At 47.8% G+C, this 104,096-nt stretch overlaps 4 protein-coding genes across 9 annotated transcripts; 3 read left to right on the forward strand and 1 right to left on the reverse strand.

Annotated features, from left to right (window-relative positions):
* Positions 1–20,997: 20,997 nt before the first annotated feature.
* TMEM139 (transmembrane protein 139) lies at positions 20,998–21,859 on the forward strand (the record flags this gene model as incomplete). Its single annotated transcript, XM_080701268.1, has 2 exons — positions 20,998–21,245; positions 21,454–21,859. 2 exons carry the CDS (start codon positions 20,998–21,000, stop codon positions 21,857–21,859), a joined length of 654 nt encoding a protein of 217 aa, XP_080557394.1.
* Positions 21,860–23,323: 1,464 nt separating this feature from the next.
* Positions 23,324–37,043, forward strand: CASP2 (caspase 2; the record flags this gene model as incomplete). 4 transcript variants are annotated; one of them, XM_080702025.1, is made up of 12 exons in its annotated part: positions 23,366–23,439; positions 25,778–25,928; positions 26,384–26,548; positions 26,703–26,784; positions 27,479–27,573; positions 27,816–27,992; positions 32,460–32,588; positions 32,733–32,823; positions 32,904–32,964; positions 36,371–36,546; positions 36,673–36,782; positions 36,912–37,043. In XM_080702025.1, 12 exons carry the CDS (start codon positions 23,366–23,368, stop codon positions 37,041–37,043), a joined length of 1,443 nt encoding a protein of 480 aa, XP_080558151.1. The 4 variants fall into 4 exon arrangements, with proteins under 4 accessions (XP_080558154.1, XP_080558151.1, XP_080558152.1 ...); XM_080702028.1 differs by lacking the exon at positions 32,904–32,964 and having other exon boundaries at positions 23,324–23,439; positions 36,406–36,546; XM_080702026.1 differs by lacking the exon at positions 32,904–32,964 and having other exon boundaries at positions 26,384–26,578; positions 36,406–36,546.
* A 6,357-nt stretch (positions 37,044–43,400) lies between these two features.
* On the forward strand, positions 43,401–78,329 carry CLCN1 (chloride voltage-gated channel 1; the record flags this gene model as incomplete). Of its 2 annotated transcripts, none has more annotated exons than XM_080700918.1 (23): positions 43,401–43,701; positions 48,594–48,714; positions 49,130–49,261; positions 49,777–49,905; positions 50,131–50,264; positions 51,302–51,379; positions 52,417–52,495; positions 58,842–58,967; positions 59,220–59,304; positions 59,523–59,624; positions 59,923–60,007; positions 60,245–60,394; positions 65,928–65,997; positions 66,174–66,284; positions 68,728–68,941; positions 69,146–69,279; positions 71,451–71,692; positions 72,050–72,176; positions 72,427–72,506; positions 72,695–72,733; positions 77,162–77,266; positions 77,360–77,446; positions 77,961–78,329. In XM_080700918.1, the coding sequence occupies 23 exons, from the start codon at positions 43,522–43,524 to the stop codon at positions 78,327–78,329; spliced, it is 2,979 nt and encodes a 992-aa protein (XP_080557044.1). The 2 variants fall into 2 exon arrangements, with proteins under 2 accessions (XP_080557044.1, XP_080557043.1); XM_080700917.1 differs by having other exon boundaries at positions 43,522–43,701; positions 72,059–72,176.
* Positions 78,330–82,591: 4,262 nt separating this feature from the next.
* Positions 82,592–88,676, reverse strand: FAM131B (family with sequence similarity 131 member B; the record flags this gene model as incomplete). Of its 2 annotated transcripts, XM_080701044.1 has the most annotated exons (7): positions 82,592–83,064; positions 83,235–83,378; positions 84,817–85,014; positions 85,306–85,399; positions 85,697–85,732; positions 86,069–86,178; positions 88,534–88,676. In XM_080701044.1, 7 exons carry the CDS (start codon positions 88,559–88,561, stop codon positions 82,592–82,594), a joined length of 1,083 nt encoding a protein of 360 aa, XP_080557170.1. The 2 variants fall into 2 exon arrangements, with proteins under 2 accessions (XP_080557170.1, XP_080557169.1); XM_080701043.1 differs by lacking the exon at positions 85,697–85,732 and having other exon boundaries at positions 88,534–88,561.
* Positions 88,677–104,096: the final 15,420 nt, after the last annotated feature.

Below are 104,096 nucleotides of genomic sequence, written 5' to 3' on the forward strand. Positions count from 1 at the left end.
GGCAAGAGTAGAGGTCTGATCTCTGATGCTGGAAGCTAGGACATTGTACTGTCTCCCATCCAGGTGTGTTTCCCTTGATGAGAGCCAGACCCGTCCGATACCCTTTTTCTCAGAGGCGGGATTTGGGGTATCTACCCGCGTGCAATCAGACATGCTCTTCTTGAGATCGCTATCTGCAGGCCGCGTATCTCAAGTGCAATGCTTTGCTTGTCATCCTGAGCGCATTATGCCTTTTCCATTACTGCCAGCCAGACGGTGGGCGACTGACCCGCCTCAACGGCCACAAAGGCCTGGGCTAGAAGTACCTGATCTTTGGCTCTTTGTGTAAATAGCCGTCGCAGACAACAGAGACATAGAATGCACAGGAAGACTAAACAAAATCCCAGAGCCCCCAACCCAGTCCATTCCTTAAGATGGAATGCCGCTCTTTGTATCCAGGAGGCCAACGTCTGGGCGACTTCAGGATCGATTCGGGTGGTGTTGACCTTGACGATCTCCGCATGTAGCTGTTCAGTAAGCATATCAAACTCCTTACTCCAATTTCCTGTAAGATGAGAAGACAACTCTCGAGATAGATTAGCAGTAGTAGCATTCCAGCACAAAACTCCGCATAGTAGCCATATATCAAAGGGATTACTAAAGATAGATTGAGTTGGATTTTGATTAGTGAAATTATAACCTCTAAAGGTGGAATTAACAAAGGTACCAATGCGGGGAGAAAAGGTAAAATGGGGGGAGGCCCATTGCAAAAGGCGGGCCTGGCAGCCTGTCCAAGGGGGCGCTAAAGACTGCCTCGACAACGTGGAGCCCATCGTGGCTGAGCCCTTGGGGTATCAGAAGAATTTAAGAACTGTACAGGCCACAAACCCTGTATCCAATATGCAGAAGCATTAGCAATACCATCGCTAGAAACATTAGGTGTCATAAACCATCCTGCAGCCTGAGGGGACAAAAATATACACGGCCTGGAATCATCAGGGGATTGAAGCGTAAAACATAAAGCTCCAGGAAGCTGTATATTATAAGATTACTCCATGCTGGTTGTAGGCCGATTGTCATAATGAGGAGGTATATCCATGTCCCTGATGCCATCTTGTGGAATCCGACGTGTCAGCCTTTCCGGTACCCAGAGTGGATCTGTTCCGTCCTGTGGAAACACACAGACAGAGCCTCGGGCCCATGTGAGCACTGGATCAGGGCCCTTCCACTGACCTGTGAGTACATCCTTCCATTTTGCCATCTCCTGAGGAATCGCAGTGGATCCAAAGTGCCGGTCTGCAGCCGATTTACCATTGACATCCAGATTTAAAAAATTTAGAGTAAAAAGTGCCAATGATAATCGCTGTTTTGGTTTGAGATCCGCCCCTATTCCCCCTTTTTGTTTTATTAAACATTCTTTCAATGTGCGATGTGCACGTTCAACAACGCCTTGGCCCTGAGGATTATAAGGGAGACCATGTTTAAGCAGTATTCCCATCTGCTTGCAGAAAGATGTAAATTTTTGTGAGGTGTAAGCCGGGCCGTTATCGGTTTTAATCTCTTTAGGCGCATTCCATGCTGCCCAAGCCTCAAGGCAATGTGCAATAACATCATAGGCCCTTTCTCCTGCATGAGCGGAAGCATATATAATCCCAGAGGCCGTATCAATGGACACATGCACATACTTAACAGTGCCAAACTCAGGTATGTGAGTCACATCCATCTGCCATAAATGTAATGGAAGTAGGCCTCGCGGGCAAACACCAACAACCGGGGAAGGTATAAACGGTGCACAAGCACCGCAAGTCTTAACAATTTCACGGGCTTGGCTACGAGGGATAGCAAATTTAAGCTGCAAAGTTTTAGCATTTACATGGAATTGGTGATGAAACTCCTTTGCCCGTTGTAGCGGTGTAAGAAAGAAGATCATAGGCAACTTAGTGAGTTTATCCACAATATCATTACCATGGGTAACCGGTCCAGGCAGACCCGTATGTGCCCTAACATGTTGTATATAAAAGGGATTATTTCTTTTCCAAATTAAGTGTTGAATGTCCGAGGCCAGACAATGGATTGGGGTCTGCGTAGATATTTGTCCCGCGCATTCCAAACTTTTAACTAATTCTACAGCATACGAGGAATCTGACAGCAAATTAAAAGAAAATGTATATGTTTTAAATACCTCTAAAATAACATGTAATTCAACTAGCTGAGGTGACCTATGCTCATATTGTATGACTATGGGGTCTTGGCCTTCAATTACAAAGGCTCCTAACCCTGTTTTGGATCCGTCTGTAAATATATTAGGAGCATGGGGTATCGGCTTATCTTTGGTTACGATGGGGAAGATTATAGGATGCTTTTCCACAAAATGCAATATAGGGTCTGAAGGCAAATGATTATCTATCTCCCCTACAAATGTGTAGCGTAATGTGGCCCACTCATCTATGGTCGTCTGTAATGTTAATATTTGATGTTTACTATAAGGAATGATAAGCTTATCGGGGTTTTGGCCAAAGTGTTGAATGCATTGCTGGATAGCCATAGTAGCAACCTTAGCTACCATAGAGGGGTAATGTTCTATAATCCTTTGAGGGGAAATTTTAGGATGAATCCACAACAGAGGTCCTTGCTGCCACAAAACTCCAGTAGGTTGTAACTTAGTAGCTAATATACATGCCCAAATGGGATCCTCTGGTGATACACGTTTAAGGGAGGCCTTAGTCAAAGCCTGTTCAATTAATGTTAAGGCACTCCGAGCTTCAGGTGTCAGTGTTCGCGGGGAAGTCAATGAAGAATCCCCCATCAGGATCGTGTATAAGGGCTTCAACATATGATTGGGAATTCTTAAAGCAGGTCGAACCCAATTGATATCCCCTAGTAATTTTTGAAAATCATTCAATGTATGCAATTGGTCTGTGCGTATAATAACCTTTTGGGGCCTAATAAAACGGGGATAAAGAACATTTCCTAAAAATTGAATGACAGTGCCCTTTTGTATCTTTTCAGATGCTATTATCAGATTCCTACTCTCTAGAGTCTTGACAAGCATGCAAAATGCCTCTTCTAGTTGTTTTTCCTCTCCACAGGCTATCAAAATATCATCCATATAATGACAGCACCGTACGCATGGAAATTCCTCTCTAACAGGTTGCAAAGCAGCATCCACATACAATTGACATAGAGTAGGGCTGTTGGCCATACCCTGAGGAAGCACTTTCCACTCATATCTCTGATCAATTTGTTCGTGATTCACAGAGGGCACTGTAAAGGCAAAGCGTGGGGTATCCTGAACATGAAGAGGTATAGAGAAGAAGCAATCTTTTATATCTACTACTATAACAGGCCAAAATTGTGGGATAGCCGAAAGAAGAGGAAGACCATGTTGAACAGGTCCCATACTTTGCATTTGATAATTAATAGCTCGAAGATCATGCAATAATCTCCATTTTCCTGATTTCTTTTTTATTACAAATATGGGCGTGTTCCAGGGGGACGTGGAGGGCTGGATATGGCCTAATGCTAACTGTTCTTTGACTAACTCCTGAGCCGCCTCTACTTTTTGCCGGGGGAGGGGCCACTGGGAAACCCATATTGGATCCCCCGTTTTCCAAGTAATGGGAATTGTCTTCCCAGTGGCTACTTCCCAAAAACCCAGGCCCCGGGCATCATTTTGTCCTTCATTAGGAACGGGGCTCTTGCGCCCTTGAAGATGTTTGCCCAGCCCGTATGACGGGTGAAAGCCCTGTTTTATAAGCATTTGTTGTGCTTGGGGGGAGTAGTCATTTTGTAAATGAAAACCCATATCCGAAAGTAAATCTCGTCCCCACAAGGAGACCGGAATTTCCAACTTATATGGTGTAAAAGTGCCAGAGTGCCTTTCCTGATCCTCCCAGTGGAGAGGCCTTGCACTGACATCAGGAGTTTGGACGTATCCCAGCCCTCTAAGCTGTGTGTCAGCCTTTTTTATAGGCCAAGCAGGCGGCCAATCTTTGGAAGCTATCACACTTGTATCTGCTCCTGTATCAAGTAACCCTAGAATAGATTTTCCTTCCACTTTTAAGGTAATTAAGGGTCGCTTCCCCATATCAAATGCAAGTGATATAATGTTAGTACCAGAGGAACCAAACCCCTTTTCCCCCCGTTGATTTTGCTTAGAGGGGAACAGAGAATGTAAACTGGGTAACACTAGTAACTGGGCTATTCTATCACCGGGAGAGATGGCCACAATTCCCCGGGGGGCAGAAATCATAACTTTTATAATCCCCTCATAATCTTGATCAATAACCCCGGGATGGGTAACGAGGCCTTTTAAGGTGGATGATGATCGTCCCAAAACCAGGCCCACGGTTTCTGGGGGTAATGGACCAGACATATCGGTTGGCATGACTTGAATTCCCATTCGAGGGGTTAATACCAACCGGGTGGTGGCACAGAGGTCCAATCCCGCTGAACCGGGAGTGGCTCTCCTGATTCCTTGGGTTGGTGCAGATTGGGCCATGGGGGTGTCTGGTCCGTCTCCATAGCATTGTACATTTGTTGGCCCCCATACTTGTAAGGGCCCTGAGGGGAAGGGCCCCGTTTCCCGTTTTTTGGCGGTTGACGGCCCTGTTCTGGCAAAGCATGAGAAGATAAAACATTGCCATCGATATCCTTCACAGATCGACACTCTGCGGTGGGATGCCTGCCTTTCCTGCAGCGTTTACATAAATCTGGCGGAGCTTGCTGTGGCGGGGCAGCACGTTTAGGGCAATCCCTCTTTAGGTGTCCCGCCGCCCCGCAGGAAAAACAATTGCCCAACCGGGTATTATTGTTGTTCTTTTGCCGACCAGAGGCCTGCAAGATCGCAGCGGCTAACCCTGAATTTGTTAAAGGCCCACCAAGTTCTCTGCACAGTTTCATCCACACCTCTAAGCCTCTATTTTTATAGGGGTTTATGGCCTGTCTGCATTCTAAATTGCATTGTTCAAAAATGAGTTGTTTAACAAGAGGCATGGCTGCATCGACATCTCCAAATATTCGTCCAGCAGCCTCTATTATTCTGGCCACAAAATCAGCAAAAGGCTCGTTAGGCCCCTGAATTATTTTGGTAAGATTGCCCGATACCTCCCCTTTATTAGGAAGCCCTTTCCAGGCTCTAATGGCTAAATTATTTATTTGTTCGTATATCTGTTGAGGAAAACATGTTTGGTTATTTGCGAACTGTCCCTGCCCCAAGAGCATGTCTACATTCCAGGCAGGCTGCCCAGCGGCTTGATTGGCTGCCGCCTGTTCAGTTGCAAACTCGATCAAGAAAGCCTTCCAATCCAAGTACTGTCCTGGAGTCAGGGCCGCTCGGGCCAAATTTTGCCAATCTCCAGGAGTCATGGCATATCTGTGAATACTTTCCAGGGTAGCCACAGTATACGCAGCATTTGTGCCGTATGTTCGCACTGACTCAGCAATATGTTTTACTAGTTTGTAATCTAAAGGCTCATGGTAACGAGGCCCTCCGCCCTGCGGCTGAAATACGGGAAAAGCTTGTCTAGCCATCAACACCTCCGGCTCCCTCCATACCTTTTCATGAAAGGAACGACCCCCGGTCGGTCTTAAACGCTCGGGGGCCGAAGGATTATAGGGAGGAGGAAGGGACCCCTGGGAGGAATATGTATCCACGGTCATTTTGCTGACTTCCTTTTCTATGGCAACAAGTTCCTCATCCGATTCTCCCTCCCCATCCGAGCCCTGTTCGCTAGTGGGGTGAGAGGAAATAGATCGTTCCTCTTTTAGCTGATCTAGGGCAGCTTGCCCCTCCTGTACTAATGGTTTATAGCATTTTTGTTCTAGGCACGCTCGTATGAGGCGCCACAAAGGGTAGGTTCCTCCTGATACCAGATTGTCCTTCTCTGCCCGTTCTATGTCCTTACCTAGTTTATCCCAGCTCGACAGGGTTAAATTTCCCGAAACTGCAAACCAGGGAGCTGCCTCATCTACTTGGCTTAGAAAGTTTTGAATGGTCTTGTCTCTTAGTTTTAATCCCTTTCCATTTAATAGGGCTTTTAAAGCCTTCTGTATCGGGTGTGAAGGGTTATTCCCCATAGCGACACTCAGGACCAGCCTGAGAATCTAGTACAACCTCCTTTTGGAGCTCCCCTTTGTCCGTACGGAGTTGGGGAAATAATATTTTTACCTTTATAATCCTCTGTTCTCCAGAGCCTCCCAAATCCCGGGAGTACTTACCAGCCGGCTGCCTTGGGAGAGCGGAAGTTCTGATCGTCTGCAAAACGAAAGCTGCTTCGATTCCCCGTACGGGCCACCAAATGGCGGACGCCCTGTAATGCACGACACTCGAGACGATCTTCTTCAAGCTCTTTATTGCCCCAAGCTGTTACATCTTCTTCTTCTTACATCTTCTTCCTCCCAAGCCCTTCGCGCCCCGCTTATAAGCACCCATCAGCCAATCATGACGGCGATCACGCGGACATCGCCTGATTCTCTAACCACCCATTGGCCGGATGCCGATGGCATGACCTGTTCCCGTGCACACCATGCTCTAGTCGTTGGACTGCGCATGACTTGTTTACAACTTTGGTGCCTCTCCGTACTTCCGTTCAGCGCCATCTTAGAAAAGTCCGCCAGCAAACAAGGGTGGGGCTCGCCACACTCTCCCACAAAATAAACCTACTGCCGTTAGACAAAGCGTTTCTGGATCTGTGTGAAGGTGTTGGTGGTGTAAGTTTCATTCCTGAGATAACATCCTGTCTGCTCCAGGGGCTGAGAAAGAAGAGATCTCCAGACTAGCATCCCACTGCAGCCCCATCAGGTTGCTCTGGGGCCAGCAGAGGAAATAGTCCCCTCCCAAGTACTCTGTGTCTGGAGCAACATAAAGTCTTCTGTCAGGGACGGAAGAGTAAGCCCCATGAATTTTAGAAATAACCAATTTGTCAAGTTATGGATCAACAGAAGTGTCCATCAGTAGAAAACTGAATAAAGAAAATGTGGTATACATGCACAAGGAAATACTATTTGGCCTTAAGAGAAAAAGAAATACCATTTACGACAACATGAATGAAGCTGAAGGCATTATACTGACTACAGTAGACCCGGCACAGAAAGGCAAATACTAAATACTGCATGCATGAGCTCATTTATGTAAAAACTGCAAAGTCCACCCTACAGAGTACAATGGAAGTTACCATAACTGGGGTAGTGAGTGGCATCGGAACCATGTAGGCCAAAGGGTGAAGTCTCTGTTTGACAGAGGGTTGTTCAAGATCAATTACACACCACAGTGCCTATAGTTAATAATAGTATACTGTATATTCCCAAATTGCTAACGGAATATGTATTGCTCTTCTCATTTCATGAAGACCATTAAATGAGGTGATGGGTATGTTCATAAGCTCAAAGTAAGCATTCCACGATGTGCACAGATATCAAAACATCACATGGTACCTCATAAATACAATCATCACTTGTTAAAGGTAATTTGAAGATCATGAAATTTTATATAAGTACTGTACGAAAAAAAGAGAATGTAATGAGAGTGTGCCTCTGAGGCTCCACGTTTCTCCCAACCCCCTCATTACTGCTCTCGTGGGCCGTCTTCCCGGTCGGTCGTGCCCACACTCACGTGGCTTTCAACTGGCTTGAGCTTGTCTATCACTGGTTTGAAATTCGTGATAACTTGTAGTACACAGACCCCAGTTGCTTTTTGTTTTGTTTTGTTTTTTGCACTGGGCCCCACACATTATGTGGCTGCAGCTGACGCTAATGAGCACATTATACATGCTGACTAAATGCTTCTCCAATAAAGGGAAGGAAGCGAATAAGATAAAAAGGAGATGGAGATAGCCAAAAGGAAACAGCCAGGTCAAAGGAGAGGTGGAGGAAGTTACACAGTAGAAAAGTCGAAAGGAGAGTCCAGGAAATGAGGCTGCTGGGGAGGCTGGGAGGTTGGGAGTGAAAGTAGAATTCCAGGAGAAGACAAGAGTTTAGGGCTGTGATTCTCCCTTCCCTTCCCAGAGGACACAGTCCTTCATTCAGCTCGCTGCCATTCCCATGTGCAAGCAAAAGGAGAAGCAGAAAGAGGTGGCCATTCAGACCCCAGGGGAAGAAGGCAGTGGAGGCCGGGAGGCCACGTGGACGACTGCTTGTTGGTCCCACCCCCTAATCCTAGCCTGAGAGGTCCTTCAATGTCTTTGGGGAAGAATAAATACCTTGACTTGGATCACAACTACACCCTTTTGCATTTTAGATATTAACTTATTATAAGAGACATGGAAACGATTTACCTGATGAAAGAGTTCAGATCTGCCGTGGAATGCACAGCCCGCTTCTTGGAGGCCATTTCAGTAGTGACTCATTTCCACTCTAAATAAGAAATTTGTATTTAATGTCTAAATTTATTTGTGAAATCCCAGATTGAAATGAGTCACTAATGTGTGTTTGTCTTCACTCATCCTTCAATACTTTCCAAAAGTGTTAACACCTCTGAAGAAATCATTCTCTTTCCTCTTATCAGTCAAGCCCCTGTTCATGGATGTGGCTGGCTCTAGCTGGTACCAGACTGGAAAAGACTTGGGATGGGTGTGTGGAGGGGGGGGAAAGGCGACTGAGGGGAATTGAGAGGTCAGAAGATCTTGAGTCATAGATCAGTAAGTATTCACTAATAACCAAGAAAAGATATGGCAGGTATTTATTCCCTGCCCCATGCCTATTACTGAGCTAGATGTAGAAGCAGTGGGCGTGGCAGCAAGCCTCCCGCTGATGCAGCCCAGCCCCACCCTTCCCAGCACTGGCTCCTCCAAGCCCCAGGAGCACCTTGCCCCTGGCTCTCAGCACTCGTCACCTTGGACTTTGTCTTTTGGTTAGTTGGGTAAGGTTCTCTCCTCTGGACTGTAAGCTGCCTGCCAGTGAGATCCCTGTCTGGTTTGTTGCGCACACCTTAGGGTGTTCACGCTGTAAGTGCAGGATCAAAATGTGTCGACCCCAAGTGTGACAACTTACCTCCGCAGGGTGTGAGGACACAGGTGCTCCTGCAGTGAGATGAGTGAGAACCGCTATACCTACTGGAGGGCAATTTGAAAATATCTGTCAAAACCGTCACTCTGTGGCATCTTTCTTATTTATACATGTAAATAAAGACACATACGGAAAAATATTAATTGCAAAATCCTGAGAATAGTCCAAATGGCTATCAGTTGGAGAGTCATTAAGCAGATTAATAGTTATTCCTTAAAATAGAATAAAATGTATATTATAATATACACATTTAATTTAAAATATGGAAAGAAATCATATTTGGCTATGGAATTGACTGGTAAGGGATGTAAGGAAACTTTCTGGGTGATTAGTAGTGTTTCACTGGAGCTGGGATTACACAAGTAGGTGCATTTATCAAAACTCAGAATGGCCCACTTAAAATTTCATTGTATGCAAATTTTACTTCAAAGGGAAAAAAATTAACTGTTAGCAAACACTGAACTCTACTTTTGGGGCATGATAAAATGTTTATGCAGAAGTGTACTCATGTCTGCCTACAGACTTTTTTGAAATACACAAAAAGTTAAGATAAACTAACGAAGGATAAAGAAATAAATAAACATTTACTAAAGCAAATATATGTTAACTGAAAAATCTAGACAATGGGTATAAGGGTATTCACTGCCAAATTCTGCATATTTTTAGTAATTTTAATAAGATGGCCTAAATATGCTGATTTATATACATGGATATGGAATAATCTCCAATATATATTGTAAGTTTAAAGAAACAAAATATAAAGCAATATTTATGGCATGCTTCCAAGTGTACTCAAGGGGCCTGGATATACTACTTTTGTATATTCATTGTCTGTCTGTCTGTCTGTCTGTCTCCCCCCCCCCCCCGCCCATGGTGGGACATGAGGGTACAGAATGACCCAGAAAACACTGAGAAACTGATTGCCTTTAGGGAAGGAAATTGAGAGACAGGTCTGGGGGTATAAGAAGACTAACTTTTTACTATAGTCTCTTAATTATTAAATTTATACCATGACTCTAGGTTACTCTTTTATTTTTATTTTTTATTTTTTTATTTTAGTGTGTGTGTGTGTGTGTGTGTGTGTGTGTGTGTGTGTGTGTGTCTCACTGGAGATTGAAGGGCATTATACCTCTGAACTACGCCCCCAAAACTATTTTATTTTTTATTTTTGAATCAGGGCCTCACTAAGTTGTTGAAGGCCTCACTAAGTTACTGAGGCTGATTCCAAATCAGCATTCCTCCTCTCTCAGCCTCTCAGGTGCTGGGTATTACAGGCATGTGCCCCCACGCCTAGCTATAGATTACTCTTAATTAAAACTAATTATATTTCAGTAATCTATATCCTTAATTTTTTTTAAATGTGTTAATATCCATACAATGATACTTTCTCAGGTATTATCCTTAACCATTGTTCAATTCTTTCACATAATAGTCTTATCTCTCTATGTATAAGACAAAACCCTGAGGCCCTGACTCTCCTGCCTAAGTACCCTTACAAGTTGGCACTGGGCTTATACAGTGTAAAGAAAACAATGCACTGTGAACTCAGGGACCAATGACAGGATGGTGCCCCCTGCTGGTCCTACATGGAGGTGCCCATTATATTCATACCACAACTCTGGATTTCACTGCACCTCACCAAGCTGGAGGAACAGGGTAGAAATGGGGTGAGAAACGTGGGTTTACTTTCACCAGTTTACCAATTAGAAACCAAAGCTTAGAAAGGTTGCATAGCTGACAGAAGGCCACACAGCTGGGAAGTGGTAAAGCTGATATTTGGGACCAGGTTTGGCCATCTCCCAAACATACATGCTTAACCCTGATGCCTCCTGTTTGCTCATATCTAGGGACCTATATATGTGGGATTCTTGCCTCCATCTGCAGACATAACAGTGCTTTTGTTGTTGCTGCTGCTCAGCAACAACCAGGCTCAATTTCTCAAATTTCAGAATGGCTTTGGCTCCTTGGTGCTGAATATCTGGGCTAAAGCAACTCCTAAACCCCTGAAGCATTGACTCTGTTCTCTCCAAATGAGCACTACACAATATTAAAACTAATCGGTGATGGTGAAAAGATGTATTTATCCTTCCATGTTGGACAATCTGTGTTCTTTGGAAGTAACAAGGTGACTAAAGGAGAGGAAAATGTTCCTAATTAAAAAGTCATGGCTCTGAACTTGAGTGTAACTGAGTCAATCATGTCCTTTCTTTGAGCTGGCTTCCTCTTCTGTAGAATGGAAATGATAATCAGTCTTACCCTACACAATTGTTATTAAGGCTCAAGAGATGACCATGAATGTAGTCTCCAACCAATTGTTTCTGCACAAAGATGATATCTATGACCACCAATATCTTTTGAAAGAAGTCACCTGCACTGTGACTATGACGTCTATGGCTATTCAGTCTTAATTAGAGATGAAAGACTGGCATCCAGATACTGAGCCTGCAATCTTATCTTCCCTGTCCTGCCTTACATGACCTTGCTTTATCTTCTGACAGTCTCCTTTGCTGCCCTTGCTGTGGAAAAACCAGCCTTCTCTTAAGATGCCAAATAGTGGGGGGAAATAGCCACTAACCACTCCTTAGGGAAGACCAGAGTGATGATCCCAGAGGCTTTAGGTGTTGTGTTAAATGATCATAATGAGGGCAGCCAAAAAGAGTGTTTGGCCAGGGATGACACAGTGGGTAAGAGCCAGGGTTCTGGGCTTGGATTGTGGATTCAAGTCTTCACCCCACCCTGGATTAGCTACCTACATTTCTCAGGCTTCCTGACCTCACTCATAAAATGGATATAATCATGGTAACTACTTCCTATTATATTATACATACTCTAAATTACTTAATTTGTGTATTTAGCACAGTGAGCATTACACAGCAAATATTCCACTGCCATTGGCCACAACTGTAAAACAGACCCAGGTTCAGAAATAAGAAATCAGAGATACAGAGCCCCAAAGACAAGCACACAGCGGGGGCTTTCAAAATCACCCAGGGTCTGGCAATCATCTGGTCTTCTTTGTTCCCCTCGACTGCCACTCTACTGTCTCCCCCACGATGAGGTGGGGGAGAGAGGGGTGACTGGCTCAGCAGGCAGAGAGGGGTGACTGGTTCAGCCTCGTGGCAAGTCAAAAGTGGAATGACAATTGAATTAAATGGTACCTTCTTAGGTCACTAAGGATACCAAGTTAATAAAGAAAAAAGGCAAGCAAAACCTTTGGGAAACAGTTTGGCCTTATGTATTCTAGGCAATGCAAACTTTCATATTGCTTCGCTCTCAAGAATGACATGTCTTAGAATTCATCATCCAACCCAGAAAAGAAGGGAAACCTGTGTGCAAGATGTTCATGCATTATTGTTAAACAGCTTCCTTGAGAAATTGTACCCTTTTGAAGGGTACAATTCAGTAGGGTTTTTTTTTCCCAGTATATTCTAGAGTTCTGCAACCATCACCACCATCTAAGTGCAGAACATTTCATCACTCCACAGAGAACCCCATTAGCAACTACTCCCCATTTCTCCCTCCACCTCTGGGCCTTGCAACCGCAACCTCCAACCTTCTTTCTGTCTCTGTAGCATAATTTTTAACAACCAAGAAAACTGAGTAAGTTCAGTGTTATAGAGAAAGACATTATAAGTGTATGTGTTATGGTTTGAAAGTAAAATGTGACCCAGACCTCAAGGTCTAGAATCAGACATGCTGGGAGGTGGTGCCTGGGGGTGTGGCTGAGTAGTGTGTGTGTCCCAGCCTCACTCAGCTGCAGTTTCTGCTTCTAACCCTCTCTCTATGGCATTTTTCTTTCCCTTCCCTTCTCTTCTTTTCCTTCTTCCTTCTTCTCTCTTTCTCTCTCTCAATATCTCTCTTCTTCTTCTTCTTCTTCTTCTTCTTCTTCTTCTTCTTCTCTCAATCTCTCTCTCTCTCTCTCTCTCTCTCTCTCTCTCTCTCTCTCTCTTCTTTTGCCTTCTCTCTTTCCTACCATCTTAGGAATATAGTCCAGCTCCTGCTTGGAAACCAGAGGGGGGGGGGAATATATATATATATATATATATATATATATATATATATACACATATTGTACACAGTAGATAGAGAGATAGATACTGAAATCTTCAGACCTATAAGCAAATAAATCTTCCTCTAAGTTGTGGTTGTCAGGTATGTTAGTTCACAGTGGTGAAAATGCTGACTGAAACATTATGTTAATTCAATTATGGCATATATACTCAATAAGACATTGTATGGTTATTAGAAATTACTAAAATAGGGCCATGGGTATATAGGTCAGTAGTAGAGTTTGTACTTAGTATGCACAAAGTGTTGGGTTTGATTCCCAGAAGAAAAAAGAAATACACTACTACGATGAAAACTATATGAGTTGGGCGTAGTGGCACACACTTGTAATCCCAAGTACTTGGGAGGCTGAGACAGGAAGATCATGGGCTCTTGGACAGCCAGCCTCAGCTACTTAGTGAGGTCTTCAGCAACTTAGTAAGACCTTGTTTCAAAATAAAGAATAAAAAATAGGGTTGGGGGTTTGGCTTGGAGGTTAGAATGCTCATGGATTCAATTCCCACTACCACAAAAAAAATAAATAAAAGAGTATATGGACAGGCAAATTATATACAGGGACCTGGATGTGGTAGCACACAATTGTAATCCCAGTACTTGAGAAGCTAAGACTGGAGGTTCGCAGGTTCGAGGACAGACTCATCAACATAGTGAGTCTCTGAACAATGTAGTAAGACCTTGTTTCCAAACAAAAAATTTTTAAAAAAGAATGGGAGTGTAGCTCAGAGGTAGAATGCTTGTGGGGTCCCAGCCTCACTCAAAAAAAGAAAATAATATTAATTACATATAATATATACATACAATAAAATGTTTAAAACTTAATTACTTATTGTGGTCTGGAGATTGAATCCAAAGCTTCAAGCAAGCTAATTTTTCTCTCTTCGATGGAGGTATATTCCCAGCCCTAAAATCTTTTTTAAATATACTAGTAATGAATATATTCTGCCCCAGTACTGCAAAAAAGTAAAAATAAAAAATATATGCTGATCTCAACCAAAGTATGGAAATCCTAGAAAGAAGGCTAGGTGTGGTGGCACACGCTCGTAATCCCTGTACTTGGGAGGCTGAGACAGGAGGATCGCGCAGGTTCAAAGCTAGCATCAGCTACTTAGTGAGGCTCTCAGCAACTTAGTTGTTAAGTTGGGTCCTGCACTCATGTGACTTTGTGTCACATGACCTCTGCAGGGCAAGGGAGGGGCTGAAACCCCCGCGAGAATTGGGCGTTCCCACGAGTAAAACCCCCATCTCGCGAGATGCATGCCTTTAAAAGGAGAGCCCGCGTCCTCTAGCTTCGGACAGGCGCGCGGGCCCCACGGTGCCTTGCCCTGATCCCCGGGAGAGCCGTGCCATTAAAACTTTACATGCCATGTGTACCGGACCTCTCTCGTGTTTTTCACACTCCGCCGTACGCACATTATTTTTATTTTACTCGCATTTAATTTTTTATTTTACTTATCATTTGGTGCCGAACCGGGAGAACTCTTGGGTCCCTCCCCATTTTTTTCCTTTTTTTTTTTTTTTTTTTTTTTTTCTGTTTTCTCTTTTTATTTTTACTCTCTTTTGGAGCCCCGGACTCTCCGACCCGCCAGCAGCTCGACTGTGAGGTCCCACACCAGCGCTCCGCTTGCAGGCGTTGCTCCCACCACTGCCGCCGCTGCCGCCCCGTGCCTGCCTGGACCGACCTCTGCCTGCCGCTTGGACCTCCTAAAACCGCCGTTCCCGCCTGCCCACGCCGCCCGCCGCTGGAATGGGACCGCGCCGCCCGCGGACTGCGCCACGCCGTGCACCTATGTCTTCTCCATGCCTGGCATTGCTTAGACCCGCCTGCCGGGGCCGCCTGCCTCCTCCATCTAGGCGGCCGCCACTCTGCTAAACAGCCCCCAGCCCGCCAAGTCCAGCCCGCGCTCCAGCTGGTTCCTCCACTCGGACTCGCGCCCTGGCGCCCTTCACCCTGTGCCTGCCCACCCCTGCTGCCTGGGCCTGGCCATTCCGGTAAGCAGCCACATGGAATTACTGGGGGGGGGGGTCGCCAGCTTTGGCCCGCCATCTTGGACACGTGGAATCACTGGGGGGCCGCCATCTTGGCCCCACCATCTTTAACCCCTCCCACCTCACGGCCTCACTGGAGGCCTCGCCATCCTTAACCCCTCCCACCTCATGGCCTCACTGGAGGCCCCCATCCTTAACCCCTCCCACCTCATGGCCTCACTGGAGGCCTCGCCATCCTTAACCCCTCCCACCTCATGGCCTCACTGGGGGCCTCGCCATCCTTAACCCCTCCCACCTCATGGCCTCACTGGGGGCCTCGCCATCCTTAACCCCTCCCACCTCATGGCCTCACTGGAGGCCCCCATCCTTAACCCCTCCCACCTCATGGCCTCACTGGAGGCCTCGCCATCCTTAACCCCTCCCACCTCATGGCCTCACTGGAGGCCTCGCCATCCTTAACCCCTCCCACCTCATGGCCTCACTGGAGGCCCCATCCTTAACCCCTCCCACCTCATGGCCTCACTGGAGGCCTCGCCATCCTTAACCCCTCCCACCTCATGGCCTCACTGGAGGCCTCGCCATCTTTAACCTCTCCCACCTCATGGCCTCACTGGAGGCCTCACAATCTTTAATCCCTCCCACTTTCCACTCCTAACCAATCCTAGGAGTCGGCGGCCATCTTTCCGGCCCGAGCCAGGCAGCTTGGCACTTGCTCTGCCTGCCAACTGCCTGCGCGGGCCAGGACCTCTGCCTGCCGCTTGGACCTCCTAAAGCACCGTTCCAGCTTGGTTCTCCGGTCACCGCCGGGACCTCTGGCCGGTTTGCCCCACCCGCCCCGAGCCAGGCTCACTGGCGGTGCTCCTCAGGGCCCAGCCTCAGCGTCTGGCGCGTGCCTGGAAGCCATTTTGTCTCCACGCCGCGGGCCCGGCAAGCCACGCCGCCTGCGCGCCCCCACTGATCCCACCAGCCGCCAGTGCCGTCCACACCAGCCACCGGCATCCACGCGCCCCAGCTCCACCACGCTCCCAGCAGCTTCTCAGCGCTTCTGTCGCAGCCAGCGCTGGCTGGCAACACTTCACTCCGGTAAACTGCCTCCTTCCCTTGGTTAGCGGGTTCCGGACTTGGGTCTTCCGGTCCACTGGGACCCAAAAATCCAAGCGCTTGGTGACCCATTGTCCCCCGGTCCACTGGGACCACGCTGCGGATGACCAGGTCATCCTCCGGTTTTGAGAAGGAATGAAGACGTTCTTCCCTATCTCTTAACCTCTGTTTCCGAACGATTGAGCAGGGAAATCGGGGACGCCCATTTCCTGTTCTTCGTTTCCGCCTGCGAACCAATTATGGGGAGTCGAACCTTTATACTAGCAGATGCCCTGAGAGCCTGTCTGCCTTGATACGAGTTGGGAAATAGGTTGCGGTGGCCCAGGAATAGTTAGGAACTTTTATAAGCGGTCTGGTATCCCTCCAAATGCTCTCCCCCATCAGCTTCCATTTATTTTCCTGCCAGCTGCCATTTTGTGATGGCGCATAGTCACTGCCTGGTGATGTCACAGTCACCATCTTGGCCTGCGCCAGACTGCAATTTTGCTGGGTGGCCCGCTCGGGCGCGCCCTAGGTGCTGCGGGAAACGACAGGCCGGGGCTGGGGCGACACTCTCTGTCTGCCCGTGCGGAGTCCGCGTTGCCATTCTTGCTGGACACCCGTCTCGGGACGTGCTCTTTGTGAGTATAGGTCCGTTGCAGCTGACAGAACCTTAACATAGCATCTAAGTTTTAATTCCAGAGAGAAACAGGCGGAAATGGAGCATACACTCCGACTTTGCCAAAAAGCAGATCCCTGGTAGCTGCCCTTCGGTTGGCTGTGGCGGCTCAGCCCCCTGGAGCGCCACCTAGGTGTGGAGGACTGCAACAACAACTACCTCCAGGAGCCTGCCTCAAGTGGGGCAAAGCCACGCCTACCAATCAGACTGCTCGGCGTGTGGCCAGGAGGGCCACTGGAACAGTGCCCTTGGAAAAGGGTGAGCCCCAGGTGCCTCAACACAGGGGGAGCACCTTTCCAGACCAGGCCCCGCCGCTGGCCCTACTCAGCCTGGCTGAAGACTGATGGCTCCTGGATCCCTCAACCTCCATCCTCTTTGCCAGCTCAGGGTAGCTCTCCAGGTACTGAGTAAGCCAGTCTCCTTTTTGGTCGCCTGCTCAATCTCATGATTTGTTTTTTTCTTTAATAGCCCTTGCCTGTTCAAGCCTCCTCAAGCGCACATCACTAAGCTGTCCAGGGTAACCTCCAATTCGCACTGCAGCTATGCACCCACCTGCACCCCCTTCTGGGGGACTGAACTCCCGACTCCTCCCGGCCTGGGGCCCCTGACGACGCCCCTTGACAGCAGGAAGAAGCTAGAGGGTCCAATCGTCATCCATTATCCCTACCATCAAAAGGCCGGAATGTTAAGTTGGGTCCTGCACTCATGTGACTTTGTGTCACATGACCTCTGCAGGGCAAGGGAGGGGCTGAAACCCCCGCGAGAATTGGGCGTTCCCACGAGTAAAACCCCCATCTCGCGAGATGCATGCCTTTAAAAGGAGAGCCCGCGTCCTCTAGCTTCGGACAGGCGCGCGGGCCCCACGGTGCCTTGCCCTGATCCCCGGGAGAGCCGTGCCATTAAAACTTTACATGCCATGTGTACCGGACCTCTCTCGTGTTTTTCACACTCCGCCGTACGCACATTATTTTTATTTTACTCGCATTTAATTTTTTATTTTACTTATCATTAGTGAGACCCTGTTTCAAATTAAATATAAAATAGGTCTGGGAGTGTAGCCCAGAAGTAGAAAGCCCCCGGGTTTCATCCCCTGTACCATTATAAAAAAAAAAAGAAATCCTAAAAAGAATTGTAAAACTTTTAAATGGCCATGTTAGGACAATTTTTCATCTTTTTCAGCTTTTAAATATTATGCAATTTTTTTACAAATGCAAATTTTATTTTATTTATTTATGTATTTTTGGTGCTGGTGATTGAATCCAGGGATGAATCCACCTCCAAGCTACACTCCAGCCATTTTTTAAATTTTTTTAATTTTGAAACAGATTCTCACTAAGTTGTTGACACTGGCCTTGAACCTGCGATCCTTCTGTTTTAGCCTCCCAAGTACTGAGATTACAGGTGTGTGGCACAACACCCCACCACAAATGTAATTTTTAGAAAACAGATTTAAACTTATTGGAATAGAGACTAGATTACAGGGCACAGCCAGCAGGCAGTGCAGCCCCTCGGATTTGGATTTCCAGATCCAAATTAAAGATCTCTATTGTCTCCTCCTCTGGCAACCAAGAACCCTAAGGTATGGAGGCCCCACCTCTTCCAGACAGCAAATACCTCACCCGGTAGACACTCAGGCCCACACCCTCCAGCCTTTTGCCTTTTTCCCCACCCCCACCCTACTCCTTAACGAAGCTTCCCTAGCTTATTGTGTGTACCAAAAACGCTTGATCAATTTCCTCCTATTCATATATTAACTAAAGGTCAAAATACTGATTCCAGGCATAAGAGCTGAATAGTAAGCAAAACAACCACCCTCTCCTTCCACTTCTTTCCTACTTTGCATGAAGGTATACCTCCTGTAGATAACATGAACTGCCAAGTCTTCTCTCCATAACAATCAGGTGCTGACATCCGTCATTACCCTTATATATAAATTCAGCTCTCTCTCTCAGCTCCTCTGTGCACTCTCAGGCTCGCCCTCTCTCTCTGTCTCTGTCTGTCTGTCTGTCTGTCTGTCTCTCTCTCTCTCTCTCTTGCCGTAGCCCTGGATAGGCCCCATAACCGTTCCTGGGGACTCTGGACTGAATTGCACCCGTCAGTCTGCAGCTCCCCTTGGCTTGTTCAGTGCTAACAGGCTGAAAGGACAGAGCCCAGTCTCTTTTGGCTCAGGGACACAGTAGGCCTCCTGCCACCCGCCGCTGCCCACGCCTCTCACATGGACTCACTAGCTGACCACAGTTAAAGAGGGCTCCTGGGTCCACAGGGCATGCTGAGGCCCCCTGCAAGCGAAACTTCTAAAAAGGACATGGCTCTACTGAGGTGTCAGGAACCACCGACTTTCAGGGTAATCACACTCCTTGAGAAACTGGCAGTGGAAGTAAAGTTAAAAGTATTATATAACCAGGGAAAGCCTGGGATGGGAAGAAAGAAGGAAAAAAGGAAGGAGGGAGGGAGACAGGCAGGCAGGCGGGCCGGCTGTGGATACATAGTGGAGACAGGCTCTGAAGCGTGCATTAGCTGGGATGGGGATTCTTAAGACTCCAGAGTGGACCCCTTGGGTCAAGAAGCAGACAACCCTATCTCCGACAGGTGGGCCACAGAAAGAACTGGAGGCAGAACCGACGCAGGCCTCACCACCTCACGCCCGCACCACGGCTCACAGTACACAGCACGGTGTGACCTACAGAGAGAAAATAAGCCACTGCCCCTGCTTCTGAACACTGGGAGAACAGGCACTGAATACATTGCCCAAATGAAAGGCAAGCTGCTCAGTCAGGGCTGTGATTACCATCCAATGCACAATGAGCAGAAAGGAGAGGACCAGGTTAGTTGTGATTTGGGTGCTGAGTACAAAGATCCAAAGATCGCTGGGAGCGGGAAACCCTCTCCTCAGGGCACTTGCAGGGGTGGGTGGAGTGGAAATCAAGGTGGGGCAGTAGAAGGTCAGTCTTGGGAATAAAAGGAAGGAGGAAGACGTGCAGGTCCCAGGGATAGGAGAAGGAGAGAGGGCGGGACTGTAGCTCCGCCTCCTCCCCCTGTTCTCCTTACAACCTGCTTCTCAGTCTGTGGAAACAGGTGAGCAGGAACTCCAAAGGCTGCTGAGGGGCCGGGGTAGAGGGGGATCTTAGCCTCACCCAGGCGGAAGGGGTCAGTGTCCCACTGAGTTCAGGGAGCTGCCAGGCCAGACTGGGGTGTGGGCTGCTTCTGGATTGTTGCTGTGTTTCAGAGAAAAGAAAAGGCTTCCCCTGCCGGCTGGCCTCCCAGCCTGCTGACTTCTGGCAGGAACTATGAAATCTGAGTTTAGCGAGTTGAGGCGGGGTGGGGGTGCCTGGCAGATTTGGGGTGTAGAGGATGACTGGCATGGTCAGGGCTTCTGGCTGTCGCCCTGGCCCTTCTTTCTCACATGCCTGTATCCTGTGACTCTGTTGAGTCTAAGTGCGCTTTTTCCCTCCACCAGAGCATGGGCTGACTGTGGGGATCTTCCAGGGCCAGCTGGGACAGCCAGGGTAAGTAATGCACCCTCTCCCCTTCCCTTCTCTCTCTAATAGGGTCAGGCTGAGGGCCTCTGGCTGGGGAGGTGAAGGGTAGAGGTCGACCACAGCAATAATAAAGAAAGGGCAGGGCTTGCCCCATCACCTGGATTCCAGAGATGCCGGTGTGCACTGAGGCCGTGGAGGGTTCCTGGATGGTGTACACAGATTCCCAAAACAAGGGATACCACCCCCTGGGGGGAGGCTGGAACCATCCATGGTGGCAGTACTTGACTCAGGTGCAAGGGGAGGGGGTCATTGAATAAAATAAGGGTGCAATAGAAGCACCAGAAGTAGCACTGGGTTTTGTTTATTCTCCTGAAAAAGGGCCAGTAAGTTTGGAGATCTGGTAGAGGGAAACTGGAAGGAAGAGTATAGGGAAGGATAAAGATCTCAGGTAGAGCCATGACACTGAACTCACTTGAGAGCTGGGAGTCAGTGCTGCTAGGCTGGATTCCTGGTTTTCATGCACAGTGATGACTTTGAAAGCATTATGGAGCTGCAGGGGATGCCGCAGGTCATTTATGTGATCTGAGACTGAAGAACCTGGACTCCAAACAGAGAAGCATAACATAGTTACTTCACTGCCTGGCATAGCCATGAGGCCAATTTCTAGCACATACACGATAGCCAATAGCTGTGTGTCTTTTTGCAGGCCCCCTGGGAGGGACCATGGTGCCAAGCCAGTTGTGGGGGAGACTGGAGAAGCCGCTGTTCTTCCTGACTTGTGCTTCCTTCCTCCTGGGGCTGGCTTTGCTGGGCTTCCGACCGGATATCGCCTCTGTTGGTTATCTCCTTCTCACCACGGCTGGCATCTTCTTCTTTGCCGGCCTCCTGGCCTGTTTTCTGAAAAGGGGGCTCCTACTGATGGAAAGAACAAGGCAGTCAACCCAGACCCAGAACCCAGAGGCCTCGGCAAGGTGAGTTTCAGGGTGGGTGCGGAACAGGAGTATATCTTGGGCCCATCTTCCGTTGACCTCTGTAGTTTCTTAGGCTTTCATCTGTTGCCACTATTAGTGAGAGCAGAGTCAGGGGCCAGCAGAGGGGTCTCTTGCAGATATGGGATAGAAAAGGGAAAAAGAAACTTCTTTCAGGAAGCCATCAATGATCCTTTTCCTCCGTCCTCAGGGACAATGAAGCTTTTGAGGTACCAACCTATGCAGAGGTCATGATGGAGCTGGAATCACAGAACCGCTCCCAAGTGCCGGATCAACCACCCCCTTACAGCAGCGTTGTAATCGCACCACAAGTTGAGGGAGAACAGCCTCGGCAACCAGAAAGGCCCCGAACAAACCGACTGGCAAGGCGAGTAGGCTCTGAAGGGACAATGACCCAGCGAGGAAGTCCTGGAAGAGCTCTTATCAGCCTTCGGCTTCAGGGACCACGGATTGTGTCCACAGCTCCTGATCTGCAGAGCTTGCGGTTGCCCCCTAAATCGGAGCCTCTTACTCCACCCCCTGCCTATGAAGTCTGCTTCGCTAACCCTGATGATGATGATAATGTTTTCTATGAAGACAACTGGACACTTCCATAAGTATCTCTCCTAGGACTTAGTCATCTCTCCACACCAGACTCACTCATTTGACTGGCATATCCCAGTTACCTACTAAGTATCAGGAGCTGTATTTCTGCCTGGAGATCACAAATGGGTCCTTGATCCTGAGGAGGGCTATGGTAAGGCCTTCCCAGTGAGAATATGGGTGGCATAATTTGACTCCTGGTAACCTACTCCAGTATATTCAGAATTAGATTGAGGGCGAGGTGGACCATCTGTGACCGCTGTGTTACATCTAGTCTAGATGTTCTGCTTCCATTAGATCCCTTAGCTTTTCAGATATTATTACCCTTACTGAAAAATGAGGATTCCAGTAAGTCAGAGGAGTTGGATAAATGGCACAAGGACATACTGCTAGTAAATAACGGAAATTACTTGAATGGATTCCAAAGCCTATTGTGTTTTCAATACAAGGCAAGAAAGGGGAAGCAAGTCCACCTACATTCCTCTCAATCTCTCTATTAAAACTGCTGGCCAGGAATTTTTTTTTTTTTTTTTTTGAAGGCTTCCTATGGACAGGAGGGGTTCGGCGGCAGTAGTGCCTGCAGAAAGGGTGGTCTGAGCAGGACCAGGGCTGATTCCCAGCCTCCTGGAGGGGCAAAGCTAATCATAGCTCTCACGGTCCCTGTTCCACGTGGGCTGTAGTTACTGTTTCTCTAACCTTCCAAGGAGCTTGTGTGCCTCTGGACGCTTGTGCGTCCTAACTGGAAGTAGTGGAATAAATTGCCTCAGAAAGACTTCCAGCTTTGAGAGTGGGTGGATATAAAGGTGAGAACGTATCAGAATGTTTCTAGGCCAGTGGTGAGGGGTAGCATCTATGGAGATTCCCTCTTGTATCATCTATCAGAGCGCTGGACCCTCTACAAAATGTCCCTAAGCGTCTCTGGCGGTTTCACTCACGCACTCTGACCACTAGGGTTTTACCCCAGCCCCTTGCCGGGCTTCCTCAGATCCCAATTGCTGCCACGGGAAGTAAGATTCAGCCACAGAAAGCCGTGACTCCGCACTCCCCGACTCAAGCTTCCTTTAGTTGCGCAGATGTCTCCTAGGGCTCTTCATCTTCTCCACACCTTGGCCCTAGCAGCTGAAAGCCGGTAAAGTCTGGTCACACTGGTTTAAGAAAGTTATTGCAATAGGTGGGGCGGGAAGGGGAGGAGCCAGGGGAGGAGACCGCAATTTCCGCGGGAACCCACAGCCAATTAGATTCTCGGGTGGGCGGGTCCTTGCTCTTTTCCCCGCCCTTCCCGTTCCGCCAGCTCCTTCTCTTGCCCCATTGGCCCGCGCGGCCGGGGCAAGAGCTCTGCGCTTGCGCACGCACCGACCACGGCGGGGGCGGGGCCTACCCGGAGTCGGGGCGGGGCCAAAGGGGGCGGCAGGGTCGTTGGTGCGCGTGCGCAGAGGCAGGAGGAGGGATGCGAAGGAAGTGGCGGCCTGTGGTTTGTTTGGGTTGTGGGCGGTGCGTGCACAGCCCGGGAAAAGTGGGAAATGGCGGCACCGAGTGCGGGGTCCCAGCCCGCACCGCAGCAAAAGGGGCTGATGGCCGCTGACCGAAGGCGGAGGTGAGAAGGGAAGGGCCCCGGGGGCCTTAGTGGGACCCAGGTAGAGGATCGCGGTGCCTGGCGTGCGGCCCCGCCGCCCCCTCCCCTCGCAGCCCCTGGATGCAGCCGAGTCCGCGCTGCCTGCCAAAGGTGGGGGGCCCCGCCGACCCCCAGGCAGCTCCGAGCTCCGGGCCGCGCGGGCCGCCCTCTTGGCCTTGTTCTGAGCCAAGACTGCCCCAGCCTCCCTTTGTCTAGGCGGGGGATGGGGGCTCTGCATAAGGGACGCTCTCTCCAGTCCTGCCAGGGCTCGGCCTCGCCTTCTCTTAAAGACTCCCCATCCTTTTCTCTGGTTCTTTTAGGAGGAACTGTCCCATTAAAAACCGATGAGCCTTTTTGCAGACTTCAGTGCTCGTCGTCCTGGTGTGCAGTTGAGTTGGACAGACTGTATCGTGATTGCGTTGCTTTCCGTGGGATGACCAGATGTTTTTAAAGAATTCAGAGGTTTGGGGCTTGAGTACTTCGAAGGGACCTGGAGGCACCAGTGTCTCCTCTTCTGCCTCGACCACTCCCGTTTCGAGGCAGACCGCACCCAGGAGGATTTTTTTTTTTTTTTTTTTAATGCGCCCTGGTTAGAACCAGAAAGTTGGTACTTCGTAACAGGAACCTTAAGGACAAAAAAAAATCAAGACTTTAGAATTCCCTTGGTTCCCCTCTCCCTCACTTTCCAAGTGTGTCCTAAAATTCAAGGTGATGGGAAAGCTTGTGCAGAGAGTGGGTGATGCTTCAAAAACTTCTCTAAGTTGTAAGTTCAAATCTGGAACTGAAGAGAGTTCAGAATGGGAGTCAGTCAGTTGTGCGTGTGGATGAGATTGCATGGGAAAAGTCTATTTGTAGGGAAGTCCCAATGCAATGCAATGTCAACATTTAAGGTCTTTTAAAAGAAACAAGCATGGTAGGCATAGAGAATGGTATGGAAAACTTAAGAGAAAGTTAAGGAGTGAAGGCTCTTGGTAAACTACAGGAAGAAATCTGCTCCACAGCTGGTTTTATACCTTAAGGAAATTACCCAGCAACCAGCTGCAGTCGCCTCTTCTATTTACTAGAATTCATATGCCATCATTGTTTCTGCTTCCATGGTTCTTAGAGTTTTTTGATTGTGTAGATTTTGTTTCTTTTTATCTTATTTCAAAGATCAATTAGTGTTGCTATCAGTTTAGAGATTGATTTCTGTTTATCAGCCACAATGAAGGTTTGGACTAGCACAAGTAATCCTCTGACTTAGGATGCCACTTGCTTTCTTGAATTCCTCCCAAGCCCTGCTTTTCCCTTGGACTATAAACATCTAGTCTCCAAGCTAAGCAAGCTGACTGCATTTATATACATTAGGCATATAAATGATGGGTATTAGAAATGGGATTCTTTAGTTCATAAGCAGAAGCTGGTCTCTTTCCAACCTGAAAGCACACTAAGGAATCTTTGAAATACAAGTATCTCCAATAAACTAAGTTACCAAAATAATTTAACCTTTACTTTCACTGACTATGATTTTTAAGTTACATTGATTTGCATTCATTATTGTTACTTAACTGCGGGGGCTTTGTGTCTTACATCTTACAGGATTCCAATCATTTCTAGTGTCATTTTGTCACAGGAACTTAAAAAGTTTTTTAAACCCCAATTTGAATAAGTAGTCTACAGGGACGTTGTGTCTAGTAAACCTGGCCTTTGGCTTGGATTTTTGCCATGTATTAAGTTATTTTAGCCCTCATTCAAGGTCATTTTTTTTTTTTCTTTTTTGGTGGTACTGGGGTTCCTGGAAGCCCTTCTACCTCCGGGCTACACTCCCAGACCTATTCTATATTTTTGAAACAGGGTCTCTTACTTAGGCCAGCGTGGCTGGCTTCGAACCCGCCTGATCCTCCTGTCTCCGCCTCCCAAGCGCGGGGATTACAAGCATGCCGCCCGGCCTCAAGGTCATTTTAAACTTACATTACTTCTAGATAAATAATATGAAATATTTTTCTGGAACTTTATCTTAACATTGGCCTGTCAGACCGAAGTCTATTCCTTCTCTTGAATATATGTGTCCTTGTATATTTTTTTTGATCAGCATAAGTATTTCCATCCCTTAGACCATTCATCTCAAGTCTCAGTTGAACATACTCCACAAAGAATGACACAGTATTTCTTTAGGATTGGTTGCTACTGCTTGGTACATCTTTGGTTTGAATCAGATTTAATACAATATGTCTAATCTTGGTTATTATAAATCCATTTTGTTCTTGCATATCTCTTCCTCTTTGCTCTTGTATGTCAAATCTGGTACTTGACAGCCTTTCCATCTCCCTCTTGTCTGTAGGATATTGGGAATGTGTGGTATGCATCCTGACCATCAGGAAACTCTAAAAAAGAACCGAGTTGTGCTGGCCAAACAGCTCTTGCTGAGTGAACTGCTAGAACATCTCCTGGAGAAGGATATCATCACTCTGGAAATGAGGGAGCTCATCCAGGTATCTAGAGTCAAAGGGAGGAACCAGGAAGATAGATCAGTCTTATTAAAGAAATGGAAATTCCCTTCTGACTAGAGAATTTGACAGAAAAGATACATAGTTCAAGATTAATGGGAAGAACTTCACCTCTACATGCTTTTCCTGTAAAAAGATTATTTTATTTTACTTTGTGGTACTAGGGGGTGGAACCCAGAGACTTTCTACCTCCAGGCTATACTCTCAGACCTACTTTATACTTTATTTGGAAACAGGGTCTCACTAAGTTGCTGAGAGCCTCACTCAGTAGCTGAAGCTGGCTTTGAACCTGTGTGATCCTCCTGTCTCAGCCTCCCAAGCGCAGGGATTACAAGCATGCGCCACCACGCCCGGCTAAAAGGAATTGTTAGGATGGGTGAAGGCAGTACTAGGAAGCTTATGTAGTACGCATGACTTCATGTTGTGTTCTTCTGTCTTAGGCCAAGGTGGGCAGTTTCAGCCAGAATGTGGAGCTCCTCAACTTGCTGCCCAAGCGGGGTCCCCAGGCCTTTGATGCCTTCTGTGCGGCGCTGAGGGAGACCAAGCAGGGCCACCTGGAGAAGCTGCTGCTCACAACTCTCTCCAGTCTTCATGTTCTCCCACCGGTACGGACGCTTAGACACATGGTGTCTGGGGTCTGGGAAGAGTTAGTTTGGCAGGAAAGACCTTTTTGGAGACAGGCAGGGGGGCCAGATTTTGTTTTGTTTGGACTCATCTGCATACCTAACAGCTATCATGGTATGTCCTGGCTTCTTACAGTTGAGCTGCGACTATGATGTCAGTCTCCCTTTCCCGGTGTGTGAGTCCTGTTCACCTCACAAGCAGCTGCGCATGTCAGCAGGTAAGGGTGGAATGAGTCTCAGATTGGCTTCCTCTTTTTTGACTGATTCTGGCTTATCTGTAATATGAGACATATTTCATCCTGGGACGCGTTCTTTCCATGGATTTATTAGAGGCTGGCAGGACAATTTAGACAAACATTAATTGGGCCCATTTCCCTTCCATCACAGATAATATTCTTCATGGTCATTGGCCCCTTAAGCAACTTAAATTGGTAGGAAATTTTAGTACACAATTGGCTTGTCATCCCTTTAAAGCAAAATGAGAAAAGACTATATTGGGATCACCCTCCTGCCGGTTGTGTACCCTGTGTAATTTAATGAGGCTTTTAGGAGGTAATACTTTGTCTTCCAACAAGTTGAGCACCTACTACACGAAAGCCAAGTGCAGAGGACCCAGTGGCGCTCTCATGGAGCCTATAGCTCAGGGGAGTGAGAGACTAGTATTTATCAAAACTTCAGGTCAGGGACGGGGATATAGCTGAGTGGTAGAGTGCTTGCCTAGCATGCACAAAGCCCTGGGTTCAATTCCCAGCACTGCCAAGAAACCTGCTTTAAAAAAAAAATAAAAAAAGTAAAACCTGCCTTAAAAAAAGTAAAACCTCAGTTCACAGAGAGGTGTCTAAAATCATAGCAGTGTGCTAGGATTGATGCTTAAGGTGCATACTAGTTTTTGGCTTTCTCTCTATTTGGCAGATACTGTGGAACACTCCATCGATAATGGAGATGGTCCTCCCTGCATTCAGGTGAAGGCTTGTACACCTGAGTTTTACCAAACACACTACCAGCTGGTGAGTCAAGTTAGGGAGAGAGAGGCCTTTCCTGGGCTTCTGAATCTAGTTTGTGTATACATTTCTTTGCTATTAAAAAGTCATTACTGATTGAATGCCTTTTGTGGGCATTTCTATATTTACCCGGTGGGGTTAAGAAGAAGAGTATAGTGTCCTGGGTTTTCCTGAAATGCTTGGTCTAATGGGGAATCATTGTAACTATCATTAAGAAGCTCGTGGTCTAACTGGCCTCTCCTCCCCAGGCCTACAGATTGCAGTCTCGGCCTCGTGGCCTGGCACTGGTGCTAAGCAACGTGCACTTCACTGGAGAGAAAGACTTGGAATTTCGCTCTGGAGGGGATGTGGACCACAGTACTCTAGTCGCCCTCTTCAAGCTTCTGGGCTACAAGGTCCATGTTCTACATGACCAGACTGCACAGGTACCTAGGGCTGGAAAGACTGACATGTAAACCACAGGGCTGGAACACTCGGGGGCCAGATGTGTCTGCTGCCCTAGGATGTGTCTTCTAGTTATTTACTCCCCTTAGTATTCTAACTCGCTGTGTGTGTTATGCTTCTCAACTTGCATATAGTAAAAAGGAATTGGAGTCAGCCAGCTGTTCCGGTGTTGACATCTCAAGGTAGCTGTGCTGTCCTGGAGTACAGTGCTAGTGCAGGGGTAGGGTCTCACTTTTACATGATCTGAAACTTGACTCCCCATCACTCAGGAAGTGATGAGATGCTGGGAATCTGCCTGACCAACTCAGAAAAGATATTTATAAACTGCCATACACAGGACATTTTCTTCTTGATTGATACCACTACTTAGGAGCGCAGATGTTGTTTAAATAATTACTTTGGCGGCCGGGCGTGGTGGCTCACGCTTGTTATCTCCGCACTTGGGAGGCTGAGACAGGAGAATCGCACAGGTTCAAAGCCAGCCTCAGCTACTTAGTGAGACTCTCAGCAATGTAGTGAGACCCTGTTTCCAAATAAAATATAAAATAGGTCTGGGAGTATAGCCCGGAGGACCACCCAAAAATAAATAAATAGATAAATACTTTGACAGAAAACAGTTCTTTCAAATGGAAGTTTGCGACAATTATTTCTGTAAGTATTAATGATGATGGTCAAATGAATTAATACATGGGGAAATTCCTTATTTTCTCAGGAGTATGGCCACAAGTCATATCTTAGGGTAGATTGCGTCTGGATTAGATTTTCACAAATTGTAAGCAGTTACGTTACGGGTTCCTCCTCGTTAACATCAGTTACCAAACTGCACTAATGACTTAGCTTTATTTTGAAGTTGATAATAGCCTATTTATAAATTCATTATCAACTCTATTTTGATTTCATAATGATGTCTTAAACTTGCCTTTGGGGTTGTCAGTGGTGAAACTAAAAGTTTCTAGGAGATTGATTTTGAAGAGCTGAGGTAGAGACTGTGAGAGTAATTATGTATTTTCAGTCATTTGTTTCATCGGTAGGTCTCTAGGTGTTGGCTTTTGCCTGCTGTTTTTGCCAGCTTCCCTTTATAGCCAAAGCAAAGCAGCAGTTAGTTCACCCTTACTTCAGAGCCTTACTGGATGGAACAGCTTTGCCAACCCTCAAGCGCTGGGCAGCCTCCACGCTCTCCTGAGAGGTCTCTGGGCAGGAAGGGCTCAGGGCAGCCTGCTCACCCTGCTTGCTGCAGAAGGATCCTGTTGGGAGGTTGCCTCGCAAAATGTGTGCTGTGTGCTCTTTCCTAGAGGCCCTCATCTAGCCATTCCTCTCATGAGGAATCTGTCATGTCATCGTTTTCCAAATCATACACAGCTGATAAAGGATCTTCTGCATCCCGTGGTTAAAGATACAGTATTGAGTCACAAGTCAGCTATATACTGGTACCATTTATGGCAAACCTGTTGCAGATTCAAGGACTGAATTCAAGGATTGAATGGAGAAGCAGTAAGATTGAATTTTGAGCACACAAAAATGGGGAACTTTGTGAAGTACCAGGAATTTTTTAAGTGTGAACTTTGAGTTTAAGGGACTTCAGATAAATGAGGGAATCTTAACATTATCACAACAGGAAACATGTCTCTCTTTATTGCTAAAAACTGAGCAAGATTAGTGACCCTGTCTTCTATAGGAAGTTAGAGGAAGAACTGCCTGGGTAGATAATGGTCAGAAGGATTAACAGAGCAGGTGAGCCTTTATGTGGTTATTTGACAAGCAAAGAAACAGAACCAAAAATTTAAGGTCCTCTTTTTCCCCTGTATCAAGCCTCGCTGACTTTAGAGATATACCTACTTGAAAACAGGGACCTGTGTTCTGAATCTTGGAGAACACGCTCCTTCTGATAGTGCTGAAGAGAACGCTAGTGTTCTCGTGACCCAAGTATTTTTCAGTGTCTCTGTCACCAACAACTCATTGCATCTACCTCAAGATGTTACCAGTTCTAGGATTACAATTCAGCATACATTAGGAAATACAAATAAAATCTAAAGCGGTAAATTTCTTTTACCATGTTCTTTGTGTTCTAACTTGACTTTGAGTCACAGTTGACTTTGAGAATCTAGAGATAAGCTGTAGATGACCCCTGGAAAATGCAGCCACCCGTACAGTTTTTCATGTAATTTCGGAGGGTTCATAGTCCTTATGTTCTGTGTCTCCACAAGCCCCAGCCAAAACACACTAGAGCTAAAAACGCTGCTGTTTTTATAAAAGTAGCAGAAATGGATCTACAGCTCCTGTTTTAAGCTGTGCTACTTGAGGAAAAATTTCCCTAAATAGCTAACTCATATTTATCTAATGTTTTGATCTTGTGTTTAGTAATAAAGTGTGCTTTTGGGCTTTGTTGTCCCCTGCTTACTGACCTAATAATCTCACTAAGTTGAAAATATTCCTGAGTAGATGCCCAGGTAAATAATTTTTATTCTATCCTTCAGGCAAAATTTATTTCTGTTACTATTATATATTCAGTTCTATCAATAGCCAGTTCCAGAGAAACATTTGTAGTCATGATTCTTTTGAAATAATACATTCTATGAACAGATGAATTTTGGATTCTTTCATTATCTGAAAATTCTCCTAATTGTTGGCTTCTGTTTACCCAGAAGATATACTGGACTTTTTTTCTACAAAACCAAGTTCTCCATTTCTACTTATATGACCGTCTTTCAAAGCTTTTATATAATATTTCAGTTATATATAAACAGAAGTATTCCAAATAGATTGATAGACCTCAAATTTTAAAATTCCAGAATCAGCTGAAGGGCTTTTTAGAAAGTTTGCTGCATGCTGAGCATGGTGACACACACTTTTAATCCCAGTACTTGGGAGGCTGAAATAGGATTGCAGGTTCGCGGCCAGCCTCAGCTATTTAGTGGGGCCCTCCGCAACTTAGTGAGACCCTGTTTCAAAATAAAAATGAAATAGGGCTGAAGGTGTAGCTCAGAGATAGAATGCCCCTGTGTTCAATCCCCAGCCCCCCCACACACACGTTTGCTGCGGCCTGAGATTTCCCGTTTCTCTCATGCTCCTGGGGGCTGTTGATTTTGCTCTTAGAGCGGGGTGGGGAGAGGTGGCAAATACATGGCTCTAGTATCTGTTCTGTCTAGGTAATAGATTCATTTCCATTATATTTCCTTTAAATTCATAAAAATGGAAATGTTTTTCTCTGTGAGAGAAGACCCACACATTGTGAGTTGTAGGGAGAGACGGGTTTGGAAATTATTATACTGTTAGATACTGCATAGCGTTCTGTTGAATGAACCGAATGCTTAAGTTACTGATATGTATATATGGCAACTTAGTCTAAGATAAGTGTGATTCTTGAGTTGGACTATGGAGTTGACCAATAATAGGCTTCTTTGAAATAATCATACTACTCTGTCAGATATGCGTTTATAATAATGGAAGATATTTGCAAAAAGGGTAAGCCTTCGTGATTAAGTCCTTTCAATGCAATATCTAATCTTTGAGAATATCTACTTGTAATTTCTTATAAAGTGGAAATCTGCCGGGTGTGGTGGCACACAATTGCAATCCTATCATTCAAAAGGCTGAGACAGGAGGATCACAGTTTGTGTCCAGCCTCAGCTACTTAGTGAGGCCCTTTGCAACTCAGTGAGGCCCTGTTTCAAAATAAAGAATAAAAAATAGGCTGGGAATGCCCCTGGATTTCATCCCTAGTACCACAAAAATAAATAAATAAATAAATAAATAAATAAATAAATAAATAAATAGATAGATAAATCAGAAATTCGAGCCTTGAGGATTATTCCAGCTTATTCTAGTGTGTGGACCCAGGGTTCGTATGTAGGTGAGTCTGATTCCAGAGCCTGTGTATGTCGTCTGCCATGAATGGAATTGTCCATTGTAGCTGCTCCCCCTGAGCAAGTGTTATATGTATAGACGTTGTCTCTGTCTTTTGGTGCCTACAGCCCCCGACAGAAAATAGCAGATGAGCAGTGTTGTCTCTACCTTGGCGAGGCTTTCAGCCCTGTCACAGAGCAGTTTGTCTTCCTGTGGCTGAGTAGGGAAGGTCCCCTGTGCCGTTTAGAAGGGCACCTGCTCTGATGACGGCTGTGCTGGTGAACAGGGAGTGAGTCAGAGTTGGTAGCTCATGATTAGCTTCATTAGTCACTTGCTTCAGTCCAGGAGTGTGTAACCTATCTCAGTGAGTGTATGTTTCTTTACTGAAAATTCTGTGTCTGAAGCCACGTTCATTTTTCTCAGGAGTGCAGAGCTCTCTTTAGCCTCTCAAAGGTGCTTTGACTTCTCTTACCACTGGCCACGGGAATAATCAAAAGCCAAGTCCATCACAATATCTTAATATCTGCTTGAAACAGAAACTGAAGATTGGTGCTTATGTTGGTGCTTACAGCAGTGAACAACACTGAAAGGTGCTTTTCTTTCAGGAAATGCAAGAGAAACTCCAGGACTTTGCACAGCTGCCCGCACACCGTGTCACGGACTCCTGTGTGGTGGCCCTCCTCTCACATGGCGTGGAGGGCGGCGTCTATGGTGTGGACGGCAAGCTGCTTGAGGTGCGCATCGGCGAGCGCTGGCCACGGGACTTGGCCGCTTCTCCTCCCGCCTGCCGTCTTCCCAGCATGGCTGCCGCTGGCAGATGGGACTTCAGGACCTTACCGACTGCCTAACCTGCGTTCTCCCTCGTTTCTCTCTGGCAGCTCCAGGAGGTGTTTCGGCTCTTTGACAATGCCAACTGCCCAGGCCTCCAGAACAAGCCCAAGATGTTTTTCATCCAGGCCTGCCGTGGAGGTGAGTGCCTGGCAGCCCGGCCCTGGGTGGTGGCCCCGGGCAGCCTCCACCCGCTCTCACTCTCCTGTTTGCTCTCTCAGGTGCTATTGGACCCCTTGGGCACCTCCTTCTGTTCACTGCTGCCACCGCCTCTCTTGCTCTGTAAGTGTCTCCCGATGCATGGGGTGTGCTGGGACTTGGGCAGCCCACGGCTCTCAGGCTGGTCAGCTCTCTGTGCACCGCCATCTCCTGCTCTCAGGAGTCGCCTGTCAGTGTCTGTCCTCCTTTCTGACTACTCTTTCTGTGCTTATTAACTCCCTACTTTTTTTTTGCTGCTTCTCATTCCCTTTAAGGACTTTTGTCTGTCTCTTCTCCTGCCCCTCTCACTTCACATCCTCTTTTTCTTTCTCTCCCCCCTGTGCACTTCCCCTGTTCTTTGTTCACCTACATGTCCATTCTTGCCTCCTTTTTATCATCCAGGATAGCAGTGCAGAGCCACGTCACCCTTGGACTCTTCAGATCTGCTCTTCCCTTTCCTTTCTTTCATGCAGTCTCTTCTACCCCTTTAAGAGGCAGGCCTGCATGACAAGGCTCAGAAGACGCCATAGGCCAGCTTCCGTCCTAGAGGGGAAAGCAGTAGTAATTAAGAGCTCTAAATTTGGAGTTGAATTCTGACTCCACTACTTAGTAATTATGTGACGTTAGAGAAGTTATTTGACATCCCTCCACCTCAGTTTCCTTCGTGGAAACTGGATGACTGTGCCTGCTTCATATGGTTGCAGTGATTAAGTGGAACTGTACATGTAAGAGCGTATTCAGCGTTGTACCTAATTCCATTGTAAATCCACAGGGAAAGCCAGCTATGACTGCTGGAAAGTGACCAGTGCCCTCAAGGGGTTTAGAGTTTGGGGTAAAGTTTGCTTTGTTCAGACACCACAGGGCCTATGTTATTAAGGCCCCACAGTGCAACTAGCACTGCACTAGATACTACCGTAAAAGCAAACTGAAGTGTGTCACCTGCTGGGAGCCCACCAATTACTCAGGGAAAACAAAGCAGAAGTTCATGAAGTAAAGCCGGGCGTGGTGGCACACACTTCCAATCCCAGCATTTTGGAGGCTTGAGACCGGAGGATCGTGGTTCGCGGACAGCCTCGGCTACTTAGGCCCTTTGCAACACAGTGAGACCCAATTTCAAAATAAAGTATAAAAAATAGTGCAGGGGTATAGCTTGGAGGTCGAATGCCCCTGGGTTCCATCCCCAGACCCGCAAAAAAAAAGTTCATGAAGTAGAGACCGGTTCTCAAGCAATGGTGAAATTAGTGAGATAGAGACTGCGTGTGTGCAGGAGTGTGCCATATGAGTAGACCACTTTAAGTGAGGTAGAGACTTTGCGGGTAGAATGAGGCTTAGTTTGCACCAGGACATTTGACTTACATAGGTGTGGAGAGGAAGCGTCTTTCTTGGGAAACGGGTCAGTGCACCATGATAAGCACACCCAGATTAAAAGACAGGACATGCTCGTCTGCCCCAAGTGGTGGGATCTAATTAAAAAGCGAAGCATCTCTGGAAGTAAGAAGTGAGGGTGTCTGATCATAGAAAGATCTGCTAGTTGCGAACTTTGAGGCACAGTTGACATAGGACTTCAACAGATGATAGTAAGGAGCTGTTGGGAACATAAGTGAGAAAAAATGTGCGTCTTTTCCTCCCTGGCAGAGAGCTGAGCTGTACGTGAAGCACACACAGCTGTCTTCCCAAGCCCAGAGCACTGAAGGCCAGTGGTGCCACTTATGAATATTGAATGGATGAAAATGTGTCTGCTTAAAGATTGTAGCCGTAGTATAGAAACAGATGATACTGAGGAAGAGCCAGTGGCACTTACCCAGGAGGAGCTCTGCAGCATGGAGTCGAGAACAGAGTCCCCCGCTTCTCGAAGGACATGCTTCACTCAGCCTGTTTCCTTTAGGAGGCATTACCAGCAAAATAACATGAAGATGGTAGTGGTCGTTTTTCTTCTGAATTCAGAGATAAATAAAGAACTAGATCTGAATAGGAAGAAACTATTCTGTGATAATCTGACTGCTCCACCTTCTCTCTAAACTGTCCATTAAAGGGTATCCAGTTGTGAATTATAACCTTGAAAATTGGAGCTCACCGTCTACTGCTGTGTGTGATACTACTCTTAATATCTCTAAGCTGGGCATGGTGGCGCACGCTTGTAATCCCAGTACTTGGGAGGCTGAGACAGGAGGATTGCGTGTTTGCAGCCAGCCTCGGCTACTTAATGAGACCCTGTTTCAAAGTAAAGAATAAAATAGGCCTGGGGTGTAGCTCATAGGTAGAATGCCCCTGGGTTCACTCCAGTGCCGCAAAAATTATATCCGTATATTACTAATATCTTTAAAGATACTACCCCTGCCCTGGTTGACAGACTCCTAAGTTGGATTATCAGTTTAATAAGGGTGATTCCCTTCACTCCGTCCCTAGGGCTTACTATAAAATGGTGATACATATTAGTGACTCAAAGAAATTTTATTGAATCAACTAATCTTGGTCCTTTTCCTCACAATTCTTCAAGCATCCCTTCCTTCAAGGCTCTCTTGAATATCTCATGGAACAGGAAGTACTGTAAAAGAGCACATGCCTTTGCTGTGTTGGCCTGTGTATCCTTCCTGTCTGCCTTTCCTACCAACAGTTCCCCCACTCAGCCCCCCACAAAAACAGCAACATCAAAAATAAAGATCTGAAGCCGGGCGTGGTGGCGCACGCTTGTAATCCCAGCATTCGGGAGGCTGAGACTGGAGGATCGCAGTTCGTGACAGCCTCAGCTACTTAGTGAGGCCCTCTGCAACTCAGACCCTGTTTCAAAATAAAGAATAAAAAATAGGGCAGGGGATGAAGATCTGTCTATAAGGCTTGAGTTAAAAGAGTTTCAGTGTGTGCTGTGTGCACTAAGAAACTACTTCTGAAATTGAATAATGGTATTTTTTAATTTTGTGGAGAAAATAAACTGTTCCAATCTTAAGTTCTTCCTCTCTTCAGTTTCTCTTAAATCTTGGATGCCAGCTTAATTTGTCTTATGAAATTAATAAATATGTAGTAAATGCTTTAAAATTTTCAAAAATCACCATGGAAACAGATTGCTTCGTTTTCTAATGATGATGTAGTTTGAACTTAAGGTTCTTCTTATTATACATTAATACAGTGTATGTTCTGTTTTCCACTCGTGTCCTAAAAGTGAATGCATCAATATTTAATCATGTAATGCACTAAAAAGCACTGTGACTTACAGGTATATTGCTTCCAGGTATATTGCTAATTGAACTTGGATGATTTTTAGTTCCATTTACAAAGACTGAAACTCTCCAACCATGTACATGTGCATCTGCTTAATTGTGGTGTCTGGCCTCCTAGGCACCCCTGCATAATGGATGTATGCTGGAAGAGTACTGATTTTCTCTTCTCAATTGATCAGCCATAGGTTGGAGACAACAGCTGGAAAGGTCTCTTCCCAGTCCAGGCTATGGGGAACTGGGCATGCCCGTGATGAGTCGTGAGAGTTGAGAGAAAGTAACGCCTTTGTCTATTCTGTGTGTCTTCCTACAGATGAGACTGATCGTGGGGTCGACCAGCAAGATGGAAGGAGCTGGACAGGGTGTGAGGAGAAGGATGGCGGTAAGGAGGAGTTGCTGAAGATGAGACTGCCCACTCGCTCAGACATGATATGTGGCTATGCCTGCCTCAAAGGTATTGTGAATGCAAAAGAGTGATCCAGAAGGATGCACCTTCCTGGGCTTGGCGTCTTTGTGCTGGGCTGTCTGTCTGGGAGGCACCAGGGAAGGATGCCCATGACCCTCATGCCTCTGCTTGCAGGCACTGCCGCCATGCGGAACACTAAACGGGGTTCCTGGTATATCGAGGCGCTCGCTCAGGTGTTCTCTGAGAGGGCGTGTGACATGCATGTGGCTGACATGCTGGTGAAGGTGAGTGCTCAGGCAGGCTCTGCTAGCCCCTGCATCCTAGCATTCTCCCCTCCCCTCCCCTTAGCTGAACTGCTGTCGAAAAAGCACAAGATGATCTCAAACTCTGGACCATTGGTTCTGCCTTTCCAGGTGAATGCCCTTATCAAGGAGCGGGAAGGCTACGCGCCGGGCACAGAGTTCCACCGCTGTAAGGAGATGTCTGAGTACTGTAGCACTCTGTGCCGGCACCTCTACCTGTTCCCTGGACACCCTCCCACATGACGCCGCCCGCCGGCCATGCCGGGGGAGGCCGCTGGAGCACTGAGGCGTGCTGGAGCCCTTCTCTTCAGGATGCACGGGTTTTCTTCCGCCCCTCAGGGCTGCAGGGCCGCCCAGGCTTGTTTCCTTGTCCGTCATCTCCGCCTTTGCGTGTGGGACTCCAGGCCAGCTCCTGCACTTGAAGCTCTCCCCCTCCCCACAGGCCGCTGGTTGGACTTCTGCCCGGAGTCTTTGGCTGCCGTCAGGCTGGCAGGGACGCTGGCACACAGTAGTGTCGCGGGGAGAGGACGTGGGTCCCTGTGTAGTGTCTGCCCCGGGCTTTGGTAAGGGCACTTGGTTATCGCTTTTGTTATGGTCGGTCTCAGAGATCATCGTCTGTTCCTCCATTCATATCCACGGCCCCATTCCCCCCAGAGTGAGAGTTCGGGAGGTGCCCTTAGTTACCGGAGGCATTTATTTGACTTTGAAGAGGCAAGACTGAGACGCACCTGCAGCTGCGAGCGAGCAGAAGTGCCTGTGCGTGCCCCTCAGGACCGCAGGCCCCGGGGAGGACGCCTCCTCCACTTCTCTCGGCTTCCTGGTGTACAGGGGCCCAGCCTCCTGCAGAGGGTGGAGTTTGCATGTCTTTCTCCCAGAAGTCCTGAAGATCTTCCTTGGGCACTCGTTCCCTGAGCCATTACTGGAATGAGACAAGCATGGCGTGCCTCCTGCTCACCGCACCCACTTCCTCCTTCCTGTCCTGTGAGGTGTCCCTTCCTCTCCTCGTGCAGCCAGACTGTACCTCGGATGTGGGCGTGTGTGTACTTCCTGGTTACCTCTCCCTTTACCTGTTCATCCCCGTTGGTGCTGCCGCCATCCCTCCGAAATGCTCCTTCTCCGCACGGTTGGCTGCTTAGGGTGTAACGCGGCCTCTTGTCCCTGCATTCCGCTCCTGTGATTTTATGTGGTCTTAGCTCCCTTCTCCTTGTTTCCAGCCTAGAAACCTTTATCTTTGCTTCTGTGCTATCTTCCTCCTTACAGCCTGCCTTTTCATTTCCATTTTGCCCTCTCTAGTGGGTTCTGCATGTAACAGAATAGCTTTGGGTTTTCAAATATAAATCTGATGATGTTACTCTCCTGCTTGACACTGGCTTCCTGTTACACCTCACACAGACCCAAACTGCTCTCCCTGCTGATTTCCCCCTGTTCTCCAGCTCTAGTCGCCTCAGTTTCTCAGATGTCCTGCACTTCCTATCCCTGCTGCTCTTAGCCTGAGTGACTACTTATTCTAATCTAGAGGCCTTCCCAGAAGTCTTTTGTATCTCTTCATTACTACGTCCTGTTAATTCTTTTTTGGTTCTGGGAATTGAGTTCAAGGGCGCTATACACCCATCACTTTTTTTTATTTTGAGACAGAGTCTCACTAAGTTGTCCAGGCCAGCCTTGAACTTGTGACCCTCCTGCCTCAGTCTCCAGAGGAGCTGAGATTATAGGTGTGCACCACCACACCTGGCCTTTATGAGTCTTTCCTTGCACTTACTGCAACTTGCAGTTGTATATTTGTTGTTTTTATGTCCCCTACTAAGCTATAAGCTCCAAGAGGGCAGGAACTCTCAGTATATACCCAGTGCTTGGCACTTACTAGGTCTTTCTTTGTTGAATGAAGGAAGAAGGCCAGCAATCAGCCCTAGCTAGGATCCTACTTTTGGGCAAAATGTTCCTGTTGACAATGTACACAGTTTGGTATTTGTACTGTTTTTCCAGGTGTTTTGTTTTTATCCACTGGTATTTTTAGCTCCTTGAAGACACATCCTGTGTGAGACAACTTCTTCACATCTCCCATGGTGCCTAGCAGAACGCTAGGCCTGTAGTAGTCAAGGTGCTTGATCAATGTTTGTTCTGTGAGCCAGCTGGCTTGAAGACTTGCTGCCAAGTCGGTATAGGATGGTCGTGTTTGAGTGATACAACCTTTCCACTTTCCACTGCCAAGATTTTGTATTGCCATGAGGTGCCAAATAAATGTTCCTATTTGTTTTGGTGTGTGCCTGACTTCTGCGTCTGTTCATGCTCAGTCTTCTGAAGCCCACCTCTCTTCTCTTAGCCCCTTTTTCTTCCCACTTCACAAGGTATACCAAAGCAGAAACCCCCTTATTTTGCTGTCTTTTTTACATGCAGGCGTGGGCCTGTCTTAAGCAGTGTATGTTCTGGCTTACTGGGTCATGGGGCCGAGGCCGGAGTAGCAGACTGGGCTCCAATAGGAGGTTGAGAGAAAGGGGTAGTGGGGTCTTCTCAGATAGTGGACAGAGATTACAAGAGAATTTAGGGCTGCATGGAAGAGTCCTAAGCAATGAACTGTAGGTTGGTGTGCTCTTGTACACACCTGGAGAGGCACGTGTGCAGGTGCAGATGGGCCCCAGTTTTAGCAAGAGGTGGGCAATTCTGTAGAAGCATTTGGGTAGGAGGCAGCTGTGGATGGACCTTGGGATGTTGGTGGGCATAAAGAGGAGAGGTAGCTGTCTAGATGGAGCACAAGAACATCTGAGTGGCCCTGACACCACCAGACAGAAGTGGGTGTGGCCTGAGGAAGACTAAAACCAGCTGATGGTACTGTGAGAAGAAACAGCCTCCAGGGAGGGAGGGATGCAAAAATCTAGGAGAAGTTAAGAAGTTCCTGGGACAGAGTAGCCATTTTCGGCATAGCAAGGCTGTGAGGGCTGTGGTAGGTCTATTAGAGGTTATTACAGACCAGTGTTTGTCTGGTCTGCAGTTCGTGTCCTTCCCAACCTGCCCTTGAGTAAGGGTGTCAGGTTGAATTTCACAGTTCTCTTCCCTTCCTCCACTTACCTCTGCCAGGGCATTCTCTTCTAAAATTATCCCCCTCCCTGAGCAGGGGGCTGCCTGCTGCCCTTCCCTATCCTGTTTTCTAAAGAGGAAAACAGGAATCAAAAAATGAAATATCAGACCAAAACTGCTATCAAAAGGAGAGGAGCTGTCCACACAGGAAGATAACACAGCTGTAATTGACCAGCAGCTTAGTCTGATGTGGGCGCTGACGTGGACCTTTCCATTCCATTTATTTTCCTCACAATCCCATGAGGGAATCATACCCCTCCCTTTTTTTCCCATCCAGAAAAGGAAAATCAGTTTCAGAGACTCAATTAACAAAAAAACAAAACAATGTTACATAATCGTAAGGGATAGACTCTAGAGTTATATAGATCCGATTTTGAATATTTACTTTTGAAGATACTGGCCAAGGTAGCCAGAACAGAAGGGGGAGAAAGAGACCTGTCCAAGGAACAAGCGCCAACGGTGTGTGTGTGTGTGTGTGTGTGTGTGTGTGTGTGTCTATGTGTGTCTGTATGAGAGCGCGTGCACATGCGCACACTGGCGCTTGAACCCAAGCCCCCACACCAGCCAGGCAAGTGCTGTACCCCTTGGGAGGCTTAAGAGACCCTGTTTCCAAATAAAAATATAAAAGTAGGTCTGGGAGTGTAGCCCGGAGGTAGAAGGGCTTCCAGGAACCCCAATACCACCAAAAAAAAAAAAAAAAGAATATCCTCAAACATTCTTGTGATTGCAGGTGTTGCTTCTAGACATGCGCTTCCTCTCAGCCCGTCAGCTGTGTGCTTTTCTGGTGTCTGGTCTCTGCCCTCAAGTTTTGTTTCTTTTTTGTTTTTGTTTTGTACAGAACTCAGGAGCATTGTACCTCTGATCTGCACCCCCTCCCCTATTTTATTTTCTACTTTGAAATAGGATCTTGCCAAGTTGCTGAGGCCAGCCTCAAATCTGTGATCCTTTTGTCTCAGCCTCCCAAGCACTGGGATTATAGATGCGGCCACTGTGCCCAACTCTGCTTTTAAATCTGAGAGCTTGTGACCCAGTTTTTTTGTTCTGTTTTGCTTTAGATACCTAGCTTTCTCAGGAACAGTAAAGAAGTAGTAATTGTATCTGATAATTTGTTTCTCATAATGTCCTAGGGAAACTGGTTTCGTTCTGGAAAGCCAGAGTCCATAACTAAGCAAAAAAAAAAAAAAAAAAAAAAAAAAGAAAAAAATCTTTTCTGTTTCTAAGCCCTCCAAATATATAACATTTTATTTTATTTATTAAGAATACCTCTTTCATTTCATACCAGTTCCTTAGATCTTCCCTTATTAATGTCTGCAGAAAAGACAGGTTATCATCACAGAACACTGAGTCCCTTGAAGCAGGACACATTTGTCATCTTTGTGGGTGGATTTAGGCCTCAAGATTTACAGGACTGATGCTAGAAAAGATAGAGCCTTTCATCTTTTTGGTTATGTAATTGACAAACGGAGGTTGTCCACACTTATGTATACATACGTCCATACATAGGTATACACCTGGGTGTGTGGTGTACATATGCATTGTAAAATGACCAATGCAGTCAAGCAGTTAACACAACCTTCAATTCACAGTGAGTGTGCGTGTGTATTGAGAACACCTAAGATCGTGTGTGTATTGAGAACACTTAAGCTCTACCCTCTTAGCAAATTTCAGACACATGATATAATATTGTTAGTTATACTCGCCATGTACATTAGATCTCCAGAACTGTACAACTGAAACTACCCTTTGGCCATCTTCTCCCAGTGCCTACTTCCCTGAGCCAGCCTCTGCTTCTATGTGCGATAATGCAGTATATAAGTGAAATCAGGCAGTGTTTGTCTATATCTGGCATATTTTACTTAGCATAATGTCCTCTTGATTTATCCATGTCATCACAAATGGCAGAACTTCCTTTTTTAAGGCTGAGTAATATCTCATGTGCATGCACCACATTTTCTTCGTGTACTCATTTGTTGACAGCTTGGGTTGTTTTCCTATCTCGGCTGTTGCAAATACTGCTGCATTGAACATGGAAGTGCAGATACCTCTTTGAGATGGTGATTTACTTTCCTCTGGCTATATACCTCAGAAGAGGCATTGTTGGGCCATATGGTAGTTCTATTTTTAATTTATGAGGAATCCCCATACTGTTGTCCGTAAGTGCTGTACCAATGTCCATTCTCACCGACAGTGTGCGAGAGTTCCCTTTCCTCTGCATCCCTGCCAAGCCTCCTGTCTTATCCTTTTGAGAGTAGCCGTCCTACCAGGTGAGAGGTGAGACCTCATCGTGCTTTTGGTTTGCATTTTTCTGATTACTAGTGATGCTAAGTACTGGGGAAAAGGTGCTTTTGATGGTACCCATCTTCCTGCTCTCTTTGGGCGATTCCAGCCAGCTTAGCTCAAATTGTACAGTAGGCCAGATGTTTGGTATTCCTCCCTCCATTCCCTGAATTCAGACTGCCCTGGGAAGAGACTTCACTAGGCGATGTGGCTCTAAATGTCACCTCAGTAAATAGCTTTCCTGCTATGGGGAGGAATCCACAGAGAAGGAATGTCTTCTTAGGAAAATTGATGGAAGAAATATGATGCCAAATGGAGCAGTTTGGCCTTGGTCAAAATGATTTATTGACCTGAAGAGGGAAGAACAGAAAGCTCACTTCCCCATCATGCTTTGTGTGTTGGGCTCACCATGAGAAACACGGGCTCCCTTCCCACCACCGTCCCCCATGCCTCTGGCTGACTTCCTCTTCTCCCCTGTTATCTCACCCCCCTGATAGAGATGTCACGGGCACTGCCATCGAGATGTTGGCTCGGCTTCTCCCAGTAGATCTGAGCTGGTAATGTGGTTGGCACGTGAGTCTGGGAAATGGGAGAAATTTCAGAACCCAGGGCTACTACCCCTGTTTCCCACAGTGTTCCACACCCAGTGGGTGATAAGGCTGGAATCCAGGGGATGGCACCACAGGGTTATTAGCAGCTTCAGGCAGATGAGAGCAGACAGCTGGAGGGGAACGCTACAGGTAGAATAGGTTGGGAGAACCAGCCAGGTACTTCAGGATCCAGATGAAGGCTAAACCCTGCAAAGACACCGAACTGGCAACAGCCCAACGTGGAAAGGTGGCAGAGAAGCATCAGCTGCTCTCCCAGGTGAGTTACCTGCCTGGAGTCTCCTGGCCCGCCAGTCTCCACTCAGCACCGAGCCCCTCGCTTTCCGCGCTTTGACTGAAGGGGAGGCAGAGCCTTGAGGTCTTTAGTGCACCCGACTGCACACAGCTAGAGCATACTACACAGTTCCCATCTTGGTCGGGGAGATATTTATAGAGGGACAGTGACCTGGGGCTGGAAGCCTACTAGTGACCAGGGAGGGGCAACAGGGCTGGCTCTCGGAGGGAATTCCCTGTGGGCTGTCCCGCAGGTCCTCTTCCCAGCCCCCACCCGCACAGCACTCACACCTGCTTCGACCCCAGGCAGATCAGATGTGGCCGTGGGGGGGGGGTGTCATGTGATGGAGAGGCATCTATAAATAGCTGGAGGTGGGCATGCTGCCCCAGACGCCTTGGGGACAGGCGAGAACAGAGGCTTAAGGAGGTGGCCTGGGGGGAGGACAGGCGCAAGCAGGCCAAGGCCTGCCCGGGGCCGGGGGCAAGGCCTCATGGAGCGATCCCAGTCCCAGCAGCACGAGGGCGAACAAACCTGGTGGGGGAGTGCCCCCCAGTACCAGTACATGCCCTTTGAACACTGCACCAGCTATGGACTTCCCAGTGAGAACGGGGGCCTTCAGCACCGGCTTCATAAGGACGCAGGCCCCCGTCACAACGTCCACCCCACGCAGGTAAAGGGCAGAGGGGAGGGGGCAGTGCAGAGGGGAGGCGGCGGTGCCAGGGGCTGGGGGAAGTTAGCAAGTGGGTGAAAAGAGGGAGCAATGTTTATTTAACTGGAAATAAAAAAAGTCACATGTTAGAATATGAAAATATTTGAAAGTTCTGGGGTTGCCTAAGTGTGCACTTACAGCGGCATATATGCACGTCCACAGAGCCTGTACTAACGGAATTACCTTGTCTAAGGGGAGCCGTAGAAGGACTCTTACAGACAAGCTGGAGCTTATGTAACCCCACACAGTGATTCCTTAGGAGCCCACCCCACTGTGTGCTCAGCGTCTTCCATGCCCTCGCCCACATGCTGACACGGAGATTTCTGCCATGCAGACCACCTCAGGACACACACACACACACACACACACACACACACACACGTCTCCTTCTGCAGAAGACAGAGGAGAGGGGTTGGGACAAGTAGTGAAAACAGACCAATGGCTTATCAATGGTCAAAGGCTTACCAAAGTCAAAATGGACAGAAAGATGGAATCAAGCTTTTAGGGGTTTGAGTGGTAGAGCTTGCCTAGTATGTTTATGACCTCATGGCCCTGGATTCTATCCCCAGGACTGAAAAAAAAAAAAAAAAAAAAAAAAGCCTTTAGGTGACAAGAGCGATCAGCTAAGATCCTATTATGAGGCACCTGGAAAGGTGCAGCGGTGCGATGTGATCCCAGCGAGGGGCTGGCAAACTAATCAGGGTGTCCAGGGAGGAGCATCCTCCAGATGGGGGTGTTGGTGGGTTACAGGCATTCAGGGGAGGGGAACTCGGAGGGAGAGAGGAAGTTGCACTGGCATATTTACAGGCCAGGGTGGTGTGTGCACCCCTCACCTCAACCACTGCAGTGTGATGGAGGCCGGGGAGTGTCCAGAGGGGCGGGAGGTCAGGCCTGAGAAGAGTTATTGCAGACAGGGAGCCTATGGCTCCTGTAGGTGTTGGGCTGGGAACCCAAGGGGGTGGGCTGTGCCGGCGATGATAACAAAATATCAAAAGAATCCTAAGTCTCTGACACATTCCCAAGGGTAATCACAGAGGCGACGTTGGGGGCATCTGGGGCAGCGGACTCGGCTGTCAGTACAGTCTCCAGTAGCACAGTAGCCAAGGCCTTGTGGAGATGGTGGTGCCTGACCCAGGCCTTGGAACGCACCGCTGGGCTTAGACTGAAGGTCCCTGCCCCCCGCCTTGGGCTCACTCTCACCCCAAATGCAGGTCATTTTGGAGGGGGAGGGTGACAACTTGGGTGAAAGCCCAGCTAGGGCATTTCCTGGGGAGAGGAAGGACACTGGGCAAGTGGCCAGGAGCCTGGGATGGGAATGAGCGGCAGTCAGTTTGGGGAGTGGGGTGCAGCTGGTTTCCACAGGGCTTTGAAAGCAAAGAAGCAGTTACGAATTTAAAAGTTGTTCTTTATTGCTTCATTTATTTACTTATTCGTTTATTGGTTGGCATTAGGAATTGAACCCAGGGGTGTTCTATCTTCGAGCTACACCCCTAGCCCTTTTTATTTTTTATTTGGTAACAGGGTCTTGCTAAGTTGTTGAAGGTGATGCTAAATTACTGAGGATAACCTCAAACCCGAGATCCTCCTGTCTCAACCTCCCAAGGGCTACTGAAATTACAGGCGTGCACCGACACACCCAGCTTTTGTTTAATTTTTATGATGGAAAATTCTAGACTCGCACCAGAGAGAATGGTATAATGATCCCTCAGGTAAACAACAGTGGTCAGTATTCTGTGAACCTTGTTTGATCTCCCCTTTTTATCCTCATCCCTCCACACACCCCGGAGGACTGCGAACATGTCCCACACAGGACATGGCTAGTAGCCTAGCCCAGGGGGCTGACTTCTCCCTTCCCCTCGCCTACCTCTGCCAAGGGTGTGGTGGTTACCACTGGGCCAGGAGGACGGGTCTGGGATGTAGCATTTTCCTCGTCCAGGTTTTGGTAGGAAGAACTTGCTTGCCCAACCTCCATCAGCCTGAGAATTCTGAGAGCTGGGGCAGGCCCAGGTCTCTGACTGCTATGGGGAGTGATTTCTACTTCTGAATGTCTCCTCCCATCACTGACCTCATCCCAGGAGGCAAAGGAGCCATGATCAGAGCAATTCACGTGTGCTGTTCAAGACCCAGGCACCAAACTCTGCTGCTCATATTGTGAAATTAGATCTCTTCTAGGCACTCCCAGAATCAGCAACATGGCCTAGACTGCCGGCCCTTAGAGCTCAGGGTTATGGTGGTGAGTAGAGCCAACTTAAGGTGACCAGAGGCCAGACACAGTGACACACACCTGTAATCACAGTACTCAGGAGGCTGAGACAGAAGGATCACAGGTCTGCAGCCAGCCTCAGCAACTTAGCTAGACTCTCTTTCAAAATAAAAAATAAAAGCCAGGCATGGTGGTGCACGCTTGTAATCCCAGTACTTGGGAGGCTGAGATGGAAGGATCACAGGTTTGTGGCCAGCTTCAGCTACTTAGGCCCTCTGCAAATCAGTGAGACCCTGTTTCAAAAAAAGGAATAAAAAAATTGGGCTGGGGGTATAGCTTGGAGGTAGAATGCCCCTGGGTTCAATCTCCAGTTCCACAAAAAAAGATAAGATAAAAATAAAAAATTAAAAGAGCTGGAGCCAAGAGTGGTGGTACATGCTTGTAATCCCAGCATTCAGGAGGCTTAGACAGAAGGATCCAGGTTCGCAGACAGCCTCAGCTACTAAGCAAGGCCCTTTGCAACTCAGTGAGACCCTGCTTCAAAATAAAGAATAAAAAATAGGGCTGGGGTCAGGATATAGTTTGGAGGTAGAATGCACCTGGGTTCCCTCCGAAGAAGAAGAAGAAGAAGAAGAAGAAGAAGAAGAAGAAGAAGAAGAAGAGGAGGAGGAGGAGGAGGAGGAGGAGGAGGAGGAGGAGGAGAAAGAAGGAAGAGGAAGAAGAAGAACAACAACAACAACTAGAGTAGAGGTGTAGCTCAGAGGTAGAATGCCCCTGGGTTTAATTCCCAGTACAACCAAACAAACCAAAAGAATAGGTGGTTGAAGTTCTTGTGCACTCTGCACACACACATGCTGATGCTTTTCGATCTAACAGGTGCTGCTCTACCCTCCCCACCTGTCCGTGGGGCCTGGTTACCTGGCTTAGGGAAGAAGCAAATAGACTCGCCTTATCAGGCCTGGTCTCTATTTGTGCCTACAGACTCTGGGAGATGAGATGGATAGGCTTGATCCAAGCTTAAAGGTCCCCATTTCCTCAGGGAAGGCAATCAAATCAGGCAGAGTGCAACCACGTCATCAGCTCCTATACATATGTAAAATTTTCAATTAAGAAAAAAAGCCAGCTGGATGAGGTGGTGCATGCTTGTAATCCCAGCATCTGGGAGGCTGAGACAGGAGGATTGCAGTTCTCATACAGCCTCAGCTACTACATAGTGAGGCCCTTTGCAAGTCAGTGAGACCCTTTTTCAAAATAAAGAATGAAAAATAGGGCTGGGAGTATATCTGGGAGGTAGAATGCCCCTGGGTTCCATCCCTAGCACAAAGAAAGAAAGAAGGAAAGAAGGAAAGAAAGAAAGAAAGAAAGAAAGGCATCTGCTAGCTAGGCCAGCCTCCTCTCCCCAGTCCACATCAGGAACCCAGGCTGTGAGATGGATGAAGGGGACAATGGAGATATGGAAAACCATGGAGACCTGCAGAAAGCACAGTGACTGAGGCTGCAAGCACCTTCCTGATAGGATGCCCAGTCCCAGCACAGTTGTCTTCGCCTCTATGCCATGAAAGAAACAAGCCTCTCTTCGAGCTGGGCGTGGTGGCGCACACTTGTAATCCCAGCATTTGGGAGGCTAAGTCAGGAGGATCAGGGTTCATGACCAGCCTCAGCTACGTAGTGAGACCCTTTGCAACTCAGACCCTGTTTCAAAATAAAGAATAGGGCTGGATAATCCCCGCGCTTGGGAGGCAGAGACAGGAGGATCGCGCAGATTCTAAGCCAGCCTTGCTGGCTTAAGAGACCCTGTTTCCAAATAAAAAATATAAAAATAGGTCTGGGAGGGTAGCCCGGAGGTAGAAAGGTTTCCATCCCCAGTACCACCACCACCACCAACAACAACAACAAAAAATAGGGTTGGGGTTGTAACTCAGAAGTAGAATGCCCCTGGGTTCCATTCCCAGTACCACCAAAAAAAAAAAAAGAATAAGAAAATAAATCAGCCTCTGATGAAGGCTACTAGGAGCACGATGAGCACGCATTAAGGATTGGCTGGAAGGCAAGGTGGATATGAGAAAATGTGAAAAACAAAAAACATAGGGATGGAGATAGGAGAGAAGAGCCAGGGCTGATCGTGAAGTGCCCTGCAGCCCTCAGCAGCCAGTAGTCAGAGCAGCTGAGAGTAAAGAGCTAGGGACTGAACCCAGGGGCATTCTACCTCTGAGATATGCTCCTAGCCCCTTTTTAATGTTTAATTTTTATTTTTATTATTTTTGCGGGTCTGGGGATGGAACCCAGGGGCATTCGATCTCCAAGCTACACCCCCTGCCCTATTTTTTATTCTTTATTTTGAGACAGGGTCTCACTAAGTCGTGGAGGGCTTCACTAAGTAGCTGAGGCTGTCCACAAACCACCTCAGGTCTCAGCCTCCCGAATGCTGGGATTATAAGCGTGTGCTATCACACCAATTCATTTTGGGTTTTCAAACAGGGTCTCAGTTTCTGGGAGTCTTCCAACATGGCTGAGGCTGGCATCGAACCTGTGATCCTCCTGTGTCAGCCTCCCAAGTACTTGGATTACAGGCATGTGCCACCACATCTGGCTTGTCTATTTTTTTTGACTCTTCAGCAGAACAGACATTAGCCATTTTCCTCCCATCCAGCTTTATGGCCATTACCAACGGCAATTCTCAGACAAGGAGCAGGCCATGGGGAGGTCCAAGAAGATGGGCTCCAGTTCTACCTTGGACAGCAAGGATGAGGACCACTATTCTAAGTGCCAAGGTGATGGGGCCTGAGGAATAAAAGAATCTGGAATAGGAGGTACAGGGATTATGAGATTAATTTGGGTGTCCCATTGTGCATACCCTCCTCTGTCCACACACATGTAAAAGCCCTCCTCTAAACACTGAGGATAGGGTACATCACTCTTCCCTTCTCCTACTGTCCCTCCCTCAGCCCCTAGAAAAGAGTTTTAGAAGGGAATTTGTGTATTCATGGGGAATTGGCTTCGGTGCCTTCGGACAGGCAGCAATTGGCAGAGATGTGCGGAGGAGAAATCTGGGGACTAATTGTGTTCAGACAAGACCTGACAGGCCCAACTCCTCCCTCTGCTCTTCAGCCAGGCACCCAAAGTAGTGACTGGTCAGCTGCTTTCTCTTTTTTTTTTTTTCCCTTTTTTACCTTCTTCTCTTCCTAGATTGTATCCACCGCCTGGAGCAGGTGGTGAGAAGGAAGTTAGGGGAAGACTGGATCTTTCTGGTGCTCCTGGGCCTGTTGATGGCTCTGGTCAGCTGGTGTATGGACTATGTCAGCGCCAAGAGCCTCCAGGGTAGGTTCTCCTGGACAGCGTCTCTGGATTTCTCCCTAAGAACAGGCTGGGTGTATTTGAGTAGGGGATACTGCACAGGGGGCAGGTGCGATGCTGGCCCCTCGACAAGACCAAATTCATCAAGACCCGAGACCCACTTTCAGTACTCATGTCCTTCTACCTGCTGCCAAGCAAGCTGTGGGTGCCCCTGCAGAAGGGTGGCCCACCTGCTCCAGTTTCCCTGGGATCTCCCCAGTCCTAGCTCTGAAAGTTCGGAGTCCTTGGAACCCCTTGGGTGCTGGCCAAGCTGGGTGGGCTGGTCATCCCATGGCCTTAGACTCCATGTGACTTGTACGACCCCATGAAGTGACCTTGAACAGGTGCTTCACCTCCTGCAACTCAGGTTCGTACATGTAAGCCGGAGTGGTACCCCGGGGAGGGCTGCGCAGTGCTGTGGGTGTGCGCGGGCTGGCAGGGCTGTCGCCGGCACGGTCAGCCCCTCGTCCGCCATCTGACCCAGGCTCGTGTCCCTGCAGCCTACAAGTGGACCTACGCGCAGATGAAGCCCAGCCTTCCCCTGCAGTACCTGGCCTGGGTCACCTTCCCGCTTATTCTCATCCTCTTCAGTGCCCTCTTCTGCCACCTCATCTCTCCCCAGGCTGTTGGTGAGAACCTTCTAGAAGACTCCCACACAATCTGCTTGCCTGCCGACTGGTCCATTCTGACTTTCTCCTGCCCTCCGGCCCCACGTCCAGCCCTTCGGTGGCCTTGCCGTGGTCCTCCCCCCCACCTCTTTGGCCTTCCCAACCCCATTTCTTTTCTACTTCCTGTTTAATCTCTAGTCTGAGCCCATAAACAATACTTTAAAAAAAAAAAAAAACAACTTTTAGGCTCTGGGATCCCTGAAATGAAGACGATCCTTCGTGGGGTTGTCCTGAAGGAATATCTCACGCTCAAGGCCTTTGTGGCCAAGGTGGTGGCCCTCACTGCCGGGCTGGGCAGCGGCATTCCTGTGGGGAAAGAGGTGAGGATGTGTCGAGGATGCGCTGGGTGAGGGCTGAGGAGAGGGCACACAGCCAGAGGGTGGAGCCGCCCCTGGAGATGGGACTAAAGCAGGGCCCAAGGCCAGCGGGGACGGGGATGCTCAGAAGGGCCTGCCCTGGGTCGAATGACGAAAACATCAGGGGCTTTATAGCAAAGTCCTTCAGCCTGGGCACTGTTGGCATTGGGGCTGGAAGGATGGTCCTGTGCATTGGAGTATGTTAGCAGCATCCCTGGTCTCTAACCCTAGATGCCAGGAGCAACTCCTACTTGTGACAACTAATGTCCCCTGGGAGAAAAGATACCCCTTAGTGATAATCCAGACCAATTCTCTTGTTTTAACACTCAAAATCAAAATGGAGCCCTGGAAACAGGCTGTGCTGCATTGAAGGCGGCACCCCCGGGCCCCTCCGTCCCATCCTTTAGTCCCTGTCGTAGCTCTACACAGCAGGCCAGTCATCTTTTAAAAATGGAATAGGTCACGTCTGCCCTCTGGTCAAGAACTTCTTAACAGCTTTCCATACCCTTAAAATAAAACCTGAACTTCTCACCTGGGCTGATCTGTATCCTCAAGTCTGTCCCGTCCTCCAGCCTCCCGGCCTGCTACCGCCGTGGTCACAGGCTTCTTTCTCGTCCCTCAGTGCCTTGGCCACTTCTAGCCTGTCCCCACTCAGGATCCTGCCCCGGCTGATCCCTCTGCCTGGCACAATCTTCCTCCTCATACCCATGCAGCTCACAGGTGTCAGCCCAGGGAGGTCTCCCCAGGTGACCTTCTCTGAGCACAGGTCCCCAGGTCGCCTCATCCATCCATCTCTGTCCTCACTGGCCCCTGATTGTGTCCTGGCCCTGGGTAACATTGGGTTTATCATCACCTTCCTCGCTGGGATGAAGTGCTCCAGGGCAGAAATCCTGCCTGACTTCTGTTTCTCTAGCACCTCTCTGCGGGCCTGGAGCAGCTCAGAGGCTTCTGCAGAGCCTCCCCTGGGCCAGCTCACCTCTGGCGCTCCCCTTCTCTTCCAGGGCCCTTTTGTCCACATCGCCAGCATCTGTGCCGCTGTCCTCAGCAAGTTCATGTCCATGTTCTGCGGAGTCTACGAGGTAAGGCAGGGACAGGGCGATGCACAGGGAGCGGTTGGAGAGGCCGCTGTGGGTGCACAGGAGCGCGAAGGCTGTCTCTGCTCCGGCTGGCCGGGGGTTGGAGGGGCGCCCGCTAACCTCCGCTCCTGTCCTCCCTACCTGCTCCCGCACGCACCCCAGCCACGTAATGCCTCCCTTCTCCTGACCTGTGCCCCTGCATGGTGACTTGGCCAGGCCAGCCCTCCTGCTGCCCTGCTGGGACACGCGCTCCCATGTCGGTCGGGCCCCCCTCCATGTGCCCTCCTATGCTGCCCTCATCCCTTTGCGATCCCAGAGCCCCATGCTGGTCTCCCTTCTGCCCTGCCCCTGCCCAGCCCACCTGCCACCCCTCCCTTGTGTGGCTGCTTCTCTGTTGCAGACCGTGCCTGGGCAGCTTGACCTCCTGGCGCCGGCCTGCGCGGTGGGCGTGGGATGCTGCTTTGCGGCCCCTGTTGGAGGCAAGTTCCACTTCCTCCCTTCCCTTCGCCTGAGCCGGGCTCGGAGGGGGGTCAGGGGCCGCCCTAGCTGTGGAAAGGAGGAGGCCGTGCTCACCAAAGCGACCAGTGGGCGGGCATCCAGGGAGTGACCCATGGACGGAAGTTCCTGACTTCCAGACACCTGTATTTTTCCACCAAACAGCCATTTTCTTTTTGAGGCGGGTTGCTGTTTCCTGCAGGCTTGGTTGACACATCTCTGTCCCGTATCCTGGCCTGTCTCCTTCGCTACTGCCCCTGCTCACCAGCAGTGACCCCTCTCTGGCCCCTCTGGTCACTTGCTGACTGACCTGCCCAGCAGCTATCTGCTTCACCTTCAATTCGGTTTCTATTTTGACCTTGAATCGTGAGGTCACTTCCTACTTGCCAAACTCACTGGCCTGGGAGTCCCAGAGGCAGTGGGACCGGGGGTTCCTTATGACGCAGTACTCTAACGCCACTTCCTTCCCCATCCCTCTCCTCTCCCTCTCTCTGCTCCCCACCCTCCTCCTGCCACCTGCCTCTCTGCCTGTCTCTCCCCAGTAGCAGCCATACTATTACACCGACATCCTGACGGTGGGCTGCGCCGTGGGGGTCGGCTGCTGCTTTGGAACACCACTTGGAGGCAAGTGCCCCCCACCTCAGCCCCTGCCCGGCCCGTGCACCCGAGGGGCTTGTCAGCCTCACCAAGCACTAGAATAGCCTTTAAAACAAGAACAACTGACTTTTCACAAACATTTACTATGTGGTGGCAGTGTTCTGAGCCCTTCCCATCAAATCCTGCCAACGCTGTGCGAGTGAGAGATGACAGAGGAGAGACCTGGATTAGAGAGGGCAAGTGACTTGGGAGGTTATTCTGTGAGTAAGTTGCTGGGCGTTAGAACAAGGCAGGCTTCATGGTTGCCTAGCTTGTAGTAGAACCTCTTTGTGTCATCGGATACCTTTGCCCCCACCTCTTACATCTTCAACAGGAGACCTTATGCACTTCCTTCTCCGAGGAAGATTATAGACATAGGAGTTTAGGTGGGCCTTATGTATATTAATAACAGATTTTATAGGAGGGGTCCTTATGAGAGCATTGGGGTTCTGTTTTGGTGTGTGTGTGTGTGTGTGTGTGTGTGTGTGTGTGTGTGTGTGACTGGAGATTGAACCCAGGAACATTTATCTCTGAGCTACAGCCCCAGTCCTATTTTACTTTTTAGTTTGAAACAGGGTCTCACTAAATTGTGTAGGGCCTCGCTAAGTTACCAAGGCTGGCCAAGAACCTGTGATCCTCTTATCTTAGCCTCCCAAATTCTAGGATTACAAGTGTGCACCCCCATGCTCAGCTCTTATGGAGTTTTGAAGCAAAATTGTTGCTTGGTAGCTATTTACAGTTGAGTTTACCTCTTTCTACCCATGTAAGGCAAGCATGGTCTTTCCACTAATTCTTATCACGGATGACTAGCATGCATGTGGTCAGAGAAGCCAGAGCTGTCTGTTTAGTCATTCGTCAAAACCAGTTGTAGCTGGACCAACAGGGCAGAGATTCCATAAATCATTCAATGGATTTATTGGTGATTTAAAAAAAGGTGATCAAGTTGGTAATTCAAAAACAAAATTGCAGGAAGAACATATAGTTTTGTTTTGTTTTGTTTGTGTGTGTGTGTAGTACTGGGGACGGAACCCAGGGGCATTCTACCTCCAAGCTACATTCCCACCCCTATTTTTTATTCTTTATTTTGAAACAGGGTCTCAATGAGTTGCAAAGGGCCTCACTAAGTAGTAGCTGAGGCTGACCGCGAACCTGGTTCCTCCTGTCTCAGCCTCCCAAATGCTGTGTTTACAAGTGTGTGCCACCAACACCTGGCTCTAGTTTTTAAATGACCATTTGTGAGAAGTTTCTTTTCAGTTATGAAACTGTGATCAGTCTTTTCAGAGAGGAGTCTCCTAGGCAGCTAATACGGCGGGGAATGATGCACGGGTCAGAGTTCAAAGTTAATGAGAATCTCCCATGATGCCCTGTGCTAACGCTGTGCCTCTGTGTGCGCACAGGGAGACCAGGAGCGAGCGTGGCTGGCATCCTGCTTACACCCTGCTGTCAGCTACAGCCATTAAAGTCATTAGTCCCTGTCAGTACAGGGGAGTGTGTTTGAGTTTCTACATTGTAAACGTTCACACTTACATTTATGCTCATGTTCGCCTTTGCTTACTCTTTAGCCTTCCAAATCCAGAAGGCCTTAAAAAAATCTTAAAACAGGAAGCACGTTGGTACTGTTGTTTTTATTAACCAGATTCTTTTTGGGACCGGGTGGGGTGGGTACTAGAGATTGATCCCAGAGACATTTCTGAGCTCCAGCCCCAGCCATGTTTTATTTTTAACTTTTAAAACAGGATCTCACTGGGTCAATGAGAATCTCATTACTTGCTGAGGCTGTCCTTGAACCTGCAATCCTCCTGCCTCAGCCTCCTAGCTGGGATTAGCATGTGCCACCACACCCAGCTTTAAGCAGATTCTTTTAGAAGATAATCTGCCTTTTCTCCATATAACTGGAGTTGCTGAGGTGAATAAGAAAGGTGAGTTTTACTCCTGTTGGAGGTTAGAGGAAAGGTAAATCCCATAGTAAAGTTACAGATAAAACACTGCAGCTGGTAGTAGTGGAGCATGTCTGTAATCCCAGTGCTTGGGAGGCTGAGACTGGAGGATTATAGATTCAAGGTCAGCCTCAGCAACTTAGTGAGACCCTGTTTCAAAATAAAAAATAAAATAGGGCTGGGGGATGTAGCTTAGAGCTCGAAGGTCCCTGGGTTCAATCCTCTGTACGGTAAAAATAAAATAAATAAATAAATAAAACATTGTTCTTGACCAATATAATTGTTAAGCACTTAAAAGTTAAGAAACTGTACTCAGGCTGTTCGTATTAAGGGACAAATGATAAATGTCTCTACAGGTGGCATTACTTGATTTAATTTTTGTGAATATAGAATCATTTTGGAAGAAATAAATTAGTACTAATTTATTCACAACGTAGGCAACTCTTAATTCCTTACCCTGGTGAAAGAAAGAGAATTCAACAGTCTATTGAAGTGATAAACACCTTTTGCTCTCGTTATGTGCCAGGTGCCGTGCTCAATCCCACGCGCTCTCAGGGAGCTCACGGTTGGAAAGGGAGACAGGTACACGGATCATCACAGCCCACGCGAGTGTCCCAATGGCTGCCTGGGCAAAGTGCCACAGAAACCTACTCCTAGGCTGCCTGGGGGAGCCGGGGAGGCGTTGCAGAAAGGCAGTGTTGATATGAAGCTTAGTTAAATAAGTAGCAACTGGCAAGGAAGACAGTGAGGCCGGGGAAACTGTGGCCAGGGGCACATTTGTCATCCCCAGTACCTAAGAGGCTGAGGCAGGAGGATTGCGGGTTGGAAGCTGGCCTCGGGAACTTAGCAAGATGACATTTTCAAATTTAAAAAAGTAAAAATTAAAAAAGAGCTGGGGGAGTATAGTTCATACGTAGAATGCCCCTGGATTCAATCTCCAGTCACACACACACACACACGCGCACACACACACACACACACACACACACACACACACTCAAAAGGATCTGGGGAGGTTTCATTACAATAGGTGAGGAGTTTCAGGGGAATGGAAAGGGATAATTGTAAGCATATCTGGACAGGCAAATGGCCAGATCCATAGAGGCCTTCCTTGGCAGTGCACAAGTCTGTAGGTTTTATTCTCTAGGCGAGGATTTGCCCGAAGGTGTCTGATAGAACACAGATCTTCGTGGTTTTAATAGACATAATGTGTAAAAATGGTTCCAAGGTCAAATCATTCGAAAAAGGCTTAGTTAGATGGATAGTTAAAAAAAAAAAAAAAAAGAAGGGGAGCTGGGAGTGGCAGGGCACACTTGTAATCCCAGTACTAGGGATGCTGAAACTGGAGGATCAGAGTTTGAGGACAGCCTCAGCTACTTAGTGAGACCCTTTGCAACTCAGTGAGAACTTGTTTCAAAATAAAGAATAAAAAAATAGGTAGAATGCCCCTGGGTTCCATCCCCAGTACTGCAAAAACAAACAAACAAAAACCAGAAGCGTTCTCAGAACATCTGAGATGCCCACATGCATGTGAATACTCGAAGCGCGGCTGTACACGGCATTTCCCAGAGTCCCGTTCTGCAGGGACTGCCCCATGGGACCGGTAGGATTTAGCCGATGCTGTGGCGGGTGAATTGAAGTCACTGGAGGAGTCTGAACAAGGAAGTGACATGGCCAGCTTCGCATATTCATCCAATCCCTTTGGCACTTGGGTGCAGGATAGAACTGGCCTGTGGATTAACCGGATTAGTCTAAGAGCAACAGGCAGACTATTGTCATAGTCCTAATGCTAGATGACAAGAGGCTAGATCAGGCAGAGGTAGAGAAGATAGAGAAGAGGCTGACAGATGTGAGTTGTAGAAAATAAAACTGATCCAGCCTGGCGACGGGCTTTATGTGCGCCTCAGGGGGGAGATGGGATCTAGGCTACACCCAGGTTGCCAGCCGAGGCAGTTGGGCAGATGGAGGTGTTAGTAACCTAGTGGGGGATGAGAAGTGAACTAGGTCTGCGGGAGCTGATAAATCTCACTCTGAGAACGCTGTTTGGAGTTCCCATGGCATGCCCAAGTGGGCAACTGGGCAGTGAGTCGGAAACCCAGGAACAGGGTCAAAAACACAGGTTTGCTCTTTGGTAGCACGTAGGTGTAGCTGAGCCCATGCGCAGAAGTGCAATAGAGAGAGAGAGCATGTCTATGAATAGCAAAAGCGGGGGACCGACGACTGGCCCTGGGTTGGACAGAGTCACGGGAGCCTGTAGAGGAAACGGAGAACATTTTCTCTGCAGAGTGAGAGAAGAGAGCAGCGTTCCAGGCCCAAGAGCAGAGTCTCCAAAAGCTGTTTGTGTTTTTCAAGCTTTGTTTCCTCTTAGCACATTTTATGTCTGGCTCCGGCTAATATTAAAATTAGCTCTCATTCCTGAGCATACAATGACAGACTGCTAGGGAAAGTGTCCCAGATCCCCATCGTGGGAAAGAAAACCTAGCCCAGGATTTAAAAAAAAAAATTGTTGTAAAATATTCAGCAGTTGGATAGATTAATCCAGGCAAATCAAAGCTGCCTTTACTTTTGTGACTGGCAAAGAAAAGGAGAGAGCCCTGCTCCACCCGATGCCCACCCGGTCCTCCCCTTAGGCCACAAGGCAGCTGCCTCCCAAGTGGAGCCGAAGAGTGGGGTGGGAGCGGCCGGCAGAGCTCCACCCCAGGGCTCCCCTTGTGGGCTCAGCTTTGTGAAATTCCACCGCTGTGTTTTCTATCCTGTCCTTTCCGTCTCCTCTCCTGCTCATTCCTAGGACAGAAACTGAACACTCACTACGTGCCAGGCACCGTACTATGTAGGAAATGTAAACAAATGACTCGATCTGCAAGTGGCAGGTGCTCTGGTCACCCAGATTTTGAGATAATAAGACGAGGGAGAGATGGTTTGTACCTGAAGAGGAAGACTGAGGGTGGCTCCCAGAGAAGAGGACCCTGGGGCTAACCACTAGAAATCCTCCAGCAAGGTGGAGCAGTCGCAGTGCAGGCCTGGAATCCCAGGACGTGAGGGGCAGAGACAGGAGGGCTGCAGGTATGAAGCCAGCCTTGGCAACTTAGCAAAGACCTCAGGAACTTAGAACTTATTTCAAAATAAATTGAGCTGAGGGTATAGCTCAGAGGCCAAATGTCCATGGGTTGAATTCTTAGCACCAACCCACTAAAACAACAACAACAACAAAAAAAAAAACACCAAAAACAAATGAACAAACAAAAACTCCATAGCAATAGGTACACAAGGAAGTACCTATCAGGATACCATGCCCTTGGCATACCTGGCTCGATAGAACCAGCTGACAGTCTTCACAGAAGAGAAAGTGAGGTCCTTGAGGGATTGGGGAGGTGTGACTTGAATGCTGCTAGAAGGGGGTCAGGTACCTGGTCAGAGTAGACCAACAAAGGTTCACCATGGAAACATGAAACAGATCTGGCCATGGTGCTGCGGAGCCTCATCTTTCATTCCATCATGTGCCGAGTTCCCTGGCTCCTTCCTCGTCTGTGCTAGAGATGAGGCTTAGCCAGGTTTTTGGTAATTTTGTCATCACTTTTTGCATTGCATCTAGTCAAAGTCCAACCCCTTACTCTTCATGTGCTCAGAGTTTTCTCTTTGCAGCCGGAGGTGCTGCTCTTAGGACCTCATCGACCTTCCTTCCTTTGCCCCCCCCCCCCCCCGTTCCTGTTCTATATGTCTTCCTCCTCGTTTTCTGCTCCAGCATCTCCTCTCAGAAACAGTACCAGTGAGAATGACTGGTTGGCTTCCTTATCTCACCCACCTTTTCTAAGCAGGACTGTTTTTATCTTCTTCTAATGTTGCCCCGCCCTATGCTTGCGTCCCTGTAAGTCAGGTTTTCTCTATTAATCATTTTTAAGTTTGAATGGCTCCTCTGCTTTTTTATTATCTTGGAGTATTGAGTATGACCGGCTTAAGCGAACCCCCTCTTCTTCTTACTTCTCATAAAGTTGCCCTAGGCCTCAGCAGCAGGAAGGGGGGTTGGCGGGAGTGTCAAGGAGAGTCTCTGCCAGTCCTGAGCTCTGTGTGACAATCTGCTGAGCACCTGCTCTGGAAGCTTCCCCCCTTTATATCTTTCTGGAGAATCCTTTAAATCACCATGAACACCTGACAGCTGTGAACCCTCCTCAGCCCTCCATCCTAAGAGGTGGGGAGGGCATGGCCACTTGAACCCATGTGGGGGTGGAGGGTCATTGAATTTCCATATTCCTGCCAGCTGGGGAAGGTGTGTTTTCAGCACCAACACTGGGAGATCGCGCCTTTCCATCGCTGCTCACCCCAGATGCAGACGCAGGTTCAGATTCGTGGAAGAGTGGGGACTGTGGGAGTGTATACACTGACCTCTCCCCCACCCCCAGGAGTGCTATTTAGCATCGAGGTCACCTCTACCTACTTCGCTGTCCGGAACTACTGGCGAGGATTCTTTGCAGCCACCTTCAGCGCCTTTGTGTTCCGGGTGTTGGCGGTGTGGAATAAGGATGCTGGTAACAGGAGGCCCCAGGGAGAGGTGGTTGAAAGGGCTGCTGCCAAGGGGCACGGGGGCGCTACAGGAAGTGGGACCAAGATCTAGGAGTACAACCCTTGAGTGGTTGTGCATAGAGAAATAGGAAATTAAAGAGAAAAAGAGTGATGGGCGTTGGAGGAAGGGGAGGAGAGCTGGAATCCGAGGGCCTCTGTTTTCCCTCTGTGTCTTTCTGTGGTGCTGCCACCCTAATGCCCACCTTCCCATCCCATAGTCACCATCACTGCTCTGTTCAGAACCAATTTCCGGATGGACTTCCCCTTCGACCTCAAGGAGCTCCCAGCCTTTGCCGTCATCGGGTCAGTGGGGCCACCTGCTCTGGGTGTGGTGAGCTGGGAGTGGGGTGAGGCTGTGCATGGGAAGGGCTCCAGGCTGGCAAGAAATGGGGCGGCCATCGTGAGGGGAGGAAGGCAGGGGGAGGGAAACTGGGAGCCTGGTGCTTGTACCCCTGTTGGGCTGGGTCCCATGGAGGAGCGTTATGTCTGTGAGGTTCCAGCCCTATCACTCACACCCTCAGGATTTGCTGTGGGTTCCTGGGAGCTGTGTTTGTGTATCTGCATCGCCAAGTCATGCTCGGTGTCCGAAAGCACAAGGCCCTCAGCCAGTTTCTCGCTAAGCAGTGAGTCACGCCCTTCCCTCTCCCGACCCACACACTTTCTTGCTTTCCCAAGAGTGCCTCCCTTTTTATCTCTGCTGAAGACATTAAATGCTTCTCTGTAGCATTGGCTGAAACCGCAGAAGCTCTGATACTGCGGGCAGGGGGCTCCCCATGGATTGTATTTGTTGGCAAAGAGAATGCTCTTTGTTGAAAGCACAGGACAACAGTGGCCTACAGGAAGCTTGAGCCTGCCAGGTGGCGTGTGCTGCTCACTGCGGGCTGGCTGAGCTGGGGAGGACTAACGCTCTTCCTTTTTCAGCCGCCTGCTGTATCCTGGAATTGTGACTTTTGTCATCGCCTCATTCACCTTTCCTCCAGGAATGGGCCAATTCATGGCTGGAGAGGTCAGCCCTGGGGGGAGGGCTGGGCTGGGGGTCAGGTTGGCGCTCACTGATGAGGTCCCGAGGCCAGGAAGGGAGGAGAAGCTCTGGCTTCAAGCCAACCTAGTTTTGCCCTGGCTTCTCTCCCAGAGAAAAGGGCAAAGGGGACCCTTGGACAATGAGACTGGTGAACAAGTACCCTAAAAAAGGAGACCCACTAAATCCCTGGGGAACCTGCCCCTCTGCTTCTTACCCTCACAGCTGATGCCCCGGGAAGCCATCAGCACCCTGTTTGACAACAACACGTGGGTAAAACACGCGGGTGACCCCCAAAGCCTGGGCCAGTCTGCCACGTGGATTCACCCCCAAGTCAACGTCGTCATCATCATCTTCCTCTTCTTCATCATGAAGGTACTGCCTCCTCACACCACAGACCCCCTAAATCCCTGTCTGCTGTCAGCCCAGGAGCCCAGGGTTTGCAGAGGGTAGCAAGGGGTGGAACTCCATCTGGTCTCCTTCCAACCTAAAGAGAAAGCATTAGCAAGCCGTGCATAAGTAAGTTGCCTGTCTCCTTAAAGCAGACTGGCTTCTGGGTTAATTGCTACATTCATGTCAACTTAGTGATGTTTGGCTTAATTAGAATAACCCTTCTGATGGTTCCACTTGTTATCTTATTAAGGCATCGCAGCAGCCAAGTAAACAAGGATGAGATGGAGTTTAGCAACATAGATGACTGTGGAAACTTCCAGCTAATCAACCAATCCCTCCCATTTTGACACAATGATGCGCTCTATTCTCCATGCATCTGATGATGTATTTTTAGGTGATTTGCACATATATTTTTTCTCCCCAGTCTGTGATTAATCTCTTTTCTAGAATTTCAAAAGAGATCAAATATTCCAATCAATTTTATTAGTGACGATAATCTTTGTAAATGTTTTATTCTCCAATTAGGTAGAGAGGCTCTGAGGATTTTGCCATGCTCGAACCATTTTTCCTAACTTCAATTAGGAAAGAAAAGCTGATACTTTTGCATCCATTCTTTTCTATTCCTGCCCATCAAAGATTATATATTTATAGTCTTTTCACTTATTACCTTATATACAAAGATATTTTTAATTTCCACTCCTGGTTGCTACATCTGTTAGTACTGCTGATTGCCTTTCCCCAACCCTTTTTATGATATTACTCTTTTACTAATAGTATGTCTTGCTTAAATAACCCAACATATTTTTCTGTATATTAGGGTTCATATATACATATATTCACACTAAATTTTCATGCTTTTGAATACCATGCTATCATTTATGATAACCTTCTAGGAATATATATTTTCCCAGGATATGAGTCACTTAATTATAGTTATGATATGGTGGGTTCATTTATTCATTTGTTCAATAAATGTTATTAAGCACATACTATGTCTCAAGTACATAACACTTGATCAACAATTTTTGGCTAATTTTATGCTTGCAGTTGAAAATTTTTTTTATTGTTTTCTGCTGCTTTTCAATGAGCTCATGATTAGAGGTAACCCGAGGCCCCATACACCAGATCTCAACTCCATAACGTTTATTCTCAGGGTGTGCTGAGTTTCTTGAAGCAGTATTTATGTATGTTCTTCCTCAGTCTACTCACACGGGTTACTTGGATCTATAGCTTCCATATTTTGTACAAATACTTTATTAACTTAATCTTTTTATTTATTTTTTTAAAAATATTTGATATTTTTGTCATAAAGAAGTTTTCAGTATCATGTTAGGGATTTGATCTTTGGGCTTTTATTATAGAGTTATTCTCTTATTTACAAAGCTTCGCCTCCCATACAAAGCTATCTGTAGTAACCCAATCTAAGTTTTGATAGTATTTACAAATTTAATTCCCAGTAATGATAACTGTGTTTTTCTTATATTTCTCTAGACTGAACTATATGATAACTTTGGGGTCATGTTAAAATCTCAAGATTTTGGAAAGTTTTCTAGAAACAAAATATTGTATATTTTTCAATATTTCCCCCTCACCTCATCTTACCTCTCCAGATTTCCAATTATGTACTTTATTTACAGGATAAAGATTATTTTGAGATACCTACTTGGATGATATAAAAGGACTCAAATGTATATCTCTGTAACTAATTTCTCACTGACTTATAGCCTTGATTTGTTTACAAAATAAGTATATCAGAAAAAGGAGCATATACATCCTGGGCTATATTTTGTAATAGGTTTATAATATCCTATAATATTTATGAACATAAAGGCATTCATTTCTACAAATCCATGGTGCTGCCTAGTTATAACTGTTTTCTGGCATTTTTACTGCCTAGTCAGTAAATTCACAACCACGTCCTTATTTTCAGTGAACTCACAACCATGACCTTATTTTTTCCAAAGTGTGAGAAATGGATACATAGCTAAATTAATATAGAAATTGATTCTATCAGTCTGTTCCTCATTACTCTGATGAAACATCTGAGGCAGGCTGCTTTATAATAAAAAGAGGTTCATTTTGGCTCACAGTTCTGGACATCCAAGGGGGTTATGGTGGCAAAGACAGGGAACACCTGTCTAAATCTATGTGCGTCTCTTCTGTTCTCTCTGACTTCTTTATTTTTAATGTATTTCTTTTGTGTGTGTGTGGTACTAGAGATGTAATCCAGGGGCATTCTACCTCCAAGTATACCCCCAGCCCTATTTTATTTTATTCTGTATTTTTGAAACAGGATCTCACTGAGTTGCAAAGGGTCTCACTAAGTAGTAGCTGAAGCTCTCCATGAACCATGATCCTCCTGTCTCAGCCTCCCAAATGCTGGGATTACAAGCATGCACCATCACACCCAGCGTCTCTCTGACTTCCTATGAACCCACCAGAAGTGGATTATGGGAAGCTCCACCTGGGTGGTTTTACCAATTCCCCAACGCCCGACCTCTAAACTCGATAGATCACACTTCTGCCTCTTAATAACTCATAATGGAGATTCGATTTCAAAACATAAAATCTTGGGGGACTGAGACTTAGTCCTGTGGTCTGCTCACAGTGTCTGCACAGGCTGCTATGGTACTCTGTTCATCCCTATCAAAATATTGAAGAAAGGAACTTCTATATTCCTCAGTCTCGAGCCATGGAAAGTATCATGTTATAAAGTGAGAGATTCACAGTGAGCACGAGTATCATTCCAACTCCTTGGTTTCCCTTAAATAAATCTAGTTTTGTTCACTAGCATCATTAACTTCTCACGCAGCCTGGGCTTCTGTAGAATTCTCTCTCCTGTTCTTCCTATCACTCTGTCTCATGAAGGCTCTAAACACAGTAGAATCTGTGATAACAGGATTCCAGTTTCCCAGTTCTCTAGAAGTGGTGATTAAACTCCTGGGAGTTATTTGTCTTCTACACCACTTCAGGATCTTTTCTTTCATGTGCCAACAGCGAACAAAAGTTTGCTAATCTCATGTGTCATTCTTTGTGCTACCAAGGTTGATAACTTGAATGCCCTCTGATCCTGACACTGTTCTCACACATATCTTTGAGGATAATCTAGTTCATCCTTTGAAATCAGATCAATCGGTCATCTATTGTTTGTATTCCTGGAGCTTTCAGAGCCTACAAAATCCCTGTAGCTTTCATGTACTTATTCCAGGGAAATAGTACATGATAATTCAAGGGGTCTCAAACTGTTAAATGTCATAATCACTTAAGAAGCTTAAAGAACAAATGGTTAGAATCCTGTCTCCAGACAGTCTCTTAGAGTAGACTCCTGTGAAATCTGGTCATCTGAATTTTAAACAAGCGTTCCTAAGTAAGCATTTCTACTGGGTGTTTTAGTGAATATTAGCACCAAGAACTTCTTCCGTTTTGCATGAATTCTATTTGTCCGTCCTGTCATCTTTATTTTTCTCCTTCCTCCCTACCTACATTTACAGAACACCGCGCCAGTGCAGAGAGGTTAGAAATTACAAAATACGTCTGTACCCTGAAGGAATTCTCAGCACTTATTTCCTTTGCTTTTCATATTTATTTAACTTTGCAGCTATTCAACTGTTTAAACACTTTTTTTTTTTTTTCGGGTCTGGGGACGGAACCCAGGGGCATTTGACCTCCAAGCTACACCCCCTGTCCTGCTTTTTATTCTTTATTTTGAAACAGGGTCTCACTAAGTAGCGGAGGGCCTAAGTAGCTGAGGCTGTTGGCGAACCGCGATCCTCTAGTCTCAGCCTCCCGAATGCTGGGATTACAAGTGTGCGCCACCACTCCCGGCTTTACACACTCTATTTTCTTTTAATGAAGAAGTATATGCTTTGTCTTAGAGCTTCTGGAATGAAGCTTCTTCAGAGTCTCCATTGCTGTCTCTTATGTTCAGCCTTGGCTGATGGGAATTCTTTCTAAGGTCCAGAAAATTAAGATAATTACTTTACAGACCAAATGGATCAATTTAAAAACTGTAAATATTTCAGCTGGGTGTGGTGGCACATGCCTGTAATACCAGTACATGGGAGGCTGAGACAGGAAGCTCATGTGTTTGAGGCTAGCCTCAGTAATTTATCGAGGTCCTCAGCGACTTAGTGAACCCCTGTTTCAAAATAAGAAATAATAAGAAAGAGGGCTGAAAGTGTAGCTCAGAGGTCAGACATGCCTGGGTTCAATCCTGGCAATAATAATTTTTAAAAAGGGCTGGGGGTGTCATTCAGAGGTAAACACACCTCTGGGTTCAATTCCAGTACCCCCCCAAAAAAAATGTAAATACTTTACCCTTAGTGGTCTGTTTTGGCTTTTAGCTGGTAACATTTTGTACCTAGTTAGTTTGAGATAGTTTATAGTTTTCTAGGATTGGATTGCTTATTTTGGAAACAGCTATTAACCTGTCGCTTACTTTATATATTATACCTCATACTTCTATTTCTTCTGCAGACATTTCTCCTATAGACATTTCAAATGTTCAGCCACTCTTTCTTTTTCATTCTGTTTCTCGATTCTTTTGCATCTTTTGCCTCAGAAAGCACATAACACTTGTGCTGAAATTGTCCTGATTTCTCTTGGAATGCTGCCCTACGAAATTGGCTTTGGAGACCTTTTCTATTATATTGGTTGACTAATCAGGCTCTCACTTTACCTTTTAAATACATCCAGGACAGAACATTTTTATATTATTTTATTTTAACTTAAATTTTTGGTGCTGGCAATGGAACCCAAGGCCTTACACATTGCTGAGCATGCATCCTGAGCTATACTCCCAGTTCCTATATCTGATTTTTTAAATCTTTATGTAAATTAGTTTGTTTTCAAAGCAAATGGTTCAGGAAGAACAGTCTTTCTTTCAGGTCCCCTTATTAGGATTGTCACATAGATGGCTCTGTAAATGGTCATATCAAAGCTCAGTTAGCACTACAGAAAGTCACTGGGACTTCAGTACCTGCCACTAAGAGCTGGGACCTTTTTCAGAAACATTACTTGATCAGGAAAAGGATTATCCTCCAGCTTCCATTTCAGGCTTCTCTCCAGAGGTGGGTGCTCTGGGTTGAGTACAGTGGGCGATGGTTCTCTAGAGGCAGCGAAAGAGGGGTCCTCTGGGAGTCCATTCCTCGTTCTAGATTACCAGAAGGGAACTACAGGGGCTCAAAGAGGAGGGATGTATGTTAGTCAGCGGCAGGAACTTTCTCATCCTGTCGTCTATGCTGACCTCTCAGCCTGAAAGTGCCAAGTATTTTATTTCTGGGAAAAGTGGCAGACCCGAGGTTTCCAGAAGGATTGGCTATCCTTGGACTTCTGTGGTGACTCCTGAAGGAAGGAGGGGGACAGCGAGAAGGGTGTGTGTGTGTGTGTGTGTGTGTATGTGTGTATGTGTGTATGTGTGTGTATGTCTGTGTGTGTGTGTGTGTGTGTGTGTGTGTGTGTGTGTGTGTTTTGGACAGAGCAGAGAGAGTACTCTAAAGCTCCCTTCTCACCCTAGTTCTGGATGTCCATCGTGGCCACCACCATGCCCATCCCCTGCGGAGGCTTCATGCCCGTGTTTGTGCTAGGTAAGTTCTGGTGGCATCTGACTAATAGCTGCAATCCAGGGTGCTGGAAAAACAAGAAAAAATCTGGGATGCTGGGAGTTTGTATTTGATCTTCATGCCCAAGAGATACTGTCCTAAAAACACAGTGAATCCAGAACCTGTCTTGCAAGGCTTTCCTTCTTCTGTCTTCCCTCTAGGAGCTGCGTTTGGAAGGCTGGTAGGAGAGATTATGGCCATGCTGTTCCCCGATGGCATCTTATTTGATGACATCATCTACAAGATCCTGCCTGGGGGCTATGCAGTAATCGGTGAGTAATTGGCTTATTGACATCTCCCCTCTCTGGTAGGAAAACATGGAGTATCCTAAACCTCTAAAACCAAACTCTCTGATACATCTTCATTCTAGGGCACACAATATGTTTTATCTTTGTTGTTCTTTTTGTTTGGTTTTGTTGTTACTGTTTGTGTGTATGCGTAATACTCAGGATTGAACCTAGGGTCATTCTGCCTTAGAGGTATATCCCCGGCCCTTTTTATTTTTTGTTTTGAAACAGGGTCTTGCTAGGTTGCTGAGAGTCTGGCTACATTTCTGAGGCTGTCCCCAAAACTGCAATCCTCCTGTCTCAGCCTCCCAAGGACTGGGATTACAGGGATGGGCCACTACACCTAGCTCACAATATGGTTTTAATGTGATGCTCTTTAATTCAACTTCTGTTGAATTAAATAATCAATAAACAGTCAACCCTTGGCTCTGAGAATCATTCACTCTTATTGAACTTCTATAAGCCTCCGTTTCCTCATGTGGAAAAGAGATAATGAGGATTGAATGAAAAAAAGGATGAAAACATCTTGGGTTGTATGTGTCTGGATGTTTGGGGATTTTTCTTTTCTTCCTAAGAACCACATAACCAACAATGCAGGCGACTGACTCAGGTCCAATCAATCTGAGATGTGGTGATATGGATGGGGCATGATCTGAGAGATGGGAGCTCTGAGATTTTCTTGCCACTTTCTACCAGAGTGACTACTGTGAAACAAGTTTGTAGGCCTTGGTTTCTTTATTCTAAATGACTTCTGGGATAGAGATGTTTAATAAAGCAACCCATATAGTCCCCAGCATGATGTCTCCTCTCCCTCCCTTCCTTCTATCCCAGAGTCCCTTACGATCTAAGGTCAGGCCTTTTCAGATGGAGAAGCACCAGCTCATGTGCCCGCCTTTCCCCATCACAATCCCTTTACCAAAGTTTCCTTTGTCAGATAGAATCATCTCTGCTTATTCTTCTCTCCACACCTCTCAGGTACCCTTTTCCAACCTCCCTGCCGTGCATCTCCCAGTGTACACCTGGGATAGTTATGTTGTGAAGCGTGTAGCTCATACCATCCAGTAGTGTCACTTCTCCCAGTATTTCCCTTTGGGACTTTTTACATTTCCATATATTGTACATTTCCGTCTGGAAAGCTCCTTCCTGTTTTAGTAAGAATTATAGTTATTCGGATTGATGAAAAAACAACTGAAAAAATAAGCAAGCTAGATTTTTGTCTTCGTTGAGCTTAGAGAATTATGAAGGTTTGGATCTGCAGTGGCTTTAGAAGTCATCTTAGGACCCTTTCACTCTTCAGATGAAGCTGGGGATTCCGGAAGAATTAAGCTGTGCTCATACAGTTGAGACGTAGAATCAGGATCTGACTCGGGTCTCAGTGCTCCAGTCCATAGCACAATGCTTGGGTTTTTACTCACTCATTAAATGTTAGCATCATGCCGGGCATGATGGTGCACGCTTGTAATCCCCGTGCTTGGGAGGCGGAGACAGGAGGATCGCTCAGGTTTGAAGCCAGCCGCGCTGGTTTAAGAGAACCTGTTTCCAAATAAAAACATAAAAACAGGTCTGGGAGTGTAGCCCAGAGGTAGAAGGGTTTCCAGAAACCCCAGTACCACCAAAAAAAAAAAAGTGTTAGCATCAACTCTGATACCCAAGGTAAGATGCCATAAATGAGTTTTTGTTTTTAATTGATGTCTGTGGTACCAGGAATTAAACCCAGGGCACTTTACCTATGAGCCCCAGCCCTTTATTTTTATTTTAGTAATAATAATAATTATTATTAGATACTGGGTATTAGACTCAGAGGCATTTCACCTCTAAGCTGCACCTCCAGTCATTTTGTTTAGTTTTGAAACAGTGTCTTGCTAGGTTGCTGAGGGTCTCACTAAATTGCTATGGCTGGTCTTGAACCTGTAATCCTCTTATCTCAGTCTTCTAGTGAATGGGATTACAGGAAGGTGCCACCATGCCCAGCTCTTTTCATTTTATTATTTTTTACCTTGAGACAAGTTCTCCCTAAAATGCTGACACTGGCCTCAAACCTGCAATCCTTATGACTTAGCCTCCCAGGTACTGGGATTCCAAGTATGCATCACCAAGCCCAGCTCATAATTGTTTTTTTTAAATGTTTGGTTGAAAATGATACAAACTTTCAAAATCAAAGAGTGGATAAAACATCACTCTTATCATATTATAAATCTTTGTGGCACACAAAGATGTTGTGATTTACTGAAGTTTACAGAATGAGGTCTAATGGATGAGTTTCTCACAGGTCATCCTTCCAGCCCCTTCTCTTGACAAATGGTTATTTCGGTAGTATCGGCACTGACCAGGGTCCTGTCTCCCATTTTATGCAATTCGTACCCCATCCTCATGTATCCTCCCTGCCAGAAATGGCAGCCCTAAGCCCTGGGTTTTTCCTGTCTTCTAGGAGCAGCAGCACTGACAGGCGCTGTGTCCCACACCGTCTCCACAGCTGTGATTTGCTTCGAGTTAACGGGTCAGATCGCTCACATCCTACCCATGATGGTGGCCGTTATCTTGGCCAACATGGTGGCTCAGAGCCTGCAGCCCTCCCTCTATGACAGCATCATTCAAGTCAAGAAGCTCCCCTACTTGCCTGACCTTGGTTGGAACCAGCTCAGGTCAGGGGCACTAGCTGGAATTAGTGGAGGTGGGAGGCTGAGACTAGGGTTAGGGTCAACATTGGAGAGTACTGTTCTTACCTACTTTCTATCCCTGTACTGACTATTGAGAGTGACCAAGTGCATGTCAAGCCTCCTGGATGTAGGGAAGGGACAGCAAAGGCAGACGGCAGGGCTAACCCACCATGCTTTCTCCCTCCACAGCAAATTCACAATCTTTGTTGAGGACATCATGGTACGAGATGTGAAATTTGTTTCAGCCTCTTGCACATATGGGGAACTGCGAAATCTGCTCCAGACTACCACAGTCAAGACTTTACCTCTGGTTGATTCAAAAGGTCAGTGGGAAGGAAGGTGGTAGACTCCTGCGCTGACTGCCAAAAACAAGGTTACACAGAGGCAGAGGAGGCTCCTGGTCGGTTGGTCTATAGAGCCGGCTCACCCGCCGGTGTGCCTTAGGAAACACGATCGTCCTTGGGGAAGGAAAAATACAACCATAGCACAGGCTCAAGAAGAATGTTAAAAATCCAATTAACAGAAACAGTCGACTCTCAGCTTTTATGGTAGCTGTGTTCTATAAAGTCACCATGAATGTGGAGTTAGCTGAGAGTATCTATGCTGAGCACTAAGCTCCTAGGGGAAATACAGGGATAGGTTTCTTCCAGCCTCTGATTTCAACGAACCAATAGGTAACCTTGTATTGTGTATGTTCCTGCTTAAAGATACCTTATTAGATAAATACCATCGACTTATAAACATTGAACTCATGGCCAACAGCACTATGCTCATGTCCTAATGAAGCTTACCTAACACCCATTATCTCCGTAAGGTACATCCCGGCCTCTGTGCTTAGAAACACTAGACCACGCTTTGGCATTATGGCATTACATTCGGGGGCCATTGTAAGCAGCAAAATCACCAACACAGAGCACGAAGATGTGAAAAATGTGGCACTAAATAGACTGCCAAAAGAACACTTGTTTATGGTACTCGGGCTGAAATGAGAAGGCTGAGTACTGTTTTCTTCAACCCCAGCTGGGAGCATGGGAATCAGGCAAATCAATTTTTTTGTTGTGGTTGCTCTGCACATGTCTCTAAATCACAGCAAAGGCTCTCCTGCTATTGATTTCAGGTTACAGAGGTTTTGTCATTAGTAGATGAAGTCACAAAGAGGGAGTGCATGAGTAATGAGGAGCGACCATAACTCTCAAGCCCTAGACTACCTTCCTGAGTCATACTTGCTTAATGGCTAACTTAGGAAGAGGTGAAGCTGTTCCCTGTGGAGGGTTTATTTAGTAAGTGGGACTTCCCATTTCTCCTCCCTCATCGTCCTTTCTGCCATCTTTGGCACTCCATCCTGGTTTGTTCAGTCTTACTGTGATTTACATATGTGTTTCGTCTTCCTCACTATTCCTCCAGAGTAAAGTATAGCTTCTGTATTACCAGAGTGTCTTGTTCAAAGTGTTTGTGGATATTCCATAAGTCCTTCTCTAGTGTTTGAATTAGTACAATGGAGAAAACTCATGTAGGGATATTGTGGGCCATTACGATTGTGAGTTCTGATGTTAAACAGAGGCCAGATGTGGTGTCAAATGCTCGTAATCCCTGCATTTGAGAGGCTGAGACAGGAGTTCACAGACAGCCTCAGCTACTTAGTGAGGCCCTTTGCAAGTCAGTGAGACCCCGTTTGAAAATAAAAAAATATTATCGCTTCTTGGCCTTTTGGCTAAGATCAAGTGTAGTATCTGTTCTTATCACTTTAATATCTGATATGTCCTCTATCCGAGGACAATATATTAAGTGGATTTTTGGAACTAGGAGATGGAAGAGAAACTTGCTCCGTCCACTCTACGCATCGACCTGGTATTGAAGTACCTCCAGGAACGGTGCACCAATAAAAATAAATAAATAAATAAATAATAAAAATAAATAAATAAGTACAATAATAGGGCTGGGGGTGGAACTCAAAGGTAGAATTCCCCGGGGTTCCATCCCCAATTCCACACACATAACAAATCAGAGTATCTGAATTTTTAAATTTATGTTAATTCAAATAATTTCCCAAAAGTCAGATACCTTCTAAAGCAATGGATCCTCACTGGATCAAAGGCATAGCCAATGAGATGCAGAGTTTTCTTTTCACCCTTTTAAGTTTTTATTTTGAAACAGGGCCTCACTGAGTTGCGAAGGGCTTCACTAAGTAGCTGAGGCTGTTCATGAACCATGATCCAGTCTCCAATCTCCCTAATGCTGGGATTACAAAAGTGCGCCACCCCGCTCGGCCCATCTATTTTAATACCCAGCTCACCTATTTAAAGTCTATTTAAGGGCAGTGCCTATTAGTATACTACCATTTTGGTCTGTGGGTACCAAGTAGGTGAAATAAAAGTCAGGTCAACCCTTTACATTGGGAAATGTAAAGAACGGGGCTCCTGACTCCTGCTCCTGCCAGAGTCCTGGCTGTGCAGGCAGCGTCGGAGCCCCCTGGACCGAGGGATGGTTTCCGCAGATTCCATGATCCTGCTGGGCTCCGTGGAGCGCTCGGAGCTGCAGGCCCTGCTGCAGCGCCACCTGTGTCCCGAGCGGAGGCTGCGGGCGGCGCAGGACATGGCGCGGAAGCTGTCGGAGCTGCCCTTCGACGGCAAGGCGCGGCTGGCAGGGGAGGAGCTCGGCGGTGTGCCTCTGGGCCGGACCGAGTCCTTCGCCTTCGTGGATGAGGACGAAGACGAGGACCTCTCGGGCAAGACCGAGGTAAGGAGGCTGGGAAGGGCCGGGGAGCGGGGCCGAGGGGACAGGGGAAGAAAGGCGTCAGCAGGGGTCGCCCGCCACCTCTCCGTGGTGGTCGGGCGACTGCTGGGCCGTGCAGCAGACAGGTGCAGGGAAAGTCAGAGAGGGCAGGAGGTGCGGATAACCGCGAAAGCCAGGATTTGGGACTGGGTCCCACAACTGAAGGGCATAACACACATGATTCCATGAGAATGCAAAGGGATACAGGAGTTCTGACCCCGAGCGGGGATAGAATTAGATTTCCCAGGACAGCGCTGGTAAGGCGGCGAAGGATCAGGCAGCCCCATCTCTGAGACGGGATTTTTTTCCTATTTCTTTCAGCTGCCTCCTCTTCCTCCTCCGCTGCCACCTCCTCCTCCCCACTTTTCTACTGCTGCACCATCCACGGAAGAGCCCAATGGGCCTCTACCCGGCCCCAAGCAGCCACCGGAAGCCCCAGAGCCTGCAGGTGAGGAGCTCCCAGCATGCCCCTAAGTCATACCTCCACCCAAGGCTCTCCTATGAGGCGCGCCAGGGAATGGTGGGCGGGGCTCTCTTTGATCAATTACCCAGGGAATAGGGGAACAGAGTCAGAGGGAGGAGTCTACAGAGATGGGAGGCGAGGCCCCCTGAGGTACAGTACTTTTTTGGCCAAACGTCTAGGACCAATCAAGAGTAGCCCGTGGCCATTTCTTCCATCCACTCTCTGCTCCTTTCAGGCCAAAGATTCTCCATTTTCCGGCGCCTGCTGCGCTGCTTGCTGGGCAGAGCTCGCCCCACAAAGAAGAAAGCGACCCAGGTGAGGAGAGCTGTGTTCTGAGGGGCCGGGGGAGGAGCCTGCCTAGGAGGGGTGGGAAGCCATGCCGCTTAGTGAGGAGTGACTATGACTTGGGGGCAGGCTCCCGTGGTGGTTGCTGTTCTATTGGGAGCCATGACTACGGTGGGAAGAAAAGGGAGAGAACTTGGTCTTGTATCTTTCTTCTCTAGGATTCAACAGATCTAGTGGATACCATGTCACCTGCAGAGGTAAGAGAAATCTTGACCTGGGCCGGATTGTTCTGTTCAATGAAGGTACCGCAGATTGTCTTTTCCTACTTTTTTCATTGTGTTAGTGTAAGGATAAAACTTGAGTCTAGACAGGGAAGTCATTTGAGGATGGGAATAAAGTCTGATTCTAGAGAGAGTAGTGAGTGTGTGTTGAGACAGTGGCATGCTCAGAGGAACAGACTCATTATAGAAGAAGGAACTTCTGAGACTTCCATTAAATGTGACCATGGTGCTAAGACAAGCCCTGGATCTTCTGGAGAGGTGGAATGTTCTAGACCAGGCAGAGGCCGCTCAGGAAGAGTGAGATGTACCTGAAATAATACGGCGCCAGGAGGTCAACACCACACGTTAAGACAGGGAAGAACCGCACTGAAACGCTCCTGGGGGAATCACCCTGCTGGGCCCATGGGCCCTGAGACAGTGGGCAGCTGCAGATCACCCGGCAGCCAGACTGGGAAGAACTGCAAATGGAAGGCAAGTGACGCCGGTGGCACCTCACAGGGACGGATACCAGTATCCTAAAAGAGGCAGCTACGGGCCACAGGAGGAAAATCAAATACTGACTGCTCTCGGCTGTGAGGCCTGAACAGGATGTGGAGCAGTGGTCGGGAGCCCAGTCACAAAGACCCCGGGGGCTGTAGAAGAACAAGAGCAACAAAAATCCATTAGCAATCCCGTGGTACAGAGAAGCCAGGCTGGCCTTGCAGGCTGGAGGGGCTGAGCTTTTAAAGTATGTGGCTGACAAACAGACGCGGCTGATACTATTTTTAAAATAAACATCTGATTGAACATCCAGAATAAAGATGTGCTGCAGATTACGAGTTCTACAGTCTCTCGGAGGAGGGGCGTGTGGGTGGAAAGGAAGGCAAGAAAGGAAGAAAGAAAGAAAGAAAGAAAGAAAGAAAGAAAGAAAGAAAGAAAGAAAGAAAGAAAACCTTTCCTTTCTCCCCTTCCATACCTCCAAACACATGCCCTGCAGATAAATGACCTATAGAAAGGTCAAATGGGTGACCACAGAGGTAGGAGAGGCCCCTTCCTTCTGTCACAAGCAGCAGCCAGATGGACCACAACTGCATTTAAGGAGCACTGTGTTAAGTTGCTGAAACCAACACACACACACACACACACACACACACACACACACACACACCAATTACATATACATATATATACATACACACAAATGTGTATGTGTGTGTATCAAAAAGAGTGGAAAACAGATAACTGATAAATGTGGCTGTTCAATGACTGTTAAAAATAAAGTGCAACCAGGCCAAAAAAAAAATAGATTGTATATGTCTAGCTTATGTCTTCCCTAATGAAGGTTTTTATGGAGCTACCAACTACTGTGATATTTTGGAGGAATAAGGCCTAATAGAAGTCAAAATTTAGGATTTTTTTTTTTTTTTTTTTTTTGGTGGTACTGGGGGTGAAAACCAGGGGCTTTTCTAACTCCAGGCTATACTCCAGACCTATTTTATACTTTATTTGGAAACAGGCTCTCACTGAGTTGCTGAGAGCCTCACTAAGTAGCCGAGGCTGGCTTCGGACCTGTGAGATCCTCCTGTCTCAGCCTCTTAAGTGCTGGGATTACAGGCGTGCGCCACCAGGCCCAGCTAAAATTCATGATATTTTGAACAGTTTTCAGAAAAGATCCAATGACAATATCAAGTTGTTGGTATTGAAAAAACAATACGGGGGCATTATGGCAATTGTGAGAATAATTCAATATTGAAAGAATCTGCCCAAAGTCTGTGTATTCTGCTCAGAGCACGCACTGTTAGAGCTCTGGATTCCAACTGCTGCTGAGCTTTCCACAAGCTCCAATGGCAACATCACCATCGCCTTGGACAGAGGCCGGGACTGTATCACAACAGCCAGTGCACAAGCGCCGGAGCCCAGCTCCACCAGTCGCTGCGGTGGGGTTGTGGGCATCGTGTGCCTCTGCTCCTCATCTGTAAAGTGGAGCAGAAGGTAGAGTCCTTGGGAGACTTCAATGAGCTAAGACTACGTAAAGCAATTAGAATAAGGTTTAGAGGAAGTGCTGGATAAGCATCTGCTGCTACTACGACAAAGGAAAGGCAAAAATGGCAGCTGTAAAGGCTAGAGATGATCACAGAAAAGACCAGGGGACAGGATCAACTCAACCCATGCTGTACGCACACCCTCTCTGCAGCGTGCCTGCGAAGTGGCCGTCCATGTGTGCTCAGCATCATTTAAGTCCCAAGTGAACCTGTCGTCAGGAGGCTGAGTTCACAGGAGGTGTCACTGTGTCCAGAAACACCAGGAAAGGACAGACAGAGGGAGCCTCACTGTGGACCACACGCTCTCTCCTGGAGTGTTGATATTCTCTGAACCTTAGAGTATAGATTTGGACAAGTATAAAATGTGTAGGTAAAGTGCTATGCCACTCTGAAGTTATTTCCAGCAAAACGACTTTAGAAAATTGTAGGCTCATGGATGTAGACATAATGGTTTATTTGGAATCTTGGTGGTTTCAGTGTGTGGATCTAAAGTCTAGAGGTTAGCTAGAAGCCAGGGGCTATTGCTCACACCTAAAATCCCAGTACGTGGGAGGCTGAGATAGGAGGATTTGGGGTTCAAGGCCAGTGTACAGTAATTTAGGAAGATGCTATTTCAAAATAAAAAAATTAGCTGGGCGTGGTGATGCATGCTTCAAATCCCAGTACTTGGGAGGCTGAAACAGGAGGATCACAGGATCATGGCCAGCCTCAGCTACTTGTGAGGCCCTCTGCAACTTAGTGAGACCTTGTTTCAAAATATAGAATAAAATAAATAGGACTGGGGGTAGCTCAGAGGTAGAATGCCCCTGGGTTCCATCCCCAGTACCACACACACACAAAAAAAAAGACAAAAAAGACAAAAAAATTAAAAAGGACTGGGGGAAAAGCCTGGCATGGTGGTTCACGCTTGTAAAACCAGCTCTTGGGAGGCTGAGACAGGAGGATTGCACAGGTTCAAAGCCAGCCTCAGCTACTGAGTGAGGCTCTCAGCAACTTAGTAAGACCCTGTTTCCAAATAAAGTATAAAATAGGTCTGGAAGTATAGCCCGAAGGTAGAAAGCTCCTGGCTTCCACCCCAAGTACCACAAAAAAAAAAAAAAAAAAAGAAAAAAGAAAAGAAAAAGAAAAAAAGGACTAGAGATGTAACTGTGGTAGAACCCTTTTTGGTTCATTCCCTAGTGCCACACCAAAAGGAAAAAAATTAAGTGACTAGCTGGGGCTGGGTGTGACAACACACTTCTGCAACCCCAGGTACTCTAGAGGCTGAGGCAGGAGGATGGCAAGTTTGAAGCCAACCTGAACAACTCAGTAAGACTTTGTCTCAAGTAAAAAAATAAAAAGGACTGGGAGTCTAGCTCACAGGGAAAATCTCCTGGGTTCAATTCTCAGTACCCTCTGCCTAAGAAAAGAGGATAACTGGCCTTTGTGTCTTGATGTCCCTGTCATAGGCTGAAAATCAAAAACAAAACAAAAATCAAACCCAAAACAACTTTGCTCAAGTAACTAAGTGCCATGAGATCCAATAAATCCACTCAAATTCAGTATTCACTGTGACCTACTTCGTAAGAGGCGGCTGTGCCAATTCCTTCACAGTGTCTAGCAGTCGATACCACATAGCGTTGTCAAGGAGCTTACGTGGAGTCAGCAGAGGTAAGACAACTGCCGCCGTGAGAGTGAGCAGGAACGGTGCAGTGCCATTACAAAGGAAAGACCCAACAAGTTCGATAGGAGTGAAAACAAGGGAAGGCTGCTCTAACTGGAGGTGTCAGGAAAGGCCGGGATGGGTGCAGGCCAGCCGGGTGTGAGGACGCAGAGGGGCATTTGAAGACCCGGAAGACTGCAAAGATAGGTTGGAAGTAAGCAAAGAGACGCTGAGCCTGGTGGCGCACGCTTGTAATCCCAGCATTTGGGAGGCTGAGACAGGAGGATTGCGGTTCACAGCCAGACTCTGCCACTTAGGCCCTCTGCAACTTAGTGAGACGTTGTTTCAAAATTAAGAATAAAAAATGGGGCTGGGGTGTAGCTCAGAGTAGAATGCCTCTGAGTTCCATCCCCAGTAACACACACACACACACACACACACACACACACACACACACACACACCCAGATAGGTTGGAAATAGATGTTTGGGGGCTGGCGGTGGAAGACTTGGGGGACAGAAGTGGGAACCATGTGCTAGACACCTGAGGGTGCAGATGGAAATGGGGCCTAGGAGGAAGGAGAGAGGAGGCACAGTCCCCTGGGAGGAAGAGGCCCTCCTGGATTTGGTGCCTGGTGTGTCTGCGGCTCAAGCAAGGGCCCAGAGGCATTCTGGGTCAAGGCCGGGCCTGTGAGGCTGAAGGGGCCTCTGTGGTGTTGCTGACCTCCCCACTCTGCCACAGATTGAGGCCTGGGAGCAGGAGCAGCTGAGCCAGCCTGTCTGCTTTGACTGCTGCTGTATTGACCAGTCTCCCTTCCAGCTGGTGGAGCAGACAACTCTGCACAAGGTGAGTGCGCGCCACCTGCCCGGGCAGGCCACAGGCACAGGGAGGGAGGGCCGGAGGTGTGGGCCCGCGCTGACCTGTGTCCTCCCCACTCAGACTCACACACTCTTCTCGCTCCTCGGCCTCCACCTCGCCTACGTGACCAGCATGGGGAAACTTAGGGGAGTCCTGGCCCTGGAGGAGGTAAGGGAGAGATGGGGACAGGATGCGGGGCACAAGCGGGGGAGGAGAGGCATTGGTATCTTGGAGGCCCCTCCAGGCTTCCCTCTCTATTGCTCAGGCAGAGATCGGAGGAGGGAGGGGAGCTGCAGTGGAAAGCAGGGATTACAAAGCCCATTATGGCCAGAGTCCTGAAGGGGGCCCCTTGATCTTCCATGGGTAGCCTGGGTTTGGGATGGGCTCATGGCGTGAGTCACATTTCACAAGGGTGTGCCTAGGGGAGGGCTGTGCAAAGAAGTCAAGGGGAGAGTGAGGGAGTCACCGAGTTGGGAACCGGAGAGGCAGAGAGCCGCTGCTGTGTGGCAGAGCTTGCTCTCTCCCTCTTTGTCTTCTTTCTTTGTTTTCTGTTGCACGTTTTGTCTTTCTCTACTTCTTCCTTTCCTCCCTCTCTGTTCTTCTCACCTGTTTCCCCCTCGTGACTCCCATCTCTTTTCTTTGCCCTATTTCATACCTCTCTCCCTCTTCCACTCCTCTCCAGCTCCAGAAGGCCATCGAGGGCCACACCAAATCTGGGGTGCAGCTCCGCCCTCCCCTTGCCAGCTTCCGGAACACAACTTCGATTCGAAAAAGCCCCGCTGGTCCCCCTGCTCCCATGGAGGGCTGGAGTCTGCCTGAGGATACTGCTGGGGCCCTTGGAGCTGGGAATGGAGCTCCTGCCTCTCCAGAGACACCTGTTCCATCCCTGTCCCCAGAGCCCCCACAGCCCTTGGCCCTAGCCAAGGCAGAGGGCGAGCTGGAGGAGCTGGAGCTGGTGGGAGGCCCAGGGCCAGAGGAGGAGCTGGCTGACATCTTGCAGGGCCCCAGTCTGCGATCGACCGATGAGGAGGAAGATGAACTGATCCTTTGATCACCTTGGGCCCTCCTCTTGAAGACTGATGAGAGGCCCACACCAGAGGGTGGGCTTGTGTGAGCACAGCAGGCCCCGAAGTCAGGACGACCACACCTACATTTGGCCCCTCACAGGGATTTTTTAATGTAAGAGTGATCATCTTAAAAAGGAGGAGTCAGAACCTGGGCAGGGAAGAGTTTCGGTCAGTTATTTAGACCACTTCCTTCATTCCCAGACAGGCAGGAGGCTCTAACCTTCTGAAGGGCGCCTGCAATACCATGGGGCTTCCTGGGTTTTCCTGCTGTGTGGGTGGGGTCCCAACCTCTGATCATTCCCCACCCCAAGTTCCTAGTGCTCTTCCAGCACCTTCCCAGCCTCGGTTGTCTATTCTATTTCCAAAGGGCATGAGTGAGGGAAAGCCCAGAATAATCATGGCCCTGCAAGTTCCATATCGGAGGGGAGACAGGAACACCTCCTGGCATTGTGGACTGATCACCCCCGATGTGCCTTAAACTGTCCACAGCTGATCCTCTGGGAGCCCCCGATGCCCTGCTGCCCCCTCGGCTCCCCACAATCTGCCTCTAGGCCCTTTCCTGGCTGCCACTGCCCATTTCCCAGCCAGGAACATTGCTATGGCAGGAAAGGCCAACCATATTCCCCTTCCTCTGTCCCCTGTCCCCGAGATGTGCACAGATAGACTACCAAGGGCAGACACCTGGAAAAGAGAGGTGTCTTGCTGCCACAGTCATGGCCCCCGGGTACTGTCTGCCTCCTTAGGGCAGAAAGCCCTCCTGTTTCACATCACAAACTCAAGGCCCTCCATTTCCAGGTTACTCCCTACAAGATACATCTTCCTGCACCCCACTGCAGCTGTTGACCTGTTCTGCCAAGGGTCTTCTCTGCCCCAGAGCCCCCTAACTGGGGCCCCTCCTGCTAAGGACCAAGGGTCCACATGGTCACCCAGTCTCTTGGACAAACCCCTCGGGTTCATGTAGGGCTGGGAGCTGGAAGGGCAGGTCTACCTGGGTACTTCCCACCCTTGGGGAAGTCACACCTTTATCCTCCAAGTCAGTAGCAGAGCGCCTGGTGATGGCGCACGCCCTGAGTTGCCTTCCCTAGAAAGGGACGCCAGGTGTGCTGCACATCCAGACTGCTGCTCTATACCCCTGGGCTCTCCTCTCTCCCCGTGGGGCTCCCTGGGTTCTGCAATTGCGTCCTTTCTCCAGCCTTCTCCTCCTGCCCCTTCCCTGTGCCCAGTTCTCTTCCCTCCCCCAAAGAAGACACTCGAAGCCAGAGGATACCAGCACGTTCTGTTTAGTATCATTGAACACAACCTCTGGCCCTCTCCAGCATGGCGGCGGCCCTTCCGCCTCCCAGGCCCAGAGGCAGACACTGAGACCTGGGTAGGAGGATTGGCAGTGGGCACCCAAGCCCATGCCCATGTGTATATAATCTATAATATTTATATATATTTATATAGAATTCTCTCTGTAATATATGTCATAGAATCTCTCTTGGTCCTGGGGTGGGAATGTCACATTAAGAAAACATGCTAAGACTGGCCATAAAAATGGCAATTTCTCAGGCCTGGAAGACAGAGTGGGATGTTTAGGTGGGGGCAAGGAGAAGAAAATAAACTCACCCCCCAAGAAACCCTCCCTAGCACAAAGGTAAGAAGGAAGGTGGGTGGGAGGATGGGACAATGGAAGGGGAGGAATGGAAGGTTTGGATTTTCATTTAATAAAATCAGTTGAAAATGAAAGTGCAACCCCCCTAAAAAAATCAATCATTTAGCAAGAGCAGTTTCATTCACAAGAATATAAAAACAGCCCTGCTCTGGGGCTGCTGTAAAACGTGCTGCACAGCCTTCAACCCCAAAGGAAAAGCGACCCTTCCCCACCCCCCAACAGCCTCTTCCTGCACATGCCCCCCTCCCGCCCCTTAAAAAGGCTAGAAGCAAACCCCATGCACCCTGCCCCCAGCACCAGAGAGGCAGTCCCTCCCTCCCTCCAGAAGCCCAAAGTGGTCCCAGGCCAAACCCTCAGGTCTCCTCCCTGTCTAGGGTGGGGAGGCGCTCCCAGCTAAGGGCAGATCCCACCGACTTCTGTCCGTGATGCACCAGCACCAGCGATGCCAAGCCCCTGCTCCTGAGCCAACCCTGCTAGGTGCCTCCAGATCCCTAGTCATCTTCCATCAGAGACCATTTGGCTTCCTTGGGAATGGGAGGGAGGTGCTTTAGTTTACCCTTCCTACCTCCCCAGGGCCCTGAGCATAAAGAAACTGTCACGAATGAACCCGCTCACTGGACTGGACGTCCACTGTGACCTGTGGGAAGCAGAGAGGGCGCCAGGGGATGAGATGAAGGGGAGAAGGTGGCGCATTGGTAGAAGGGGCTGGAGAGGGCCAGGAACAAAGCCCACAGGAAGAGGGTTAGCCTGAGCATGCAGAACTCCAAGGACCTGCAGCAGGAGACCGGGGCCAGGGAGCTGCCCGGAGGGCATGCCAACCCTTCCAGTGCTCCTAGGAGTAAGGTCCTGGTATGCACAGTCACGACACATCAGCAAACACGAGAGGTAACTTCTACTGTTCAGGTTCAGGCAGCATTAGATGAGGCAAGTGACATTCACCTACCTGGGCTCTGCACGCCCACTCCTCTGAGAACCACCCTCGGGGTAGCCTTTCCCCCACCCCAGAAGACAGGTCCTGGTTACACTTTGGGAGCATGTGTATGAGAGCAGGAACGTGCTAGGGACCAGGCCATAGATGGAGAGAAACACCCCAACTCTCAACTTCTTCATCCCAAAGCCAGAGAAGCTGAGCCCGTAGGTGAGGGGTAGTGTGTGCCCAGGGTCCGGGAGAAGACAGTGCCCCTGTCTCAGCAGAGGATCAAGGAGTAAGACCCCTAAGAGTGTGGTGGGACACAAGGTCTCGGGGATACAACCTCAGTTGTGCAAAAGGAAAGAAGGAAACAGGCAAGGGGTCCTCGGCTTCTGCTCCTGCACAAACTCCGCCTGTGTCAAGGGCCAGGAGTGGCCCCCGCTGCAGGGGTAGGGGCACCGTGCACCCCAGCTCCTCCCTGGCCCTGCTCGTACAGAAGTGCTGGGCTGACCTGCTGCTCCCAACTGGACTGACTCACTGCAAACCTGTCCAGACCGGGGAGGGAGGGAGGACACCGGGAGGCCCTCTTGGGAGTCCTGGGAGGAGCGACGAAGGCGCAGAAGAAGCCAGTGCCCACCTTGGCCCACAGCCACCAGCCCAGCCCTGCCAAGGCAACCAGAGCACCAGACTCCTCCCTCCACCCTGCGCAACCCTGAGTCCCCAAGAAGTTATAAAAAGTAGAAAAGGCAAAGAGAAAAGTGTAAACAGCTCCAGAGAATTAGGGGGGGGAGACCCAGCCCTCATGCTCCCCCACTGGCAGGGGACACAAAATCCTATGTCCTTTCAAGCTCTGTAGGGCCGGGCTCCCGGAGCAGGGGATGGAAGAGGGCTGGAAGGGGAGCGGAGCTGGAGGAGCCAGTGCCAGCTGGGTCTTTCCCAGATCATTAGGATCCTCCTTCCTGCTGCCATGGGACATTCAAGATCCCAGAACAATATCCGGGTCTGTCCTTGGTCTTATGGATGACCCTCTTGTCTCTGAGCAGGCCTGGAGATACAGTCATGCTTGCACCCCCTGGAAATCCCAGCTGCCACGAACACCTCCTCCTTGGCTCCGGCTCTCAGAAGCCAAATTACCCGCAGAGGGCAGACTGTCCACCCCGGACACAGATGCGCCCTTCAGACCACTCCCTTGTGCCCGCCGAGCCACAAGGCCTGCTCCTCACAGTCGGAATGAGCTGGGGCCACTGCCAGAGAAACAGTCGGGAAGAGCAAGAGTGAAATGGAGAAAGGAGGCATTCAGACAGCACAGCCAGGCTCCTGGAAGACGCAATCAGGGAGCAAAGAACTGAGATCCAGTCTCCAGCGCGGCCGGTCGTCAGAGCTCCTGTGCCCGGGCTGCGTACGCACGGGCAGACCCAGAAGCCCACAGCTGCAGCTCTTCTCCCTTGGCCACACCAGGCTCACAGCCATCTAGTCGCCTGGGTCTCAGTTCCCCGAACTGTGGCTTCAAGAGTGTAAGCCTAGATACAACCCCCTGAAGGAGGAGGTCCTCTGCTTACCAGGCGAGGGCTGGAAGCTCCCGGGCTCCCTGCTGTCTTCTGCCCGGGTTTCAGCTGTGCTGCTGGGGCAAGGGAGGGTATGGGTTGCAGCCATGCCCCTCGGGTGGAATGGGGTGGAGGAAGCTAGTTGTTAGCCTCACCCTCCTCCTCATCGAAGCTCTGCACACCTGAGGATGTGACGTCAGAGACCTTCCGGCTGAGAGCAGTCGATGCCTCGGGGTCTTCTCGAGGAGAAAGTGACTCCAGATCCCGGCATCCTGCATCCTCATCTTCTTCAGGAGCTAAAGGCCTCTTCTCCTCCTCAGCAGGGCCCCTGGCCAGGTCCACACCACCCACCCCTGATGCCCAGTCAGTGTCTCGCCCCAGCAAAGGTGGAGGCTCCTGAGCAGAATATCCAGAAGCAGGCTGGGAAGGCCCCATGTCGTGCAGGCTGGGCTGTGAGTCATCAAATGCAGGGCCAAGATAGGAGCCGGTAGCTGGAGAGGCAATGAGGGACTGGTCGCTGGCTTCCCAGGCATCTGACGAGCCCAGACAGTACATGCCCTGGGACACATAGGAGTGAGGCCAGCCGTCCATCGGGGCTTGAGCGAGGGCATCTATAAAGAGAATGAGAGAGGTCAGAACAGCTGGAGAACCTCAAAAGCACAGCACAGAGGCAAGAGGGTAAAACAGACACACACGGAAGGCAGGGAAGTGGGGCGCTGAGACTGATGGGAAGGTCCTAGAAGAGGCAGCCAGGGAGGTAGAGGCTGGAGCCGTCCCTCACCCTGACTCTCCATCAACTCCTGGTAGTTGTCACTGTAGCTGCAGCCCAGTGGCTCCTGGGTGGAGTTGACGCTCATGTCCTCACCATCCATGGATGACCAGGCCATGAGAGTGGCCTCAGAAATAGCAAACTGTTCCATGACACCTGCAAGAAGAAGCACAGTCAACACAAGACTCCCGGGGAACAGTAGACACATGCAGCGGGGCCGACGCACCAGGGCAGTGTTGTTCCATAGGATCAAAATGTAACATGCTCTAATGGCCATGTTTATGAAAATAAAAGAAACCACTAAAATCAGCCTTAGTAATATATCTCCTATTGTACTTAGTTCATATATAAAAAGCAGTTATTTCAACATATAAGGAATATAAAAATTATTGAGATATTTTACATGTTTTTATTTACATGAAGTCTTTGAACTTCAGTGGATATTTCACAAGGACAGCACATCTCCATTCAGACTAACCACATTTCAAGCTCTCAATAGGCACAGGTGGCCAGTGGATACTTTCTTAGCCAGCACAGCCTTTGTATATGCCCTAAGACAAGGCAAAATCATGGGGGCTTCCCAGAAGGTCAGACTTAGGAATCCTAGGAGATAGAGTTGGGGGTCTTCTGGTGAGATATCCTAAGGGATTTAAGTTAGGGACTTCCAGAAGTTTGTCTTTGGAGGTTTTCAAGAAGTGAGCCTCTGGTTGAGAGCAGAGGGAGCTAGGTGGTAGGTTTCCACATCAACAGAGAAAACCCAAGGGAGTGTGACGGGATTGTGAGTCTACAGTGACACAAAGTTGAAAGCTCAAGGTGTTGGGAGGAGAAGGGAGGGTGTCATGGGGGGCGTGCACTTCAGGGTCCCTATTCAAGTCAAAACCATGAGCTAGTTGAAACTTACACTGCTACTATTCCATCCTACCTACCTCCCCACCCTTCAAGGCCGCCGTCCCCCACTCCCACTAATATTTTCTTCTACCACTCATACCACTAACACAGAGATTCTTCCCTGCTGGGCCAGACCTACCCCTCTTACTAAGCATCGTACAGAGAGCTGCCTGTAGGGTTCCACCACCCTTGTAGTAAACTGCATGCCTGTCATGGTACCTACACTGCTTTCCTAGAACCAAATCTCTGCTGTAGACCAGGGTCTCCAAGCCCAGTTCCCTTGAATGCCTAGTGACTGTCATAAGTAATGAGTCCAGTAAGTGAATCCATTACACCAATCGCTGATGGGCAAAGGCCGGACGATCCCTTGGGCCTCTCTTTCTTTCGCTTTTAGAAACATGAGTGAAAGAGGAGTCTTTCAAGCCCAGGGCCCCTGTGGAATCTTCCACAATGGGGAAGAGAAAGCATTTGGCGGGCTCTCAGATCCCACCCAATTCTCCTCACCTTCTGAGATGATAATAAAAACAGGTTTGCCTGCACTTACTTAAAATTTAGCAAAACAAGAAACAACCCAAAAGCCTCTGAAATTAGCTACTGGGAAATATAAGTCTGTGATCAACCCAGATGGAGCCACTCCTGTCATAGGGAGAAATGTTGGAAGGTTAGTCTCTGGTTATCCCCAGACTAGGGTCCAGCGTCCAAGTACCTGCTAGAAAACGTGCCTCCTTCTCGCCGTCGCTGAGGTCGGAGTAGGCATCCGTGTCCCTGCGCACGGCCTCGTGGCTGTGTTGCGGTTGAATGGCGGGGGCCTTCCCCCAGCCCTGCCACTCGATCATGTGGGCCACCCGGCCTTGCCCCATGGCGGTAGGCTTCGTCACGTGGTCCTTCATGCTTCGAGAGATCCCTAAGGGGCCAGGCATTCTCTACATCCTCCAGAATATCACACAATACCCAGATTCCATCCTCCCCACCATCCCGACCCCAGGAATATGGGACTCCATTCCACTGGGGAAAGAATTCCCTAGGATTGCGCATATGAGAGAGGCCTTGTGGAGGCTGGGAGGAGCTCCATGGAAAGGGGAAAGAAGTCAAGGGAGTGGGGGCAGGGGCCCTCATCAAGCCTGAAGGAGGAGGGAGACTGAGACCAGGAGTATTCCAGTATTCCCATCTGGACACGTTTTAGCCAGAGTCTCACCTGAGAACGAAGACTTGGCCAGGGCCCCAATGCCGTAGGCGTTGGAGTTTCGTTTGAGCTTCGGAAGGATGGAAGTGGTGTCCTCCATGGAGAGCTGAGATGGGAAATGTGGAGGAGAGCAAAGGAACAAGAAGGTATGGGGGTGCCCTATATATGGGATTTCCAGGAGGGAGACCGTGCACTGGGGCAGGTGATCAGGAAAACCATTCTACTCAGGAGTCACAAGGAGGTCTAGTCCCCAACTGCGCTTGGAAACGAGGGGGGAGGTGCAGCACGAGAGGGTAGCGCCAGCTGGAGTCAGGCAGTGCTGTGCTCTCTGAAGGGCTCAAGGGAGAACTCAAGGGAGGGCACTCAGTGGGGACCGAGGAGCCCTGGGGGCGGCTGGACTCACATTGATGCCATCCCACGAGAAATCAGTCCGCGTTTGCTGTAGGAGAGAGGAGAGGGAATGGTATCCCAAGGCACTTCCAGGAGTACATGCAGCCCTACCTTCCTCAGAGGGACGTCTAGAAGTGTGAAAAGGAAGGCCATCTTTCCCGAGACTAACTCAGGGAAGTAAAATGGTTTGGCAGGAATTTTCAGGAGAGCATGGAGAAATATTCTGTCAGTGTCAGTCCGCTAGAGGGTCTCGGATGCTGCCGTGGAATTTAGGAAGAGATGAATGAGCAGGCAGCTAGACACTGGGGGTGGGGGAGTTGTGTTCATGATGGCTCTTGGGGTTTGTGCGTCCTTTGGTGAAAGGGGCTGGGTACAGAGCCCTCACCTCAGTCGAAGGCCGATGGAGGCTGCTCCCATGCAGCGAGCTTGTGCTGTCCATGTTGATTTGATCGACATCCTTCAGGCCCTTCCAGTCTACTGCAATCACCTCGTTCCCTGAGAGGGCCAGCGGGTTAGTTAGTTGCTCACCCCCACCCCGGGCCCCTCCCAAATGCTGAGGCCAGCCACATAGTGGGACTGGTCCTCCCACACAAGCCCCATCCCTCTCCCCGGCAGTCCTGCATGTCCTTCTACACCCTTACTGTCCCCAAATTTGAGGAGAGAGGAATAATAATGCGGAACCCAAACATTCCGTTTTAGCAGAACCAGGAATAGCACACTCAGACAAAGTTTTTCCTGGCCACATTTGTTGTTGTTGTTGTTTACACAGAGTGCAAGGGGTCTGCTGTGAGATTTTAGCAAGAAAACAATTCTCCATTCTAGCCTGAGGGTTTCTATAGGGTATCTGGGCTTTTCACCAATTACAGTTCTACCAACAAGGGCAGAACTTATGTAAGGGGGATGGATGCTTCTTTGTGTGTGGGTTTTATTATTTATGGGGTGGAAAGAAGGCATCTTTTCTGGAGGGAGGACCCTCCATGATAACGGGTGAACTTGTGTGATAGGCAGGTAACTTGTGGGGGCTAAAGGCAGGAGGCGAGGGACAGGTCTTGAGAGCAGAGACAGCCAAGATGTGACAAGGAGACAGGCACCCAACTGTTTGTTGTGAGACAGGTGATCAACTCAAGAGGAGGGGCAGGAAGATGGAAGGAGACAATAGGACTTTGCAAAACAGGAGAGAGAAGAGAAGGAATTCAAGCCCAGGAGAAGACAAAAAACAATGGGAGGAGGGCTAGTGCTAGTTTGAGGGCCAGTGGGAAAAGCCTGGGACCTAGCAGGGAGACTGCTGGCCCAGTGTGTTCTGGTACACGCTGAAGTCTTAGGGAAGAACTTCTTGGGTACTTGCAGAAGGATTCAAGCTCCGTATGGCTGCCTGAACCAACTGCTCTCAGACATCCTTTACACATATCAAGTTTTGTGATGCTGAGTTTAGGGTTACAGGTCCCTTCTTGGGAAGAGATGCATTGAATGGGGCCTTGGGCATGCAGGATCATTGCTTGTGCAAAAAGAAGGGGACTGTAGAGGATGGGACTAGTGGAGGTAATAAGACCCCTGCAAAGTTGGCCTGCTCTTTCTTGGGGCTTTGGGGGAATCTGAGATGGGTCAGACCAGAGGCTGCGGTGGGGACAGAAGGAAGGTGGGCATCTAGACAGACAGCAGGACCGGGGCAGCTGAGAGCAGCCTCTGAGAAGAGAGATGGGGAGGACAGAGTGGGAGAGGGGAGGGAGGGGAGGTGGCCTTTGAGGAAGAGGGAGAGCTGAGTCAGAGGCTTGGGGGCCCAGGAGGAGGAAGGGCAGGGAATGGGGAGAAGAGGTGAAGGCCAAGGAGGGGGATGTCTCCATGGAAATAAACCAGGTCTCTGAGAAATCAGGCTTCTGGGGAGTGAGTTTGTTTGTAATAATAATACAAATTATTCTCTCTGCCTGAGGTCACCAGGCATGTAGGCGGGAGAAACTGGGAGTTGGGAAGGGGAAAATGGGGATTCGGAGAGAGGGCTGGGTTAATTTGTTATGCCTTAATAGTGGAGTGGGTGTCTGGGGTGGGGGATAAGGAGGCGGTGGTGAGGCAGAGGCTGAAGGGTGAGGACGGATTAGGAGGCGCCCCTCCACCCCGTCAAAGGTAAATAAAGGCCGGCCCCGCCCCGCCAGCCCCCGCTGACAGGTGCGGGCGGACGCCCGGCTCCCCGGCGGCGCCGGCCCCACCCTTCTGGGAAGCTGCTCCCGACCCCGCCGGGCTCCGAACCCCCGCCTCCTCCCCGCGTCGGTCCACCAGCCTTCCCCTCCCCTCGCCTCCCCTCCACCCCAGCCTCGCCCCCATCCCTGCGGGAGTGGACCCCATCCCCTCCCCAGGCACCGGCTCATCCCGCCCCCGCCCCGAGGGGAACGCGCACGTGAACAAAGCCGACCCGGGAGGCAGGGACGCCGAGAAAGGCAGCCGGGAGGGGAAAGGGTCGGGGGCGCGACATCCACGCCGGAGCGAGGGTGGCGGCGTGCGAAAAGGGCTCGGGGGGCTCAGAAGGGGGCAGCCCAGAAGCGCAGGGGGGCGAGGAGGCGCCGGGGACCGCGGAGCAGAGGCTGGCGGCCTGGGGGTGGCGGTGTGAGGAGCCGGAGTCGGCAGAGCGGAGGGAGGCTGATGGAGAGGCGAACCCGGAGAGGGACCGCGCCTACGGGAGGGCGATGGGGAGAAGGGCAGGCGGAGAGGGACCGGGGCCCCGGAGGCGCGGGGGGACCGCGAGCCAGCGGGTGGGGGAAAGTGCGGGCGCCGGGAGCGGTACCCGGGGCGAGGACGGGGTGGGGGAAGGGCCCAGGGCGACCCGGGCCGCGCCGGCCTCCGCGGGCCCGCGGTACCCACCCACAGTCCGCGAGCCGATGCAGCCCATGGCTCCGGGGGCCTCCGGGCCGGGCCCTCACCGACTCGGGGCGCGCGCCGGGGGCAGCACCGCGAGCCGCGCCGCCGCCCCAGCCGCTCTGCAGCGCCGCGGCTGTCTCCGCTCGGCTCCGCTCCCCCCTCCCCTCTCCATCCCTCCCCACGGCTGCCTCCGCCGCCGCCGCCGCCGCCGCCTGGCTCCCCCGCCCGGCTCCCCCGCCCGGGCTCCGCTCGCCCGGCCGGGGAGGGGGCGGCCCGGGGATTGGCTGCGCCCGGCGCCTCCCCGCCCCGGCCCCGAGCCGCTGCCGAGCCCCAGCCCCGGCCCCAGCCCCCCGCCCCCGCCCCTCACCCTGGCCCGGGATGCTGCTGGGGCCCCGGGGTTTGCGGCTCTGCACCCGAGGCGGGAACCCAGGGCCCTCCTTCAAGCCTAAGGGCTGGGGAGGGGGTGGGCATGGCCCGGGAGAAGGTGGGGTGGGGTGAGAATAAAGCCCGGCCGCAGAGCCTTGGAGACCAAATCCCGCAAACACTTGTTTTCTTCCTGGGGCCACATCTGGGACCCACGCGCGAGCGTGATTGGACACGGCTTCGGCGGCTCTGCGCTCGGCTGTGCACCCAAACAGAGCGTGGAGCCTTTGCCAGAGCATCTTGTGTGCGGCTTCTCGGCGCCGTAGGCTCCCTGGACCTTCTGGGGTGGGCGTGAGGATGGTGCAGACAATCTAACTCCGGGTCCGACTGGGATGGGGATTATGAGGATATTTCCGTCACGGCAATAATGAAACAGTAACAACAACAAAATAATCAGGACCCGAGGCTGGCTGGAAGAAAGAGTTTTAAATCCGATTCAACTTTCTGGAGCCCTGCTTTTCTCTGATAAACGAAAGCGTGGATGTCTGGCCGCAGGAAAAGGACACAAGACTGCCCCCTGGCTACTGGCGGGGAGCCCCAAAGGTACTGAGGACGCAGGGTTAAGAGCGAGGTTTGAGTTGCAATGGCTGAGGGGCACTGTTGTCAGAGCGGGCAAGAAAGCGGAGTCCAGAAAGACACTTAAGAAAGGGTAAGGAGCCCCGCTTTTCTCAGCAGTACCCAGAAAGCCCAAAGTGTGCGAGAACAGGCATCAGGGTAGCAGCCCTCGGAGAAACCAACGCTAATGCAGGTGTCTGTCTGCCGGCCACAGCTAGTGTCTCTCCTGGAGCTGGAGCGCCAGAGGAAGGGGGCGGGGCACCTGGTGTGTGCTTCTGACAGAGAAAGGCCAGGTCTTATGGGGGCAGTTCTGTAACCTTTAGATTATGAGTGGGGGGTTGCATCCTATGGATTCCAACTGAAGGTACAGGAGATGATGCTTAGTCGTTTTTCTAAGCTACAGCAAACTGCGTGATCAAGTAATTTGTAAGAATGGAAGTTTATTGGCTCACAGTTCTGGAGGCTGGGAGGTCCAAACGCAGAGTGTGCCATTGGCTTGGTATCTGTTGAAAACCTTCCCGGCTACATCATAACATGGTGGTAGGTATCACATGGGGAAGAGGGTAAGGGTTTTAACTCCAGTCTCTTCCTCTTCTTTCAAAGCCGCTAAGGCCATAATGGGGGGTTCCATCTCAGGGCCATGTCTAATCCTAATTATCCCCCAAAGATTGCACCTCCAAACGTGATTACATTATGAGTTTTGGGATTCCGTTCCCAACACTAAGACTTGGGGGGGTGCACATTCAAACAATAAAAGATACAAATAATCTAATTGCAGATCTGGGAGGTGGGATTATGGATAGAAAACTGATCTTTGGTCTAGGTCCATTAAGAAATCAACCAAATCTACTCTGAAAAGTGATGGGGGGACACAGAATAAGAGTTTATAGATATGCTTAGATTTTAACAATCCATTATGGTTTATTATTTCAATAGTGGTAAAGAATGTGATTTTTTTCCATATCTACTTACTATTCTTAGTTATACAAAAGAAATACAAATGGTTTCAGTCCTTCTGGAATATACTGAGTAGCTGAAAAGGGGGGAAATAGCAGAAAAGAAAAATGAAACAATCTCCATGACTCCAGTAATGCTTCCAGCCCTCCCCCCACTACTTGAGTAGAAGAAACACCAGATAATTAGCCGGGTACAGATGGTCATGGACCAGGAGCCTTCCCACAAAAACTATCTTCCCCTTGTAGTAATCCCCGAATAATCTATATTTGTACGTTACTACATAGCCCATACCATGTTCCAAATGCAGATACCAGCCCCTTCCTTTGGTCTCCTTAGTACAACTATGTAAAACTGGACCTACTCAAATGATTTAAAAGTTAAAATGAAGCCAGGCATGGTGGCTCAAACTTGTAATTCCAGCATTCGGGAGGCTGAGACAGGAGGAGCGCGGTTCGCAGACAGCCTCAGCTACTTAGTGGAGCCCCCTGCAACTCAGTGAGACCCTGTTTCAAAATAAAGAATAAAAAATAGGGCCTGGGATGTAGTAGCTCAGAGGTAGAATGCCCCTGGGTTATATCACCAGGGAATTAATCGCCTGAGAATTAATTTAATAAACAATAACATATGTCCATAATAGCATAATAAGCCAACATGAAAAATATTTTATAACTGTATTTGTTGACATAGAAAATTATTTATTTACTTCTTTATTTACTTATTTGTGTGTGTGTGTGTGTGTGTGTGTGTGTGTGTGTGTGTGTTACTGGGATTGAACCCAAGGGCATTCTACCTCTGAGCTACATTCCCAGCCCTATTTTATTTTTATTTTGAAACAAGGTCTTCTTGGGTGAGAGATGAGATGAGAGTCCCCCTACTTGCAGAGGCTGTCCTCAAACCTCGATCGTCCTGTCTCAGCTTCCCAAGTATTGGGATTACAGACATATGCCACTACATCCAGACTGAAAAATTATTTATGCTATATTGAGACATTATTTAAAAGTAGGTGATAAGCCTGGCATAGTGGCACATGCCTATAATCCTAGTATTTAGGAGGCTGAGATAGGAGGATCGAAGGTTTGAGGACAGCCTCAGCAACTTAGTGAGACGTTCAGCTACTTAGGAAAGCCTTTTAAAAGAGCTGGGATGACTTGGAGGTAGAATGGCCTTGGGTTCATTCTCCAGTAACTAAGGAGGAAATAAAAAAGATGACAATAGGCAAGCGTGGTGGCGCACGCTTGTCATCCCAGCTTTTGGGAGGCTGAGACGGGTGGATCACAGTTTGCGGACAGCCTCAGCTACTTAGTGAGGCCCTCTGTAACTCAATGAGACCCTGTTTCAAAATAAAGAATAAAAATTGGGCAGGGGTGTAGCTCGGAGGTCAAATGCCTCTGGGTTCCATCCCCAGACCCACAAAAAAAAAAAAAAGAAAAGAAAAGAAAAAAAAGATGACAACACAATAATTAAAGTTTAACAATTTTTCTTTCACACACACACACACACACACACACACACACACACACACACACACATTTTCCTGCCTCTCCTCTGTCTTTCCATGCCAAGTAACAATGGAATTTCCTGAGGAAAGCCTATGTTTCACAAAGCTCTAACCCCAATCATAGGTTACACTCTGACCCTCAAAAAAATCATAATTTTAACTGACTCATTTCAAAGTCTAAAAAGACAAGACTTTGGCAGAATGCCCCAGGGTGCACTGGAACTTCCTGCCTGGTCCCCTGGGCCCAGTCTCAGGTGGAATCCTGCCTCCCATCCCCTGTGTTGCTGGAGTGCGCCCCTGGCCTGCCGTGGGAAGCTCTTGGACAGAGGTTCTGAGCAAGTCCAGTGGAGCTGTGTTCATAACATAGATCCTCATCCTAGGACTGATGGACAGAATAAAGACTCTGTAACCTTCAGTGGGGAAAATGACATCTTTATATTTACTAATAAAATTGTAACTTGTAACCGAAATTCCCCACTGATTTCAGTATATAGGTAGGCAGCAAACCTGGGTAGAATCAGAGGAAATGTGTCTTTATTACCAATAAAATCATAGATGCTTTTGCAGATTTTTTAAAAATGATATCCTTTGTACTCATCACCATTTTGAAATTCTGGTATTTATTTACTTATTTTTATTTTTTGTGGTACTAGGGATGGAATCCAGGGGTACTGTACCACTGAATCACACTTTAAGCCCTTTTTATTTTGAAAGGGGCCTCTCTAAATTGCAGAGTAGGGCCTCTTATCTCAGCTCTCTAAGTACTAGTAATACAGGCACGTGTCACCACGGGGTTGAAATTATGATAGTATTGAACCTGCCTTTAAACTTTTGTGTGTGTGTGTGTGTGTGTGTGGTACTGGGGATGGAACCCACGGGCATTCTCCCTCCAAGCTATACCCCCATCCCTTATTTTTATTTATTTGAAACAGGGTCTCACTGAGTTGCAAAGGGCCTCACTAAGTAGCTGAGGCTATCCTCGAACCATGATTCTTCTGTCTCAGCCTCCCAAATGCTGGGATTACAAGTGTGCACCACCACGCCCAGCTCCTTTAAACTTCTTAATGGTGTGCGTGTGCATGTGTGTGTGTGTGTTGCTGGGGATTGCACCCAGGGCCTTACACACGTTAGACAAATGTTGTACCACTGAGCTATGTCCCCCAACCCCTTATTTGATACTTTTATAAAGAAGCAGATATAGTAGTAGATCACAATTTTATTAAAAACTATATTTTGATACAATTGGTTTCCTTTGTAACAACAGTTATTTCATTTTATACATTTGACATTTTTCTAAAAGATAAAACATGGGCTTTCCAGATTGCCCAAGAGGTCAACCGCAGGAAAAAGTTTAAAGAACTCCTGTGCTATAAATACATACTTGGTGGAGGGTTCTCTTCTACGGGAACTTAACCCTGTTAACAGTCGTAAGTGAAATGAACAAGGAAGATACTTAACATCCCATTTTGTAGACGGGACCCCAAAACAATAGTAGGCAAGTTTGCAGGGGTAAGAGAGGGTGCTAAAAGCTCAGAGTAGAGAACTTCATGCCTACTCAACAAATGAAGAGACAGCCCTCAAACACAGGTGCCTAAAAATGCCATTTCTCTTGTGTTAATAAGGGATATTAGTTCACAGTTAACGGCTTAGGGGGAAGGTCAGGCATGGTGTAATTGCATGCCTGTAATCCCAGTACTTGGGTGGCTGAGGCAAGAGGATTGAGGGTTAGAAGGTCAACCTCAGGAATTTTGGGAGACTCAGCGACTTAGGGGAACCCTGTTTCAAAACAAAAAATAAAAAGGGTTGTGTGCAATTCAGAGGTAGAATGTCCCTGGGTTCTCCAGTATCACTCACACACACACACACACACACACACACACACACACACACACACACAAAAAAAAAAAAAAAAAAAAGAAAGAAAGAAAGAAAAGAAAAAGAAAGCCTAGGAACAGGTCCAACTGTCCAACTGAGAAGCTGCGGTTCAAAGTTCAAGAGAAGAAGATTGATAGATTCCCTAAAGGTGGGAAGAGGTCGAGGGAACTGGGTTAGGCTCTGTAGGAGGTACCTGGCTCTTTCAGAGAAAGATGTCAGTCAGTTGCATGTTTGATATTAGAAAAAGGAGAAATCCCTGACTGATGTCATCGATTTTCTCTGAGAAACAGGAGGCAAGATCATCTACTGAGAGTCAGGTAATGGAAGAGATGGAGAAAAATAAAAATAGATAATATGCAAAATATGTAACTTTGTAATTGACAAAGAGTCTCAGTCTGCTCTTAGAACAGCCCTATGAAAATATCTTAGCTTTGTGGTTGAGAATCTGGGGCTAGAGGGCAATTACCCTTCATATCCCCAGGATTGCCTAGCTAGAAAGAGAACTGAGCTAGAGTTTAAGATCAGTTCAAATGAAAAACCTGTCCCGGAGCTGTAGATATGTGTTTATTCATTTGTTTTAAAATAATTAGCTACTAGGTTCAGAAAATATAATTTATACTTATTCTTTCACTCTTTGGGAGGTGTACTAGGGACTGAACCCAAGGACATTCTGCCTCTGAGCTACATTGAAGCCCTATTTTATTTTTATTATTTTGAAACGGGGTTTTGCTAAGTTGCTGAGGCTGGTCTCAAACTTGCAATCCTCCTGTTTCAGCCTCCCAAGTACTGGGATTGCAGGTGTGGTACTGGGATTGCAGGTGTGGTACTGGGATTGCAGGTGTGGGCCACTGCACCTCGCTTCACTCACTCTTTCTTTCTTTCTTTCTTTCTTTCTTTCTTTCTTTCTTTCTTTCTTTCTTTCTTTCTTTCTTTCTTCTTGTGGTACTGGGGGTGGAATCCAGAGGCTTTCTACCTCCGGGTATACTCCCAGACCTATTTTTTATATATATATATATACTTTATTTGGAAACAGGGTCTCACTAAGTTACTGAGAGACTCAACTAAGTAGCTGAGGCTGGCTTTGAACCTGTGCATTCCTCCTGTCGCAGCCTTCCAAGCACAGGGATTACAAGCATGCGCCACCATGCCTGGCTTTTCACTCTTTCTTTAATTAAAGTGGGTCCATAAACTGAAGAGAGGGATCTATCTCCCTCCATTCTGAGGTTGTGAAATGGGACCGGAGTCATTTTTCTTTTTCTTTTCTTTTTTTTTTTTTTAATGTTACTGGGGATGGAACCCAGGGGCATTCTACCCCTGAGCTACACCCTGGCCCCCCCTTTTTAAAATACTTTATTTTGAAACAAGGTCTCACTAAATAGCTGAGGCTGGCTGCAAACCTGGATCTTCCTGTCTCAGCCTCCCAAGTACTGGGATTACAAGCGTGCACCACCACATCTGGCTCAAAATGATTTTTCTTAAAATGATACTTAGCAATAAATCTGAGTGCTGTCTTAAAGTACCAGTAGCAGAAATGTCTTAATTTCTATTTATCAACATCTAGGAAGGGATCAGTCTATATCCTGGGGCCCAGCTTTGGGGCAGCACTTTGGGGGTCACAGGAGACCCTATCCCAGGCACCAGAAATGAAAGGGTTGATTTTAGAAAATCTTGATAAAAACAATCTTGGGGCACGCCTGTAATCCCAGCACTGGGAGTTGGGGGCACAGACAGCAGCCAGCCTCAGCAACCTCGTGAAGACTTCTACAACTTAGAGAGGCAAAATGCCCCTGGATTCCATTTCCAATAACACACACACACACACACACACACACACACACACACACACACCTGAGGATGAACAGTGATATAGTGATATGGGGTTTGTATTCTTTTTTTTTTTTTTTCAGTACTGGGGATAGAACCTAGGGGCATTCTACCTCTGAGCTATACCCTCAGCTCTATTTTTTAGTCTTTTTATTTTTGAAACAGGGTCTCACTGAGTTGTGAAAGGCCTCACTAAATAACTGAGGCTGTCCCCAAAGAGTGATCCTCCTGTCTCAGCCTCCCGAATGCTGGGATTTCAAGTGTGTGCCACCACGCTTGGCTTTATTTATTTATTTATTTATTTATTTATTTATTTATTTTTCAGTACTGGAGATGGAACCCAGGGAATTCTACCTCTGAACTCCAACCATCCCCCTCCAGCCCTATTTTTTATTCTTTATTTTGAAACAGAGTCTCACTGAGTTGCAAAGGGCCTCACTAAGTAGCTGAGGCTGTCCGCAAACTATGATCCTCTTGTCTCAGCCAGCCTTCCAAATGCTGGGATTTCAAGTATGTGCCACCATACCTGGCTCTGTATCTTTAAAAATAAGAGTAATTTCGAGTTCCGGGAAGATGGCAATGGAGAAAAGTGGCGTTTACGAGTCCCGCTAACAATCGATCTCTGTTAACACAAAATCAGTGCCTTTCATAGCCAGAAAACACCATCAGCAGAGAAATAAAAACTGTAAATACAAGGGACAGAGAAAAAGAGGGCTGGAAGAACAACCAGACACCAGAAAAGAAACCAGCCTGCAGTGCCGCGGCCGGAGCCGTGGCATGGACCCTCGGCGGCGCCATCTTCCCTCGCAGCACCAGGCTCCAGAGAGGAGGGGACTCAGAACTGAGCTCAAAACCAGAGAGGAGATACGCCGGCCTCATGGCCGAGGACGTGACAGCAGCGCCATACTGGTGGCGGCACTAGCGAGTTCACTGGACGGCTCCAGACCGGTCCACTCAACAAGGTTGAGGAACCACCAGGTTCCAGAGAGGAGGGGTGGACAGCGAGCTGAGGTGAGCAGCTGCGAAACAGCTGGGTGTAATTCAGCAGTTTTTTTCAGCGCAAGGAGTATCTAAAGCTCCAAGGGGCCAGACTCAGCACACCCTGCAGGGACTCAGAGCGGAGCTCAAAACCAGAGAAGAAATATGCCAGCTTCACAGCCGAGAGCGTGGCAGCGGCACTATATTGCCGGCGGCAGCAGCGAGTTCAGCGAGTCCATTACAGCTCCATCACCACACTCAACAACTGTGAGTCAAATTGCGGCCCCTACAGGAGAAATCCCAGTACTGCACTCCCAGGGACTTGCGCAGATAGTCTCCCTGGGTTGGAGATTTTTACAGTCCAACCCAGTGGGGAAATGGCAGTGGCAGAGAAAACACACCACAGTTGCAGCTCCCCACGGGAGAACGCCCAGCCTGGCATCCCCATGGTCTAAAGCAGCCTCAATTGACTCCCTGGGTCTGAGACTTTGTGATACAACCCAGTAAAGGAGTAGTGGTGACTGAGATACCAAAGACTCGAGATCCAGAGCACCTTAAGTGAAGTCATAGTGACCCAGGGAAGAACCCAGAAAAGGCACAAACTTCCAAAATCATGGGAAAGAGAAATAACAATGGAGCAATGAATGCCCACAACCCCACAACATCAGAACCTGATAACACAGAAATTCAGAGATCTCCAGAAGATCAAATTAGGAAAATAACTGTAGAAATAATAGAGGAGTTTTGAAAAGAATTCAGAGAGAGTCAAAAAGAGATAAAGGATGCGCTCATTGAAGTAAGGGCCTTAATTCAAAGTATAAACAACAGATTAGACCACATGCAGAATAGAATCTTGCTTCTAGAAGATGATCACTCCAAAAATGAATGCATAGTTTCTAATTTAGAAAAAAAAATCCAGCAGCAGGAATTTGACATTGAAGAAATATGGTCCTATTTTAAGAGAGCTAACCTAAGAATAATTGGAATAGAGGAGGGAAAAGAAGGTGAAACCAAAGGGATCAATAATCTCTTTAAGGAAGTAATAGCAGAAAATTTTCCAAACATAGAGCAAGAGGTCGATACACAGGTCCAGGAAACTTATAGAATTCCCTTTAGACAGGATCGGAGAAGAGGATCCCCATGCCACATAATTGTCAAAATGACCAATATGGAAGCCAAGCAGAGAATCTTAAAGGCAACATAAACAAAGGGCCAAGTGACATTTAGAGGCAAAGCAATTAGAATCACTCCAGACTTCCCAAACCAAGTCATGAAAGCCAGAAGGGCATGAAGTAACATATTCCAAACTCTGAAAGAAAATAACTTTCAGCCAAAAATTTCCTACCCAGCAAAACTATCTATCAAATTAGATGGGGAAATAAGAAGCTTCCATTACAAACAGAAACTGAAGGAATTTATGTCTTCAAAACCAGCGCTAGAGAAAATACTCATGGAGATTAACTGCAAAGAAGAAATAGGTAATACATGTCAGAACCAAAAAAACAAAATTTCCCATCCAGCAGACAACTAGGCAAAGAAGAATAAAAAGTATCTGAAACAGAAATAAAATCTTAACATTTTAGGAATTAAAAATTATCTCTCTATAATCACACTGAATGTAAACGGCCTCAACTCCCCAATAAAAAGACATAAAGTAGCAAAATGGATTAAAAACCAGAATCCATCCTTCTGCTGCTTACAAGAAACACACCTTACAAGTAAAGATAGGAACAAACTCAAGGTAAAGGGCTGGAGCAAGGTAATCCATGCTAATGGAAATCAAAGACAAGCAGGAGTAGCAACTATGATATCAGACAAGTTAGACTTCAAACCCAAACTTATTAGAAGAGACAAAGAAGGTCATATTTTACTGGTAAAAGGAATAGTCCAGCAAGAGGAAATAACAATAATCAACATCTATGCCCCAAACATAGGTGCAGCTACTTTCATAAATCAAACTCTTTGTGACATGAAGTCACACATAAATCCCAATACAATAATACTGAGAGACTTCAACAAACCTCTCACAACACTAGACTGATCTTCCAGACAAAGGGTCAGTAAAGATGCCTCAGAACTAAAGAACACCATTAACTAATTGGACCTGTTGGACACATATAGAATATTTCACCCAACTACAGCAGAGTTTACATTTTTCTCAGCTGCTCATGGAACCTTCTCCAAAATAGATCACATCCTGGGACACAAAATGAGCACTAGCAAATTTTAAAAATGTTACATACTTCCCTGTGTCATTTCAGACCATAATGGAATGAAACTAGAAATCAACTATAAGAAGACCCAGAGAAACAGCATAAGTATGTGGAGACTGAACACTACACTTCTGAATGAAGAATGGGTCATAAAAGATGTAAGAGGTAAAATAAAGAAATTTCTAGAAACAAATGAAAATAAAGACACAACATATCAAAACCTCTGGGACACTTTGAAGGCAGCATTAAAAGGAAAATTTATAGCACTGAGTGCTCACATAAGAAAAACAGAAAATCTTCAAATAGATAACCTAACAACACACCTCAAAGCCCTTGAAAAGCAGGAACAATTGAACCCCAAAGCCAGTAGAAGACAGGAAATTATTAAAATTAGAGCAGAAATTGATGAAATGGATAATAAAAAACAATGCAGAAAATCAACAAAACCAAAAACTGCTTTCTTGAAAAAATTAACAAGATAGATAAACCACTAGCCAACCTAACTAAAAAAAAGAGAGAGAATCAACCCAAATTATGAAGATAAGGGATGAAAAAGGAGAAAGTACTACTGACAGTGTAGAAATCCAGAGGATTATCAGAAACTACTTTGAAAAACTATACTCCAACAAAATGGAAAATATGGAGGAAATCGACAACTTTTTAGATAAATACAACCTTCCTAAACTGAGTCAAGAAGATATAGAACACTTAAACCAACCAGTAACAATCAAAGAGATTGAAACAGCAATAAAGAGCTTACCATCAAAGAAAAGCCCAGGACCAGATGGTTTCCCAAGTGAATTCTATAAAATCTTTATAGAAGAGCTAACCCCAATACTCCTCAAACTATTTTGTAAAAATTAAAAAAAAAAAAAAACTGGGACTCTCCCAAATACATTCTATGACCAACATCACACTAATACCCAAATTGAATAAAGACAGTTCAAGGCAGGAAAACTACAGGCCTATATCTCTGATGAACTTGGATGCAAAACTATTAAAATACTAGCAACACACATTCAAAACCACATCAAGAAAATCATACACCATGACCAGGTAGGGTTCATCCTAGGGATGCAAGGCTGGTTCAACATACGAAAATCAATCCATGTAATTCACCATATAAACAGAACCAAGGACAAAAATCACATGATCATTTCAATAGATGCAAAAAAAGCATTTGATACAATTCAACATCCATTTATGATAAAAACACTGCAGAGAATTGGAATAGAAGGAACATACCTCAACATTATTAAGGCAATCTACAATAAGCCCACTGCCAACATCATATTAAATGGGGAAAAACTTCAAGAATTCCCCCTAAAAACAGGAATGAGACAAGGATGTCCATTATCACCGCTTCTCTTCAATATAGTATTAGAGACTCTAGCCAGAGCAATAAGGCAAGAAAAGGAAATCAGAGGAGTACAAATAGGAAAAGAAGAACTCAAACTTTCACTATTTGCAGATGACATGATACTATATTCAGAAAACCCAACAAACTCAATCAAAAGGCTTAGAGAACTGATCAACAAATTCATCAAAGTATCTGGATACAAAATCAATCTTGAAAAATCAGAAGCTTTCCTGTACACCAACCATAAATCCACTGAAAAAGAAATTCAGAAAACACTTCCACTTAGGATCTCCCACAAAAAAATAAAATACTTAGGAATAAACTTGACCAAGGAGGTAAAAGATCTCTACAAAGAAAATTATAAAACACTGAAAAAAGAAATAGAAGAATATCTTAGAAGATGGAAGGATCTTCCATGTTCATGGGTTGGCAGAATAAATATCCTTAAATTGGCCATCTGCCAAAAAGTGATCTACAGATTTAATGCAATGTCCTTTAAACTACCAAGATCATTCTTCACAGACATTGAAAAATCAGCCCTTAAATTTATGTGGAATAACAAAAAGCCCAGAATAGCCAAGGTAGTTCTCAGCAGCAAAAACCAGGCAGGAGGAATTACAATACCTGACTTTAAACTATACTACAAAGCCACTGTAATAAAAACAGCATTGTACTGCCAAAAAAAAGATACATAGACCAATGGAACAGAATAGAAGACCCAGAAACAATTCCACACACTTTCAGCCAATTGATTTATTACAAAGGGTCCAAAAACATACACTGGAGAAAAGATAGCCTGTTCAGCAAATGGTGTTGGCAAAACTGGTTAACCATATTCAGAAAAATGGAAATTAATCCCACTTTCTCACACTGTACAAAAGTCAACTCACGATGGATCAAGACTTGGAAATCAAACCAGAGACCTTGAAGCTCCTTGAAGAGGCCATAGGTTCAACACTGCAACACGTAGGCACAGATAAACACTTTCTCAACAAGACTCCAAAGGCACAACAAATTAAAAGGCAAATCAATATGTGGGATTGCATGAAACTGAAGAGCTTCTGTTCAGCAAAGGAAACTATCAAGAACCTCAACCGAGAGCCAACAGAATGGGAGAAGATTTTTGCCACCTACACATCTGATAGAGGACTAATATCTAGAATATACAGTGAACTCAAGAAACTCAACTCTAAGAAACCAAAGCATCCAATAATAAAATGGGCAAACGAACTAAATAGACACTTCACAAAAGAAGAAATCCAAATGGCCAATAAATGCATGAAAAAATGCTCAACATCACTGGCAATCAGAGAGATGTAAATCAAAACTACCCTGAGATTTCACCTAACTCCAACTAGAATGGCAATAATTCAAAACACAAACAACAACAGATGCTGGCGAGGATGTGGAGAAGTGGGAACTCTAAGACATTGTTGGTGGGATTGCAAATTAGTGCAACCACTTTGGAAAACAGTATGGAGAATCCTCAGAAGAATGGGAACAAATCTACCATTTGATCCAGCAATACCACTTCTGGGTGTCTACCCAAAAGACAGGAAACCAAACTACCAAACTAATGCATGTGTATCTATGTTCATAGTTGCACAATTCACCATAGCCAAACTATGGAACCAGCCAAGGTGTCCATCAACAGATGAATGGATTACAAAACTGTGGAATATGTACACAATGGAATTTTACTCAGTCATTAAAAAAAACTCAATTACATCATTTTCAGGGAAATGGATGGAACTGGAGAACATTATGCTAAGTGAGATTAGTCAGTCACAAAAAAAAAGAAAAAGAAAAAAAGAAATCAGATGCTTTCCCTAATATGTGAGTTAGGGAGAAATGGGTCATAGGAGGAACTCTAGATGAAAAAGGAAATCCTATAGAGGAGCAAACAAGGCAACCTAAAGGAGGAGAAAGGAGGGGGAAAGAGAAAAATCTCTAAAACACACAATGTACTTAAACATATCAAAGTCAACCACTAAGCCAAGCAAGGGAAGGATGGACGGGGAGGGAATGGGGTAGGGGTTAAATCATGTATGTACACACAAGTTTTTACCTAAATATGATATATGAATATAATATACCAATAAAAAGAAAGAGTAATTTTCTCAATACTTAGAGAAGAGGGGGACCCAGAGTAGGGGGTGGAGGAGTTAGGAGATGGCAGAGAACTAATTCCTAGATGAGTGGGGGTATTGGTAATATAGACATTTTATTTTCAAGGGGTAAGTCATGGCTGCAAGGCCTGCCCTGGTGGGCAGTGTGATTCTGGTCACCACCCTCAGCTGGAGTCCCAGAGCAATCAGCACAAGAGGTTTCCGACCTCTACACTGCGGCAGGGCCCTTCCTTTGGCACAGCTAGTTTACTGACGAAGGAAAGAAGGAAGGAAGGAAGGAAGGAAGGATGGATGGGAGGGAGATATCTGAGGGCACTTAGTTACACAGGATGGCATATTCCGTAGCGGAAATCCTCTGGTTTCTGTTGGTGGTAGGGACAGAAAGACCTCACTTGACCAATCTCTGACCTGTTGGACACCTAGGAGAGAACCCTTTAGGCCAGTACAGATTGCTCCTTTGACTTTTCTGATGAGTTTTTAAACCTTTGCAAAAGATCGGGGCTCTAAGGCACTCTCATTCTGGTCTAGTTAGACGAGGAAGCTTATCAGCAGTGGCCGTGGTGGCAAGCTCTCTGCTTGGTGCTCGGAGCTCTCTCCCAGCCACACGCCTCCATGAGTCTCAGCTTCCCACACGGGCAGGTGAGCACACCTAAATCCACAGTGCAGAGCGGCCTGTGGTCTCCCTTCAGCAGAGGAGGATGCCCAGATAGATGTGGTCTGAAGACTCACAGAGGCCATGATTGGGGTTACCAAAGGAAAGAATTTTACAGTCTTTTCTTTGGGAAAATGCCTTGAACAGTCCTGCTTCTGATGTGGGCCTTTTATCTGTTATGGTTTAGAGAGGATTTTTCCTCTACACACTGATGTGCGGGGAGTTTGGGCCCCAGTGTAACAGTATTGAAAGGTGGTGGAGCCTTTCAGAGGTGATTAGGTTACTAGGTGGGAGATGATTAGGTTACTAGGACTTCACTCTCCAAAGGGATTAGTGCCTTTCTAGTGGGAATGGGTTAGGTCTCTTGGAACTGGATTTGGTTTTGCAACAGCCAGTTTCTGGGAAGCCTGGAACATTCCACTAGTTCTCTTGTTGCTCCCAACCAGCTCCCACTAGCTGACACTGTCCACTATACAGTGATAAAGCATGAGGCCTTTGCCAAGTGTAGCCACCCAAAACTTGGACTTTCCCATCTCCAAAAGCAGGAGCCACAACAAACCTTTTTATTTTCTTATAAAGTACCCAGTCTTTGGCATTTTGTTAAAGAACATAAATTGGGGCTGGGCATAGTGGCGCATGCCTGTAAACCCCATGCCTGGGAGACTGAGACAGGAGAATCACAGGTTTTTAGCCAGCCTCAAGCAACTTAATGAGACTTTCCTCAACTGAGCAAAAACATGTTTCAAAAAAATAGAAAGTACAGTGGGACTTGAGGTATAGCTCAGAGGCAGAAAACCCTTGGGTTGGATACCTTAGTACACAAATATAATAATAAAATGGACTGAGACACTATTCAAATATTCTGATGAGAAAGGCCAGCCCAAGAGCTCTGGGATCTCTGTCAGAGGGTCTGGAAGAATGTCAAAGGTTATCTGCTGTTTCCTTGTCAGGCCCAGCACATACTTAAAGCCTGCAGGGTTTCACCATCACGACTAGGTCATAAGCACCAGCAAACTGGGCAGAGAGATGGCCAGGCAGGATCTAGAGTCTGGGCAACCAGGAGTCAGAGCCAGGCAAGCAACATGAACCACCGTTCCTAAGT

Source organism: Muscardinus avellanarius (assembly GCF_963383645.1).
Source record: "Muscardinus avellanarius genome assembly, chromosome: 9".
NCBI classification, from domain to species: Eukaryota; Metazoa; Chordata; class Mammalia; order Rodentia; family Gliridae; genus Muscardinus; species Muscardinus avellanarius.